Raw genomic sequence first — 144179 nt, 5'->3', positions numbered from 1 at the left:
TTTTTGCACATATTAAATTCCAAGCTAATGAGCAGCACACATTTAAAATGTCAAGTAAATTTTCAGATGAACTAATTTTCTAGGTTTAATTTAAAAGAGAACCTTTTCATCTGTGTATGTTAGTCAGAACTGAAGCATGTAATGTTTAAAGGCTGCCACTTGTCTCTAGCTTTTCATACTTTTACAGACAGTAAATGGTTCTTTGAGGACATAATTATGATGTCTCATGACCCAACTTTGGGTCTTGACCTCGACATGATACACGCTGCTATATTGCATTACAAATGGATTTCAAATTGAACCCATATCAGATGTCACATATCTGATTCAGTAAGTAGTGGCCAGGGGCCACCCAGCCATCGTTAATACTGTATTCACAATCCATTGATGAGATCATGAAAATTTGTGTGTATGTTTTTTTGTGTGTTTACCCTATTAATGTCTACCCCTGCTTGCACTGACACTCATAAATGTGTATAGTGACACGGACAGAAGAAAGATACTATCCCCCCGGGTCAGACTGCTCTTGAGTGTTGACCGCTGAGGATACGGGTCAGAATAAGAGGGTAAAGAGAGAAAGGGGCTCTTAACAGGCCACACAGATGAGCTACAGTCGTACTGACAAAACACACACGTGCACATGCTGCGTGAGGTCAGGGTTCACCTGGAGAAGCTCTGGTCACTTTCCATTCATCAGTTTTATGACTAATGGTGAAGAAGAAACACTAGACAAAATACAAGCTGCTTCTCAAAATGAAAATGAAAACAAAATTTTGAAGATTTCGTTTGTGAATCTAATCATATGTAATAAGGTTTTACCACTGTTGGGATTAATTTCCTGAAACTGAAATTTCTACTTTTAAAAAATCTTATTTATACAAAATGGACGATAGAATATTTCCCATTTATAGCCAGTTTTGTTTATTGAAACCGACAATAGGCAAAGAGAGAGTCACTCTGAACTTGATTGGATGAAGTTGTGCCATCCCAAGGTTTACTGCAATGGCTCGTTTAGCATAATGGGTGGTGAAAGTTATCCACCACACACAATGTTTTATATTTTTGACAAAAAAAAATCAGCTTTGACCCTTAATGGCTTGTACAAAACTGCAAACTGGCTTTGTTCTTGCTTATCCACCTTAACAGGACTGATTTGTGGACTTAACAACTGACTTCCATTAACAGATAAACCCACCTGAAGGGCTTCATCTCTATTGCTAATTAATGGGTGATTATTGGAGGTATAAAATAAATAGAACTGGTATGGAAACATTCAAAATGTGCAGGAGAACGACATAATGAGTGAAGTCACTCATTATGTGACCTCACTTTATAGTGCATTATGTGCACTATAAAGCCAGGTAGAAGAAATATTAAGGAAATGGGTCCATAAACGATTGAAGGTTCTATAAAAAGTTAAATCTGTTATGAATTATTATTTGTTTTCTTTTAGGATTGCCTAATTTCATATATTTTAATGCATGTACTCCAGAAGACAGTCTCAAGAGTGTGTGTTTCAATACGTGTATGCAACTGTCTCCCTTTACTTTTCCCTTGGGAGAACAGCAGCCATTTTGTCCTGTCACTCCTCTGTTCTTTCTCTCCCTCTTTGCCTGTCCAATAATGACAGTTTAATTTGCCATCCAATTACATCTGAGCGGTATTTAAATGAGCCAATCAGGACTTCTGACAAGATGACTACTTGCTCCAGTTAGCATTGTGATACAGAGGTCGATTGACTCCCTGATTCAGTGAAAGATACTGTTGGGACGCTTCATCAACACAAATCTCGTCTGTGGCATTCTGTTATGCTAGTTTTTCATTTTCTGTCTTTTCACTTGTATTTTTTTTTGTATGGCGCAAATCTCACAGAGGTGAGGGATAGCCTGGCAAAGCAGAACAGTTTCCATGCATTTAGCAGCGTATTGAACTCTATTTCAATTGTTAATCTTTAACATTATTAGACAAGGCAAATGGAGGCCTGTTTATTTGTATAGCATTATTGTTACATTAGGCATACCTAATTCCTATACAGGAAAACAGAAAAAATTATATTAAATCCAGCAGCACAGAATCAGAACTGAATGTTACATCACCTTGTTCAGTTCTGTTTCTTGGAACACCGAGATGATGCTACACAAATAAACTTTGTTTGATATTTCTGTGTAATAGACTTTATGCAGCTCAAATTTAACTACCAGTTCTTGTGTGTGTAAAAGGTTTTTTGTTTTTGTTTTGTTTTTTAATTGTAGTGACTTTTTTTGCTTTCCTATTTAGTTAACAACTCATTAAGTAGAACTGATTGAGACTACAATTAATAGGATGGCAAGTCTGATGGAGGGGCATGGACTAGGCAAATGACTGTAATGAAGAACTGTTGGTTAGGGTTGGGAGAGAAATACAAATGAAATGATTCAAAGCAAACATGATGTGGTAAAACCAAAGAACAAGAGGGTCTCAGGGGAAAATTCTAATCCCCTCTTGACCTGGGTGTAAATAATGTCTAAGCATCTTATCCTGCTCATTTATGTAATGGCTTTGTGAAGCACTAGCATTTCTCTTTCAAGGTAAAATGTTACAAGTATCTTAAAGCTAGTGTAAAAGTGTCTTAATGTGCAATTGTCTGGTCTCCAAATGCATTTTACTATTGAGGGCCTTTTGGGTTTGTATTTTTTTACTGGCAGTTTTTGGCTCCTTGATTAAAGAGCCTCTTTAATCTCCTTGGTGCCTTCCCAAGGCCCCTCCATAAGCATAACTACCTCTAAGCTTTGCAATAACTGTAACCATGCTTTTTAATACCGGGTGATGGTAAGTAAAAATAACCTGAGCCTAATATCTTCAGATTAAATACATCTTTTAAAGTCTGGCTTTGGCCTGCTGTGTTGTACTAAGCTGTACTCACATACACATAGACACACTCTTCATGCATTGAGGCTCCAGCATCCTTATGATTATAATCACACAGACAAAACCATACTTAAAAATATTAAATCTGGCACTAGATGGTTTTGCAAATTGCACTTAAATTTGTGACTTGACCTGAGTGCCTTTTTGGCGCCTAGAAAAAATTACTCTGTATGATGAGTATGCAACAACAATGCATCATGCAACTCTTCAGTGTGTTGTCAAACAGAGCAGAAGAACCTAGTACAGTAATGATTATTTCCGCTGGGAGATGTTGATTTAATTACCAGCAGGACCAGGAGCCGGATGCATAAAACTATGTACTATCATAAACACAGCAATGTACAGCGTAGGGCAGTTTTATTGGCACTTCTTGTGCAAATACACTATAGCCGCCTCCCTTTTGTTACCGTTTGGAGCATCTCCTTTACAGTCTGTTTCTTCCTATTACTGGCATGAATCTGGGCAGGAACATGAGTGCACATGAGCTGCCATTGTTGCTCTGAGGATGTTTTCTAGTAACACTCAGAGTCAGCAATGGAAAAACCCCAAGTTAAAGCAATATATTTAATTTTGTATAGAAAATTAGTTCTGCCCTTAACATAAGGACAGCAAATCAGAATATTTCATCATGTTGTTATACATACAAATAGATATATTTTCAGGATATAAATCAGGACAGTGGTTAGAGGGCCAAGTGGTGCATGTCAGTGTGCCACCATCAGCGTGTGAATGACTGTATTGTGAAGAGCTATGGGATCATCTGGACTTTTTAAACGCTGTAAAAGTACAGACCATTAATCATTACTTTATCTGAAACCTTTCATATTTAGGTAATGCAAACAAACGATGTATACAAATTTTCACGTATGAATTTTATTTAAAAGAAAATGACAAAAAATTAAGTTCATATCTCAAACTATGGATTTTCGCTGTTTCACACTGGCTGGTGAAAAACTTAGTTCTTCCCACAGAATGTCGGCCAGAGCTGAACCGTTTCTCCCTTCTTCCGGCTCTGGCCTGTTCTGCATCCGCAGAACCAGAATCAAACATGGAGAAGCAGCATTCAGCTTCTATGCACCACAAATCTGGAACAAAGTTCCAGAAAACTGCAAAACAGCCAAAACACTGAGCTCCTTTAAATCTAGACTAAAAACGCAGCAGTTTAGTTTCTTTTTAAACATAATCTTAAAGCATGAATCAATAATTTGATGTGTGACTACAACAAAATGTAATGTTGTTGACTATGTGTTCTATGACTTTGTATTTCTGTGTTTTTATGATGTAAAGCACTTTGAAATGCCTTGTTGCTGAAAGATGCTTTTCTACTAAAATAAGATTTTATTTGTTTTATTATATTCCCTTCTGAGAGGCAAACTAGATGCAGGGCTGTGAAGTCGCTGTGATTCTGCTAACAAAGTTGATGCATTTGTTCTTGTCGCTGCTTGATTAAAGTCATAATTGTGCTCCTCCATGCTGTGCAGTTCTCTGCTCGCAGACGGCATATCTGTTGGTATACTGTAATGGTAGAAATTATTTTGGGAGTTTATGGTGACGTAAATCAAGTGCCAGTCTAAGAGTGCAGACAGATATCAATCAAAACAATTTAAGTGTGATTCATGTGAGTACAAAATGAGGAAGAGTTGTGCAGGATTTGCAAAATTACTACCAGTTGATTTTATAAACTTGAATGAAATGTACTCTTTTTTTTTTTTTTCGCTCTGTCGGTCATTCCTGCTCCTGTTATTTATATATTCCGAAACCAAAGAAATTTAAAAACATTTTACATTTCTAATCTTATGCTTCGTTCTCATTTCAACGTTGATCAGCACACTAAATGCTTCATGAAAAGATATTTGCATAACCTGAGAAACGCATTACGTGCATCTACTCTCAGGAAACATTCAGTCTTTCTAATTACTCATTTTATGGAGAAAATGATACATAACACACATAAGGGTTTGCATTTGCGTTGTTTATGCATCTGGCCCCAGGAGTGCGCATTATTTGGTAATGTGGCACCATCAGGCAACAATCAATGATGTGACAGATGAGAGAGAATTACTTGTATTGTTGTTCACCCATAATGTGTGCAAAAAAATGATGAAAATATGATAAGAAAGGATTATAGACATGGGTAAAAAAATGAAAGAGACAGTGGGGAAATCAGCTGGTTTATGTTTTATCTGTTTGTTAATTATTTCTCAAGCTAATATCCTTCTGTATTTAGATTACTGGTTGATAGTGTTCATCTGAGATTTATGACAATAAAATACAGAAAGGGAAATCAAAAGAAATATAATAACTTGAGAGAAAAAACAGAATTACTGCAAGAAGGAGAGGAAGAAGGTTAATTAAAACAGGATGGAAGGAAAAAAGTGGAGTTTTGACAGCTATCTAGTCATCACTCAGTGAAAATGATTTGACTCGGTGATCAAACTGAAGGTTAAGCACTTAAGTGCATGACCACTGAGGAGAATGCAGCACAGATGCTCCACAATGGTGCCTGAGGAGCCCTCACAGATAAAAACACACAGCCAGTCTAACACAAAGGTGAAGCGAAGCTTTCTGGGCTTTTCTAAGAGTGAGAGCTGCCCTGCTGTGCAGCTGACACCACCCTCCATTAACTCCATCACACCCAATACACCCAGATAGAATCATGTCTATATCTTATTGTCATAGATGATAGAAAGTCCAGACAAAGGGCCCAAAGAACTAAAACTGAAACCATTAATGAAAAGAGTGGGAAATTCAGGAAGTATTGATAAGTAATATGAGATTGTAAAGGATTGGATTATGTTTAACAATGTGCCAAAGCAGAGAAATCATGGTGTTACCTGGAGGACACAAACTGTGCATTGCATTTTTAAGCATTTGCCTACATTGTTTTGTTTTGCTCATTTTCCTTTAGTTTAGAAATAGCTTTGTTCTACTAGCAATTATATTATCACTGCTTATACATCCCTGTCCTGCTTTAGTTACCATCGCCATTGAAAAGTTAAAAACCTTTGAAAACATAATTTACTAAAAGAAAAAAGAAAAAATGTTTTTAAATTTTTGATTGAGCATCTAATGCAACATCACAAAAGTGTTGCTGCAGACACAACCAGACGGTAGAAGAAAGTGCTTCAAAGAGAACCAAGAGTGTGTTGGTATTTAGGATTTTTAAATACACAGCAAAAGCATTTACTTATTCTTAGGGGAATGAGATTCTCAGAAGAGTCAAAGCAGCATTGCTGCCATTGTCTTAGGAAAATAATTCAGCATAGCTGCCATCTTGCGAGTGGCAAATTCTCCATGGAAACCAATACAACTGTAGTTGCAAAGTGGGATTCATAAAGAAAAAAATTGCTAAAATATACGTTGGACTAACTTTTATTTTTTTTAGGATACAATAAAATTTATTTGCTTAGTGTTTTTTTCTACTTTATAATTATATTTTATTCATTATTTTATTGTGTACTTGTACTTGTGCTTTTGATGTTTTTATTGTGTTTTATAGTTCATTTATGTGTCACTATTAATCTGATTATGGGTTTGGGAGGTGTGTGGTAAGGAGTGTGATGGGAAGTGGAGATCTGGTGGTTGCATGTATTTATACTGTATTTACAATTTATTTATCAATAAATTTCTGTAAAAGAAAAAAAAATCTTGATGCTGAAGGAGCGCTCTTTTGCTAACACATTTTTCCTTCGAAAGTGCAGGAAAAGTTAAAAAAATATATAATAAAAATGTGAAATACAAATCGAAATGGGACAAAGAAAAGGGAAAAAAAGGAGAAGATAACCAGATGAAGAGGAAGACTCAACAAAGTCATACAAAATGGGAAACAAAATAATAAATAACAAAAAATGATCAAACAGAAACATGTTGAATCTAAGTTTCAGTGCATCGTTTGCTCTTTTTATTCACCTTCTGGCAGCGGTGTGAACAAAAAGAGCATCAGCAGCTCAGTAAGTTAGTTAGCAGGGGAATCAGTAAATACTTAGGCCCCAATTATCCACTAAATCTGCCTCTCTCTCTAAATGAGATTATTGCCACACAGAAGCTGTGTCTCCCATTGGGTTCCATTAACTTTGATTACTCCTCATTATTTACTTACAGCTCTGCTGCTGTTATTGCATTCACTCATACACACATACAGAAAAGAAAGAAGATGGGGAATGTAAACAAGCAGCTGCACATACCAAATTTTATAGAAATGAACATAAAAAAAGAGGAAAATGCAATTTATGTAAGCATAAAGTCTGAACAATAAAGAGTTTGAATATTGAGAAAAAGTCATCTGCAAATGGGAATGTGTGTAAAGGCTGCCAACTGTAAAGAGCAAAGGCGTAGTTAGCTTAAAATTCCAATAAAGAAAATGTTTCTATTAAAATATAAAATACTAAATTGTGCTTTGTTGTGTGAATAAAAAAAAAACACCACAGTCAATTATTGGTTGCACTATTTTAACTGGAACCAACACTTTCATAAGAGAAGTTCATTTTACAGTGATAATCTTGACTTCTGAAAGCGTTATGGAAGATATAACATCCTGGCATTAAGAATTGTGATGGAAGGCATTGAGAAGGTATTGTTATATCATTACAAGTGAAGGAGATGCTGGTAATAAAATGAGAATAACTGTATGATGTGCATCTTCATTTCAAATCAATCTGATCAGATTACAAGTTAAATGCACTGTTTTTGATCCCTGTGGGATAACTGAATGGAGTGCTAAATGGAGTGGAAGAGAACAGAAGATATCCACTTTTCTTATTTGTGTTATAATCGTAATAACAGCACATTGCTCTCTAATTTGATGCTCTCCTGAATAAGATTTCAGCCTGAAAAAGTATGTCTTTATTGTTACTTTTTTTCCTGCATTAGTGGGATCAGAGGCTTGAAAAGGAAAATAAAAGAAAATAGGATGGAGGAAACATGCAGAAACTCGCTTGCCTTCAAGAAAAGGTAGTAATATTTTCCACAGAAGAGCCCTCTTTTGTAATCTTTTATTGTAGAAAGACAAGTTAGTTTTGTGACTGGAGAGCTTTTCAGCTTGTGTTTTGGGGCCTTGCCCAGTGCTCTCGGCTTCCACCGCTCTAATGTCACTCTCAAATCACCAGGGCACAAGAGTGTGTGGAAATGTGTTTCAGCACATCAGGGGGAAAAGTGGGTGAATGTTTGCGTGTTCAGATGAACACACTTCATCAAGAGATGGCACCTGGTTTGCCTCTAAACTTTCTGATGCCAAAAACACAGACAACGAACTCTAGAAAAGCCTAGAAAAGCCTAGAAGAAGGTAAGAAAAAAAAAAGAAAAAGCAACGGTAGAATAAAGTCAGCTTCAAGGCCTAATTTCACCAACGTTGTCCCTTGCCTAATTGCACAATCCCTCTGTCTCTCCTGACGTCTCTGCCGTGTAGCCCTGTGGCCATGCGAGGTAAAAAAGAAGTCGGGTTCTAATTTCATTTCGGTTTGTCTTAGGACAACTTTTAGATGTTTAATTCTATCCCAATTTCATGTAATCAGGCGAAAGACTTCCCCAGAGGGAGGGCAGCGCAGGCCAGGGCCAGGCATATGCTATTTGCAAATGTAATTGGTTCACCTTTATTCTGCTCCCTATGATGTTCAGGCTGTCTTTTCTCTCACTCATTTTATCTCTCATTATCTTCACATTCTTCTCTCTTGCCATCTTTTCCAGTACAAGACCAACCTTTCCCACCCGTCTCCATATTCTTTCTCCTCACCGCCTTACCCCCCTTCGCCTCCCCTCTAGGCGAAACCGCTGTGGTTGTTATTGTGATTTCATAATTTTTTTTTTTTCTCTCTCATTCCTGCCTTTGCAGCCTCTGGACATTGACTACAAAATCCATTATCATTTGTATATTTTAATTATGCAAATGAGGATAGCTCAGCTGGCCTGTTGGAGGCTGCAGGGGAGAAAGCAGGAACTCCATTGCGGGTGATTACAATTCATCCGCTCGTCTCGCTTTAATTGTAACAAGCTAATTACCTTGTTTCCATTTAGTTTGAACAATGCTAAAAAGAAAAGGGAACAGTGATAGCTCTGGCTAACCCACACAGTGAATCTAGCTGACAGGTATGAAAACGCAGGGAGGAGAAGGAGAGGAGGAGATGGGAAACGGTTTAGAAACTCAGTATTCATTGGAAGCATTTGCAGCTTTTGCAGGAAGAATTGTGATGGAACTTTTGTTGTTTTGAGTCTTTAGGACATCGACAGTATTTGATAAACATGACAATGCAGAAAAAAGCCAGATAAAGGTTCTTGAAAGAATTCAGCAAACCCAAACAATATTTTTTATGGTGAGTTGATAATCCCAAGATGCCACTTTTTGTTATGTAAGTGCAGTGTTTCACCTCTAAAACGTAAATTAATACTCAGAACATGAAGTAAATTGATACTCACTTTTTTCAGTGTATATTTATTGAAATAAAATAAACAAATATTTGCATCTGTTTATTTCTTGCTCTAATTGCTCACTTGACAACAAGGAACTTTATTAAATATTTACTGATTTAGGAAGTACAAAATTTCTCAGTGGCAACTGAAAATCAACAGCTTTCTCAAATGAGGCCAACTTATACTTGACAAAACCTATTTGTTAAATACTTTAACTCTTTATTTGAATTATTTTTATCCCACAGTTTTCCTTTCGCTTAATTTTCTATTTGTAAAATAAAAAGTTGGAAGAATCACTTTGTAAGCAGCCATCTTTTTTACCAGTGACCTTTTTCTGTTAACTCTTTAATTTTAAGGATCAACACACATTGACTCGTTTTACTTGACGTGTTCTCTTGTCTTTTCCATTTTGATGAGTGGCAAAGAGAAACTTTAAATAGCTTATTTGGAAAAATACAAATAACAAATCTTTTATTTAAACTCATAAGTCAAAGTATATATACATATATATGAACTATGTATATATATAAAGTTAACAATGCACTCTCCACAACCCTTAGAATAGATGCGGTCAAATTAATGGTTGAAATGTTCAAAATCAAATTTTCTTTGTGAGATTATACTGCAGTCAAATTATTTATTTTGAGAAATCTTCTCCAAAATTGTATCTGTTAAATAAATGTTTTATTAATGTTTTTATTTATTTATTTTGGTGTAATCTTCAGGATGTTTGAAAGCTGCACTCTAATAATAAAGGACAAAAGCGATCATCCTGTACTTCCTCCAGTTTATGATCCCTCTACGAGACTAAGTTTATGTTTCTGCCGGCACTTCTTTGTCTTGTATTCACTCTGTTCAGAGGTTTCTCACTGAAATGAGTCCAGGGCTTCTGGGGATCAAGACCGGGCCTCAGCTGAACAAGATCTCATTATCTCTCCCTCGCAGACCTACGCAGACACACACACACACACACACACACACACATAAAACCACATGCCGTACAGAGACATTCACACACGGATGTGTATTCACTTATGAACATCCCTCGTCATGCCACAGTGAGCAAAGTGTCACAATGAGGAACCCTGAATGTGTGTCATGAACAAGACACTGCAGTACATTATAGATTTAACAGAGATTTGGAAACAAAAAAAAAACAACATTTCATTCACTTTTACAACTGCATTTAGAAAATAAGGAAAACAAACAGGTGAATAAATGTTTCTTCTAAAACTAAATATGTATAGTACTTCACTGCTTAGACATAGTTAAAAATAAAATTACTTGCATCATTCTCAAATCTTTACTTTCTATTTTTTGAAAGGCCAGACTGGTACACTCTTGCTAACCACTGCTTTCTCCGTGCCCACCTACTTTACATCGCCATCAGGGAGATACTTGAAAGGTATTTGAAACTGTCGTCCTTAATCATTTCCCGGATCCCTTAGGATTCCCTGTGACGTGACAGAGGAAGGACGGAGAGGGAAGGATGAGCAGACAGAAAGTTATGTCAACCATCAGTCAAATGTTGAAGATATAAAATAAAGATTTTTATATAAAACAAAAAGCAAACAGAAAAATCACTCAATTCAAGTTTATGATAATGATCAATTTCTTGCTGTGTTGGCCGTCGGAGTTCTAGCAAAAGTACTTACACCCTCCTGACGAGCTTTTTCTGTCTTTGCTAAAGAAAAGCATTCCAGCATGTTGGTACAGTCACCATGTTACACAATGGGGATTGTCTTTTCTACATATGGAACAGTTCATGGTGACTACCAGCATCTAATTTATACTTTTGGAAAGTAATATTTTAACTTTAGACAACAAATCTCTACTGCAAATGATGGATTTTGCTTTGCTATTAGCTTCCATATTTAATACATCAGCCATTTTACTGACACAGCCTTTATTTTTCTGTTTAATCACTAATGACATCTCATTATACAACATGGTGGGTCATGCAGAACACCAGCCTTTGTTACCTTCCCATACTCTGGCTGTCATTGGAGTACCTTGTTTAGTGAATGCTTGAAAACTGTAATCAGTTTCTAATTACCCATTGCCTACATTGATTTTGCATATAACATTCCAATGATAACTGCTAATAAAGAAGTGTTAAATCAGGAGTGGGTTGCTCTGTGTGCAACCACAAGCAAATATTCTTCCTGTTTATAAATTGAGGGCAAGGTTTTGTAAGAGACCAACTAATTTGTCAATTAGACCCTTATTCAGTCCTGAAGTACACTGTTTAGCTAATAAATAATCAGGAAGTAAATTGCTGTCATTTAATTAATGTCACTTTGATGTGCTGTAGTGTGGAACTACCTGAAATATTAAAGATTGTTAAAGAAAGAAAAATCTGTCCACACTTCCATGATGTGCACAATGTGCATGTAATGTAAACCAACATGCAAATCAGAATCAGTCGTTTCTAGATCTTGTGTGGAGTCTGGCTTAGGATGAACTTTGATGCACGCATACTTAAAGGCTTAGAGAAATTTGACCTGGATCAACTCAGTGAACGAAGCTATGTTTAACTAATCCTACATTTATGTGGTGATGAACTCAAAGTCAAGAAATCTTTTATATCACTTCTCGAACATCACATGTTATAAAATCGTCTTTCAGTCCATTTTGTCATCTTTTTTTTCTTTCTTTTCTTCCTAAACCAATGAGGTTACATCCTGTACTTTAGGATGAAATAATTGGTATCTCAGTGCTTCTTAAATTATTACACAGAAAATGTGAGTTTATGGGAGTCATCTTTAAGTGCCAATAATGTTACATTTTTCTTTTTGGGATATTTTGAATATTCCTTCAGCATCCCCAGTGATTTTGGTTCCTTTCTTTCTTTCCGTTTAGGACTTCTATGTCTAATGTATATTCAAAGGCATGTTGTTGGATTTTTGTAGTCTCAGAATATCAGATTTTAATGTATAAACATGCCATGCTTGACATTTTCCAATATTTTTTTAACATATCAAGTAGGTTTAATAATTTTTTTTTCTTCTATTTTTTTTACTCGACCCTTAAAAGGGGACATCTACATATGTTATTAAAAATGTCTGAACTGCTTCCATATTTTCAGGATTATACCAACATCTTCTCTACAAGCTGCTTATGTATTAAAGTGCTTACAGCCACACACACCAATTTGTGTAACACTAAAACGCAAGATAAAAAAGTATTTAAAGTCACTCTTGTTGTTGGTTCCATTTGCAGCTTGAAATCTGCCATCAAAGGTCAGCTAAATGGATACGAAGGCCAGCAGACATGGCATTAAAGATCTACTTTCTCTAGATCTTGTGGTTTCTGTTCTTCAAATACAGCTTAGAGGTTTACCAGCAGGTCATGTTTGGATGAAAGTGTAGAGACAGAAAGACAGATTTAAATATGTAGCCTTCATTTAGAGATCAGTCACTCGACAGAGATCAGCTCATAATGGTGTTTCAGTCTCATATTTCCTGCTGCACTTCTGTTAACGTGTGGCATGTTTATGTGGCCAAAACCACTCAAACATCCACAGTGTAGCATATTTTCCAGTGTGTCTCAGCTTAGTTGAACTAAGAACAGCACAATTTTAGATAATTGATATTGACAATATTAAGTCAATATTGTGTTTTGTTTTTCTTTCACACATCAGCTGCCAACAATATTTCTCACAGCTGTATCACGAAACAAAAATCTCCAGATATACAATGAAAAACTTTTATCTGTGAACCAGTTAAAATTGTACCACAAACTTCTTGTATAGTATTTTCTAAATCTTCTGTCTTGGTTTTATACTAAACAAGAAATCTTTTGTTTTGTTGCATCATAGTTTTTCTACCCAATCTCAAACTGGCTGATTCAGTGCCTAAACCTGACCAGGTAGTTTTGGTGCTATATTCTAACCTAGTTTCCTTGCCTAATGTTTAGTTGAACATCTTTTCCCACTAAGAAACAATACAAACAATAAGAGAAAGTTATAATGTTGAACATTTATTGACTTTCTACAATGTTTGATACATAAGAAATGTGTTTCATTTATTGCCAGTAACAGTTTTACACAATGTTGGAAACAAACATAACTTATAAACATATTTGTATATACTTATATTTGGGCTCCATTATCCCATAGCTGTTAGCAGGATAGCTACAAGTTTCTTTGAATGGGTTTGGTGAGCTGCTCCTGCACACTGCCCCTCCCCTCCCTGTTGTCTGTGAATTTGCTTGTTGCTCTCATCTGTGGCTCTTCTCCTGCTGGCTGCTGATTGCTCTCGCCTGTGCTTCTGGCTTCATAGACACCTTTTCTGCAGTTACACTGTAAAATGGTCTGTTGCCACTCCTGTTGCAGTCAAGGCAATGTTCCTGATCTGTTTCTGTTCCCTTTTTGTCCGTCAGACTGTCTTTTGTCAGTCTGCTGGCTTCCAAGACTCTGCAATGTTGGCTCCTGGAATCCACATCAACTGGGTAATGTGTTATTCCCTGATTAAACATTAAAGCTACTCCAGCACTATCCATATTACTCATCATTATGTGGAGTTTGGTTGCTGGTGATTTTCAGAAAAGAAGTTGCTGATTGTCTTTCAAATAATATTTGTCAATAAGTACTCTTAACTTATGTTGGGTTGCAGTCTCAGTCTTGGTCCCAACGCATACAAAAATTGTTGCAAATAACACTACTGTTATGTATAAAAATGTAATAATAAATTATATTTCTGAAATTCCTCAGGTTTGCAAAGCTAGCTGACCCTCATCTTTCCAACAGATGTGATCAAACATTTGTTTTGGTTATATTGAACATTGACTTGGACACAAAGACTGGGAAAAAAATGGCCTACATATATTATATGAATATATAAATGTTTTAAAACAATTTACCACTTAAATATTTGACGTTTCAGGAGCAATTTATTTAAATCTCGTAGTTCTGTTTATTTTCTACACTCAACTATGTTAAAAACAAATTGTTTACACTGACAAAATACTCTGTTTTCTCCTATAATTTCATCAATGTTTCTATATGATCAGTCTTAGCTGTAACCACAATATAGGGGAATTGTTTTGCATATAAAGTCTTCTGTATAAATGACCACCAGATCATTTCCAGAATGGATGTTTTCCTGATTTCATTCGGTTTCAACATCTGCTAAAAATCCTAAAGATTATATCAATGTCAAAAAATAAATAATCCGTCAAAAGACATGAAAAACATTTTCCTGCATACGGTGTTTGTGTTTGTATTTGTACTTGCGACAGCGATCATTGGTTGTGGACGTGTCCACTTGTGCATATGCTTGTTTAGCACAAACAACAGAGCCTGGCACGTCTGTCGTCATTAGTGCCGTCAGATCCCTTTCACTCATCCTGCATCTTTGTTAATCCCTCCATTCACACTCCGGTGCTGAAGTCTAGAAGGGTATTTATAAAGCAGTGGATCAGTGAGAGATCAGGCAAAAATATGAAAAACAAGAATGGCCACAAAAGCTGTTTTGATGTTGACTTTCAATGTTTGGGGGGATCAGCAGAACATAAACAATACAGATGGGAAATCCTTCCGCATGTTTGGTATCTAAGCCTGTTTGGATGACAGATTGTTGAGTCAAATTTAAAAAATATATATATATTTAGATGTCAGAAAAATCTAAATAAACTTTGAGAATCGCTCAACAAAACATAATAAAAATTCAAACATATAAAATAAAACAAATAAAACAAATAAAACAAATTACAAAATTCCTCACATTTTTGACCAGGCTGCACAAATAGGCCATAAGAATAAATAAAACATTTCAAGTTTTAAATTTCAATTTCTGAATTATTTCCATGTTTGAGGAAATAAAATCCAGTATGTTTTATGTTTTTTTTCTCTCTCAATATTCTGCCCATCTTTATGACACACTCTGTTTTAATCCCCACTGCCTGTGTGTGTGTGTGGGGGGGTGTGCGTGTGTGTGTGTGTGCGTGCATGTGTGTCTCAGCATGCTCAGCTTTTCTTGTCTATGTACTACATATGGGATTCAGCTTTAGCCACTATGTGCACACGCACATGCACTCACACACACATTGTCATCACTCTGAAAAAAGTACTGCTAATATCTGTTGTTATTTAAACACCAGAGCTGATAGGCGGCTGAACAATAATTATTTTCTGGAACAATAATTATTACCGTTTAATTCCGTTGTTTACCATTTTGCCCAGTGGCCCCTCTTTAAAAGCCAGCCTCTATCCATAATGGTAGGCCCTTAAGCAAAACCACATTTATATCAAATAATTAAAAGTGAAATAATTGAAAAATAAATGTGAGCTTTTCGCGTGTGGTTGTGTGTGTGTTCGAAAATTAATTGCTAGAGAAAGATGCACAACAGCTGTTTCTGACAGCATGTTCTGAATTGGGCTAGATAATTATTTGTTAAAATATTTGAGCCAAAATAACACTTCTTTTTGCTTTTGTTAAAAAACCTGTTGAATCAGATGGAGATTGTGTAAAATGAGATGCTTTACATGGTATAATTAAAAATCCAGGCCACTAGAAACTTATGAAAAAAACAGTTTAAATCAAAAGATATTAGTAAACACCACGAAAAGAAATTGTCAGAAGTAATATATGCATTTGTGTTTTTGTTGTGTTTTTGTTTTCACTTTGTTTCACTTTTTTGCAATATGCCTCGTGACTTATTGTGATACGGTGCTATACAAGTAAACTGAGTATAACTGAATTGTAGAGAAACACTGCAAAAAGACATTTGAAATTTAAAAAGAAATAATTTAACAAATAAATATAAATAAATACTGAAGTGTAAAAATAAAGAGAATGACATAACAAACTTGTCTAAAGAGCTAAAATCACAGATAAAACTATTCCAGAAAAAAGTTGCATTGAAAAACTCTGATGTCTGTTTATATGACTCAATGCAGGACTTTTCCTCCCTGTACTCTTTATTTAAGGAGATTACATGCTTGATCATGCCTGGATTACTCAAAATTAATGCCTTTCTGAGGTGAGAGGGACATCCTTATTTTGATGTTGTGTGTCTTTTTGGACTTTTACCCATTTATTTATGTTATTACCAAACCTCTGTATATTTTATGTTGGCTTTGTCTAATAAACCAACACAAAGTGCTGTTTTACTATGAAGAGAAGCAAAAACAATTTCTGGTTGTACAATCTCAAAACTAAAATGGAACACATCTTCAAACGCACACTTGTTAATTAAGCTTGTGGGAAATAACAGTCAATTTCTGCTTGTACTCTTGTCATTATTCTTTCCTTTCTTTGGTTAATTTCTATGTCAAAAAAAAAAACAAAAAACATCTCTTTCCACCCACTCATTTTATTGACCAGCTCCCATCCTTGTATCTGCATCACTTTCTATACTGCCTGGTGATTAAGCGGTAGTTTAACCTCCAGTCCTCATTAATAATGGACAAATAGAAAAAGCCTGGGTTGTTCCGCTTCCTGTCAGTAGCACTAATAGAGCCCTTAACGTCCGCATTAACGTAGCTCTTTTTTACTCAGGCGGATGGACAGACAAGTCAGAGACATCATAAAACACACAAATGCATCAGTACAATGCATGTAATATACTACACAGCCATGAGTTAGACACCTTGATAATATGCCTATTTACTGTATGTCGGATGCTGCATGAGTGTGAAGCAGAGGAAGCAGGCAGAACAAGCTCAAGATTGCAAAGCACACAGATGAATATACAGGATGCATTTTAGATGTGGTTACATTACCACCACAAACTTCTGTGTTTTCATTTTGAGATTGTATGTGATTGCCCAACACGGAGTAGCACATAATTATAAAGTGGAAGGGAAAGGATACATGGTTTTCAAAATTGTTTACAGAAGGAAGTATGCAAAATGTGGGCTGCATTTTATTTACATTTCTTTTACTCTGATACCCATAAATAAAATTCAATTCAGACACCAACTGCCTTCACAACTTGGCTTAACCTAGTAAATACTCAAACTGAATAAAATTTAATCTCAAAATAAATACAGCACTAAACCAGCAGTACCATGAAGACCAAGGAACACAGCGGTAAAGTTGTGGAGAACATGGTTTGTGTCGCACACTTGTCACTCCGGTTGAACGGACCTGGAGGTGGGACCCAAACGAGTATTACAAACATACTCAGAATAACATCAGTAGAAACTTCTTTAATTGCACAGCAATAGTGTACACCAAACCACAAACCAACAATTTGAACAATAGATAACAGACTCTTTAAATACAAGTGGATAGAAATTGGCAGAGGCCATTCCAGGGCATGAAACTACTACTACATGCTGCGAGATGGAAAATACAGCAAGAATATTTACATTAAATAAGGAGCAGGAAAATAAAAGGGCGTTTTACAAAAAATACAAACTTTCTTTCATTTCCAATGATTACTCGAAAGAAAGCACTATGTTGCCACGATACTCCACTTAAATCAATTTCCTGTTAAGGTGCAGTGCCAGAAATAATAAGTTGTGGACAAACTCAGTTTTTTATGTTGGTGCTCAGGAACATCAATTTAGATTGTTCTTTTAAAGTTAAAATCCTCTCATCGAGTGCTCCACTAGACGTGAGGCTTCGTTTCAACATGCACTTGTTTTCTGGTTACTTGCAATCAGCAGGTTGGTGGTTCAATTCCAGCAAAAGCCCAAATATGTCTTGTTGCTTTCCCCTTAAGCAACACCCTTTACTGCTCCAACTGTAATTTCAAATAAATTAAGTTGTAAGCAAGTTGTAAAATAAAGGGGAAGTCATTTCCATCAATGGCCCTTTGGATTTATTTGTATCATTACAGAAATGAAGGTTACACAAAACAAGAAGACACGTTGTTGAGCACAACACGCATGCACACACACGCACACCACCACACAAAGGGAACTGAAAAGATTTGGTGCAGGCCTTTTGGAGTGACACTGTGGTAATTTATTCAGCATCCATTCTAACACATTGTGCATGCCTAAGTGCCAATCTTCCTTTTTGGTGAGTTTCTATGATTTTATGTCCCATAAAAACACATGCAGTTTGCCCCACAATAGCCTATTTAAGTTACATTAGTACTGAAAATTCTCCCAGTAAAGAAAATTAAGCTATGATACTACAAGATCATCTCTGTTAGTTATCTTCTCCCTGCCGAGATGCGCCTCTCTGATAGCCTGCAGAGAGCTGAATGACTCTTTTGGACGAGAGATCTAAAACTGAGGCTTACCTCCATTTCTGTCTGTATTTTCTCCCCTGTCTAAACCATAACAGTCATTGCTGTGTAGCAGTAGCAATGTAAAATGGTTTATGCCATAAGATAAGTATTATTTGACTCTGTTTTATGTTTGTAATTTACTGTGTATGTTATGATTAATTTGTATCATTTAAATGTTCATACTGTAAAACAGATTAACTCAACTCAACTTCCTGCATTTGACATTTGTTCCAATTTGAAGCTATGTTACCTAGCTGCTTCAGATAAGAACCCAACCTTTAATTAATACGAAGACACTGCAGTGCATGGAAATTGGAGCATCCCCTCTTCAGCCCTATGATTATCATGATAGGTAGATTCTACCATAATAAATAATATTATGATAAATTCATTTTATTTTCCGGACCACAAACTTTCTTAAAACCTCAGTGAATTGCAAATATTTTCATTGATCTTTCTGATTTTGTTACACTACAACCTTCAATAGATATCATTAGAATAGAGATAAACTAATGAATACTTATAAAGCAGAAAACATAGTTAAAAAGACTTTCAACTGTGTTTGCAGTGAAAAGTGACTCTGCCAAGCATTGGCTCTGGGAAACTGAAGACAAATGCCAGGCACACTTCTGAATTTTAATTCTAAAAAATAAATGAGAGCCGTGTATCAGTTTTACTCTACATTTATGTGGCATTTTCTAAATAATTATTTAAAAAGTCATAGTCAGCTGTCATGGACGCTTCTAAAAAGTTTTGCATGTTTGATATATAAAAGATTTAAGACCTTAAACAGCTGTTATACATGTGTAGTGCATTAGTATTCCATTAAATGTGAATGTCAGACTGAATTGTCTGGATTTTCTTTGGTTTTCTAAAGAAGAAAATATTACCCAGATATTACATTATCATGATTCAGTGATAATGTAATTTTGACCACAGAAACAAACAACTTTACACTCACTGGAATGGATTTCATTCAATTCATCTTAAAGGTTTAACAATTTGTCTTCACAATGTTTGTTTGATGTGTTTTGATGGCTCTAATAGGGCCAATACAACAGCTTGCTTCTTCACAAAACACACACACACGCATCCACTGTCACATGTGACCTTGCAGCCTCTCAGCTTTATTTGCTTTAACAGCACAGTGTAGCGCCCAGCAGTCTGTCTGCACTGCACAGCTAATTGGTTACAACTCAACTCAGTGTTAATGTCTCATTACGCATTCCACTTAAAATATCTTCCACAAGTTTGCTTGTGCAACGGGCTCATTAAAAGTCAAACAAGCCTTTAATTATAAGACCTGGTTGTTTGGTAAATAAAATTAGACTTCAATCTTATTGAGTCTTTTTCAAAAAAATAAAAAATAAAAAAATAACATTGTCTTGAAATACAATCACATAAATAAAATCTTTAAGTATCCAATCAAAAGTTTTATGATTGCAAGTTTTTTGCTGTGTGGAAAGTTTCTGAAATTACATAGCGCAACAAACTTCTCTCGACTTTTCTGATCTCAGACATGAAGAGATGTATTCTCTGCTTATAAGACAGATAGACATTCTTAATTTTAGACAATAATTTAGCACACTGTGCGGTAATTTACAAGACTGCTCCATTTTCATTTGCAGAGACTAAGGGCTTCTGTCTCAGAGGAAGATGTGTCTGAATAAAAGTGAGGTCAATGCTTTGTCAATTAATTAAAATAAAGAATGGGGTTTTTTTTCACAGTCCAAAATGGATAATTTCTTACAGACAAGAATAAGCCCTCTGAGTGAAGGTTTGTGATTGATTTAGAGTATTTATAAACCTTGAATGTCTTCCAAGGTTTTTAAATAATTCACAAATTTAAGAGAATCTTAATTGTTGCCACTTTAAGAGGTTTTTTTTTTTATTTTTTTTTTTAAAGGCTATAAATTATTATACACAGTGAACTAGACTGAGAACATTGTGTGGTACTACAAGTTTCTGTGTATTTAATGATTGAATTCAAGCACAGAAACACTGGCACATATAGATACTTCTGTGACAATAGCAGCATCAAAAGAAGTATTTGGACTTTTCTACACAGCTGATCCTTATTATATTAAAAAAATAATAACTCAAATACACCACCAGATCCATTTCACTGAGGCACAAGGCAGTGGTTATATCTTATTTCTGGACATACAGTGGACCCCTTCCTATTCATTCTTCAGTATTTGCAGATTGGCCTACTTGTAGATTTTTCTTTGCAACACAACTTCAAATGATTCACAGAAAAGTCTCCTTTTTGCAAATTTATTGTATACCACATCTAAAATATCAGAAGGAAAATGCAGCTTTGGAATCTGAAACACCTAGATATAATCCAGCTTGACATGCTATTAGCTTCTGTTTGCAACCAGGAGCGTTATTCCTTGGCACAGATTAGTTGTATTCATAAAAGCTGAGATCTGAAATGCATTGGCTGTTCGCTGCTGCAGTCGTGCTAAACAGTTAACAATTAAGGTATATTGTTGAACCATTAAAATAGGCAGTTCTAAACATTTTAGAGATGTTCTGAACTCCTCACAGATTTCAACTATTTTCTGGCACATGTGCATTTAGTAATTCCATGAATACCAGAGTATTTCAGTATTTCTACCAATTGGCTGTTGCTTCACAATATCCTCAAGGCTGCTGCTATAGCGATTGTTGGTTAAAAAAACAATTCTACCACATTTTTTCCTTCCACTCAACTTTCTGGTACAGGATACAGCACCAAGGCGTTAACAATGACCTTTTGTGTCTTACCCGACAATGACTACTGCACAACTTATAAATGGTTACAACTACTACTAATCTTGTCCTTTGGTTTTGTAAATCAATAATATTAAAAGGCTGAATTGATATGGACAAAATGTTAGCTACCTTCCAAAGACTATATTTAGTTTCATAAGACCTGATGGACATGCTTGCTCACTCAAAACAAGACAAGTTTTATTTATAAGATTTATATTTGTAAGTTATATTAAATCTGATTTAACTCTTATTAAATCAGATTTTGTCTTTTTCTGCTGCACCTTTTACCTTCCACTCAACTTTCTCTTGTTGATACAGCATTTTTCAAGCCAGCTTTTACAATGGCTCATTGTGGTTTTCCCTGCATCACTGGACAACTAGCAATAAGTGTTTTTTATAATTGTGTAGGTGGTAAATAACATAACATTTTATTGGTCCTTTTTTTCAAATTCTTTCTGACTGAGAAGTTGGTCTTGGATTTTTGAGTTGATATAATCAATGACTGTTAAATTCACAGCAATACATGCTAGAAATAAATCTTTTTTGGGTAGCAAATGTTTGCATGTATGAGTGATTATATAATATGCAAGATCATTTTTTTTCCCCAATATTGCGCATAATTCCCTTTCCAATGCATTGCTTTCTAATTTGTGAAGAACCACTTCAGTCACATCAGCTGTATTTTGCAAATTTCTAAATACTAAAGTGGATGATGTACCAAATCCTCCGTGAATTATGAGAACCTCTGCTGGACGGCCTGCTGAGCTAATTGGTACAAGCGCCTCGGGGCACAAACGCCTTTAACAAACTGAGGCCATGCATGTATCGCTCAGGGCGCTGAGATAAAATTAAGAAAAAAAAAAAAAAGTATATTTATCAGAAAACTTGACTTCGTAAACATTTATTTTAATATACGGACTCCCCATTGCCCTCAAAAGAATCTGAAATGAAAGAAGCTGATTTCAACTGAAAACACAGAGTGCATCCTGCTCGGCCTGTTTCTCTAGGACGGCCCATTGCTGGTACACAGTGGCTAATAATGCAGCTTAATAGGCCGTGACATGGCAAGACTAATACTGTAAATAGACCAATAATGTGTCTGCATTCTTTTATTGTGATAATGTAGTGATGCTTCCGTGAAGCACGGGAGAGTAATGACCCGCACCTGCATGTGTTGGCACCGGGGGGATGAGAGCACAGACGCGCCCGCGCACCCACTGAAATCCAAAAACCCAGGAGAGGAAACCCCTTAAAATATTTCCTATATTAAGAAAAATGTATCAATTGGAGTACTTTTTTTTTCTAATTTGCATAAGATGCGAGTTAAATCGTTGCTGCAGATGAACAGTGAAAGGACGTGAAGCGTTAAGCAAGGATTAAAACAGCGAAATGTGGGGCGATTGTGCCATGCTGTAGCCTACATATGCCTTTAAATCCACAAATTAATATAAGAGCCATTGTGTTGTTACAGAACCAACTGGAAGCAGTTCAGCTAATAAATTCCGTGTATTCCGTTGTGAAGAACTGAACCGAACAGTCTGGACTATGACTTGCATTTCTGTTATTGTTTTAAGAGTTAAAAGCAATTGTGACATGAGACATTTCGTATTAAAAATGAAATCAGGGCTGTGCTGTAATGCAGACTCGACCCAGAGCGTTTTGACAAAAGGAGGTGAAGCGTTTTAATATGGAAATCACTGGCCCGGGGCATACGTCATTTATTGACAGATTTGATGTTAAATGTCTCAAGCTCACTTAGTCTTGTAGCTCTTAATTTATTATGTTTTTTTTTTTTTTGAGGGGGGCTCTCTTTTTTTCTCTTTCTATCCCGTTCTGACCCTCAGAGGTCACACACGCAATTCTTTTTTTAAACGCATGATTAATTCCTCAGTAGGGCAAGCGGCTAATGCATTCGTGAAAAAAAAAAAAAAAAAAAAAAACAAAGTCAAATGTATTCCAACAGGGCTAATAGAGCTATTGTGTTCCAATAAAGCTTTTTCCTGCTTTGCGTGGTTTAGTCATGCAGCACGTTTGATAACATGTCAGACATACTTATCCCGGGACGCAGAAAGTTGTTTCATTATCCTCTTTCCAAAAATCTCTCCAATTGTATTTTTGCCTGATATGCAAGTTCACATATTTTCCCATTTATCAAATAAAAAAAAATCTATGATTATATTTGTGCTTTTTCACTTTTCCGAAGATGTACATAAAAAAGATCCTTTTGCTGATTTTATGTTTATTGTGCGCGCACCCCCCTCCCATCTCGGTGTCCTCCCGTGGCGTCTGTCCGCGAGACAAAAGCGCGCGCGGTGACAACATAAATTGGTTGCAAAGGAGCAGATGGGGTCTCGCGCTTCTCTCGGTGCGTCGCTCGTGCATCAGGGACATGCGCGCACAGATTTAAAGCGGAGACTGAAAGCGACTCTGCAATCTTAATCAAGATGCTCTGATGTTAAAATGTATCAGGTGACATTCACTGATAGTTTCAAAAATATTTTAACGTCCGTGAATAATTATAACAATACACAAAAAAAGACTAATTATATATATATATTTTTCAGTTAAAGTGTTAAAAAATGTTGAACATCTAAAAAATTGTATTTTTGCTACAAGAAAGAAAAACTTATGTATAAAAAAACACTTTCATGAAAAGGTATCAGACTTAAAATGTTTGAAAGTTTTGCCAGATGAGACTTTCCTAAGAGTTTTTCTGCATATATGTTGAATGATTTTTCTTTTTTTTAAGAATCTTATTGATTTATCAAAACAACTCGTGTTGTGTGAAGTTTATTCATCGTTCAAACACTTACCTAGATGCCACATTTATACTGAAGTGAGGAATATAGTCATGTTCAGTTTAGAGTTTGGTGTCTCTCTAAAACTTGTTGGTCCCCTGAAAACCCTCATTTAAAAAAAATAAATAAATGTTTTGAGGAGCTTGTTCAGGTGCCTTTTTTAGCACGGTGCACTCCTCCTGAGCTCCTTTTACCTTCAATTACAACAGATGATAGCCCATAGCCTACAGCGTGCTTCCTGCTGCCGCGCATCCCTTGGGACCAACCTGCACATGCAGGGAGAGTCAAGTTTCCAAAAGCCTTCTCAGGGTTGAATGTGGGTATCAGCTGCTCTGACAGACTTTATTCTGATTTCCCAGACTGTGTAGCCTATACCTGTCTGTCTGCTGCCTCAGCTTTTATTTCCCCCTCTCTTCTGCTCCTGCTTCTGTGGTTGGAATATTGTTTCAGTCCACACTCTGTCTGTGTTTAAAAGCCACATCTCCTTTTGCCACTCTCTGCTTCTGGCTGTCTGGTGCCAGCAGTCTGTTTTAACATCAGTTTACTGGTAATTAATTTGTAACTCAGGCAGAGGCGGATCAAGATTGCACAGGGCCTTGAGCAGAATTTGATTGGGGTGCCTTCCAACTACCATTAAGTGCCATAACTCAGTACTTTGAGAATGAAATATGTATGTTCAAAGTAGAAAATGACTTTAGTAGTTCTTGAAAATTCTATTCTAAGCAGAGGGTGGAAATGAACATAACACACACATTCCTCTATTGTGTTATTTCTTGCAGTGCAAATCTATATTTGACTGTCCACTTTTGCTGTTGAGTTAAAAAAAATATTGAAAATTATTATATTTGACAATTTAACATATTTCTAATACATAAATGAAACGCTATGCCATGTGGAACCAGGAGAACCACTGACTTGTCAGTTATCTAAAAGATTGAGTCCCTTCACAAGGAGGGTAAGTCACAAAACAAATGCTAAAGATGAATGCTCACAGAGAGCTCTATCCAATCCTATCAATGGGAAGTTGAGTGGAAGGAAAAGAGTTGGAGAAAAAGGTGCACATTCTTTTGTGCATTTTTAAATACATACATAGACTAGTAGTCATTGTCTTTACATAAAAACATATACCAACTTACAGTCGACACCAACATACAATTTGATCAGGAATTTTATGCTTAATGCAGAGTAAAATTGGAATATATTATACAATGTTGATCACAAAGAAACTCACGTGTGTTTAAGTCTGAGTTTTGTTGACCTAAAGAGGTTTCTTTCTTGGGATGAGATCTGCGTTTTCAACATTTTATAGGTTGTTAGAAAGACTTTATTTAAGCAGTTTAGTGGGACAGAGCAGCAAAGCGTGTGAAGCGGAGGGTAAGGAAAGTGACTAAAGCTGCCCCGGACGGTGGGCTGAGCTAAGGCTGCACGCCAATCAAGCTCAAGGCAGGTAGAGAGATAAAGGGAGAGCGAGATAGAGAGAGGAAGGCGCTCGCAGGGAGAGGGAGAGGAGGAGCGCGAGATTAGGACGGCGCGTGGCGGCGATGAAAAGAGGGATAAAGCCTGCGCGAGCGTCGCAGTTTACTCACATCTCACGAGCGGGTTCACGACACAGTTAAAGAAGAAAAAAAAAAAAAAAAAAAGACTCCGGTACTTCCAGCGCGAACTTTCCGGAATTACCTGAGTGAGAAAAAATGAGCATTTCCCTGCTGCGTGGGATAAATCGATCCAGTTCGTGACGGGGTAACTTAGTCTTGACGCGACTTGGAAACCCCGAAAAAGTCCGAGGTAAGAATTGTTTATTTGTTTACTTATGCTCTGAAGCTGAACGCTAAAATATCCCCGAAGATATAGTTTATGCATTACTTTACTAAACCACTTTGCAAAATTATTATTATTATTTGTTAATAATAAAAACAACAGTTTATAGAGATTAGTCTTAGCCTTCCATGCAGGATATGGTTCAAAAAGCAAACTATTTATTCGTCATAATCATTAGTTTGTAATCCGTCGTATTGTTAGACAATAATCACAATATAATAAATAATAATGAAACAGTCTTGTACAAAATGATGATAATAATAATAAGAAAGTTCTATGTTCTCGTGTCCAAAACGTCCTTGGTAATATTTGTTTTTCTGGTCTTTTCTGGTCATTCAGTTTAACGAATTAATGTTTTAAATTTTACGCACATAAACAAGGGGCTGTGCTATCACTTTGAATTTTGAGATATTAAACATCTTTCTTGTTAGTTACCAGCGCTTTGCAGCTTAGGAGTTTGGTTTTATTTATTTATTTTAAAAAAAGATGTTCTGTCTATAAAACCAATAGTTTTCGGGCCTCAAAGTCACTGCGAGCAAACATCTTTTTAAGGTGCTGTCTGTTTTAAATTCAAACAGCTAAATGAGGATAAAATGAGGATAAAATTTGTTTTGTCAACCAGCGCTTGAAAATTGAGATATGATTTCAATTCAGACTGAACTGCTTTTGGCACATTCAGCTACCCTATAACTCTGAACAGCACGTCGCCTAAATTACAGTCAATAAAATAAGGATAAAATAACAAAGACAAGCTTATCACCGCAGGGCGATTAATGGCGAATAAAGAGAGTCTTATTTGAGTCGTCCCTCATTAAAGACGTTCACTGATGATGGACTGAAGAACTTTATGTGTCTTTTTTAACGCAGACATTTTTCTGACTGTTTCGGCATGGTGAGCTTTTACTTTTTTTACTGTCCTTATCATGCATATTTTAAAAAGGTATTAAAGAATAAATAAAAACAGGGGAAAAAAAACGGAAGCATAAACAGGATGACCGGACATCATGATGCACTGAGCCTTAGGGAGAAATAAAACTGACTTCATATGTAATCAGTTGCTGTTTAATTTCTGCAAAAAATTGATTGCAAGCGTGTTCTTGAAGCGCTTTAGGAATATTAAAGTAATAAAAATTACTGAGTGGAAAACAGAAAAAATTGAACTAAAGTTTTCATATTTACTATATTTTACATAACAGTATATTTTACATAGAGAATTTATTTTAAAAAACATTTTAAATTTATTTAATTAGGTTGTTAGATTTAAGAATTTTCTACATTTTTAGGAATATGTGTTTTTATTGTCTTTCATTTCATTTTCTTCTCAAACGACAGCTCAAAAAACACACGAGTAGAACTTCATAAAGTGTAAAAAAATATGTGGATAAAGTCATTAAATTTAAATCCTGAAGATGAAGGTTTTGTGAATTAAATTTGTGCATTTTTTTAAAACAACTTTGTATTGACATTTGTTTTTTTTTACATGTTACAAGGTTTTCTAAAACACATTTAAAAATATAGTTTATTTGACATGAGAAATCAGAAGCATTTAAATGATGTTTTATATTGTGTCTACATTTTTCATCTCCTTACCTTTTTTTATGTTAATAAACTCATCAAAAACAGTGTGTGTGTGTGTCAAGAGTTACGCAGTGTGCACATAAGTTTAACAAGATGATTTTGATATATTTAAATATATATAATAATACGAGAATCACATTTCTTTATTTCCTTTTTCCAACAGGTTCAGCTGCAAAAAAAATTATTCCAAGCATGGACAAGGCTCATCTTTCAAGCCCCAATGAAATAATAATGACAAACTCAACAGGCTCTTATCAACAGGAGCCTCTCACTCCACCCCGGCCTGCCCATCTGCACTCCTCATCCTCTTCATTATCCTCCCCTTCCCCTTCATCCTCCTCTCCCCTCAAACCCAACCAGGTGGGTCAGGTCATCTTGTACGGTGTTCCTATTGTGTCACTCGTCATTGACAACAATGAGAGACTTTGTCTGGCACAGATTTCAAACACTCTTTTGAAGAACTACAGTTATAACGAGATCCATAACCGTCGAGTCGCCCTAGGGATCACCTGTGTCCAGTGCACTCCAGTTCAGCTGGAGATCCTCCGTAGGGCCGGCGCCATGCCCATCTCGTCACGCCGGTGCGGCATGATCACCAAGCGTGAAGCCGAGCGCCTGTGCAAGTCCTTCCTGGGAGAAAACTCACCCCCTAAACTGCCCGACAATTTTGCCTTCGATGTGACACACGAGTGCGCCTGGGGTTGCCGAGGTAACTTCATACCAGCGCGCTACAACAGCTCCAGGGCCAAATGCATCAAGTGCTCCTTTTGCAACATGTATTTTTCTCCAAACAAGTTCATTTTTCATTCTCACCGCACACCAGACGCCAAGTACACCCAGCCTGATGCTGCCAACTTCAACTCCTGGCGAAGGCACCTCAGACTGACAGACAAACTTCCACAGGATGAGTTGGTTTATGCATGGGAAGACGTCAAAGCCATGTTCAATGGAGGTAGCCGAAAGAGAGCACTGCCCTCATCTGTCCAGTGCGCTTCCATGGGTCCCATGAAGAGTCTCCCAGGTACAGTGGTGCCTCATATGATAGGACCTGACCTGGGTGCACAGAAAAGAGCCCGCTTTGAGGATGAGGATGATCTGGACGGAGGCAGCCTCTCTCCTCGTAAAACACCACGCAACTACCCTGTCATCCCTGTCCCAAGCAAAGGCTTCAGCATGCTGCAGAAGTTCCCCCCTACGTCACTTTTCCCATCCCCTTACCCCTTCCCTGCGTTTGGCCTCTGCCAGCAGAAAAAGGAGGACAGTGATGTTTCAACTGTTCAGAAAGGGCCAGGGCTTTCAGGTCTTTTATGGCCTGGCCGCAAAGACGCTTTCTATCCTCCTTTCTGTATGTTTTGGCCCCCGAGAGCAGCTGGAGGGATTCCAGTCCCTACCTACCTTCAGCCTCAGCCCAGCACCCTTTCCTCCCTGACTGAAAACCCATCTCTCAGGCAGGCCTTTTTGGATCTGTCAGACCCTAGTGATGCTGGAGCTGTAAGCAGCAATGGGAATGCTGTCAGTGCTGCTATGGCCCCCAGCAATGGGACCACCACACCAAGATCTGGGTTGTTTGACACTGAGTGCACAACAGCAACCCCAGACCTTCGCCCTGTGATGTCAGAGGGATGGTTGAAACTTCTAGAAAACCCAGCCCTCCAAACGAGGAAGCCCAGCTATGGCTCTGCCTTTCGCCCAGTTGTCAAGGATGCAGAGAGCATCGCCAAGCTCCACGGCAACAGCGGAGGAGTCAACGGAGCAACAGATGAGGACTTTGGAGTCGTGGTTCCCGGATCAGACCGACACCAGCGGCTGTCGCCCACCAGCAGCTGCAGCTATGGCAGTGAAAGCGGAGGTGATGGGGAAGCAGAGGGAGCAGAGAGCGAGGAAGAGGGTGAAGTGGATGTGGAGTCTTCAAAGCAGGAGGATGAAGAGGAGGAGGGGAACTTCACAAATAGGCCGCCACAGACTCAGACCAACCTGTATCTCCCTGTTCTGAGTGACAGTGCTGGAGAGGAACGAGGGAAGGAGAGGGGGAGTGGCGCAATGTATCCCGGCACCTCCCCAGGATCCTCCTCGAATCCCATCGTACAGGAGTCCCCCAGCCTACCTGCCTCTCCACATGCCAGCTTGCCTCTCTCCAGCTCCACCCCACCCCACCGAGAGGACACAGCTTACAAAAACGTAAATATCCCCACAGGCCACTTTAGCTAATTATTATTTAAATGGTGCCGCAGTCAGGCAGTGCTGTGATCTGCATAAGCAGATTGATAGCCCGGTTTCTCCCTGTAGAAATTGAAACAGTCACCCCACTCTGATCTCAGCTAATAGGCCTAGGCGTGGATTGTTTAATGGACGCAGTGTGTTTGTTCTGCCCCTGTCACCCCAACCTGTTAGGGCAGCTCTAATCTTTAACCTTCTGACTCCCACATTAACGAAGGCCCTGACAGGATGAAGGAGAGATGGAGGGGGGGTTGTCAAGACAGGCTAATATTAATTTTGAACCAGCTAACATATTTACTGAAAATATTACATGGCACAAACATTTCTTAAGAAAAAAAAAGCAAAATCAGCATCAGTTAAATTAGTGCCAACATTTATTTGAAAGAAAACTACCTACAAAACAGAAGAAACTTTTACAACTGCAAAAATTGCATTTATAATAATAATAATAATAATAATAATCAATGTATAGTTCATGTAGATGAAATTCTTATCTTTATTTTTTCCAGGCTCAGAAAAATCGAGATGAAGGACTTCCTGCATATGCAGCCAAAGACAATTCAAGCAATTCTGGTGAGTGCAAGCATATTGAGTATTTTTTAAAGGTTGCTTATTACAATTTTAGAAGAAACTTCTTAATTGTTGATTTGTTTTATATGGATGGTTATCTGCTTTTCTTCAGGAAAAGTGGTGAAATGTCAAGTTCAGCACTGACAAAAACTCAGACAAAAAGTTTCAGAACTTACTATGACGTTTCAATTAGTTGAATCACTGACTGTACTGATATATAAGTAATAGATTAATAAAGTGATGTATGAACGTTATTTCAAAATGAAAATATATAACTAAAATATTTTTGTACAACAACATACATCACCTTCTCATTGTAGAAATAACTTCTGCTGTGCTCAAGTCATAGGTTCCCACAGCCAATGCCTTCAAATGTTTGCCACCTTCCCTTTTGTTTCATTTCTTGTCTGACTCAGTGGTTTTACAGTGTCCATGTGTCCCTGCAAGGCTGCCATCCTTGCAGGGACGGTGAGGTTTCATTTGTTCAACTCATTTCACAGGACGACCTCTTTTCCTGAGGAAAATATCCTCTGTGTGTTTTCTCAACACTGAAAACCCAACTCTGTGGCCGCACTTAGTTATCTCCACGTGTCCGGATAACCAGCTCAACCAATGGGCCTTACTGAATCTCCCATTTTCTGTCTTTCCCTCTCATTTTCTCCCAGATGAAAACAAAGAGCAGAGAAGTTTCTTCGTCCCTGAGAGTGAAACCTCAGCGCCTGACTACTGGAGAGAGTGCACAGGTATGATCAAACATGCTAAAGTGGTAAAGCGCAGCTGGTGTCAGATTGAAAACAAATGAACAGCATTTTACAAGGGAAAATTGGCTGTAAATTTAATTTCTGTATTTTTAGTTTAATTCATATTTGGTTTCCTATATTGTACCCTAAATCATCACCCAACCCACGAGGAAACAATGACAAGGTATTTAATGAGGAAATAAAGGTATGCATAAAACTGGTAATGCTGATTAAATTTCTCACATGGTAAAACTGGGACATGATGATCAAACATTACACTTCTTTTTCCTATTTTGTTACAAATGGCACTCAGGATGCTTAATGTAGTGAGGGGAAAGCTCCTCTTTATTCAGATGTGGAGTTAAGGGATTTATATAAATACACACAGAAATGAGAAAACAGCAGAGAGCTGCTCCTGTCGCCGCTCTGCCGCGGCAGCTCTCTGTCGCCTGCAATGTTACTCTTAGGGGGGCTGTTACAGTTCAACAAGAAAACATCAGCTCAGAGATAAGCAGCGCGCCGGCAATCTCCATCCAAGGCCCGTATCTTTGCCAGCATAATTGCCTTTTTTCCCCTTTCTCAGCGCAAAACAGCCCTTCCCGTTTGAAAAAGATCACAGCTTATTGCCTTTTTATATCTGTCAGGAAGACATTAAAAGTGCTTTATGACATCTGTGCCAACATTTATATCTACTCCCCCCCTGCACATGCAGACATCGTAATGATCCCCGCGCATAATGTATAATGTATTTCAAAAAATTACACGAAACAAATTAAATGAGACCACCTTTCCCCTGATTGCCAAATGTCTCCCTGGGCGGTGGGAAGCTCTACGTGATTAGAAGACCTGATTCCTCCGAGTCCCACCACCACCCTCCCTCCTTCACTGTCTTTACACTCTCCCTCTGTTTCTAGGGAGAAAAAATAATCTAATTTTCCATTTATGTAATGCAAACCGCCTTGGCTTTGACTATTCACGGTTAATTGACTGTCAAACGAGGTTGTTATCCTCGGGCACTGTCTGCAAATTTGCTTGTCAAATGAGACAGAGAGAGGCGAGGAGAGGAGAGAAGAGAAGAGGAGTGGAGGAGAGGAGAGGCGAGCTCTAAATGGGAGAAAGAGGAGGAAGCATGGAGAGGCTGAAGGAGCCAGGATTTGAAATGACTGGAAGAGAATATACATGTTAAGGGGACTGGATTGCTTCATTTAAGCCAGAAAATGCCTCATTGTCACATATGCATACATGCATGACAATGTAGACAAATTCAAACAGTACGTGATGGAGTTGTTTAGTACAGAGTCACAAAAAGTTCTCAAGTAGAGTAGGTTCATTTTTAGTAATTAGAAAACTAAATGTTGCTGTTCAAAATAATACAATTATTTAATTCTGGTGAACATGCAGTTGAAAATCTTTCAGTATTCTTTTTCTTGAGAAGGGGTCAGCAGCACTATTCTATTCAAATACAAAATTTCCCTTTCTTCCCAGAAAATAAAATTCCTAAAGATTCATAGAACCCGCATAACCCTTCAACAAAAATACTGCAGCTATATAAAAAGTGATTCTTTTATAGTGCATTTTAGGAACTATACTTTTTGGACTTTTAGATTTTTAGAGAAATAAATGTTTACTATAAAAAAGGACTGCTCACATTTCTCTAAATATTTATAAGGCACATTGACAGCAACCCAAGGAAACATATTAGCATATTAAACAGCTTAGAAAAATTATTAAAACTTATTTGTTAGTGTAGGGTACCTAACATGCTATGCTAATAATGCTGTAACATATTTCTTATTAACTTCATGTAACAACATTTCCCAGCTCTGTCAAATTTGGCTAAATTTAGAATGCATCAATGTAGAGAGCCGGAAAAGCCATGTTGCAGACTCCTGGGTTAGAATTATTTGTTGGCTATCCTGACATGATGCTACAGCAGTTGTCAGCACTTTTGCTGCTATTTTTTTGCACCATTTCCACACTCTTTGCCCATCTCTAAAATTCAGTTGACTCCACGTAAATAAAATTTGAAACAAGAAGACAAAAAGATGGACGTATTAGTTTTTTGGTACCCATCATCAAAAATAATTGGAGTAACATGATCACCAGCTGAAAATAAATGTCATCTTTAATTGAAGTACATTTATTAAGCAACGGAAAAAAAAAAATCTGAATCAAATATCAGAGACACAGGCATTGGCGTCCCCAACAAGCCCTTACAAAAATACAAGCACAACTTTTTGAATGTTTTTCTTTTACTGAATTTTGGTTTCCCCAGAGTTAAAAAAAGAGGAGGCTTTTTCTTCTTAACCAACAAGAAATCATACTTAAGTCAAATATGCACACTGAGCAGGATGGAAAGAGAGGCTTAAAAAATACCCAAAATGTGCTACAGCAAAGAATAGAAACCAGCGGGTGGCCAAGTCTTCTTTCTAACTGTTAAGTATGGTAGAAAAACTGTCATGTCATGGGCGTTTTTCTCTTCCAATGGCGCTGAGAACCCTTTTACGGTTTATGATTTTATGTTGTCTCTTTGACACAGGACTCTGAAGAGTTTTGTAAATGTAAAAGATCCCGCTCTCTTTGTATGCGCCAACCTTGTGTAATATTATGTCATATCTTGGCAGCACGAGTAACAAGAAGTTTGCCATTTGTGATTTAGTTAAAAAAAAAAAAAAGCATTTTCTCAACATGTGATTTTTTAAAAATATATTTTGCCTAAAATAAGAATTTAGTTTAAGGGTGTTTATACATCTTTTGTCACTTTTGCACGTGTCCATATGTTTTTTGGTTTTGTTTTTTTTCTTGGTCATTTTTTATATTATTATTTTAAACTTACACTGGCACCCAGAGGCCAGAAGATGAATTACAACACTTTAGAAAACGGGTGAAGAAATTGCAAGGTCAAAATTACAAAAGACTTTACGTAAGATTGAACCATTTTGGAGTCTTCACAATTATTATTATATTGTCCTATATTGTGAAAAAAATAGACCTTTCTTCATGTCCTTCAAAAGCCGTTATGTTGCTGCATCTTCCAGTAAAATTCAATATCAGACACAACTGGTTTCTCTTCTTTGAACCTCATTGTCATTCTCTCTTCAGTGATTGATCTAGTCTAAAAATGGATTGTGCATATGGACTGTGGTCCATTTTCTCAATGTCACCTATACATGTCAATAAACCAGTAAACCACAACTTTTTAATTAGTGAAAACTTGGAGTTATGTAACCTGTTTGTTGAGTCAATCTTTTTTATTTTCAGGGGATCAGAGCAGAGGCGCAACCTCTCCTGTCACACTGAAGAAAGATGTCGAAAATATGGAGAAAGGTAGATGTTCTTTGATGTATAAATCTGCTGGACAACATTTTAGCAAACTGATTATGTAGGTATTCCTATCATTTCTCCCAGTTATCTTAAGAAAAAGTCATGCCTTCCCACTTTTTTTGTCTTTATGTAGAAGAACTTCAGAAAGTTCTCCTGGAGCAGATCGACTTCAGGAGGAGACTGGAGCAGGAGTTTCATGCCCTAAAAGGAACTTCCCCATTTCCCGTTTTCCGTAAGTCTTTTTTTTTTTAATTATTATGATATTAATCTAAATGTTTATCTAGTTTTCACTCCAAGACTATTTTTTTTATCAGTTGTCTATTTTAGCTCCCTTATATATATGTCTCTTCTATGTTCTTCTTATTTATGCTATCATTTTGTTGTACCTTTTAAAATTCCATATTTATATATCATCTGATATCAGATGATATTGCAACAAATTACAAATTTACTGCTACAAATGAAATTTGTTATAGCAACAAATTTCATCTGTTGCAATAAAGTAATTTTCTGCAAAATGATAAATGTTTTACACCAACTTTTTCAGATAATTTTCAAGATCAGATGAAACGAGAGCTCGCCTACAGAGAAGAAATGGTCCAACAGTTACAGATGGTGAGAATCCGTAACTACTCAGTACTTTGCATGCTGATGCATTAGATATTGAAGACTAATAAGGAATAGACTTTGAATAACTAGTAATCATTGCGTTCAAAACACATTGAATACTTTTAAAAATATTAAGACGCATTTCCAGGAACGTGTGAATACACTCTAGCACAGAAGGAAAATCTAAAATCAAGGTGAAACCGAATCAGAAATCAAATTATAATAAATCAGGACTCAAATCAACACTAGTTTTTTTGTTTATTTGTCCAGCAAAAGACAAAACCAATCACGCAGTTCGTCTTTCATGGGTGAGAAGTTCCTCCGCAGTCGTCTGATTGTTTCCGTTGGCATCAATCACAGGAGCAGCTGGCAGATCGGCTGACAGATGCTGTTTGTCTTTGTTTTCTGACACACCACTCAACTGTGTTCGCTCCTATGCCTGTGATGGCGAACCGTGCTTGCACACTATAGCCCTCAAATGTGCACACACACGAGCAAACTACATCTGTGTGACTATAAAAGCAGAAAACACAGACAACAGATTTTATGCTCATTTGCGAGTGCTTGTGTGCACTAAAGTGCACGTCTGCACAGTAGCTGACAAATGTCTCGAGAAGCAGCATATGGATCAAGTCTGAGAGTAATGACACATTAATTTCACACAGACATTTAAATTAACTTCAGAAATGTATGATTGAAATTCTAAACCCTTTCACGTTTTGTCATTACTCGCCAATTAATTTTTTTTTCAGTGAAACTATTTTAATGTTAGAATAAGATAAAGCATAAATTTACAGACATAGTGCCAGGTTTAAAGTAAGTGCCTTTTATTAATTGATTCTTTATTTGTCGTTTAGATTCCCTACACCAACATCATCAGAAAAGAAAAGATCAGCCCTCATCTTGGCAAGTAGCTGAAAAGGTAACTTTGAATTATTTGATGAATTAGATCAAATGGTGACGATAGACTAACCTCCAATTTTTGTTAAACTCAGTCAAACATTACCAATTATTTATTTGAAAAAGTGTTTAAGCCGATTTAACATTTTCACATATCAACAACAATCCCAGTGTATTTTACTGAAAATGTTTGTAATGGACAGGCAAAGAATATTGCAGAATTGTAAAGTTAAAGAAAAATGACAAGTGGTTTTGGAAAATTATTTATAAAACCTTGTGAAAATGTGGCTTCTGTCATAGTTTAGCACTTCTGAATATTTTGTAGCCTTCTGCTACAGTTATATTTCTTTTGTGTTAATATTCCTACCAAGTTTGCACAACAATAAACTAAAGTACTCATATGGATTTTCTATGTGAATTAGGTTTAAATTCTGATAAACTATGCACAAGCAACAGAATCAAATATTTCTGAAACCATATGCTTTTTCTTCTACTTCACAATCATTAGCTACTTTGTGTTAATCTATCACACAAAATCCCAACACATCTAAGTTTGAAAAGTTAAATGGTTATAAATATCAGTGCGACATACTAGCTTTTACATTTAGCTTCAAATTGGTGATAAATTACTAACACCCAACAAATTAGCCTTTGGTTTTTCCACATAAGCATTTGAAAGTATAGAACTAATGTATAAATATATATTGAATTTGATAATTAATTAAATTATAAATTGCTTCTTTCACAGGGTGAATCTTTATGCTCAACAGGACGAAGCTGCTTGGACTTGTGAAAGTCGTATATTTTCTTTCATAAAAGGCACGTACTGTACTGACATAAAAGGAGGTATACTGTAAATGAACAAAACACCAACATTAAGGAATTCCGATGCAATTATATATATTTCCACATTTTTTTGGATTTCCAGTGACAGCAGCTGTTTGACTCGTTCCTTCAGTTCTACTGAACTCATTTGGATGACTTTGTGCTGCTTTTATACCAGCATGTTGGTAAAAGTTTACCAACTGTTTCATCTTCTCTTGGTCAACTTTTCCCCCCTCACACTCCTGAATTAACTGAACAGAAAACTTCTGGATCAACGGGATCATTCTTAGCATTTTGCTATTGCAAGATTTCAAGCTTTATTCAACCAGGACTAAAGCGAGCGCCTGGATGAAGAATGTCAAAGAGGTGGAGAGAAAATGCTGAAAGACGGGAGTCATTTGTGGCTCTCATTGCTGTTGGTTGAATGCACAGAACTGCTGTGGCATTGGCATCACCAACAAGAGAGCCTGAAGAAAAGTTCCCCTTATTATCAGGATTTGGGCCCAAAGAGATTCTTCTTGGCATGTTGCTCTAGGACCAGTCCTTTTGTACACAGATCATCATCGTTACCAATTATCAGCTCTGACTGATGTCTGAGGAAGATGGAGAACCAACAAAAGAACAACAAAAAAAATCTCATTTTGAATTCCCAAAAAGGGTTTACATGCTGAAAATGTACAGTCACCATCATTTCTATAATGTACAAAAAAATATTAATCACTGCAGCTGGAACTCCCTGGTCAATATTCAATGTATTACATCTGTTGGTACATATTTTATTTATACATGCAAAATTACCCTAAAAATGTATTTCATTCACTGTCATATTTATTCTCTATGAGTTTATAGCAGCTGAAAGGCACCAATTAGAACCACCACAAGAACTTTAAGTGAAAGTATTATGTTACCATCAGCTAATAGATGCTGATCAGGCAATTGTAAGGCCCTTTCCAAGCACCTGCTTAATGTGTGGCCAGCAAGGAGAAGACTGCAGTTCATTCTTGTTGTGTATCTATTTGTAAATTACTTCACCTAACTGTATAAATTATCACACATGAGAGTATCGAATCTTACAGTCTTTTTATGTTTTATTTATAATTTGAAAATAAAATCCTGAGACCCCTGTTGTGAAAATATTATTATAGATTTTAAAGAAGTTGTAAGAGACTCAATAACAATGGTTATTAAGATGGTGTGTTTAAGTGTATGTAAAAAAAAGTACAAATGACATCTCCCCCACCTGGTTTATAGAATGAATGGATGCAATTGTCATCTACTGATATGTTCTTATTATAACCTGTTAATGCAGATGTATTTCAAAATGTTCCTGTAGTTTCTCTACTATGTGTAAATAAAAAAAAATGTCTATACAAAAAAAGAAACTGTTGAATTGTGAAATTTGCAATTAAAAAAAGTTAAGAACTTATTTTTGCAATTTATGAAGACATCTAATCTCCATGACCAACAAAATCAATTACGAACAACAGTGTCCATCTTATTAGCTGGAAGCTCAGTGAACAGTTTTCTGGGAAGACCCATCAGAACAGTTTTGTTGTCAAAAACCACCTCTTGACACGATTCTTAATCTTACTGGAGAACTTCAATATTATTTTTACTTTTTTAATTTGGTTCATAAATTTTCAGTAAAGCTGAAGTTGGATTAATAATTTCAATGTTGACCCACATTTTAGTTTTATAAGCAGTTTGCAAAGTGTTTGGGATTATTTTGTTGGAAAACCTGATCATGTTGAAGTCTCAACTATCTAAAGGTTTTTGGTTAAATTCAGGCTCAAATCAGTAATGTCTTGGCAGAAGGAATGAGATAAACCGGTTATTGATTGAACACAATCACTTTCTAACGGCACTATAGCAAGACATTGAACTACAACTCGCGCCATTTCCACGACGTTCGCTGCTGCTTTACGGCTGTCATTCTTCTGGTTGTGGAGGACGACGACAGCAAAGAGGGAGGAGATAAAAACATCTTTTGCCAGCATGGCGTTTACTCTGTACACACTCATCCAGACTGCTATTCTGTGCACCAATGCTATCGCCGTGTTACACGAAGAGAGGTTTCTCAGCAAAAGTAAGTAGCGGCTTGTCGTAAAGCTAATACACTTGTTAGTGTATGCTAGCAGTCTGGTGGTCATGTAAATAAATGAATGAGCTGGAATTCTAACATTTGGAATCTGGCTTTGCCTATTGATTTGCTTCCCGGTAATTCTGTTTCCTGACTTGTACTCTTTCTGCCTGTGTGTGTTTGCAGTCGGTTGGGGTGTCGATCAGGGAGTTGGAGGCTTTGGGGATGAGCCAGGAGTCAAAGCTCAGATACTGAACCTCATTCGTTCAGTTCGGACCGTTATGAGAGGTGAGACGTCAGCAGCGTGAAGCAAACATCTGAGGTCAATACAAAATAAGGGCATCTCAGCAGTTAGGAAAGCTTCGGAAATATGTAATCTATTCAAAAGAAATGGGTAATAATATGTTTTATTACTATCAGACTTTGGAAAAAAAAGTTAATTAATTGCAGTTACCAACACTTAAAGACGAAAAGAAAATAAGGTTTTACTTATAAAAAATATATAGTGCAGCAAATATATATGTTTTATTTTTAAAGCAAAAAGTTAGGACTACTATAATATCCAGCTCCACCTTTGGTTGAAGTATATGGAGTTCCAGATGTGCCAAAGTATTTTCCTGTTTTTGCATTCACTATGCTTTACATGTCCATTGAACATTGTGTCTATGTAATTGGCAGTTGGGCTTGTTTTGGTTGCAAAATTAGTTGTAGCTACTACAATGTTCATGTAAATGACTAATCTGAGAAAACAATTAATTTTGACATTTTTATTTCATTTTGTATTGGTGAAGTTTTGCTTTATTGTCCTTATATGTCCTACTGTCAAAATTATATCACAGAGAACACTGATTGAAATGCCTGTGTGTGAAGTAAAAAAAGTAAAAACTCTTATGAGCTGAAGTTTGTTACTCAGCTTCAATTAGATATAAGCTAATGACTTGCAGTGATGTAAGATTAATCACGTTCTCATTTTTTTCTCTCTCTCTTTTTTTTTTTACAGTGCCACTGATAATTGTGAACTCGGCGTGCATCGTCCTGTTGTTACTATTTGGTTGAGAACCAAGCACTTATGTGTAACAAGTTTGCACAGGTTACCAGGAATGGCTGCAAAAATACAACCTCACACACTGAACAATTTGCACATTCTTCAAGGATTTCTGCTGTCTTTCAACAGAAGAGTGGAAAAGAAATGGGCTGCAAAAAATCTCCATCAAAGAAAAGAGGATTCAAACCATCACCTAGTCCAAAACAATTGGAGAACGCTTCCTCACTTGCCGTATGTTTTGTCAAAGCTATAACTGGTGCTTAAAAAAATCTTCCCACACCAAGGGAATAAAAATTACTGTTGCTATCTATTCAAAGTAATGTTCTTTAGTTTTGATTAACAGTTCAAGTCTTTCATTCAGTTATTTCACTGTTGTGTAAAATGTCAGGAGTTTTAATCATCTAAGATTTTTTTTTAACTAAACAAAAACGAATGTGCTGTTTACACACCGATCTTAACAACATTTAAGTATTTTATCTGATTTCAATAGAAAGCTTTGAAGAAGACAGGTGGCTTGGACTTTCCTCAATTATACTCATGTCAGCACACTCATAAACCAGAAATATGAAATGTGAAGATGCTATTTGGAAGTGATGTTTGTTTCAGCTTCCTCAGAAAGTGCTCAGTAAGTTTAAGAGATTCTAATGTTTACCTTTTCAACTCCAATAATATATGTGGGACACTACATGTTTGTACATTTTCTATGGCCCACTGTCTTATTATTTCTCCCGACTTGTTATGAAATGTAATACTTCAATCTATGTTACAAAAAATATCTGTTTTTCATGTTAGTTTTGTACCTAAATTTAAAGGATTTATTGGGAGATGGCCTGCTGGAATTAGAAACATATGTTTAAGGGGGATTGCTACATTAAAGCCACTTTGATATGTGATTAGTACAGGTTTAGCAGGGGGAAAGCTGTAAGCGATCACAGAATGAGTGGCAGCTTTCAGAGATTTAGATGTTTGTTTTTTTTGCAGTCTCTGTTCTGTTTAATAAAATGGTTTAAACTTAAAACAAGTGGAAATTTTTGTCAAATAAATTAAAGGGAAACACTACTAATTGCTAACTGATCAGAGAAATGATTAATGCAGTGGAAAAAAGAACAGGTGGGGGTCAATAAATCAGAAGCAAAACAGTACACTAAATATAAACACATTTCTTTTTGTATATTTTTCCATAACAAATTAATGTTCGATAAGGTTCCTGGAATCCTGTTTACAGAAATTAATATAAAACACAAAAAACTATGAAGTAAATGTTGAAAACAACTGTTATTCACTCTGGATGTAAGACAAAAAGAGGATCAGTACTGTCTGGCATGCAGGGAATATTTTTATCACTCTGATAATACCCATCTATGTTAAATCTAAAAGACCTACTAATGCGATACATCTGTTGGTTGTTAGTTTGATGGAGCACATATGTTCTTTATTATTCCTCTGGGTGATTATGTGGTTAAGACTAACCCTCTTAACTGATTAAAAGCTCTGTATTTGAAAGAAAAAATAATAATAATAATACAATATCAAAATTGAAGCAGTTGTAATAAAATGTGAGTGACGTGCAAAATAGTTTTCAGTTTAGCAAGCTGCATAATGTAAAAAATCTGAAATAATTCTACCGGAGGAAGCGACATCTCATTTGTAGGGGGCAGCAGAGAGCACTAAATAGCAAAATAGCCGAAAAAGAAGAGACGTCAACAGGAAGAAGTACCGCTGCTGCAGTAAGGTTAAGATTGCTTTTGTGTGCCTTTTTGCCATCTAAGCTTGTGCTGTCAGTTTTTGGACTTCTTGATTTATTAAAAGTGAAGCATTGTGTGGTGAAATTTATATCAAGGATTTCAGTCACTACCATACAAATCTCCTACCTCTGCAAGTAAACCAGCACCATGTTTTTCGTGTAGGTAGAAGACACAAACAGGAGTTGAAGACAGAATAAGAGACTCTTTTATTATTAATTTCTTCACATCTTACTGTGGAGATCTGGCAAGAGTTGGGTACTTAAGTTCTGCGTTCGTCATATGCACTATATTATTTCAATAGTTGCTGTGACAAATTTAAACTAAACAGAAACATGAAACCAGTCATTCCTCAACATTCTAGAAACTCTGCAGAGCTATATCTCCTAAACTATGCAGTCTTTTTCTTTTTAATTTGTTTAAAATAACTCAAGCTTGGACTTGTTCCTTTTATTAGACCATTTTCAGTAAATTTCCCTCTTGGAATGGGATTTGAACACATGCAGTGTGTTCAGATTTGTATGGGCCAAACTTTTACCATATTTTGTCCCATTACTACAGTTAGGATTGTACGTGATGCAACAACTTATAAAGTAGTGGTGTAGTGGTACAATGCCTTTTTTATTTTTTTACAAATAGAAATAAGAAAAGTGTGATATTCACATATATTCAGACTTGTTTGCTCTTCTAGTAAAAAATAAAACCAGTATTGCCAATTCTCCTCAGATGTCACTTTATCAAAGTTTGCAAATTATGCATGTATTCTGTGATGGACTCAGATGTTTGTTGGACAATATTAGCGAAAGAAAGGAGCATCATAAAAGTGAAAGAACACAACAGACAGGTGTAGAAACTCAAGATTCAAGACTTTTTTTTAAATAGTACATTTCAACTAAAAGGCAGTTCAAAGAAAAATCCTTGACATTTTAAATTAATAATAATTAGTTATTAATTAAAGACATATCTAAACAGATACATTTACATTTGTAATTTAAATTAACCCAGTGTTTAAACGTCTTTGCATGAGCATAAACTTAGTATAGATCAAAACATTGCTGTGTATTGGTCTGCTATGTACAATTCCAGCAGAGCACATGGATGTTTGTGGTTGGATGATGAAAGCTTTTAAAAAGGTCAAGACACGTAAATACTTTTACAATAAACTAAATGTCTGCAAATATTCTGGAATCAGGAGAAAAAAAAACCTCAAGGGGTTATAAGATTTACCTTTACAACTGTGATTCTGTTTATTATTAAGCTTCTGATTTAATTAAATATCCAAAAATTAAACCTACTTCATGTTTTTTTTTTACAAACATAAAAAAGTACAAAAATACATAAGATTTATTGTACATAAGAGTACAATATTGCAAACAGAATAAGAAAGAAACATTATTTTTTTCAGTGAAACTGCACAAACACACCCACACATACACACAAACAATAAACCTATCGTCAGCTTGGCATTTCCATGACAGTTCAGTTGATCAGTTGAGATAAATACAGATTTTAGTGGCCGGGCCTTATCAAGCATCTCTGCGTGTGGTCTTTGGTTAGGTATTAAGAGCATTAATTGCAGCATCAAATTGATAACTACATGACAGAAATCCAAACATGTCTAAATAATAACGGATCACAGTTTAAATTCAAACACCAAAAAAACCCAAATCTGGAATCCAGGCACGAGCCCCACACATGAACCGGTTCAGTAATCCTCTCAGTTTGTGCCAATGTGGGTTTTGATCAACTCTATAATCTGATAAATTCTGCCATTACCGATGAGAATTATGATTATGACAAAAAAAATGTAATCTGCTCTTATGTGTTATCTAAAATGTTCAAACCTCTGTTTTGTGGCTATATTGGATTGTCTTTTACTGTTTTAAAAACAGTAAAAGACAGGGAATGATTTCCACATTCCCTGTAAATGTTTTGGATTTGCACAAAAGAAGACAATATAACAAAAATATGTAATTATTCTGCTGAAGCACTCATCTCAGACATTATATTTTTCCTTTTCAGACCTGCAGCATGGCAGGGCGACGGGCTCTGAAGGCTGTCCTCATAGACCTCAGTGGGACTCTGCACGTAGAGGACACTGCAGTGCCCGGGGCGCAGGACGCCCTCAACCGGTAGGAGACACGCCACAAACCAAAAGAAAAGTCTCTACTTACACTTTACAAAGGCAAACTTTTAAATGTGCTTTTGATTGTGGCTTTTTTTCTTGTTCTGGGGCTGCCAGGTTACGGCAGGCATCAGTAGCTGTGAAGTTTGTGACCAACACAACAAAGGAAAGTAAGAGGAACTTACTGGAGCGACTGCAACGACTTAACTTTGATCTCCAGGTGATATATCAGACGTTGTTTGTGGGTAATAAAGTGCAGTTTTAGAAAGTTAAGAAATATCAGTTCATCTCAATAAACTTGAATGTTATTGAAACACCTCCTAAAGGTAGCAAATCTATTTCATTAATAAATGTCACCGTTTTTATTTAGTAGAATACCTTGTAAAGGTCCAGTCTGCTTAAAGACAAGTGTTCAAAATCATTACATAAAGTGAATCTGGAGCACTTTTGTTCTCTGAACGTGCAGGAGAAAGAAATCTTCACGTCTCTGAGTGCTGCAAGGAGTTTGTTGGAACAAAAACAACACAAGCCGCTGCTGCTGGTGGAGGACAGCGCACTAGAAGACTTCACTGGTACCGTAGAAAAAATTCTGTTACAAATTCATCTCCACTTTATAAAGTTGTGGTCCTCATCCGTCCATATCAGTTTGAACAAACTGATAGGTGAGCTGATAGAGATTACTCCAGACTGCTGTCCTTCTGTCTGCAGGTATCGACACTTCGGAACCAAATGCCGTCGTCATTGGACTCGCTCCTGATCATTTCAACTACCAGACTCTCAATCAGGCTTTCAGGTGAGGAAATTGTAGATCTACTTCTTGATGATTTCAAAAACAGATTCTAATGTACCTCAGTGCAGGCTTTTTTTTTTTTGAAGATATGACATTTTAAAACCGAAGTCAATTAACACTCCGTGCAGATCAAGAAATTGTCAATATGTTGACACATCTTGACGTCTATTTTCAAAACTGTTTTATACATATTTGTCATGTATGTTTCTTTCCAGAATGATTTTGGATGGAGCTCCTCTTATTGCCATTCATAAGGCTCGTTACTACAAACGTAAGGACGGCTTGGCCCTTGGCCCCGGACCCTTTGTGACAGGCTTGGAGTATGCCGCAGATTGTAAAGCTACAGTGGTGGGAAAGCCCGAAAAGACGTTTTTCATACAGGTAAACATTTTTATAAGTACATATAGGGGGTTAATACAGCTAATAATGTTATATTTTCAGATTTGGTTAATTTTGGAAATTCTCTACATGATATATATCTGAAAGAGTATTTGTTTGAAGTCTGCCCTTCAATCTTTGCATGCTATTATCCATCAGCTAATTTAGCTTTTGACTCATGAATCTATCTATCTACAATTCTTAGTGAACTTAGAAATCTGAAATTCTGCTTATATTTCCCCTAAATAGGCCTTGTCTGATTTAGGATGTAGCCCCAGTGAAGCCGTCATGATAGGAGATGTAAGTATATTTCTATCTGTGTTACTGATAATCATGTACATCAAAAATAAGTTCAATGTAATTTTTGATGGTCATAAAGCTCTTAATGGGATTCATATGGAATTTTTTTTTCACCTACATTTCAGTAATACCATTCAAAATATTTTAAACATCTATTAAGTTTAGGTAAAAACTGATATCATTGAAACATATTGGAAGCCACTTGCACAACACAGTTGTGACCCTCGTGTCTCCTTTTCTGCAGGATGCGAGAGATGATGTAGGTGGGGCTCAGAATGTAGGAATGCTGGGTATTCTTGTTAGAACAGGTGAGTTCAGTCCTCCTGATTATTCATACCCCTTGGAATGATTCTTGTTACAACCACTAACTTTAAATTAACTTTAACATATTTACTCATATATTCAGTTTTTAAGAGGCGAACAAGCAACATGAAGTTGAAACAAAGCTCAAAGCAGCTTGAAACACGGCTTGCTGTGAACAGAGCAAACATAGAAGGGGGAGCTCTGGATACAATAGACAATTTTTAAACTTTTTTTTCTGTTTTTCTGATAATATTCCATCTTCTCACACTGCAGGTAAATACAGAGATGGAGATGAAAGTAAAATTGACCCACCTCCTTACCTGACATGCGACAGTTTCCCTGATGCCGTCGAACACATCCTACAGAATCTGCTATAAGCTCTAATGGACTGCTAAGAGAATGAAACATTTTGCACTATCAAGCTGTTTAAAATAAATATCGTAAATGTAAGCATATGCACTGTGAAAAACATCTCGAAAAACAATAATGTTGGCTGTGAAAAGCAATATGCATCTGTGACTCTCAGTGTCTGTGCAAAAGTAATTACAGAGTGTCAATGAAAAAATATCCAACTGATGGAAAAAAAGTACAAAAAAACAGTTTGGATTAATATTTTCAGCCTGGACATCAAACTGACTTGTGCTTTTTCTCCCAGATTGTGTATCTGTTCATCAGGTTTTGGGTCGACGGTTTAGTGTACACTAGAACCTCCATGAAGTCCTCTGTTGTTACAGTTCCCAGCTCAATGACGGGCATGTTCATGTCTCCTGTGGAGGAGAATCACAGAAGAGCCTGAAGTGTTGTAGGTGATCTCCAGTCACAAATGTGTTTTTTTTTCTTTTTAAATTTACCATTATGATGCGACTCCAGAGCATCAAAGATCTTGCGAACTGGTCTCATGGCAGCTTCCTTGCATGTTAATTTGATGTCACAGCCAGAGTATCCTTCTGTCTCCTGTGTCAGCACACAAACATTCACTTTACAGAAGTAACAGAAATGAATGCAAGACAAAATATAATTCCAAAATCTATTTTAAAATATGAAAAATCATATTTATGTTGCTGATATTGACTATGACAAACCTCTGCCAGCATTTTGTAGTCTAAGCTAGTCTGTAGCTTCACCACGCCAAGGAAGCTGAGAGGAGGCAGCCAATGAGAAATCATGGCTTGGCGAGCAGGTGACGAGGGAAGACCTACTAGAATCCTCTTCTCTAACCTCCTGAGCATCCCGTGGTCCAGCTCCCTGAAACAACAGCTTTTGTCACAAATGCGTAGGAATAAAAATCTCAAACATCTCAAATGTTGCAAACGTTCATATTTTATAATGTTACAATCTAAGACTTTATTTTGTATGGATTTTATGAGATAGTCCAACATAAAATAGTGCAGAGTTGCGAAAATGAAAGAAAAATATAACCAAACAGTGCTTTAAACTTCTCCCCAACGTTATGTCTGAGCTGGCTGAATGTATATTGTGGTTTTACCAAGGCAGGTTGGAAGCAGCGAGGACAAACACGAGGTCTTCTGATGTTGCAAGCCCGTCCATCTGAATCAACAGCTCCGTCTTCAGCCGCCGACTCCCCTCATGCTCGTTCCTGGACACAGACATCTGGTTTCCGTTGAACTGATCTCTATTGCTCGGTCATGGGAGTGTTTTCAGTCCTAAACCAATAGCAGCAGAGTTGATGACTTATAGTGGCAAAGCTCACGTTGAAGTGGTTCCTCTTTGGCCCATCACTGACTCCAGCTCATCCAGGAAGATGGTGGATGGGGCATGGTACCTTGCAAGCTCAAAAAGAACCTGCAGCACAGAAAATGTGTTTACCCTTGGTGTAAATAATATGGTTCAGCTTATGTTTGGTGTGTCATGTACATCTCAATACATAAAAAAGTGAATTCATTTGAATAATGTAAAAAGGAGTCATCTTTTTACATTATCAAATACATCTTTTATTTATTTATTTGTTCATTTTGATGATTTGTGAATCCAGAGAAAACAGTTAACCAGTAAACTCTCAAGAAAATCAAGAAGGTTAAACCTCAAAAGGCTGACTATTAACAAGGCTTTATCTCAGCATCTTGTTAGAAAGTTGGCATGTTTTTTTTTTTTTTTTATTACAGACATAAGCATTTCTTTTTAAATAGAACTACATCAAATTAATGTCTGGATGAAATTCAAATTCATTGAGATGCATACTGAGTGACAACCTACCCGGACGAGTTTCTCAGAGTCGCCTCTCCATTTGCTGACGATGGTAGAGGCTGAGATGTTGAAGAAGGTCGTCTTACACTCTGTAGCCACAGCCTTGGCCAGCATAGTTTTACCTGTGCCTTTGTGTACAAGGGACATGGCAATGAGGTTTTGAATCAAGTCCATAATGGTGGATGAAAAAATAATAAAATAAGGTTCCTAACAGCTCTGGAAAAGTATGGAAGATGAGAAAACCTTATTTTCCAGGTTTGAATAAGTAAGGACATAAAAAGAAAGAAAAAAAATGTACTTCCATATTTCAGACCCTATCTCATTCATATATACATCCATCAACACAACAATTCATCCATCTATTCTCTAATCCTTTTGTCCATCTTCTGATCTATTGACCAAACAATCCACCTGTTCATCCATCTATTGTCTAGAAGTTTGTCCATTGTCCTTTTCTTTACAGACTGGTCTTTGCAAGCTAGAGGTAGGCTTGGCACTTAAGAGATGTTGTATGTACCTTGCGTTTATAGTGAAATTTTGTATGCATATTGTAATATTAACTAACAAGCCACTGAGACCTTTGGAAAAGTGAGTTTGGAACAGAGTGGGATTTTGACATAAAAACTGTGTAGGAGTGTGTTACCTGGGGGACCATAAAGCAGCAAGCCCTTCCATGGAGATAAGATGCCAGTAAACAGCTGAGGGTACTGTGAAGAGGAGGAATTAAAGAAAGCAAGAATCGAAAGTGGGTAAGGTGATTAATGTAAGTATGAGCAAGCTATGAATAATACTGCACAAGTCTTCTATCAATCAATTGTTCAATATTTATTCTGTCTAACTACACCGTTTTGGCAAACCCATTAGAAGCTGAGCTATGTGCAAGTGAAGCTGTTGAGCCAGATGAAAAGCTGAGTCAGGGCTCCAAATGCCACGGGGTGCAAATTAGTCTGAATTTTAGGTGGTGAAGAGGCTCAAATCAAATCCCCCTGACCTTATAAGACTGAGAATGAATAATAATGGAGACAGAAGTTAGGGGCAACAGAGAGGTGGTTTTATTCAATAAAAGAGTCCAGCACTGTATATGTAAGAAGATGGACACATCAGTCCTCATCTTCATCTGGAAATGTCAAGAGGATGCAGACAGCCTGATTTGTTGTCACGAGAAAGGTCTGTATGATGATGATAAAAATGTGTGTGCGGCGGTTATCTATACGCAGCGGCAAAATTGTGTGAACGTGCGTGGCTATGGCAAATTTTTACATGACCTTCGGTGTTTGTGCATTCCCGCCTCCCTCTCTGTCTATCCATCTGTGTATATGTGTTGCCATAAGATTCCAGATATAGATTTAATGTCAGTCTAATAGAGCGACCTGACCCCGATGGCCTCCTTCTCTTTAAGCCCCTAAAGGAGATGTATTCAAAATCGAAATACCAGGCGCGGGTGTGTGCCGGCCTCACCTTAATAGGATAAACGACGGCCTCTTTGACTAATCGCTTGGCATCCTCCAGACCAATGATGTCCTCCCACCTCACATTTGGGCTGTGCAAATAGATGTCCTTTAGGGGTGAACACATACACAGAGAGATGCATTAGGAAGAAGACACCGAGGGTCAATTAGGTTTGGGTAAGTAGGTGTCCTTTAAGATGAAGCATCATTTAAGTAATATAGATAGAACAGTAGGCCTTCATTAATACAGCAGATCCGTCAATTTACAGCAAAGCTCTTTACTGCTCTCTGGTGGACAGAATCAGAACCATTCATTTACATAAGCTACTGCATTTAACAGTTTACAGGTCCATAAAATATATGGATCATTTAAATGAATGACAAAAAATGTGTAACTTTTTCACAGTATTCCAATTTGTAAGATGTATTTTTATATGTTATTGCAAAATGTGATTATTATGACAAAGAATTAGGTACACATGCTTAACTTTATTTTAGATTTTACTAAGCCACTTGGTGAATATACATGTTCAAATACTTACTGTACATATACTCCCACTAATATCTTGATAAATATTCACTAGCAAGTTGAAGATAAACCACAAACTCTTCACTTCTATGGACGCGGTTCTGGGATAATACCGTCTGGGTATTTGACCTTTTACAGGTGAAATGGTAGAGCTTGGTGATATTCATTGTTTTTTTTTTTTTACATGTATTTATATTTAAAATACATTAATATTTAGAGCAAAGTGGAACCAAAGTCAAATTTCTTGTTTGTTTGCAAAAACTTGGCCAGTGATGACAGCAGCTTGTTAATGGCTAAAGAATGTGTGTAAACCAGATGGAAAGTGGAGCACTTCTGTAGATATTAGTGGAATCTGTGTATGTATCTGAGACTGTATGTATAATTTTGACTCTGTATCTGTGTTTTTGCACCTCACTGATGATTGCAGCAAGTTCCCTCATCTCACCACTAATCCCAGAAAAGCCACTGAGGGGCTTCAGCAACCGCTCCTGCAACATAAAAAAAAAAAAACATATAGCTGCATTTCCTTATAAACACATTATACAGTATATAACCAAAATTAAACTGCAGTTTTATGGTGATGTGACTGACTTTTACTTTGGTTTTTCTGTGGTGTGTAATTACCATATGGTCTGAGTTGATAACTGACCCGTTGAAAACATCATGGATTGATCCTTTCCCATCACCCATCTGATGACAAAGGCAATATAAATTTTAATGAATACTGGTAGAACATTTATGAATTCTTTCATAAAATCCTATGTAAAACAGCATTTTATTGGCAGAATTTCACCTGGGAATTTTCAAACATTCATCAGAAAGGCTGAATGTGTTGTTAAAGTTGACTGGCCTCAAAACTAATTCTCTGATTCAGATAAGATATAAGATATTTATTTCATGTTTACTATGACACAACAAATTCTGCCTGAATCAGCCCTCTTAAATTTTAAAATGAAAAGTATGTCAACAACAAAGCTGATGTATTGTCAATCCCTGAAGAATCCTTTGAGTTATGACTTCCTCTTTACCTTTTTGCTTGAAGCAGCTTCGCCAGCAGGCCCACTTTTGATGGAGAATGTGTTGAACCCTAAATCCAATGACTCTGGTGTTACAGGGGTGCTATTTTCCTATGAAAGATTTTACATAAGTTATTTGTTATCTATTTATTTAATTATCTGAGTTGTTTGAGTAAAGTGTGCTATGCTTTTACATTAGCAGTTGTTTTCTTGGCTGAATTTCCAGTTTGGGGGGAGGAAGATGAGGTGATTTTGGGAAGAGGTTTCTGTCTCCTGTGACCAAAATAGACATTTTAACTTGTTAGGACATGAAGACAATTTAAACATTTGTGTCTTGAATTTATAATGATGAGTTTTCAAGAGATGTGGTGGCTCACTTTTTAACAGCACATTTTGTCTGACTGTTTTCACCTTTACACAAAAACAAACACATTAGGAAAAAAAGCGTTAATGCTGAAGCAATCTAACAGTTTATTAATCGCAATGTGTGTCAACGGTAACTTCAGCACACAGAGGCCTTCTTTCACCTGGTTCTATTTTCCTGATGAGTTTGGGATACTTCTGGAATTTGACATAGTGATAATTCTCGTACTCCATGAGCACTATCTCCAGATCGACGTTGTCACAAACCTCAAATTTTTTTACACCTCCATTTGTCTCCTGATCCAAAGTTAGTGCTGCAGATGCATATCTGGTGGGCAAATACCAATGCACATCTTAGATTTCAAATTGAAAATCACTAAAAAATTTTTTAATTTCATCAGAGTTTCTGTAAACTTCAAATCTGTAATTATGACAACAAAAAACATACTGACCCTTGCCCAAGTAAATGTTGATAAATGAGAACAAGAATGCTCTTCTTCCTCATCTCGGTCCTCAGCTTATCCTGCAAGAGAGCAACAATGAGCAGGATCAGGGATACAGGACTCCAGTCGCCATAATTGCAATATGTGTCATTAAAATTGTTTTTCATGGAGAAAAACAAAGATCATTCATAGATAACATTGCTTTAGTCCATTATGACTTAGCTACTCATTCAATATGCTTAATATTTTCAATGTAAAAGAAAGACAAGAACCAGAACCTAGGCATAGGATGGGAAAAAGGTGCAACCATGCAATACCTCAGAAGGTAAATATTTAGATATGTGATAAAAATAAATAATAAAAAAAAGAGTATGTTTGATAAATAAATGTATGAATCATTATCTACATTTTTAAATCTTTAAACTAATAATTACAAATTAATTGATGAAAATCAAATACTTTGAATTTTATTTAAATAAATATTCCTATATGTATTCAGCCATACATACATATAGGAATAATGTATGTATGTACATACATTATTATATATTGTACATTGTTTGTGCACGTTAAAAGTATGTGTGATATTTCATGATGTATTTTATGTGATTTGCTTCATTTCAGCATCAGCCTACCTCTTATAGTACGGCTATAATTTTATTTAAATTCACATCTTGGCAATTATTTAGGTTATTTTGTTTAGATTATGACATTTCCAGCCTTCTACACACACATATATAACATATGTTTAATGCTATATTTCAATATATAACATACTCAAAATAAATTCACCCAACACAGCTAAACTATTGACTTTATTCAAATTTGCAAATAAATAGGGAGCGCTACATTGCCAGCAGGGGGAGACAAATAACCAAAACTATGCTTCACGGTATCTTGGCAACCAGACAACGCCGTTTTATGTGGCTTTTATAATTAGCTTAACGGCTACCTGCCAAACTTTAAAATGTTTAGTTTTTCATGCATCTGTAAATGCATACCTATATCCAAATACTTAGCCAATAAAATAAACTGTAATTTCAGACTTTTGTGCGTGTTACCCCACCCTAAGTTTATAAGTGTTACTGCTATGTAGCTAGCTAAAAGATGTTTTAGCTAAAGGATGTTCTCCGTGTTGTCTTCCTGACGCTACAACAAACAAAAGCAGAATATCAACTCACAGCCTCCCGAGCTTCGTGGGCAATTTTCATGGATTGATAAGAAAGCTCCATCGTAAACACAGTGATAGTGATACTAGTTATCAGACTCTGTAGTGGTCACACGTTGAGTTGACGTCATAGAAACCAAAACCATTATTAAGCAATTTGCGACGTCATCTGTCGTCGCCAAAGTCCGCAAAGGTTTCCAAAAAAGACGCCGGGAAGTAATTTGCAATTCAAGCTCATCAGTAAAATGTATTATTTTGCTCTATAAAAACACAAGAACATTTTATTACTAACACAAATAATTTCAAATTACTTTATCCAAGTTGTAACTATTAAAGATAGAGAAAAAGAAATGAATCTTGTCAGTCTGTTACTAAGATGGTGTACACTTACTTTTTAAGAAAAATTATTTGCCATGTATATTTTTTTGAATGAAACAAGGACTAAGCAGAAAGGTGATTTGGAATGAGGTGCTTCTATACATTAGCCTCTATCTACATATGGTGAGCCAGGGCCTTTCTTACTGCAAATATTTTATAATTTCAAAGAAAATTCTTCAAACCAATGAGAGGTCACAGTTGAACTCAGTTTGCTAAACTGGAAATGAAAGAAGAAAAGATATATGTAACAGTCATACACTACGATTACTTTTTATATAGAGGTGATTTCATAAAAAAATATAGCACTGACTGTCCTCAGAATTTATAGATTTATTCCTCTGCCATGAGGGTTAATGTTTAATCAGCAAACTGCACATAATATAGTGGTACAGCAATATGTTAACATGTTAATGTATGTAAAATGATTCAGCACAGTACCGTCAATGGTTCTTTATTAAGTGTTTGGATGGGTTATAAATTCAGCCTGGTTTCTCAGAGTTGACAAATCCAGCTGCAGATACAGTCATAGTTCAACTTTAAAACAACACAAGTTTATTTTTTTAAAGATGTGATGCAAAATAACACCAGAGCTTTGCAATTTTATCTTATCGTCTTCAGAATGTTACAGTCCTAAAGGTTTTACATGTTTTTTTTTAAAAAACATTCAGTAGAAAAATGAAACAGTAATAGCACAGGATTACAGTGCAAAGTTTGCTGGGACAGATACGACCTGCACATACTTACAAATAGTTTAACTAAAAATTGCCAGATGAACTATTTGACAGACTTCAAGAACATGAGGGGACATAGAAAACTGAACATTGCTGTTGAAGACAAAAAAACAAAAAACAAAACATTTTTACCATTGTAATTAAAAAAATGTAGTGTGAAAATTGCATTTTTATTTTGCAAACAGTTTGAACAAAAATAGTTACAATAGTTTGCTAGATTTTAAATATTTTCAAGAAGGCCAGATACAAATGAAAGAATCAAGTCTGATAAAAAATTGCTTTCAGAAAGAGAAAAATTATTTTTTCGTCCCTGGTGCTGGTTTCTGTGGATGATTGTTGCCATGATCCTCCATAGAACATCAACGTGCATAGAAACAAGACATTTATACATGTTTATGTGGGCTGGTCACTGGTGACATGGTATATTTATGTTTCTAAAGACAGATGTTTTGAAATCAGCTAAAATTGATGTTACCATTCCTGCAGTTTAATGGTCCTTTGATGTAAAACTTCCAGAATGATCAGGATTCTGATCATGGGGAACAAGGTTTTCCCCATGTTCTTTTGGCACATGGGGAAAACCAGTCCTGCCCATCTCCCACCTGTTACTGCACACAGATGATCAGTCGCCTGAAAAAATGTCCGCTTTTCCCTGCTCTTTCAAAAAATGACAAGTTGAAGAATTTGAAAATATTTATGATCACGAAAAGCAGACAGTCATAGTGTTGAAACTAAAGCTCGATATCCTAGCAAATATCAGCTGGATAAGCTTGACAATTCCAGGAAGATCAGTGCGACAACATTTTGCCCAACTGGTTTTTGAATTATGAAAGTATTGTGTCCTTTTGCTCAAGTTTATGTGGGAAAATATTGTACTGTAGATGACAAGATTGCTACTGGTATCTTAGCAGCAATATGATTATTTTTTGTTTTCCTGTTTAATTGTGTCAGTATATTTTGAATTTGTGGATTTCAGGATGTTTTGGACAATGAATTACAAATAATCTAAAATTTGGCATCAAAAACTGTAAGGCCTCAAAATCAATAAACCAGACATCCAGATACCTGCCACACCTGAGCAGTCTGACCTGTCAGGGAATTATTTAGCATGGGGTGACAACCATTTTACAGATTTCCAAGATCTGATGTAGTGTAACTGTGTTTGTGAAGTTAATTTATAAGTTCAACAGGATTTTAAAGAGTATGTAAACTGGATTGTCATTAATTACATCTCACAGTTTTGCTCCCGAGAACGTTCTGCATAAAAACTCCTCCTCATCAGATTTAAACTGCAGAAAGCGTTTTGATGTCCCAAGTCAATCTGGAAGTATGTGATCATCTTCCGTTGCTTAGAAGATTCCAGCCTCTGTAAGTAGTGTGCCGGCCTCCAGCATCAGAGCCTTTAGGTAAACAAGGATGGTGTAGTACATGGTAACAAAGTCCTGGGTGCTGAAAAGGGTGTCTGCCAGAGCAAAGCCAAGCGTGGAAGGGATGAAACCTCGGCCGTACTCCACCATCCACGTCCCAGCGCTCCACTGGACCGACGTGGCTTCGCCCACTTCATGAACAATAGTGTCACCTGAAGGGATACAGCATGGATGTAGAAAAAGATTAAATAACTGATCATTTAGCCACATAAAATGGGAATCAGAAGAGCAAGTACCAACAAATAAATGTTTTGGAATTAGCTGAAGAACATAGTTGCTCAGTAGACACTGCTGTTTTGGATTCCTTGTACTTGGTATAAAACTTTTATGTCATTGACTTAGTTATGAGTCTGTTTCAACATGCGGGCACACCCGCACATGCATACACACAAACATATAATCGCTAATTTATCGCTAATTTACTTTTTGTTACAGATTAAACTGATGCGGTTCACTGTGGGTGCACACACGGTGTTGTTGCTTCAGTTAACATATTCATCCTAACCTGTTATTTTCAGCTTCAAACATTTTCCCGGTTCTATTTTCAAGCAGGGCTGTTTTTGCTTGGTTGGTCTTTCTGTGGACGGAACCTGTGGCTTTAAAATCAGGGCTTCTCCACAAGGACTCAGTCTGTGATTAGACTCCTGACAAGTCACACTGAAGGTGATGGACTCTTGCACTGAAGGTACTGCTGTTTATCTGATTTTAACCTGTCTTGGACGTCCTTTGTATATATTCTGCACTTCTCCTCTTTGATCACCTGAAGATAAGCGCAATAAATTTCAATAAAGTGATCTCCAGCTTTGGCCAGTTATTTTTGTTTGCCTAAGTCAAAACAGAACCCTGTTACAGCCATCTTGACATGACAAAGTTGTCATCATGTTGATATTGCCAACTTTGACTCCACACAGAACCCCAAATTAAAAGTTTTAATTTGACCTTTTCATGAGGTTTTGACTCTCATATGATGTAGATGGTATAAAATAAACCTCACAGTGATTTCCACCAAACAATGCTTGGCATGTCTTTTTCCACAATATTGACCCAAAAGCTTAAGCATTTGTTTTGCCAGTCCATTACACACTTCTACACTGATTTTTTAAATTTCAGAACATATGCGTCATTGCAGTTCGAAAAAAAAGCTTTAAAACTATTTATAATGAGCTCATTTTATTAGATTGCAAAAACATTTCATCATGGGTGTGTACATATTTGAGATCTCCTGTACAGTTATTATCGCTACAAATCCATTACAGATATGTGGATTTAAATCTCCCACTTCGTTACCTGGATAATACACTTCACTCTTGGTGGTCCCCTCCTTCCACTGCCTGAAAGTACCTGAGATGATGGTGTCGGAGATCTCCGCCCAGTATCGACCTGACTCAAACGGGAAACGTCAAAAAAATGAAGCTGCAACGTTTGAAAACTAGAAAAGTCTCAACAATTCAGAAAAAAAAAGAAGAAAAATAGGGAGATTAATGTAACCTCATGGTTTCTTACCCGAGTGTCCTCCAGTGTCCACTGCAGTACCAAACAGCAACAAGTACTCTGTGAAGGAGGCATGGAGGAGACACATGGAGCCCATCCAGCCTCCAGCATTCACAAACACCCACTGCAAGTCCTCATCTGGTAGGATGTGACCCGGATACCTGGTTTACACACACATGGCCTTACAAAAATGCTATAGTAAAATAAACTACAGAATCTCACAAAACTATTCATATCCCTTGACTTTTTTTCAGATCTGGTTTAACAAATGTAAGTGAAGTGTGTATATTTGTTTCACCCTCAGATGTGGAAAAAAAACACATTCACCTCAACTCACAATCTTAATTAATTATGCTGGTAGCAGCATCACGTTACATGGATGAAGAAATTTATCAATTTTATGGTAAAAGTATTTTGTTCAAGTGTTTACATCCCTGCTGTTATTTGGACAGTATCCAATCACTGTAAACGGTCTTCTGTAGTTTTTATATGCACAAATATACATGTAAATATTTTTTTTAATTACTTAGTTGCATAACTCTTTGAATATGAATAAGGTATTTCTAACACAGTGTTTGCCCCTTACTGTGCAGTCTCCAATTCTTACTTTTTGGTCTTTTTTTTAATTCTGCCTATTATTTTCAAATGATTTATGTTAGTCCTCAACTTGGAGCCTGCAGCATTAAAATATGTTTGCATGCTCAGGTTTCGAAAGCAATCACCAAGTAAAATATTTTCCTGTTCTTCCAAGTTTGATTATTATTTCTTGGCTATTTTCTCTCAGAGTAAAAGCCTTTTACCAAACCTCAAAACATAGAGATAGGATGGTGATCACCCTACTGAAAACAGTTGTAGCAGTGAAATAATGTGGAATCAAGAATATAATGTGCACAATTTGTGATTTATTATACGGTATGTTGGAAACATAAATAGGTGATAAAAAGAGGAGCCATTTTAAAAACTCATTTTGGTTTTAAATAGACAATAAAAAACATGCTTAACCTTTACAGTACAAATAAATAACTCATCTGTACAATACTGAAAGAGTCATATAATTTGTAGACGAAAACTGATATTAATTTGTTTCTGTTAAGGATTTGGAACACTTTCATTTAGTGCAATCTGGAAGTATAATTTGCCTGATATTAGACTTAAAGCGGAGGGATATTTGAAGGTAAATGTCCCAATTTAACAATCTAGATTCACTCTGTGACATAAGGAAGTATTATCAAACATTGCAATGTTACCTCTTTCTAAGTTCCACCACCACTTTGGAGAAAGCTTGCTCATGGTCCTGCCCTGAAGAGTCCCAGCAAAAATAGATGCAATTTAGAGCCTTTGGACGTCCAGTTCCACTCACCGAAATAAAACGCAACAGAACTCAACTTTCATTTGCACTCAAAAGGCAACTTACCTGCATATTGTTTGACCAACATAGCGACCTCTTCATTACTAAAAACGTACTTCTTTGAGGCCATCCAGTACCGCAGTAGCAGCACAACCACAACAATGACCGTACAGAACACTAACAGTTTACAAAACCTTCTAGTAAAAGACATGGTCACAAACAAAACTCCCAGGCAAACAGAGTGCAGCAGGTTAGACTACATGCGTGCAGACAGGTTGCTAACTGGTTGCTTTTTCCTTGTCACGTGAGCGCGAGAGATTGCGACTCGGCCAATCACAAATCTTATTATGTCGCATGCGCAATATGATGGGACTTCTTATTGTTCTCGAGGATTCGGTTCATCTGGCTGAGAACTTTCAATTCTCGATCAGCTCCTTGCTTGAAACGATTTCTGATATTGAGAAACTTTACCCATAAGAGTATATCATATCATATCATATATCATATCATTGTTCCAACACATCTGGACATCTGGACTTTCCATTGCCTTTTATTGTGATTATATTGATTTTGGCTTTTTTTATTTTATTTTATGATATAATAAGACAAGATCTAAAGGCTATTTAGCGCAGTACCAGTGAGGAGTTGGGAACTGAATGAGATAGAAATTGGCCTGCACTTGCATATTTATTGAAATATACAGATTATATTTCACTAAAATAGGTCAAATCCCTGCATTTCATCTAACCTCATACTTACTAGAATGCCCTCCAGAGCACCACTTGAAGAAGACACATATTTATTTTTGCTGTAATTTACAAGGTTGCTGTTATAATGCTGTAATGATAGAAGGGGTTGCCAAAGATGAAGAAGATTCAGGGACACAAGTATTGATTGGCTTGATCAACTACATATTGGCTAAACTTTGATTGATAGTAAATATCATAATGACCATCTCAAATTTAAGTTATTAGGTACACATTTGTCACATTTTCAATCATAATTGATGTTTAACACAGACGCATCCAGTCTGTTGCGGACCAATCATTCACTTAAACGAGTCGGTACACTGAGTCGGCTCAACCACGACCGACCCATAGATAGTGGGCGGGTCTGCTGCAAGGTTGCCAGAAAACAATCAAAACCGTAAAAAAGGTTTTAAATCGATGTTTATATTTTAAGAATAGGGACATAACAACTGCATGTTATATTTTCTACATTGTTTGCTCTGTTCGGTCCTTGTAGTCTCTTTTAGTCGCTTATTTCTACTGAAACCCTCAGGTGTTTCAGGTGTTTCATGATCCGTCGCGAACGGAACGCCTTTTCTCCGTTTCTGTTCCTCCATAGGCTAAAAGGATAGTGGTTGACATTGTGGGACCATGCTAAAGTTCACAACTAGTTTATGATTCATTTGTTCAACACCGAGCAGAGAGTTATCAAAGAGAAGGAAGATCATGAGCGGGAATCAAGATCTCATTTTCGATCCCAAAGGTACGTTCGGACATTGGCACCGATTCATTGTGAAGTCGATTCATTCAGGATATCATGCTGAGGACTTTGTTTACAACAGACTATATGACTGCTGTTCCAGTTTATCCCAACGTGAATGTTTGTTTTTCCTGTTCAGCGGGTAAAACACTGAAGCAAACGTATCACAGTGCTTCAGCCTGCAGCATGGTTTCACAATATACACACAGTCAGCTTGGCTTTCATGTGACTCGAGTTCCTGTTTTTATATCTGCAAGTTGCGATATCAGCAGCTTTGCTCCTGAATGGCTGTTTTGATGGGTTTCATCAAAACGTCGCTTACATTTAGTCTGTTTTCAGGAAGGTAAGAGTCTTCTCTATTGGTTAGAAATCTTTCTAGTTAATCTGAAACATTAAAGCACCTTAAAAGTTCACTACAAGCTGTGTTGTTGAAACAGGAAACTCATGCAAGAACGTACTCTGTCAGGTCAGAGGGGAACCAAAGTAGACACAGTGAAGCATGGTGGTGGAGGCATTGTGATGATGGCATGTATTTTCCAGCATGAAAATTAAAGCTCGTCTGAGCTAAAAGGAACACAATTGAAAGCCGTGTTCCTATTAACACTCAGGTTATGGAGTTAAAAACAGAATATGTATGGTATGTTTGAGGCCGAAAATAGCTTCCAACAAGATGACAAGCGAGAACTTAAGCGGGATGAAGTTGATCAAGATGAAGTTGTGATACTGAGAATGGTATTACACAGATGACAAATTCTGCCCTTGACATTCCTTTATGTTTTTTTTTTTTATCTGTTCTATTTTTACCAGAGCATCAGCATCTGCGTTACAACCCGCTGAGGGACAGCTGGGTCCTGGTTTCGGCCCACCGCATGAAGAGACCCTGGGCTGGGCAGGTAGAAAAACCACCTGAGGAGCACATACCTAGATATGATCCCCGCAACCCACTCTGCCCCGGCAACACGAGAGCCAATGGAGAGGTGGGAAGACTACCTTAAATAAGAACTGGTTTCAAAACAAATTGAAATGTTGACTGCCAGGGTCCTAAGAGGAATATTTAGGTCTCTAAAATGATATTCAATTATAATTTCAGAAATAACAAAGCTTATCATGCTCCCTTCTTCAGATACAAGGACCTACATGACTTTATGTACCACAAGGCTGTTGTTAGCCCTGATCTGACTCATTTCTTACATTTGAGTGTTCATCGTGTTCCAGGTAAATCCCAGCTATGACAGCACTTTTGTGTTTGAAAATGACTTCCCTGCTCTTCAGCCTGATGCTCCAGATCCTGGTGAGTGTTTGTGTTAAAGCAATATGTTACCAAATATTACAAATTGCAAGCAAGAATTCTGCTCTTATTTATTGTTGAAATATCTTCATGTCCTAAAAAGATGTTTTTCTGGTCTTTAGGATCAGATCAGCATCCGCTATTCCAGTCGAAAGCCGCCAGAGGTGTTTGGTAAGAGAAAAGTACACAAGTAGTTGTATTACTATACCTTCTTAATACTAAGCCAAGTTATTTAAATTTTAAAGCAACATTTCAGTTTTGTTCGAAAGAAATTGGTTTATTACCAGACTATTAAAATAGTAAAAAATAGTATAATCTTGTAAAATGTGAAAAACTTGTTTGCAAATCTCTGTTATACTCTGGAATAGTTTCCTTCATTCTCTGTACACACTCTATATAGATGCAGATGTGAATCTTAAAACCACCAGCAGATGGAAATCTTTCTCCATTTCAATAGGTATTGGCTAAATTAACTTTTGTCATATTTTCTTTTTCTATGAATAATAATAAACTCACCATCATATAAAGTTCACAGGGACAGTATCACTTTAGAGAACTAAAAACTTTTTTTGTAGAAATAATGTTTTCTTTTTCCTGAACTTTTGTATTCTTCTACAGATCATTTTTGAAGAAGTGACAAACCCAGCTCTCATTTTCTTTCTTTTTTATCTTGTCACGATACGATTGTCTGTTTGTTGATAAAGCTCAAGAGCAATTCCCTGTTTTTGTGGGTCTACGTGGATGATAGCGGCTGACAACAGAGTTGCATAACATCTGAATAATAGATTAAATCAAACGTCTTCAGTGAGTGTGCTGGTTAAAAACTGAACTATGGGTCTAATTCCCTAGTGTTGGCAGATGTAGAGGCTGTCAGGTACTCGTACTGTGAAAAGCACTGAAGCAGCGGTGATTGACGTGTTGTGCTTTCTCTGTGTTGACTTTTTAAATATCAGAAGTTTTTATTCTGTGTTTTGGAGTCTGAGTGAGTCGAGGTTTGGTCTGTGTCGGATGTTTTTCCTCATACAGAATCTGCGTGGATCTTCCTGTTGTGTTTGTCATGCAGATTGTGTCTTTATTGGGGGTGAAAAAAAAAACAAAGGATACTTTGAAAATAAGCTATAGCTTGTTGCCCTGGAGCAACTTTCACAGAGCCAATTAGTGAGGAAAACAGTATGGAAAACAGAATTTAAAGGATCTGGGTCATGGGAGACAAAGAAAAATGGGTTAAGGGGAGCGATAAGACAGACACTAATGATTTATTGTATCTTTTTTTTTTCGGTTATATGCTCCCAATTAACACTGCTGTGACAAAAAATGTGACCCACTTTGTTTTGCCTTCTCATTTTAATTATCAGGTTCTTTAAATTTTTCGTTGAAAGGTCAACTTAAGCTACAGGAATTAATTAGAGCTTATGCTTACACAGAGCTCGACCAATTTAATCAGTATGTAAAACAAAACTTAGTATAAAAGCAATGTTTCCTGTATTTATTTAGACTTCTCAATTACCAGTTTACTTCTCAGTTTGTTCTCATAAGTGTCAGTTTAATTAAAACTCATCTGCTTCTGAAACCGGAGTACCTGGAGAGATGCACAGAGAGAACATTCGATCTCCATGCAGAAAGGCTGAGTCTTGAACCCAGAACCTTCTCACTGCTACAGAACTGTGCTACCAACCACACTGCTACTTTTCTATTTAAAAAAATCATATTTTTGATGTTCATAAAGCTCATTGTCTTACATGTCTTCACACAAAGAATGTGCTAAATTTAGTTTTATTTTTTGGACATAAAGCTGTGCACAAAGAGGACGTAGAAGATGTTTTTTGTCCTCAATACATCAGAATGAACAACACAAGCATTTTTTGTCTTCCAGCATCCCAGCAATAAACTACAGTAACATTTTGCAGACTTTACAGTGGTCAGATATGCCTCTTTAACATGCTGCAAACTTGACAGATTTCTTGGACTGCCATTGTAGTAGCGTAGTACTCTAAATAAGAAGCTGTTGCATAGCAGTAAATATTTCTTGGTGGTTAGCTGTTTTCCAGTGAAATCTGTTCATAATTCACACATTTTTAAATACATTTTTGAAATAATTTTCTGAAGATTTCATGCCCCTATTTTCATTAAGTGCTTCTGATGCCATTTAGATACAAAAGTTGCAGATCAAGTCAAATAGTTTAATTACCTCCAGCTGATAGTAAGGATCTTTGAAGTTAAAAAACCAGGCATGAAATCAATCTGTCTGCTGTGGGGAGCTTCATTTGAATAATTTGTCAATTCGTAACTGCCAGGTTGACATTTTGTGATTTTCTGATTTAAAGTGACTTTCTACCTATTCTCAACTTTAAGGGAAAGAGATTACTGGACAGTAATGTATATCAACCTGTAAGAAATTGCTTCTTGTTTGGTGTGATCAGACATCATAAGAGATCAAAAAAATAAATGGAAACTCCATACAGCGTTTTCAGAAAATATAGAACTGAATTATATATAGATACATTTTGAACATTGGAGCTTCTGCAACGATTTATAATTTCATTAAAATTAAATGGCAGCAGAGTAGTATGTAATAGGGCATATGAATGGCCAAAGGAGATGAGACAACAAAATAAAAAAAACAAAAAAACATTTGTGATAAAGAAATTTTATAGTTTTTATCCCATTTAATGTAGCAATGGTACATTTTAACTGGGCTGTGTTGTTTAAGTTTTAAATAAAACACATTTTTGATTAAGACAAAATGGTTTGAGGGAGTTTACTTTAGGTCTTCTATACATTAATCATGTCAATAAATGCTTACTCTACAGATTTTGACATAAAAAAAAGTCTGATAAAAATCTGTTTTGAACTGTCCTCTGGTCAAAATACTATTATCTTTCTTTTTTTTAATTGCAACTAAACATTTTTACATTGTGGTATTAGGATTAAATTATGAAATTATTTTTGCCATATTGTCCACCTAGACATCTGCAATACAGTCACAATAACTAGCAACACTTTAGTTTGTTTTGCTTTTAGTGTTCAACTGGATTTAAAAATACAAATGCTCTGAGAGCTCTGAGCTCTTGTAAGTCGTCTCATGAACAATTCATAAATACAGACCATTCATTTTTGCTCTGAGCATAAACACCAAAGTCGTATTCAATTATTGATCGCACCCTAGCTGCTTTTCGTCCCAGAAGACTGCGACTGTCAATAGAAATGTAATATCTTTTTTTACGCTGACATTCACGTTTGTTTGCCTGGGTTCTGTTCGTAAGTCTGATAACAAACTGTTGCAATAACAGTGAACTTTTCTTTTTTTTTTCCCCCCAAGCCCACAGAGACAATTTGGTGGTATGTTCAATTCATACTCAAATAATCTTTTTCTATACTACAACTACTACAAATACATTTTATTTAGAAGTGCCTTTCAGAGTACTCAAGAACACCACAGATCACACATCACAAGAAGAAACATTAACACAATTACATATGGTTTCAGATGGCTGAACTCACAGCATGGTTTGATTTAAACCCAACATTGTAGGTTTTACTTCATATCAAGTTTTTTTCTCTCTTAAAATGTCTGCCAAAATCTCATCTCATTTCTTCAGTTTTAGAATCATAATTAAAAAAAAAAAAGTGTTGTGTTTTTGCATGAGAGTTTTGATAGAAAAATTGAGCACAGCCAGGTGGTTGCAGGTAAGTATTGAAAGACCATTATATGATTATTAATTTATTAAAAATTTATTTTTGGTTATATATCCTCAGCCAAGAAAGATAGAGAGAGAGAGAGAGAGAGAGAGAGAGAGAGAGAGAGAGAGAGAGAGAGAAGTCATGGGAAATCATAAAAATAATAAATAAATAAAACTTATAAAACATTTTCTCTCTGTAATCAGTTTGACTATAAGGCCAAGCAGACGCTATGATCTACAAAACCCTTCACACTCTTTGGAAATTTTTAAAATATTTAGTGTACAGGCAAATTTGACTAAAGTATACTTAGTATTTGCCACATAGGGTTTGTCCTGCTGATTCCTTATCCAATCTGCTTCTTTTAATAGGTTTCACTTTTGCACAAAAATGTTTTCTCACTGTCTCCCGATTTCTGCCATAAATAGTGAAGGTTTATTTTCTCAAACCATCAGTTTTAGGCAATGTTAAAACTGACAAATAAAATGTAGATCTGAAAATATATAGATGTGCAAGAAACTTTTTTCCTCTTCTTGAATATACATGTCTCTTTGTGAGGATTGAAGAATGAGCTGTCATATGCTTCTTAAAGGATTAATTTAAGTTTGTGATCCAACCATAGTCATGTTTTCAGTTTACCATTATAGCCAACGACCTGAGCTTCAGCAGTGCAATCCAAAAAACATGTCAAAGTAGGCATGCAGTAGTATTTGACAGTCGGTCTCTGGAAAGTCCACTTCACTACAGAGATGCAAAAAGCACTCCTTCAGATTACCAATTTAACCAGGCCAAGTAGATCAGTGATAGCACTGGCATGTTTATTACTTATTAATACCTGCCGGAACCGCAGCGGAAAACTCAGAATAAATAATAGACACACCAAGAGGAACAGAGAGCGCGAGAGGGAACAGATTCTGATGAGGTGTGTGAGATGGAACAGAATTGTTAGACATGCACCTTCAATAGTGATGGATTAAACAAAGGAAAGACTGACACACCTGCCAAAGACAAAAAAAAGGCCTTAAAAGACACACATTTTATTTCAGCTGTTAATATTTCATCGAAAAGTGAAGCAGTTTACGAGTTTAACTTTGCACAAGGCTGGAGATTATTCTGAGGTCTAGAATAATCTTCAGTGTTTTATACTCTGGAGATTATTCCAGAGTATCTTGTGTTTTATACTCTTCAATGTTGCAGCAACAAGTTTTCTACGGGACTCTGAAAGCCATGGCTGAAGCTTGAGTTGGTGTCTGATTTACCATTGTGGGGTAGATTTAAAGAGCTCATGATGCTTTGTGTAACAATCAGAGTATCAGAGGCACCTGGAAAAGAAACAATCATACAAGCGACCTATAGCCATCATCTGATGGAAATTAGGTTTTTTGATGTAGGTTCATTTCTAAAAAGCTCAATCTTGATCTTAGTGACCAAAGCACAAAATAATATTTTCTGGCATGCTCACCAAAAACGAGCAGTTGGCTTTTAGATGGCAGGATAGATTTGGTCTCTCACCCAACCTTATTTATCACAAAAGGTTTGCTCTCCTGACACAAGCTTCTTAGTTGTCTCTGTAAAAAAAAATGTCAAGTTTTATATTCAGATGCAATGGGCATTTAGAGTCCTGCTTACTCATTTTTATCCTTATATGTTGTTACATCATGACTATTTCTTCCCTAATCTCTGTGTCATGTTTAGTAAGGTCATGTGCTTCCACCCCTGGTCTGATGTCACCCTCCCTTTGATGAAAAAAGAAGAGATTATCAAGGTGATTGACAAGTGGGCTGAAATTTTAGAGGAACTCGGTGCTACGTATCCATGGGTTCAGGTACATATACCACACACTCCTTTCACTGCTATTTATTGTCACTCACCTCATCTAACTTTCTCTGACATTGCAGAGCTGTAAAAAGTTCACATCACAAATTTCACAACATTTTCCATTCAGCTATTTTGTATTTTAAAGGCGTTTCCATTGAACTCGGTGAAACTTTAATGGTGCTTCTGGGCAAACTCACGTATTCAGAAAGAGAGATGTACAAAAACATGGATTATAAGGTGTATAACTACCTGAAAATCACTTCCTCTGGGAACAGAAACAATCTTTTGTGTGAAAACAGTTTTTTTTTGTTTTTCTTAAACTTCAGGTGCTGCTGTGTTCCAAGAGAATAAATTACTTTCATAAATAATTCGCTTTACCATATGTGTTGAATTTAAACCAGCTCCCAAACTGTTTTCACTCACATTTGCATGTCAGCCAACAACGTAAAGAAAAAAATCTTCTCAGAAATACCCACTATGCTCTTGGTTGTGGTAATTTAACTTGACAAAAAAGCACATCGTGTCATCTACACCTGAAATATACATGGACTCCCACCTTCTGTCTGCAGATTTTTGAAAATAAAGGAGCAATGATGGGTTGTTCGAATCCACATCCTCACTGTCAGGTAGGATGAGCACCTAAACACCACATTCTCACATTGAGTGAATTTTACACACATATTTATCATTCTGCCTATTGTGTGTGATGGTATTGTAAACTGTCGCCTACTTAGCCTGTCACATTTCAGCAATTTTAGGTTTGTTAAAAACACTTGAATCCATGTTCAAATTTACACTAGTAGCAGTGTTCGTTGGCAGCCATGTCGAAACGTTATAAAGTTAAAAACCCATCTGTCTCACTTAAATGGCTGAGAGAAATGTACTAAGTATACCTATACACTGAAAGACATGACAATATAATTTGTGAATTATAGTTTTTAGGTCACATTTCAATTATTACTATGGATGCAAGACATTTTTTTTGGTTTTGCTTATTTTTCTTTATGTGGCATAATTGTTCGAAACAATACTTGTACATACATCAGGTTGGATTTTGCCAAAAAGTATGAAATTTAGCTGCTACAATAAAAGCTAAACGTATTTTAAACTTTTTATACATCTTTCACAGACTTTCCACTAAACCTAGAGCAATTTACACTTTAATAACTATTGGAAGAAAATAAGGCTACTGATTTTATAAGTTTAGACATTCATGAAGGGCAGCTGCTTTCAAAATGCAGAATGAGTTTAAAATGACAAAACCACGTTTATCACATACACACACATGAAGTAGATGAAGATCTACAAGGGCCCTAATTTGCAGCTCCTTCACACACCACTGAAGAATTACAAATGTGTAAGAAAAACACGTCCAGGTTTTGAAGTCAGAAATGTCACAGCATTGGAGCTGCTAATTGAGTCCTCATCCAGAAATCAGATGCAGCTGTGCAGCTTTGCCACATTATGCGTAAGGGAGTATGCATAGTCACACCTATATTACAGCTCGGACGCTTTGTTCGTCTTCATGTTTTTCTCTCTGGTACGGTGATTTAGGAAACTCAATTTGGGGAAAGAGATATTTCTTGTCAAACTATTTCATAAAAGTGTGACGCAGAAAAGATATGCATACAAAAAGGATTTTGTTTAAAATGTTACGTTGTTCATAAAAAAGTCTGATGAATTAAAGCTGCCTACAAGTCTACTATAGATCATTTGTGAGGATAGTGACACCTGTTGAACTTTTTTTTAAATCATATCACATCCTGAAACTTCAGTGTATTTTTTTGGAGATTTCATGTAGTAGATAAACACAAAGTTAAGAGTGATTATGAAGTAGAAAGAAAATGATAAACGGTTTTCTGATGACGAACTTGGCATGGACTGCATTAATCAGAGAAATAACCCAAAAACCCCTGGGAGTACTGAATCAGCTGCAAAGATTCGCAGCCGAGGTAGAACAATCTGTCAACAGTTATTCACGCTACACGTCTGGTCTTTGGGGAAGACCTGCCTGAAGAAAGCCATTAGAGGTCCTGTTTCCAGTTTGTCACAAGCCACAACCTTGAAGAAGGTGCCCTGCTCATTTGTGACCAAATTTCACAACAACCCTAATTAGTGGACCTTTAGACAGGATGGCTGTCAAGCCATCTGTCACAGCCATGTCTATTTGACCTGTTTGTTGTTATCCTTTGCTCTTTATAAAAATGTCCACGCTTTATTTCTTTATGCTCTTGAAACACCTCTAAATGTTACAACAAATGAAGAACTCCTGTAAAGATATTATCTGTGTGGTAAGACACAATTATCCCTTCCTTCTTGGTATCCCAGCTGAGATATGTTATGTCCCATGTATCTTCCCTTTAAAAGCACCCAAGAAAAAGAGTGTGTGCATGTGCGCGGGTGTTTGTGTGTGTGTTTTGCAGTAGTCTAGTCACTTCTTCACCACTTGAAATTCATAGAACTAGGAAACACTAACATAAGAGCTACAGTGGGTTTCTGTTCAAAACCGGACTGCTCCACCATATTTAAATGTGTTTTAAATTACTAAACATCTAGAAGAACACAAAGTTCAAACAAGCAGCAGCGTCTTAGGTTCAAACTAAAAATTAAAGCTGCTTATATATTTTCTGTTTCTGTTGTACCACACCTACAAAATAATTTACCAGTCTGCATGAGAGCTGCTTATTGTCTAGAAGCTTTTAAGGTGCATTAAAATATAAATTTTTTAATGTACCTTAAAAATAAAAAAAAGACAAAAACAAAAAGAACCTTTGAGATTTTTATTTTTAGTAATGCAATCTTTATATTTTAAAACCTTTATTTAAAATGTTAAGTTTCTTATTGAACCTGGCATGCAGCATTTTGGTGCAAGATGGAATAGTTTAGATTAGTGGCATCCAAAATCAGTCCTCCAGAGCTGGTATCCTGCATGCATGGACACCCATTTAGATTAAAAGGTATTCGTGTGGTACAATGGTCCAGTCAAAGTACAGGCTTAAACCCATTTAAGAATCTGTGAGAAGACTTGAAATTTTCAGTTGACATATGCTGTGCTCAACCTCAGTTTTTCGCAAAGAAGAAATCAGATGTGGAAAGCTTATAGAGATGCACCACAAATGACTTGCAGCTGTAATTTCAGAGAACCATGTTTCCTTAAAGTATTGATTCAGGGGGTGGAATACAAATGCATTCTACATTTTTTAGGTTTTAGTGAACATTTCTGATAACCTTCTATCTTCTTGTTTCCTTTAACTTTGCATGAATGCACTGCTTTATGTTAACCTTTTACTTTAAATGTTTGAAAAATGTAAATTTACAGAATACAAAGTATTAAACAAGTAGAAAACTGCATACTTATACTCGTAAATGTACGTTAGGGTTTCTATAGAAATTAAGTAAATCTACACGATGACGAAAACAAGGTCATCAGTGATCAATAATAAAAAAGTTGTCTTCTCATTCCTCATCCTAAAATATCTATTTTCTTCCCAACTTCTGAGTCTGAATGATTCCTATAAATGTAGTTAGATGTGAATGGCAAAAACAAACCTAGAGCCTAAATGAGTCTGTTCTGTTTTTTTTGGCAAGATTGTAGAAATTACCACCAGATGGCAGTATGTCACTGGAGCAAAATATGGTTATAAAGATTATAAAGTATAGCTGCAAGGTGAAAATCTTATCTAATTTTAAATTATAAAATGATAAAGTATACATATCTTTTCATATCAATATTTCATTTTGCCTGGTTTAGTTGTAAGGGATCAATAGCTTCAATTTTTGTGCACCTAGAATACAATTTGGGTCCAGTCTATGAGAGAATACGTTTATGTAGTTTGGTTTCCTCTTTTAAAATAATTTTACTTCTGAGTTATATCTGCCAGCGCATTAAAATCCATGTGTTTGGAGCATTGACATAAAACTTTGACTGATGAAAAACAAACAAAAAAATCTTAATCCTGTTCTGTAGGCAGCATGGGTTCTGATAACTTTGGTCTCACAGGATCAGAGAGGAAGAAGGAAAACATATGCTTCTTGAATAGTAATATCCCTTGTTAACTCCAGTAGCCATCAGTGTGTATGCGGTTCTCTGTGTAGTGTTGCATTTGCTTACATGAGCAGCAATATTGAAGTTAACAGACTTATGGAGTTGAAATATCTATCAAAAGAAACATCTTTCTCAGAAGTTGAGATTATATTCTGGTTTCTCTTTGGTGTGTTATGTGGACTGCATAATGAAACGACTGTTGTTGGGTAGATAGATTATTGCATGCAAAGACAGGGGTGAACCAAATAGTCTAAGGACCAGTTTTAAGAGCCCAATAGTTACACATGGCTGGAGTCTTACAGCTGGTCAGTGTTTGTGCATTCTATTTACACATCATCTATAGCCGTTTTGTTTTAAATAATGTATTAAGATTAGCAAAAATGGTCAAGCATAAGGATGAGCAGCTTTTACCAAAGTGACTTGGGATGGGCAGCAACTGTCAAAAGTGTCCTGAATTTCTAGGCCTTGGTGTGGTTGAAGTCAACTCTGGTGAGTTTGAAATGCATATGTGAATGGCAGCAAGACGGACACAGCTCCTAACACAGGAAGCCAAGCACAGGGCCTTCTGGGTAGCTGCAGTCAAAACAAATGGGCAAGTCTAGCACTAGTGGGAGAAATGGCTCATAGTCTTTTTCCAAAAACAAAAGGAAAATCCTTTAACCATCAAAACCTCACGCCACTCCATATTTTTTTTACATTTTGTGAGGAAGGAAGTTGCGCTCAGTTGTTTCCTTCAGTTGCCTTTGGCACAGCACCACCATTGGCAAAATCCTTTGCGGTTTTGCAAAGGGTTTAATTCATTTGACACAGTGTAATGTGAACGTGAACTGCACCGGCTGAAAATGTAAATAATGTTGCAATTTTAGTACCCATTCAAACCATTTCTACTGAACTATCATTTCTGATAATGCTCCAAATGTATCCCCCATGTAATACCCCCACAATGTAGACTACTACTTCATCTTTGCTCAGAGAGAGTCAATATAGCTCTCTGCACTGTTTGCCATTTTGTATAAGTATGAGTAGATAAGTGTGGATTTTAATTTTAAGAACCCCGTATACCTCTTGTTCAAAATATAATTTTTTTTTCATGTTCTAAATTATCTTGCAGCCCAGAGTCTGTAGTTGAATCGTGGGGTTGTTTTATTCTGCTTGTCTGCTTTAATGCCCATTAAAATGCCATAAAGCTCAAACCTGAATTGTGCAAATGTCTTCTGTTATGTTCATTGTTGCCCATAAAAAGCTTTCTGAAATGTGATAGAAATATGTTATTAGGGCCAAAGAATGTAGGGATATAATACAGCCACACCAAAATGCAAAGCAGTGTTTCTGTCTGTAACGCGAATAGAGCTGAATATTTCTTTTCAGATATGTGGCATCTCATGCTTTGAAGCATCGTGCATAATTTTCTCCAGGGATGCTAAATTGGAGAAATTGCCAGCATCTCATTTAAGGTGAATGCAGTCTGATAAGGAGCATCAGTTGGTGGCTGATGAGAGCAATGCTGGAACAATGTGTTTGTTTCAGTTAGCAATCAGTGCGGCTGATTTAAATGTGTCTTTTGTTTTAGTGTTATCATAACAGATAGGGGCATAACTTTGTGTGCATACGTGTGTGTGTGTGTGTTTCCTTGTATTCAAATGAATATTTAATAATAATCTGATGCTTATGGGATCAGCTCATTTAGTGATGTGGTTGGTTTTCTCTTTATATGTGCAAGTGAACAAAAAACATGTGTAACAAATTGCATGCATATCATCTTTCCACATTTAAGTTGTCTCAGATCATTGAAAGAGATCATCCGGACCGAATGCGCAAAGGAGAATACAGAGCTTAATAACAAAGCCTACAGTGTGACAAGAGGTGGGCAGGCAGTCGATACTAATCTGGGAGGAGAGATTCAGAAGCATCTTCAAGAAGACATTCTGGTTGAGGAAATGGGAAGGGAATGGAACAGGGAGGAGCATAATCATGAGATGTGAAATAGGTGGCAGACAGGGGGCATTAGAAGGTCGATGAAATGAAGGTGCCATTGGAAGGTATATGTGTTGGAATTCTAATGAGACCCCCCAAAAAATTTTCCCCTGTGTGACTTCTAATGCAGGGTTTGTAGTAATCTTCAGAACTCTCAGCATTCAGTTAGCTTGTTGCTCAGTGACACACAGTTGCTGTTTTTGCTCATTTTGAACATAAAAAAACTTTTGAAATGCTCTCTGGCATCTTTAAGGTTTTTGCGTTCAGTACAGTCTTCATGTTTTTTATGGCAAAGATCCAGCAAGATGTCTTTTTTGGTAGTTTTTGGTCAGTTTTGAAACAATTATACCTCCAAGTTGCTTTCATGTCATCTGAAAAGTGCTTGATTGGATTTAGATATTTAACAGTGGGCACCATTGAAACGGATACTCACCACAAACTTTTAAAAGTAACAGATTTTTTATTAAAAAAAAAAAAAAAAATCAGGGATCTCTGCCGGAAAATTTTAAATGGGATCCAACACAAATCAACTCAAAACCATCCATATCCCTATATCTTATAAAAAATTGTGAGGTAAGCTGAAGAAAAGAGGTTATAAGAAATGATTTTAAAAAAAATTGGCCATTCTGGAACAATAGTGGAAAATTTAACAAACTATTCTTTTTAATCAAAAATTTGTGGGTGTTGATTTGTTAAAGTTTGTTTTATTCTCGAAGGAGACAACACAACATATAATGTCCAAATTCAAATGCAGATATTATACACATATTAGTGTTTAAAGGAAACTGGTCATCTAGAAGCTCATATTTCCTTCATGTTTTATGTTGTACTCATAAATTTGTTTGAGTCCATGTAGAGTTTCTTTGTTTTCTTTCCCTTTCTGCTAAAGGTGTGGGCTAGCAACTTCCTGCCCAATGAACCTGCTGTGTCTGACCGCTGCCAAAGAGCATACTATCAGAAAAATGGAGAGCCGCTGCTGGTGCAGTACGCCAAACAAGAAGCAGAGAAAAAGGTACATGTAAGATAATAAATGGACTTCTTGTGTTCTTTTATGTTTAGATTTAGTTGTAGTGTCACAAATTACTAAGCCTTTTGGCCTAAATCGTTTTTTTTTTTTTTTTTTTTTTTTTACATATAATAGTTATTAAAGTACCTAAAATCCACACAGTCCAAATGGTAATACAAGAAGAGCATGCAGGTCACACATTCATTCCGCCTTAAGTCAAACATTATTCTGAAAAAGTATCATTTTTTTTCCTTCATAGCAATTTCTGAACGACCTTTAAAGGTTTACAAAGATGGAAGCGTTGCTGTGGCAATGGTATGTTTCATTTCATTGAAATCAAAATCTTTGCCTCAAAAACATGGGTTTTTTCTGTATCTTTGAGCATTCAATGTAAAGGGGATTAAGATAAAGAAAAAAAAGGCTGGATTTGTTCTTAATATTTTTTGGAATCTAACCCTGTAAATGATCGTGATGTGCAAAGTAAAATCATCTAATGTTTATCTTACCTGTTTTGTTAAATTAGGGGGTAAATGACGCTGATAATTTTCCCATGCAAATTATTCTAAAAGTGCTTTACTGTACAAAATTATGATTAAAAGATCCCATTTAAATAACGGTACCACATTTTGCTTTTCTCACAAATCTCCCTTCATCCATCTACTTCCACCCTTTCCTTGCCCCTTTTTTTTCCTATGCCATCATTCTCTTGATTTTCCTTCCTCTGCCTGTCTCCCAGTCAGTGAAGCGTGTGATTGGACGGCATTGATGCTCATTAGCATAATACTGCAGCGTCCGTCTTCATCCCACCTGAACATTAGGGAAACCGTGTGAGTACATTTAGGGTGCTCACACAGATTTTAGCGTGTTGCCAAATGTCATTAGTGAACACTAGCAAAAAACCTGCTGCATTGGAATTAGACTTGACAATTTGAGGAATATTTTCTCTAACTGTTGGGGAAAGGCTTTTCATTTCGGTTTAGCATAACTAATGTTGATTTTTTTGCAATGTTGTTCTTGTTGTAGTGTTTTAAAATGTGTTGGGTTTGTAGTAGGATTTGCTTTAGCCCTCACAGTTTATCATTGAGCTAAAATTGGACATGTCAAATCAAACAAACTAAGCAAAAATGTACTTTTTTTGTAAACATAAGTAAGTTTCTGGTATAAAAGCTATACTAAGGTTTTATAAAGGTCTGATTTCAAAACCACTAAAATGTTGACCAAAACTTCTTTGACTTTTTAAGTGCTTTTATAGAGATGTGAAAAAAAGGACTGGACTACAAAGTATCACAACATTGCACTGACCCAAGCTGTTAGTGCACATTACCAACCAGCTCTCTGAATAAAAGGCTCCTATGCTTTCCCCAGACATACAAAAAAGACAAGTTTAACTTTAGACACAATACACACTAATATTGATGGCGTTAGAATTAAAGGTGAGCTTTTAGTTCTTATTAAGTAATGCCATTTTGATGTAAAGTTGGCAAGCTTCACCTGGAATCTTGCTTCAAAGGCAGATTGCCTTTTTTTTTTTTTTTTTTAAATCCAGACTTCAAACATCAACTAATTAACCTGCAAATATCAGCTCCCTACTCTGTACTCAATTGTAGACTCACTTCTTGCTTTACAACCACTTGCTCTTCTGATCTTTGTGGCATAAATTCAGCCCTGTGTTTGAAACCTTCCATAGAGATATCAATCCATCCTGACATCATGGAATCACACAGTTGCTGCAAACTGTTTCACATTTATGATGTGGATTTCCTGTTCACTGCTTTCCAAAGTGCTCTATTAGGTTGGGATCTGGTGAGGATGGGGTACAGTTAAGTCATTATCATTGTTTGAGATCATTTAAATACTCAGTTCTATCTGTCTGGCTTCAACACCTGTGGAGGTCTGAAGTTTAGAGCTCGAGAGTTGTATGTTTATGAAATTCTATTAAAATGATCTGAAGTTTGTAGCTGCAACATTAAAAGAAATTAAAAGCCACCAAGGGATATGAATGCCTTTGAAAAATGCCATCACCTCCTCAATATTCCAAAAGGTAAAATATAATCATTGTTAGTAGAGTCTAAAATGAACTTAAAGATTTGAGACTCAAAGAAAAGTAAAAGCATGAAAGTTAGGGCAAAATAAAGAAGAGCATGGAGCTGTAAACACATAAGTCAGAAAGAGAGTTACAAGATGTGGGTGTCAGAAGAAAAAAGCCAACAATTTGTTCAGGGGATAAGCTGACCTGTTCTATTGGGACTGTGGGGACACTCTTGTTTACTTATGTGTGTGTGCTTGTGTGATATGGAAGGTAATATTAAGACTTTGAGAAAAACAGAGTAGACACTTGAATCTCCTTGGGAGCTAGTCATGGGCACCAACCTTTATAAAATCAGAGCGAAAACCGTAAGCACAGTGTTTGTGTGTGAGCGAGTAGCCAAGAATGATTTGTCAGTCGCTGGCTAGAGCGTTTGTGTTTGTGTGTATTTGTCTCTCTTTCTTTGCTCTTGTCTCCCTGACCCAAGGTTAGAGACCCTAAATTGGCACATTGGAGTGTTTGGAAGACACTGAATTGGACTTTAGTTCCCGGGTGACACTCAACTTTGAAACAAAAACTTTTTTTTAATCTAATTGAATAAAACTCCTAGAGCTTTTTTGTGTGAGGGATCTCTTTTAGGACATCCTCTGCTTCCTCTCCTTGTCCTCTGTTCTTCTGTCTTGAGCAAGATTTTATAATCTTGCTAAAAGTATAGAAGGGAAACAGTGAACACAGGCAAGTGCAACTAAGGTCAAGAAGATGAGCAGGAGAAAAAAAGAAAGAAATATTGGCCAGAAAAGAAGATCAAATGAGCTGATGAAAGTAAAAAGTAAATCTAATATTACGACCACAAACCTCAATGAATTCCATAAGAATTTTATGTGATAGACCAACACAGTGTAGCATTGGTGAGGCAGTTTGCTTCAAGCCAAATAAGGTACAAAGCAAACATGTGCATGATGGAGCTCTGGTCAATTGAAACCTTTTAGTGTCTGTAAAGAAAAACTAAGTCCCATCTTTGTTGCTAAGACTAAAGAAAAGAGAAGAAATCAACCCAAAGAAATATCTTAAACTGTTAAACTCTTATAATAATGTCTAGTCAAGATTATTTGCATAACACATTACAGAAAACAGGCATTTAAGATGCTTTACATGTTAAAAATGTAGCACGATAACCAATTATGAAACAAGTAAATATGATTTTGTCAAGTGTTATCATTAATTACAATTGTGCAAGATTTTTTTATGTTTTGATATGATCCATTTTTTACATAAAGCTGAATATTTTGTGTATTTCATTAAGTGTTCCATCTTTGGAATATTTTAATGAAACAGTTTTGGGCAGATAAATAAAAGATAAAAGCAGTTTAGAGCATAGATAATTTATTTTGTGCCCGTTCTCCCCCAGTCTTATCCTACCCTAACTTACTCTTTATAAAATACAATGAAGTTTAAAATCTTGACAGCAAAGTAGTAATAGTTTAATGTTATTAATTTTTATTATTATTATTGTTAATAATAATAATAATAATAATAGTAATATTATTGTTATTATTCACTAAGTAGAGTACATTAATGGTTCACGTCCATTAAAAGCCAAGCAATTTGTGGTTCTGTTAAATTACTGGTTCCTCTACAGTTATTATAACACTCCTGTTTTCTCTCTGAATCCATTAATTATTTACTAATGCCTCGCTGTGAAAAGGTGATTTCAAATTATTTTGACATTTGGTTTAAACGTTCCACCATCATCTTGGTCCATACGAAATGCACCGTGACGAGGTTAAGTGACTGCAGGCTCTTACGTCTGGGATCATGAAATACAATGACTGCTGTTGAAGCACCTGAAGGTCATCATAGGCTGTCTGCTGACCCCCTGCAGTGGCAAGCAGGTTTGCAGATGATGCCGACAGTTTGTGACTGTACGTCATCCTGCACTGTTTGGAAGAAGGCCCACCAGAGACCATACTACAGTCAGCAACTCAAGGAGTAAAGCCTTTTAAAGGAGCTTTTGATCATCATCTTCACAGCCATTTTTTTCAGTCTGTCCGAAGTAGTTAGCTGCTCCACTATGAAAGGAAATAAGCTTATTTGCACAACCGCAATCTGCCTGCTGGCTGCACAAGCAGATACCCCTGTGTGTACATGTTGTTTTTATAGTCAATGTTATGAATTAATACTTAATGTTTGCATTCTATGAGTGAGTGTGTAAAAAGGCTGTCAAATTCCTTGTTTTTATGCACAGTCTTGGTCAATAAATCTGATTCTAATTTATAATTTAAAAAATAAACTAAGAAAATCATCAATTTACAATGTTGGAACAGTTTTTAACAAGAAATAAAGTACAAACAAAATCAATCACCAGATAATAACATGAGTAATAAATTCATTATTAATATCACAACTACCTTGGAGATTTTTTGTCCTGCTCTCATTCTTTATAGATCATAATGCGACATGTCTTGCTTGTTGTCTGTAAAATGAGCTAAAGTATATATACTTGTCAAATCTTTTTTGTTCCATTTCAGTTTCTCACTACACTGATGGTAAATAGCGAATGAAATCAAACATCCTACAACCCCCTGTGTTGTATTTGAATAAGGCAGCTCCTAACAGTGACTGACACATGGAAATATTTGGACTGCTGCAGTGCTTTTCAGCCAGTGGTAGCTCATTATTTTTTTGTTTTCTCTTGCACTTGCTTGACAGCTTAGTCTTAATAGACTTGGAGTTGGCGTTTTCTTCAACAGCAGGATGCTCTTTTGCACAAATAACCATAATCAGTTGTGTGCTATCTCCTCACAACCAAAGACCAGAGCAATTTTGGATGGAACAGCTCGAAAAAGCCTCAAATTTGTCTTAGTTGAAATCCAACGCCACATGTATATTTTGGACTGTGAAGAGAAGCAGAAGAAAGAAAATCCATGGTTAGCCAAAGTGAATTGAGGGATGACTGGTGAATAACTGATGGAAGGACAGATGGATAATCAGACGACTAATGACTGGAGAGTTGGAAGAACGTAAGGGTTGGACTAAAACTGTGTGAAAATAATAAATTCAAAACTAATTGACTCCTGTGAAACATGCATGTATTTGAAATAAAAAAAAAAAAACTAAACAAAAACAATAACCATTAATGCTGTACATCCTGCTTTCTGTTAACACACAAGAGTGGATTAACAAGGATTTCAGTTTTGGTGTCCTACCTATGAAGGAACAATTATTTTACCAACTTAGACTTACAACTATTAATTTTCAAATACTTGTTTATATTCATTAAAAATCGTATGGTAATACAACTTGAAGGTTTTAATTTTGTATAGATTTCAATGTTTCTAAAAAAAGTGCATTAATTAAAGTAATGCACCCACTCCCCCCAAAAAATAAGATAAAAACATTGGGACTGCAAACCATTTCTAACACCATCATTTGACAAGTCTAGAGAAAAAAAAAAAAAAAAAACTGTCAGGGTTGTTAAGATCTGATAAGCGACATTACAATAATAGTTGTACCACGGAGCAGTATTTCTTTCTCTCTCTCTCTGTCTCTCTTGCATCATCACCACACACACGCACACACACACACACACACACACACACACAGACAGAAGGCTAATCTATGTCTGATGGATTGTGAGAGCAAGGTCAGGTTGTGTTTGTGCTTACTCATCATCTGGTTACATTTTGCCTTGGACATATTCTGCATTCAACATTTTATGGTAATTACACTGTTTTCCCTACTGACCAGTTTAATTATCATTTCAAATTCACTTTGAGCTGACTTATGTTTTTTTTAATTACACCAAGTGGTAGTTTGTACTTACTGTTCCCCTTTTATTTAATAGATGTAATAAAATACGATAAAGACTTAAGTATCTGAGCTCCTCCATTTGATTAATACGGATGCTGTCAGTAAATGGAAAAACAGCAGTATGGAAGAAAACAATACAAATATGATTATAATTAACAAGACTGAACTACAGTTGAATGAGATAAATAAAGAAAAAAGTGATGTTGGGTGGTAAAACTTTAGACTTGTGCATTCATGTTTTATTTATTATGGGTTGTAACACTTTAAGCATTAAAACAGACCTAATACATGCCCTATAATATCACAATCGGTTGAGAACTGTTTCTGAATATGCTGCCGTGCATCCCAAGTAGGCCAAACCTATCCAGACCTCACAGTCCAACTAACGCGAGTGAGTGGGCAATGAGAACATAATCAGAGAAGCAAATGTTTTAATCAATTAATGTGTAAGAATGGGCCAGTAAACAGTCAGATCTAAATCAAAGAATATTTGGCAAGACTTTAAAAGTTAATGTTCACAGACAAACTTAATCCACAGTGATGCAATTTAGTTTATTGTGTCACCAATAAACCAAATGGTTCATTGGCGTTTTAAAGACTATAAGTATGGAAGGATGGAGTTCTGTGTATGTTTATAAAGTACAACAAATTTTCACCTTATAAATTTGATAGGAAAATGCTCTTCTAAAAGCCAGAAAGCAATGTTGAAATGTCATTACTATACTGTTTATAAGAATGAATTACGGTGTTTTTTTTTTCATTTGGCATTTAAGTATCTGTATTAGAGAAACTTTGCTCTATGCTCTTAAAAGATAGATAACTTGCGTAAAAACTTGTTGTTCTCTTAGGAGCGTGTGGTGGTGGAGAATTCTGATTGGCTAGTGGTGGTCCCATATTGGGCGACGTGGCCCTACCAGACGTTGCTGTTACCACGAAGACACGTCCTCAGGATCAATGAACTGACAGCAGAGGAGAGAGACAGTAAGTGTGTGAGTGTGTGTGTGGATGTGTGAAAGTACTGACACAGTGAGTGACTGAGAGAGCAGGGAGGTGATTAAGATCCGTCAAAGGTGACTGAGTGACTCAGTGAAGAACCGCCAGGTTCTACTGATGGTCATTCATGTCACATTCAAGCTTCTCAGAAACCAAAATGTAATTTGTAATTTTTTTTTTACATGACGATTTAACCTCATAAAGAGTTGTTTTTATGGAAAAGCTTTACTTCTAACAAATCAAACTGAAAGGATCATTTTGACGTTGTTGTAATTTGAAGCAGACTGTAGTGATTTTGACTATTTGATCCTCATATCTGGGTGATAATATCACAAAGTGTCCATGTGTTGATTTTAAGCCTGGGTAACCTTTATGTACTTGGGTAAAGTTTCACTTTCTCACTAAACTGCAACATGCATTGAAAATAGCATAATAGAAAATATGGTTTTCTTTTCAAATAGCTTCTCACATCTTTGTCCATCTTATGACTTTTCTTTTAATGACCTACTGATACTGAAAATCACTGCTTTTAGTTTTCTTTAGTTGGTAACAGCATCCACATAAAAGAGCACTAATGTCAGCATGGCTTGGTAGTGCTTAGGTATGGTGTGTTTACTGATTAGGAAAATATCAGATGTTTCAGTTCCTACATACTACTCAGCAGATTCAAGTCAAGGGATGAAATCTGTGCATCTCTAATCTAATTTCTAACATTGTTCAATATATTTGTCATCAGTCTCTTGTAAATTGTCCAAACAAAATAGAGGTGCTGAAATATTCAGCACCTCTATATTCTACATACAAATATATAGAATTGATTAGCTTTATTGACATAATTAAAACAGTCTCACAATATAAGAGAAATCTGTCTTAAAAATTATCTCCCTTTGAACAAATTCACAGATCTAAAGAAAAAATAATTTGTATATTTTTTTTAGATTAGTATTTATTTAGTATTAACTAATCAAAGATAATTACACGTCAGTAAATAGACAGGGTTCTACGCAATCGATGTTTTAATTTAACTTCAATTAAAACTATTTTTTGGTGATTCAGTTAAGTAAAAATATACAGGAAAACAGAAACAAGCAACTGACACTGATTTTCCACACATTAATTAAAGATAAAAGGGGAACTATTATGAATTTGGAATAAAACGTTTTAAATGTTGCCTCTAATTATTAAAAATGTAATCTAATCAAATGATTGCCACTCTTAAAGGAGTTTCACGGCCTGCAATTAGATTTTCACTATCTGGTATTAATTTAAGGACAAAAATTTAGGAGAAACGGAAAGGATGTCAAATTCACTCATTTCATGTATATTTTTGTCGTACTGCCCCCTTCCCTGATTCCTTTCTTTCTTCCTTATGTCCATGCTACTTGACTTTCTTAATGTTTTTTCCTTTCTTCTGGCCTTTTTGTTGCAGTTTTTTTCTACTTTGTGTCTGTCTTGCTTTCCTCCCTGCCTTTCATTCATCCCCCATAAATAAAAGTGTGGGACTTTTACAAAAACAATGTGTAAAAATATATCTACTATCTGGAACCATTTTTCTGCTCAAGTGTTTCAGCATGTGATTCATCAATCAATATCTTACTAATAATTGAGGACCATTTCCAAGCTTGCTGAATTTATTAACATGAGTTGGTAATATTTTGTCAAAATTACAGAACTTAGTTATATTTTTGTCCTTTTTTAGAATTTATTTCCAGTTGGCCATATATGATAAAAAAGTTCATTCCATGTTACTTTGTGCATTTGAATGTTCTCATTTAAATCTAATTCCTTATTGCTTTTTTACTCTTTCTGTACCATATTGGTGTTTTTCAGATCTGGCAGCCATCATGAAGCAGCTATTGACCAAGTATGATAACCTCTTTGAAGTTTCGTTCCCGTACTCGATGGGCTGGCATGGTAAGACAATTAGACAAATGCTTTTTGCTGGTTTTAAACATAATCTTTTGTGTTACAAATTAATTGGGTTTTGTTGTTTTTTGAATGGATTAGTGGATCTGAATACAGATGTGTAGCAACAAAACAGCTGGCTTTAAGTACTTTCTCTTACTCTTAATTGAAACTTAAAAGGTGAATTCACCCAAGGATCCTTAGAGAGGATGTTCATCTGTGACTGTAATCAATACTGTGATGAGGAGGAGGTTTTGCAGTTACAACTCTAACGTACTTCCAATGCCACATCAAATTAACCAGCAGTAAGAGGATCAAAGCAAAAGCTGCTTTAGAATTGTGGCAATCACACCCTGCAGGTTTTCATCTTTTAAAATCCTCTTTAGCTCCACTTCTTCATGCTCTTCATACAAAAGCTCCAGAACTGACTTCTTTACAACCTCCTTAGTCCTGTTTTACCAGCACTTTACTTTTTATTATTTTCCACCACTTCTGTTTTTGTTATTTTATGTTCATTAGCTCTACTATTCTCTCTTTCTTCTCTCTTTATTTATCTATAGATTTGCACAAACAAAGTCAGATCAATATAATTTTACTTGGTATTTCTCTCTACATCTCCATGTTTCATCAGTCTTCACTCAAATCTGATTTTGCGAAAGCAGCCATCATGCAACACAAGCATCACATATGAATATGCATTTACCCATCAGATGTCATGGAAAGATATGAGTTGGGGTGCAGCGTACATCTTTCAGAGGTTAGATAACCATTGTTGCATTTCAATCACTACCGCCCTAATAAATTATATGAGAATCCTCTCATCTTTGATGTCACCCTCATACTCGCCGTATTACCACTTCAATGCACACCCAGACACACTGGAATATTTAATGCATTAAGAAAGCTCTCTCTTATGTAAAGCAGGAGGTCTCACACGTAAAGGGCACTCACTTGTGGTGTAATTCCAGACTTTTAAAGCAGATCAAGCAACAGTGCAGAGACAGAAACTGCTACATATTCTTTTGCATATTTGAATAATAAAGTGTCCAAATATTGGAGAGCTGCTTTGACCTTTTTCTGTTTTATGTTAGGAACCACATTACCATCGAAATTACCTATCTACTTGAATAAGTGCTGAAGTTTCATTAGCCAAGATTCATTGTTTGTTTGTTGTTTGATTTCATAGAGTAAAATTAGAGATGCACCAATCAGCCTTTCACTGATCAGTTTTATTTGCAGTTTTCTTTAAAGTCTGACCATCTGATAAAGATTTTCTTTACGAGATCCTTAATGAATAGAACACAACAGAGCAGACTAGAACGACACACAGGTTCAACTGAATTCTATTGTGCAACTGTTGAATGTAATATTGTAATTTTCAGAAAAACCTAAATTTGTTTGTACTTACTAGGAATGTTAGGAACCATATTACCATCGAAATTACCTATCTACTTGAATAAGTGCTGAAGTTTCATTAGCCAAGATTCATTGTTTGTTTGTTGTTTGATTTCATAGAGTAAAATTAGATGCACCAATCAGCCTTTCACTGATCAGTTTTATTTGCAGTTTTCTTTAAAGTCTGACCATCTGATAAAGATTTTCTTTACGAGATCCTTAATGAATAGAACACAACAGAGCAGACTAGAACGACACACAGGTTCAACTGAATTCTATTGTGCAACTGTTGAATGTAATATTGTAATTTTCAGAAAAACCTAAATTTGTTTGTACTTACTAGGAATGTTAGGAACCATATTACCATCGACATACATAAAGATTACCTAAAATTAGCTCTCAACATGTATGACTTGCTGATGCGCAGATTTTTTCTGATATGTTATTTTACCCCTCTATTTCTGAATTATATCTTAAGAAATCCTGCGTGGCCATTATGTGACTAAAAACTAATCCATAAGATTGGAAAGAATCCTGTTTTCAATTTAGTGAACAGTTGATTTAGTGAACAACCTCAAAGACTAGCACTTACACACATTTAAATCCCCTTATAGATTATTAAAGCTGTGATCATTCTATATCAGTTTGAAAAAATAAAGCTGTACCTTCTTTTAAATCTTGCCACCTGGGTGGATATTATACAGCTTCTAAAACCTTCTTTCTTATTTTTCTCTTCTTTTTTTTTTTTTTTTAAGAAAGTTGCTTTCTGCAAACTCGCCAAAATGAAAGGTAGTTGGTAAAGAGAAAGATGATACAGTACTATGTTGTATGTGGTTTGGCTGAGAGGGCAGAGGGCATGAGAGGACACAAGCCTAGCTCTACTTTATTCCCTTTTTTCAGTCGCATATCAAACATTTACAGAAAATCTTGGTTTAAACTTGCCTCAGGTGGTCTTTGGATATGTTTTGGCTTTAATCTCATATTCTGTTTCGCTGTTCAAGACTCAAAGGTACAATTTATGTCAGAGGGATTACAGTGATTTGTTGAAAGTTATGTGTTAGAGAACTGGAGAAGCATGCTTATCCTACCTCCACGCATAACAGCTGCAGTCATTATGGTCTTACTAGGTTGCTAGCTTGGTTTTCTTTTCCATGTGAAACTCATACCAAAACTATTTTTGAATCAGCTGCTCCACACAGTCTTTTTTATGATTAGCAGTTTTTTTGTTGTTGTTTTTTTTTGTTCTTTTTCTGATTAGCAGTAGCCTTGCCAGCTATATGGTTCAGAAGGTACATCTGACCCACTGCTTTGTTTCACTGTTTTTCTTCTTTTGGAAGGGCCATCAACAAGGCTATTGATTCTCAATATGGTCTGATTTTTAATCTCTCCATTCTTATTGTAGATCTTGTTGCCTTCTATTGTATTCTCTTTATTTGTATTTTATTTTATTTTTTTACCTCTCCAATAGAAAATACTCCTTTTCCATTGTTTTAGTGTGTAGCTATAGCTTTTGTTTAGGACAAAGTTACTAGCTGAGATATTAATCCCATTAACTTTGTGTATTCTTTGTTTTATTTCTCAATGCAAATACCCCAGACTCTAATTCAGTTTTTCACTTATCTCTGTGCCAAACGCACCTCAGAGAAAAATAGCTTGTAAGTTTCAGATTGGTTTTATCAAACAATAGCAAATTCTTCTACATACATTTGAGAGATTTTTGCTTGTTTGGAATATTTTCTTTAGAACAAATTACTTCTTTCTTTCAACCTTACCTCTTAGTCCAAGGAAATAGGAAATACTAGACATTGTTGTCAAATATAGAACACAAGTATTACTCTGAAATTCCTGAATCTTTTTCAGGACTGGCACCATGTCTTTGCCAGCTTCCTATACAAGTTTCAATCTTGTTATTCATTAGATTTAGATTAGTAATCACTGTGAAAAGCATAGGATAAAATTTATTAATTTTAATAAGAATACTTCTCTATGAGCTGAGTTAATCTCAAGTCTACCAGCTTCTCTACAATTGATATCAGGTGTTAATTCAAGAAGGCTAAATGCCACGACTGAATGAAAAGATGCTTCAACAAAGTATTAGTGCACTTATGCAGCAAAGTTATTGTACCTTCTTATTTACATGATTTCGCCTACTAATTTGTTTTCCACTTTATAAGCATATGATATATTTCACTTTATGTGTGGAAAAGGTTTTGTGAGAATTTATCCGAGTCTAATTGCAAAAATCTGGCCTTTTAACAGAGGTCTGTACACTTTATAAAGTAATAGGGAATTATATATCACACATTTATGTGTCAACACTTTTTCTTTGGAGGTGAGACAACACCTACACATATGTGGTATGTCAGTTTGGTTCATTAGCACCCTCTTTTTTCTTGCAGTCAGAGGAATTTATGTGTGTGAAAAAGGACGAACACAAGGCAGAAATTGGGACAAATTATCAACTAAGAAAGTAAATGAAAAAACTTTTGACTGATTATAACTTTATGAAATTATAGTAAAGTGGGCAGTGTATTCTTATCTTAATGTTGCACTGTAACCAAGGACACATATGGGGTATAATAAAATAATCCTTTTTAAGACAGTACTTGAATATTATAAACAGAAACAGCAACTTGTTCACACACTTAACCTGCCATACTGTTTCTCCTCTAGAAGTATATAATTGATGAGGGCATTGTTGCAATTCCTTCTGTGTGCATTCTGACTAATTGCTTTCTGGTTTCTGGGAACAGTTTCCTGAAATCTTTGGGGATTTTTAAGACCAGACATTCTGAAAACCTCCATAAAAATAATATCCTTTTGATTTTGAATCATCATCGTTCCTAAAAGGTCAACATCCAATTCATCTTAAACTTTTGGACAGAAAAGCCTTACATAATCTTTTGAACTTTTTAAACGATGCCGAGTTAAATGTCTCATCAATGACATTTGGCCTTTGAGGCAGTAAACTTTATTATTCAAAAGAGCAGGTTCTCCCTCAGAATGTTAATTTAAGAAACTGGACTTTTGTTCTGCTGTTGTTTCTGGACAGGGAAACCTATTTCCTGACACTGTTGCCATGAAGGGAGTTTGTTCCTGTCACACAGGTTACTGCTGTCATTGATGGCCGACTGTCTGGGGAATCACGCTCATACGTTAATATGTGTGCATCTACAAATAAACCTGGAGACCATTTAAAACTGGGTAATTGTCTTCTAATAGGAGTCCCCATCTGCGTTCATTCTTTATCTGTCTGCTTCAGGCTCGTCTTTGTTCCTTATTTCTTTATCAATTAGTTTCCTTTATATTGCTCCTCTGCCTCCTTTATCTGTGTTTGATTAGTCCCCATTGTCAGTAAATGGACTCAAAAGAAAACACTTTATTTAATCTGTCCAGGAATTTTCTTTTACTTCCATTGTGTTTTAAGAGTTATTCTGCTGGTTTCTATTCAACTGATTATTTTCATTACGTTAATGTAGGGTAAAAAAAAAAAAAAGATACTTAAACACTATTGTTGCACATTAGTGAACATGTAGCTTGTTTCATAATCATCTGAAATGGGCATTTAGTGTAATTATAGTGATGAAGAGCTAACAATTGTTGAAGAGCCACCCTGTGTTTAATCAGATGACTTCTTATCACAAAAGGATGTCATAGTGAAAGGTCTGAAAAGATTGAGGTCATTGACTTTTTCCTGTCAGATGAGACATCCTAATGAAGGCAGAAGCATGAGACATACAAATCTTCTACATATCTCTTACAAATCTTCAGTTTTTCTTCAAATTTTTTGAAAATCACAAACTGTTCCAGAGTTTTATTTTCAAAGTTATTATATAAAACTATGTTTGGTTTGACCTCCAAATTATTTTATTTTTATTTTTTTTTTTATTTTAAAAGGAATGTGTAAGCTGCTTTCTTACAAAATGCTTTCTTAATGGACAAACCTGAGCAACAGCTGAAGACTACAGTTGGCAATTATAACATGACATTTTTATTATGCAGTCCAAACCTCACTCTAGGTGTTATGGGATTTTAGAAGCCGTCTACATGCAGAAAACAAACCTTCATGTATGCATGAAAAGATTTGATGAGAAATTTCAGATGCTTTTGGAAATTGAAGTGTTTTATGGCAACATCAGTCCATCTTAATAAGCTAAAGAGTCAGCAGTTGGTATGAACAAAGCCTTTTAACAAACATAAGGGCTGGTCTCCAGTCTTATGTCACCTTTTTTTCACCTCTGTTATGTTATTCTTCAGGAGCCCCAACTGGCCCTCATTTAAAAGAAGACAACTCCCACTGGCAGCTTCATGCTCATTACTACCCCCCTCTGCTACGTTCAGCCACAGTGAAAAAGTTCATGGTGGGGTATGAGATGCTCGCCCAGGAGCAAAGGGATCTAACTCCAGAACAGGTAATACACTTTGCCTTGCACAGCAATCTGCTCCTACTTTGTGTTCTGCAATACAGAACGCATAAGGATGACTTAAGTGCTTTGCAAAAGTATCCATACTTCTTGAACATTTCCACATTTTGCTGCATTACTGGAGAGTTCCCTGTTTATAATTTAATCTTAGAATAAAGACACTTATGTCAGTGAAAGAACTGTCACATAACAGTGAACAAACTGAATTTAGTAGGCAAAGAAACACAGTGGATCGATCAAGAATTACGTTGTAGAGACATTTAAAGCGAGATTAGATTTTGAAACAAATTCCCAAACTTTGAACATGTCATGGACCTCTGTTCAATCCACTATACAGACATGGAAAAAGTACTGTTTTGCTGTTAAAATTTTCAGGTTTAGCAGTTCTACTACTTGGCATAAAAAAATAAGCTGTTTTTTTCTGCAATTATTATAATCTTAAAAATCAACCTTTGCTTTTCTTTTTGTCTCAGGCTGCTGAGAAACTAAGAAATCTTCCAGAGGAGCACTATAAAACGAGAGAACAGTGAAAAAGAAGCACAAAGGAAATGAAGCAATCCCATCAATTCTTTAGAAGCCTTCCAACTGAAATATCCCTTTAAGAAAACAGAGAACAATTGTTCAAGTGCAAGTACAGTCGCAAAGTTGCACCAACAAGGACGTGATGCTTCACCCACACCACTGCACCTGGCGAACGTTCGCTCTCTGGAAGACAAAACAGATGATTTCTCTCAGCATTAGAAACTGCCAAATCTGCTGCAAATCCACTGGAATCTGTTTCTTGTGCTAGAAACTAGTTGGTAACTAAAGCTTTTTGACATGGTTTATTAACCTTCTGGAAGCTCCTTTTAAATGGAGAAGCCATGATTTTATGTTGTTTATGCCAAGAAGGTGGAAACTGAAATTGTGACTTATTGGACCAGAAAATATTTTCCAATGTTGGTGAGCCTGTGCAAACTGTACCTTTAGTTTTCCATCATTAGCTGACCAATGTGGCACCCGGTTTTGGCAATAGCTCATGTACAGGTAAGTCCAAATTGGTATGTGGTTGAAATGGTGCAAACGATGCAACAATCAAAGTGGTTTAAATCTTGTTGCTCTATATTGATGCTTACTTAAATTTTAGGAAGACATTTTAAAACCCTTGTTACCTAAATGAATGATTTGCCAATTGTATCAAAAAATAAACAAGTGTACAAAAGACAGTGGGAGGAGAGTGAACATCCTTGAATTTGTATCTTCTGCAGTTTGAAAAGACAGTGGTCTCAGCTGCCTACCATTGCATAGCCATCCTGGCTTGACATAAATGGAGGACACTCTCTAACTGATTGTGGAAACCTTATTCCACTTACACTGAAACATTTTTGTTCTGCAGCCGTCAGGAAAAGGGATCTTATCAGCTTTTTTCCATTTTCGATTTAATGATACACCAACTACTTCCCTTCAGGCCAGCTGAAAAGAAGTGCAATACTTTATCCTATTGGGATTTTGTCTAGGATGGTGTTGAAATTCAGCTGTGCACCTAATGAAAAAAGTTGCCATAACAACACTTGCACTCTTATATAGACAATGACACAAATCATTAAAACACACACTCACTGCCTTCATTATTCATGCTCCTTTCCTTGGAGCAAAGTCTCCTGGTTTTTGTTAAAATATTGATTCCTGGTTTTGTTAAAATGTACAGTTGAGCAGTAGAAGGTGTGGGTGAGGTTTACAGGCTGAGGGGTTCTTAGAGGGCGTGGATGTTACCATATGTGTGTATGTGTAAACCCTTTTTATGTACTATGACAGACTTCATTCTTTCAGGTCAATATTTATCCAGTCCTTCAGGCTCACTGTGGATCCCCTTCTCATCTTATTTCATCATTCTTCAGGGACTGTTCTGTGCACGTATGTCTCTGTGTTGCAGATATATGCTTCTGTTCCCTGACGGCAGGGAATACGCAAGCTTCTCTCTGTGTGTAACTACTTTTTGACTCTGTTCTGGCAGAAGAATGAGCAGAGTTTGGTAATTCTGTGCCAGATTCTTTTGGCTTGTCTTTTTCAGTCAGCTCTGGTGATGAATTGTATTCCCAGTCCTGCTTAGGAAGCCAAATTGGCCTTATGAAGCCTAATTAGTATCATCTGTATGTCTCCATTGCAGCATCATGTCATGGAATACTAGAGAATTCAGAAAAGAAAATATTTTGAATCTTTTTAAATGATTTCAGATCGTGGGGATTTCAAATTTTTACACATTTTTTAAAATGTACTACTAATACACTTGAACCTAAAACTGTTGATTCAGTTGTTGGTTCACCTCTGCTTGCGCTGCTGTCAGTAATCAGCTATGAAATTTAAGAGGGATTAATGTTATTAACTTCCTTTTTAATGATGGTTTCATACTGCAAAGTTTCACAGCTGTTTCATTTATGACTGGGATACCGTAAAGTTGATTCAATTTGGCTAGCAGAGAAAATATACTCTACAAATCCAGAGGACAAAATAGAGTTTGGCATTTTGGAGTTGGTGAAGGACAGCGTTAATCAGAGAAGCACCCAAGAGGCTCGTGGCACTTCTGGAAGAGTGGCAGACATCCAGAGCTCAGGTTGGGGAATCTGTCAGCAGGACAAATATTTGTTTTGGACTCGAGTAATGAGCTTCATGGAAGAGTGACTGGTGGGAGCCTCCAGGTGTGGGAATATAAAAGTCAGTCAGAGGTTATTGGAAGATGATGCTAAGTACACGCAATCCCAAAGAAGGCAGCAAAACATTGCCTTCAGGATGTCTTATGTCCTATGACGTATGCTTAGGGTTGGAATTGCTTAAATCAAATTACCTACACGTTATTAGACTGGGCATAAATCCAAATTAGATTTGGTGGCAACATCTGAAATATATCCACAGCTCTACATCAAATCAGACTGAGCTTGAACTATTTGTTAATATGCAATGCTGTACCCCATCAATCTTGTAGCTGTAATATCTGATGCTACTTTGCATTGGTCCATAACATACAATCGCAATGGAATGCAGTGAAGTTTGTGAATGGAAAGTTTTAGGAAGAATAAACCTTTGTGCAAGGTTCTACTAGTTTCATTTGGCAGTAAAATGTTATATATTTTTTTTATTTAGGTAGTCAATTATTTTATTTTCTTTTTAGCCATTCCTGATCTCACTTTGCTTAGAGCTCCACACTGACAGAAACCAGCAGCAGTAGACTTCAAAATAAAACTGAAAACTTTCACAGTTACTTCCTGGAGCCATGTAGAGCTGTGTAATGACAATAGAGAAGGATGGATGGGTTTCATTGGATGTGGAGACTGTGGCTACAAAAGTGGTGAAAAACTCCTCAAAAACTTTGAAAATAAGATGCACACTACAGTCAGTGCTGGCACGTCGACTGAGCAAATGACATTAAAAATGGTTTATCTGCTTTGTGTAATAGAGTCTGCTCAGAATGTAAATGAACAATAGAGGGCAGTAGGAGACTTACAAACCACAGCAATGAGGAACTTAACAGATGAAATTCAATATTAATGTAAAATAATCTAAAACCATTTGTGTGATTTTCTTTATCTTGCAAAAAGTGTTTATACCCCTGGTCCCGCTCCAGAAAAAAATACATAAGTAGAATTGTCAGTTGTCACGTTGCATCCACAATTTATATTAGGAGTTTATATTAGTAACAGACTATATGAGTAGCACATTGTGAATTGTGAGGAAAATACACGGTTTTAAAGAAATGTTTACATGTAAAAAATCAAAATTGAATGGTCTGTGCTTTTTTTCAGCCCCTATAGGTCAATGCTTTGTTCAACCACCTTTTATTGCAGTTAAAGCTGCAAATCCTTTGGATATGTATCTATTAACTTTGCCTATCAAGAGACTGAACTATCTGCCCTTTTCTCCCAAATCAAATGGTGTCAGATGTGATTAAGAATGTCTGAACATCAAATTTCAACTTCTGTCCCAAATACGCAATTGTACTCATGTCTGCACTTCAAACACATGAACATGTAACCATTGCATTTGCAGCATCTTGCATGGATGTCCTATAATGATTTCTATTCATCATCTCACTGACTGACTAACTTCCAGCTTTTCTGTAGATATCAATATGATGCTGAAACCACCATGTTGTATCTATTATGATTGTAAAAATGAAAAGTATTGTATTCGTAATGTATAAACTCTCTTGCCGTTACGCATTAGCATATCTGTATGTACAGCAGAGAACATTCATTGAAAGTATGTGGATAACATGAAATGCTTGCGGCACAGTTGGCAATATTTTGTAATAGGATTCAAGTCATGAAACAAGTGTCTCTTTCTTTATCAACAAAATTGTCACTGTCACTAATCTATTAAGATGATTCTATAGTTTTGGTTTTGTGTAATATAATTGTTTATTTTGCTTTCTTAGCTGAAAATCTTTAATCATGCGTCACATGTTGCATTTCGAATAAATTATGGATTATGGATTAAGGGGCAGCACAGTGAAGCAGCGGTCGGCGCTTCGCCTCACAGCTGGAAGGTTTAATCCTGCTGGTTAGCTGTAGCTCTTGTGTGTCTTCCAGTTCATCCCCTCTCTCCTTAACTTCTCTTCCCTACAGTCTAAAAAGACGAGTAGGTTAATTGGTGTACCTGATTTGAATGCTGCCAGCCCAATAACTAGCTGTTATGATGATTTGGTCAGTGTGTGCTCTACTCAGTGTATACGCTAAATTGGCTCATTATATGAGCAGCTGAAGACAGCAATAAGTTGGGTAGTAGCAGTGCGCTAAACAGATTGAGCTGTCCTGCCTGCACTGTCCACTATGAAGCAGAATGACATAGTAAAATGTTGCTGTGATTTAGCTGACTTAACAAAATACAGACAGAAACCAAGTTTCTCAGTAGTTTTGCATTTTAAAAGATAGACATTCAACAGTGATGTCCACCACCGTCTATATCAGTCTTATACACAGAACTGGGATGGATGTATGATAAATAGCTTGATTTTCTGCTTCACTTTATTTTCTTGCACTCTTCCAGACCTGGGAAATGTTTCCATCGCATTCTCGATTGTTCCAGAGTGGGTACCAAACCCTCAACTACTCATCTCTATTTTTATTAACCAATTATAACATTTAATAAACCAGCAGATGCATAGCTGTGCTACATATTCTATAATGTTTCTGTTAAAGATGAGAACTGGAGGTGTTGCATTGTATCACATTTTTCCTAACACATGCAAAATAAGCTACCAAGCTCTTTACTTTGTCTATGGTAACTTATTTGTACAGGTAGGTACAATTACCACCTATGAGTTTGTCCTTGTGTTCCAGATTTGTGTTCTATCTGTTCTTCCCAATTCTCTCCTGCATCATTTCCTCCCTCACCCTTAGGGGTAATTAATCTGCATGAAAGCTGACTAAGCAGATGTTCGAGGTTATCCCTCTTTTTTCTTTTCTTTTTTTGCATTGACAAGAGAAACGGATACAATCGATGAAATACATCAGAGTTTTGAAGCTTTCATGAGAACTGCCAAGCAGATGGATTTCAGGAAATAAACATTAACTGCCATAGCCGAGCTGAAACTCCCTTAACTCTATGTCAAAGAACTGCAATGAACTGTTAGATTTCATTATCTATCAGTAATGTGGAGTTTCTGCAGTTGCTGTAAATCGCAAAAAAAAAAAAAAGATCACACACTTGCTGAAAAGGGAAGACTGCTGTTTCAATACCCTAATACAGCTTACTCTGACAGTTGAAAGCTGATCTTTTAGTCCAAGTATCTAAAATTCAAAATAAAGATAGCAAAATTCCAGTTCTTAAGATAATGAAACACACACCCCCACAGACAGACTGTGGAAGATAACCTCAGCTCTGCTCTGGTCAAATCAAGATAAGAGGAACTGAACACTAAATAATCACTAGTTGTATCAGCCTCACTGAGCAGAAAGAAATAAAAGAAAAGATACATTTTATTATGTTTGTCATTGCACTGTTTAACAGTCTTTATCTGTGGAGCTGGTGTGTGGATGTTATCACCAAGACTGCTCTGTTTTGTTTACTGTTCTGTTTATTATCTTGTCTTATTTATTTTTTCACCAAAACAAGTAGATTAAATTCTGTTTTAGGTGTGATTCTCAAGTTCTTTTTTTTTTTCTTTTTTCATGAAAATCCAACATATATAACAGCAGCAGCTCTTTAATCACAAAGAGAGTAAATAATACATTTGTACACTAATATTTATTCTTTACATAAAGAGCCATGATGTTTTCTTTATTTCACACTAAATAAATTTTGGGAATAATTGTATTTTTCTTGAATTACAAAAAATAGATTGAAATGCATAATCACTGGATGCTATAACGACATGTGAAAAAGGCATATATTGCTTTAGAATGTACTGTATAAACTAGTGTACAAAAGCACACTAGAGTGATAAAGAAGCATAGTAACAACACTTGCTATTTATGAAGACAACTGTTTCTGTCCTCTTTTACAACAGCAAAAATAGTGATGCTATGTCAGCCTCTTATAATTTATGCAAATGCTCTACATGCTGTGAGAAGTTCATGAAAAAAGGTGAAGACAGCTTCATAGCAGAATTTCTTCTTTTTAGTTGTGTAGTGGGTAGAATGTTTTTAAAAAATTATGATGACCAACAATAATAGAAAAAGAAATATTTAGGGGTTTATCTTTACACTTATTAGCAAATATCCAGGCAGCATTAGTGGATGACATTAAAGGACCAGAAGCACATTATGTTAGGTAATATATCAGCAAAGATGACCCAATCTAAGCTGCAGTTTGAAAAAAAAAACAAACAAAAAAAAGAGAACATATTATCAAAGGTATTTTTGTATTTTTTAATAACTGCTAGAACCTTAATTAGCTTAATCAAACATGAAACGTCCAAGTTTCACAAGGGGTTTCACAAATCTGTCTAGACTTGCATAAAAGAAATGATGCTCTTCCTAGATGCCAAGCGGAAACATCACACTGAGGCTTTTTTTTAAGAACAGAAAAAAAAAAGTAGCGCTGACTGCACCAAGACAAACAGGCACCAACAACAAAAGAGTGCCATGGGCTTTATTTTATCATATAAGGGCGCCAGGGTGAAAATTGCAAAGTGACAACCATAAACATAAAAACAAAACTAGAGAGGAGTGAGATCAGAGGAAATATACCCAGAGGACAAGAATAATTCAACAAAAAAACAATGGGATTCATCTTATGATCTGGTTATAACGTTAATATTGATAAATATTCATTTTAACAAGAATAGAAATATCATGGGACTGATGATTGTTTTTCTAAGTCTTGAGTGTTACTTATAAATGGGAACCTTTTGCTTGCCATTTTAAAGCCAAATAACCTTTCGTCTAGTTCGTTTTCTTTCTGAACCATCCTCACTTAAGAAAATGTCAACTGCAGACTACATCACTGACTGCTGAGGGTCTGCTTTACTCTGTACTTGCCTTACAATTAAGATTACTTTGAGTGTGCAGGTTGTACTCAGTCACACAGTGATTTCCCTTGGCAGGAGACAAGGTTAGCAGCCGCACACACCAATGCTGGAGTTTCCAGCGATTCATCCAGTCTGGTGCTCATGTTGCGATGGATGCTGCAGCTGGCGAAGCAGGGTTATGCCACATCTCGCTGTCACATTTCTCTGTCTTGTTTGTTTTTCTTATCTCCCTGCCCATGTCTGTGTACAGTCTCTGCATGAGCGCATCATTATTCCTGGCTTGTTTCCTATTTTTTTTCTTCTATTTTTTTTTTTTTCATTTCCTGGTGTCAGATTGTCCTTATTGCAGCAAAAACAAGAATTCCTGTTTTGTTTTTGTTATTTACTACTCTCCTTCACAAGGACATAGTTAGTTGGCGCTTTGTCAGAGTGTCGATTAACAATGGTAAACCAATATCTGTTGAATCAATTGAATGGCTGACAGAGGGAGGCAAACCACACACAAGTATTGACAGAAAAAGACAGGGAGTAATTGTTTCTTAAACACCACATCTCGAGATAGCTGGGTTGGCAACACCTGTGATTAATGGGGATGAATAACAAAGGGCTCCAGAAATATGTCAAGCATGACTTATGAATTGAACTTAGATATCCAAAGTGTGTGCACAAACTGCAAATCTACAGAAAAACTAATGTTATAAAGAAATGTTAAAAATAAAAGAATAGTAAGCAAAAGTAAAGCTGTTGAATATGTTTATTGTTTTTTTTTTTTGTTGTTGTTGTTTTTTTAATCATAGCACCCAAGAAACCATGGTGTCATGCAGTAGGGATCTCATTATGTCACCTGGTTTCAGAAATTGTTTGGTTTGTTTGAAAGGATTTGGACTTCTGTATAAAAGACTTGCAAAATAAAATAAAGAAACTAGAATATGGGTAAAAACTTGTCATGGAAAGAAAGCTGTTATTATAGATTTGTATTTTACACATAAGCATTTTTAGTACTTGGGCTATAGTATTGATCAAGTGGCTAAGACATAGAGGGAGAGAAGCAGCATCTTACATAATGTTTGACGTTCACCATCAATGGATTTTTCTGTGGAATATAACTGAGTTATTTACATAAAATCTGCAGATTCACATATTTTTATTAACAACAACTCTTCAAAAAGAAATTGAGCTTGTAATGTAAAATGTGTGCAATGCTACCTGAGAAGCTATTGGCTGACAATTGGAAACCAACCAATCTAGGAGTCAAATTTATTTTCCTTGATGTTGATTGGCTCTACTCACAAGAGGGAATATAAGGAAAATTTTGGGTGTTAGCTCCTGCAGTAGTGCCAAGACAACTCCCACATATTAAGTGATTGTGGTGGTGTTTGAACTACCAAAATAGGCCGTTATCAGCGTGCTTAGAGGGTGACTCAACTTGATTCCCAGCCCCTGCAAATACTGGAAAGCCCCTATTTATGAGTTCTGTTGTCATTGAATCAAAGCCTTTGTTAATTAAATGAAAGAAATGTCAGAATATTATGGTTAACAACAATTTTTTGTGGTGTGCCCTCTTTTACTAAGTAAATGTTTATTGTTGAACTCTACAGTCTTATTGCTGCTCACTGTGTGGCAGTTTGATGAATAAAAAGTAGGTCTTTATTTCCATCTCTCCTGGCAAAATAAACACAGCAGAAAAGTTTTCAATGTTAGCCATGACATGTTTTTGAGAGTCACAGACTGATTTAAATTTGCCCAGCCAAGGAGTTGCCTACAGTGTCAAGCAACACACAGCTTTGCAGACCAGTGGAGTAAAAACCACCCAGCATTTGATTGCCATTCAGCCAAACAGCCATCAGCCAGTTAGGGCCATCTGGCCAGCCGGCAGCCAGTGACCAGTCACTGTAGCAGCCAAGCAAGTGTCAGCCAGTTGCCAGTCTGTCAGCCAGGAGGCGATCATGAATCAATCCTTTTATGGTTGCAACAAGAAAGACCTCACCAAGTATGAGACGAAGAAGCTGAAGCTGCAAAATTCTCCTTTTTAAACCATTCCCAAATCATTTATGCAATCAATTGTATTGGTTGGTAAAGGGTGTACATGGCCTGCTGCAACAATAATTAGGTGGGTGGTATGTGTCAAAGCAATTTTTTACAAGGAGGGAAGGACTCGTGGTTTCCCAGAAGAACATTGTCATAAACATCCTGCTTCTGCGAGCTTGCCTTTTTCCTAAAGTACTTCCTAGCGCCATGTGTTTTACTCGCCTGGCTTTTTTCTTCATGTAAAAGAAAATCTGATGCATTAGAAGGTCACCTTTATCCACTGATTCCAGTTCTAACACTTTTTGTAGGTGGTTTGAGCAGTGAACACAGCTCAGAAGAAGTACCGAGACTAATTTCCAAATATGCAGCCCATAAGCAACAGTGCACTGTGGATTCTGACACCTTTTTATATCAGCAGCAGCATAAACGTCTTAAGCAATTTAGCTACAGAAGCACATCTGTTAAATCAGACCACCTGGACCAGCCTTTGCTCCAAATGTGTATCACTGTTCATGCTTTCAAGCACTTTTAATACATCCTGACCACTGCAGACTTTGAATACCCTAGTACAGCTTACTCTGACAGTTGTTTAGTTGTAACATATTGGCCCCTTGACATAAGAACTCAAATCCTTGAGCACATTTTCCTTCTTTTAATACATCAACTTTGTGGAAGAAATATTTATTGCTGCCTAAAATGGTCTAATCACTAGCTGTCATAATGAAGAAATAATCAGTGTTAATACATTAAACAATATCCTCTTCATTTGCTAACAGAAAATAGTGAAATACAGTGACACTCATGATGCATTTTGACATATTGTATAAAATGGACACCACATTTCTTTTGGTCTTCATTTCCAAGAGCAGTATGGCTTTGAAAAATCATTCTTTAAAACATATCTCCACCTTCACCACATTTCTTCAGGTCCATTGTTTTCCCTTTTCTTATGGAATTATAGATTCTGTAAAAAAGGTAAAAAAAAGTGGACCATAAAAATCACAAATGAAGATCTTTGCAAAGGAAACCTATAATGACATTTAATTAGAATGTCTGTTCAAATTTATTTTACCATACACAAGTAGTGTTTGTTTTATGATACAAACATATATAGTAATATTAAAATAAGCCACAAACCCAAACCACAAACAAACTGTTGACTTTTGATGGTATCCATTGCATCATACAGAACTGAAACATCCAGCCCGCATTTTATGATAGCCTGAGGCAGCTGAAACATCACTCTTGGCAGTAGATGTCTTTTTTCGTGTTTGCTCCAAGTGCATGAACCCTTGGTTCCCGAGTGCTTATGTTCTTTATTGGAGATTTATAACAAGACAGGTCCACTGGAACATATCACAGATCAAATACATTCCAGTCATATCGGTAATACTGACAGAGAGCAAAGTCAGGGTAATGCTACCTGTCAAATCTCACCAAAAATCTTGCTTTGTGTCTGCTTTCCTTCACATTCAGATGTAGCCAGGCATTTTCTAAGATTTGACAAAGTGTGACGTTTAATTTGAAAATTTTTGTACTTATATAATTACACTAAACCTGTCACGAATAATGGTAGGAAGCATAGTTTTCTCGTTTGCAGTCAAATAGCTGGTAAAAAACATCTCAGTGAGGCACAAACCTTTTTTAACTAAAAATTATTTTAGACATTTGTTCAAAGTTTTCAGGGTCTTAAAAAATCCAGTATTATCTTCTTGCCTTGATTTTGTTTTTAGGGAAAGTAAAATTCCCTTTCCTAATTTGTGTAGAGTCAAGGTTCTCAAACTGCGGCACTCGGGGAGCTTTTAGCGGTACTGTGGGTGGGGGCGGAAATTGGAATCAGCCTTTTACAACCTAAATAAAAGCCAAAAGAAGGATATTTTAAATGATTGAAGGATCTAACTCTTCTTGAATATTTGTCCTTTATTTCTCACTTAATTGCTCCTTATCTGCATAATTAGATAAATGCTTTTAATCCACTTATTGTGCATTCACCTACTAACAACATTTCACCAAATAGAAAAAGCAGCATCACCAAAGTCCAAATGCATTTATTTACTGACATAGATGCTGTGAGCAGCCTCACTGAATCACTTATTTTCTGACTGAAGTGCTTGGGACAGAAACAAACACTTGGTTTGATAAAATCAGATATCATCAATTTGAAAAAAAAAAAAAATGTTTGCAAAGAATGGAGTTCAATTGTTTACACAAATCTGAAAACCTATTTGGCCCTATTAAAATTCAGAATAATATGCCTTTCACCCAGTTCAGAGGATTTAAGACTGAATTCCAGAAATTAATTTGTATTCTTTAGAAAATTATTGTGATCTTCAGTAACCACTGCTAATGCAGCCCAGGCAGTGATGTCAGATCAAATGTTTATACTGCAAAACTAGACAGTTGGGGGGCAGCAGCAGATAAAGCAGAAACAGAAAACAGTGGATATAATTAAGACAGGCTCCCAACAATTGGACAAGAACAGATTAGAAACACAATAAATAAACAAGACCCAAATTCAGCTGTGACATTCAGATGATAGAATCACCATTACAATCAACGCCATAAAGCTCATAATTTAGACTGGACTTTTGAATATGAAAATTAGCTCAATACATGTAGGGGATTCCACACTCACCAGATCTCAATAAGGCCAACATTGCACCTGTAAGATATTGAGGAGTGAGATCTTTACCTCTGCGATATGCAGCTGACAAATCCGCTTTAATGCTGTGATACCATCATGTCAGGATTATACCAACACTGTGACGGTCAAGTAACATTTCCTTTGTGTACTCCACATCTTGCCCAATGTCTACTCCAGATTGCTCCTTTCTATACATATAAGGATGCATAAACTATGGATGAATTTCAACATCTTGTTAAATTGAAGCACAACCCATTAACAATAGCGTCTCCTACAAGATGGTTAAAACTACCCAACTTCTTTCCAAAAAGTAAAAAACCCAGCTGCTGAGGTAAAAAAATTCACCTTTTCTTCTTCTATATGGAACAACTTCTTTTGTTTTTGGTGTAAAATGTTGGCAGAAGCAGTTTGTGTAAGAAATAACAAAATAAGCGTAAATGGTGGCGGTGGTCTCAAACTGCTTTGCTCAAAGTTTGGTGTCCTGCAACGTTTAGATGTCTCTCTGCTTCAGCACACCTCGCTTCAATATTAGCTCATTAGCAGAGCGCTATAGAGCTTGACTGCATGATAGTGAGAGATTTTCACCATTTAATTCAAGTGTGTAGGACAAGGGACATGGCTAAACCTTCTGGACTCTGGCCTGATGGACTGCAGATTGAAACCACTGTGGTTAGAGGAAGCAATCTGCTGTTACTACTTCAACAAAGTCCTTCAGATGCAAATTAAACACAAGTTTCTCAAAGATGTCAGCTTTTGGTTTGCTTCAATCCACATAGCTCTGGGCTGTTTGGATAATTCTAAGATTTTTGAGGCAAATATTTTCCTTTAAGCTGGATCAAAACAAGCAATGAGGTAACAACAACAAAAAAAGATTTTGCACTCCAACTCCTGTGCATGTAAATATTAAACAATTGATATATTTTATATTACAATAGGTTTGTTTAAAAGAACTGAGGTGTTAGAGTTAGCTCTGTAACTCAAGATTTATCTTGTGAGCAGTTCATATACATTCATACTGTTACCAAAAATAAAACTCCAAGCTCAAAAAAGTATACAGTCAAGGATGACTCAGTCAAAAAAACTTACATGTGTTTTTGACAGTGTGTGGGTCATTTTGCAGCCAGGCTAAACAGACCCTCCAAAAAAGAAAAATAGGAACAGTTTCTTAAATTAGAAAAAAATGCAGCTATTGAGCAAAGCTCCTCAGAAAAGGGAGCTCATGGCCATCCATAGCTGCTCTTAATAAACAGACATGGGACTATATGAGGTTCAGATAAACAACAACAAAAAAAAGAGGGGCGTTGTATGAAAAAACAAAATGTCGAGAGGCAAAAAAGAGAGGCAAACAGAGAGCAGAGGGGGAAAGAGAAATAAAACTTCTGCTTGCATTCATTGGAACAACACTATTTACCCTGAGTGACCAATTTCTGTTGGGTGATGTTGCAGTAGGGAAAGTGTATATTTAAGTAATGCAATTTAAAAATTTATGAGGGCATCAACTTGAAAACTGCAGCATGTGCATACATATGCGTGTGCGTGGATGTGTGCGTGTGCATGTGTGTTAAATTTTAATAAGGTGCCTCAGAGTGGTTTTTGAAAGTTTAAAAGTTATGTTCTTAGTTTGCCTTTGTGCACTATTACAGTCTGTCTTTTTTTGATAAAAGACAATAAATGACATCTGACAAGAAATGTGTTTACTTCTAAATGTAATAAAAACCTGAGATAGAGCTCCTTTGACATGTGATTCAATTATTTATCTGGCTTCATTTCAAAGTTGTCTTATTAGACCTGATCAGTACAAGTTGAAAAAAAAAACAATTATACTATTCTACTTTTCTTCCAATACTCAATAATTCATTCACAGTCCCTCTATGACGCACGCTACTGAGTTTCCATCTTCATCTCAGTCCTCGCACATTGAGCAACTGACATGTTTCTGCATTGTTTATCTCCATTATTTATGAAAAATAATTAATTATGAAGAAAACAGTTGTTTCATGTTGGTTGAATGTTGTTGAACAGGCAAACTGGGCTGGAGTAAAAAGCAAGATGACCTAACTGCTGCCATTGCACCATTATTTATGGAGTTTGGGGTTTTATTGAGTCAGGTTACATGGAAGACATTTTCCTTGCAGACCATATCATGTTAAAAGTGAGTAAATAAAATGGATGAAAGCACATTTCACAACAGATGATGTAATAACCTAGGTTAAAAAAGTAAAAATAGAGCACTTCTCTTTCAATTTCTACGTTGAAGCAGAAAGAATCCAGTTATTTATTTATTTTTTTTACATTTCAGTTATGTAATCATTAATGGCATTAAAAAAAGCTTTTTTATTTTTCTGATACTACATTTACCTATTTTTAAGAGCTTTGAATGATTTTTTTTAAAATAATATCTTGCAACATTATTTTTGTCATTTTTAGGTGTATTCTGTGTATTTTCTAAAATAATGAAAGGAGGCTTAAATCAAAGTGGATTTCAGTCTAAACACCTGTATGAGTAATTTTGGCAATTTGGAAATGCCCAGATTTGGGGAAGCACAGATACAATGAACACATGATTATAAAGAGCAGCATGTAGGATAGGGAACAAAAAAGCTGAACGTAGACCAACTTGACAACTGTAGATAACATTACAACTAACCTGCTGTTTAACAGCTGTGTCTAGCTGTTTACCTTATGTTGAAAGCTGTTTTTTATCTTTTTTTTTTAAATCACCATTTTATTCACATTGAATGAATATGTTAGAGGACTTAATAACTTGTCAGCTACATTCACAGCAGAATCCCTCCACAGCACTTTCTCTTGTCAGGCTGCACTTTATCAAGGCCGTAGGCTTTTTGTGTTCCATCTATTTTGAATAATGGGTGGTAGTTTAGAAACTCCTGAAGCTTATCCAAAATGTAAGAACATTTGAAGACAAATTCTAAATCACATTTACAATTTCAAACCCAATATTCACAGTCAGAGTACTAACAGATGACTGCAATATAGAGCTATCCCATATTTACCATAGAAGAATCGTTAAACAAAGGAAATATTTTATGAGGCATGTCTTAATCTTTTTCCACATTTTGTCCCTTTACAATCACAAACCTAAATGTACTTTATCATTTTTCAATATGGCAGACAACCACATAATAATGCGTTACTTCTGTGTGTCTCTGGCCATTTACCTGATGGAAGGTGAACAACCACTCCCAGTATAACCGTTATATTTGTAAGGAGAATAATTCACACTCTGGTGGATTCTGTAGGTGACTTCTGAAGGCTATTGAATTTTGTTTAGCAGTGTCAGAGTAAATGTTGCATAATAATTAGAAAATATTGAAAACAATCTACTCTTTCCCTTCCACTACACTGCTTTGAGTTGTTCTACCAAAGACTCTTAGAGGAATACGTGGACATTTTAGGGTTGTAACATCACAGAATATAAAAACATCATAGAGGTATTAAATATTGTTTAAGCCACTTGTAGCTTGTTGGTTTTGTCTTGTCATGCATGCACATCGCTGTTGTTTGTGACATGTAAAAGAAACATCAAATATTGTCTGTAGTTCAACCCTAAAGGCCCTCTATCGTGTTGCCTGTCCATCACCTGTCGATGACAAACCTCATCTTCACTTCACCGTTTTAACCGCCAACTCCATTCTTTCATCTTGGCAGTGGGTCTCTCTGGTATCTCAGACTGTCCAGAAGTTATCTTCTACTAGCTTGCTGCCAAGAGTTTGATAGATTGGCCAGTAGCAAAGATGCTAGATTTTACTGTCAACTCCAAATTGCCATAGGGTAAATTTTTCAGCAGTCACAAGATAAAATATTACACATAAAACATTCCTGTTTCACATATCTGTGGTTGAAAGGTCATTCTGTGATTCATTTACACGAGAACTGAAAAGTGGCAAAGTGGTAGTTCTTTGAGTATACTGTGTACTCAGAAGAGCACAAAAATAATTGAAACTAGATCAACTACAACGATCAAATAATAACTGCACTCTTTCCACTACAGCATTGTAACTTTAATGTTAATTGCTCTTCCAGCATCATTGGGAAAATCAAATCAGTTTTATCATTTATCATTAAGGTGAGGTTCATTTCAAGCATGAATTAATCCCATGGGTTTTTAAGATGGGCTTTAAATAATATAAGATTTCATAATTTATGCAGTCCAAGTCATTTTAACCAAAATATAACAGTTTGTCAAATAAATAGAAATAAGATATTTAATATTTAAGCGAGCCAAAGGATGTTGATGATCCATCAACATCCTTGAAGGACCAGTCTCCTCTTCACTCTGGCTGCATATTGGTCTCACAAATGTTAAACTCAAATAGATCCCACGTGCCACTTTCTGTTGGAGGTATGACAACAACAAATTAAATAAAATAAGTATAGTGAAATTTATTTTGCTTATTATTAAATTGGATTATGTTTACATGGTGAGAATGCTTGCTAGTACAATAAACAAGAGAAAGAATCTTAGTGTATAGTGAGCCTCATACCACAAAGTTTTTTGGGGGTCGGGTGACGGTTGCAACAAGTGTGGGAAGAAGTACTTCTCTGTGTCCTTTCACCACTTTGCTTCTCAACATCTCCCACCAATCTTCTCTTCTCTATGGTGATATAGTGTGAATATCTCACAGTTTTGAATTGTGGTGGATTTTTTGTTTATTCAGTCCAACAGCTTTCCTATGTATGTCCACAGGGCAGCTGTGGATCTCAGTGGTCTTAGCCTTGCAGCCTCCTTACTATTCTAACTATTCTGCATCTCCAGATAACAAATTCAAATTCATGCACACATGTACCAGTGTCATGGAAACAGATATTTTTGTGATGTAAAACAATCAAGCATCTGTATATCCTCAGGAAGTCGATTAAATGTGTTTATTGCTGCCCCACCCGACACAGGCTTTCTCATAGAATAAAGTTAATTATACAACAGGGGGGGTATCTTGAATTATAGAAATCTAAAGAAAACTCAAATGACAGAACAACTTGCTTCTTCATATGCATATCTGAGGTGAAAGACATTGTGATCAGTATTAGATAATTTTTTTTTTTTTCCTCAAATACACGGACCTATCTGAAAAGCATTGTACTTACATTGGAAATGTATGCACCAGACAACAAAACTCCACTAAAATAATAAAAAGAAAATAATTTGTAATTGTATATTTTTAAAGGAAAATAATTTTAAAACAATTTCTTGTACATATAGAACCAATTATTTTCTTAGACAAAAAAGAAAAAATAACTTTTTGGAAGATTTGAGTTAGAGGAATCGTTGTCTACAGATTAATCGTTGTAAGAAGCGTAGTTGATTTTGTAACTATGATTTAAAATGATCAGAATAACATTTATCAAAACATGCCAAACTCATGGAAAATGCTAATTTTAGCCGACAAATTAAACAAAATCACTACACCTATTTATCCTTTCACATAAAAACGTTGAAAAAAGCTGTATAATGCTGAGAGATGGCCTTCAAGGAAGAACTTCAATGAATGTCTATGTTTCTCATCGTTTTGTGGAAAGACTTATAAAAGAGAGATCTGAATCGGTCAGTGCTAATTAACACACCTCTGTAATATAAATACTTTTAGGATCTTTTTATGCATTAAGATTTAGAGGCAATTGTAGTTATTGCATAAACAATTTCTTTCTTTGCTTAGCCTTTTCTTTAGCAAACTGCTTTCTTATCTAGTTGGTCTTCTGCGAAACATTACGTGCATCAACAACCCCAAACAGTGCTGCCAAGTGAATGAAACAAATGAAACCAGGCCAAGATTTTGTTTTCCATTTTTATTCATCTTATCTGCCAGCTTTTTCACTGGAATTGTTACAGCACTGAAATAAAGTGAGACAGGATGTCAGAGCACAACCTCAATAAAGGATTAAGAACTCAGGAAAGACATTATAAAAAGGAAAGGCGTAATTTAATTCCACAGATCTTAAATCCAGCGGCACTTCCTTGAGGCAGCCATAAAGTAGACAGCCGTTCTTGCGACAGCTAAAGTAGAATTTATTCTACAAACATCTTGAAATCCACTTTATGCTTTGATGAAGTGTGGGTGGGTAAATTAAGATTTGTATTTTACTGGGCACCAAGGTTCACATAAGCATATGTACCAACCGGAAGGTAGTTACACTCTTCCCTTGGTATTTCAAACATTTGTCCTGAAGAGCTCATATCCGATACCCTCACTGATTTTCATGTTATCTGCTGAGCAGGGATCTTTAAAGAACAAGTTGTGGACTGCATACAGCCAGTTTCATCTCTACTTATCTGTCAAGCGGAACCTCTTCTTCACATTAATTATCTAAATGTCTACAAGTACATGTTGCATTATGTATTAGTAATATTACAACATCAATTATTGCTACATCTGATAAACATGTACATAAAGTACCGATTAATAATTTGTTGCAGAGCAGAATTGGATGCAGAAACTTAAGCTTCACTCCTTTAATAGTGAACTTTGAGGGTAACTCAGGTCTTCACCCAACCTCGTTTGTCACAGTTCTAATTGTTTTAAACTTGTATATGTCGCTGTAGATATGGGCAGGTTTAGGTCAAAAGATATTTTTAAGCCGTTTTCATTTCCTGATCGTCAGATCAACAATCAACTTCCACTGCAACTGAGGAAATGCACTCAAAAGTGAAATTGTTTTTAGAATTGTTACAGTTTAGTGAACCTGTGCTAATCCTGGCCTCCATTTCCTCTTCTTAGCGGACCTGGTACCTGCTGATGTCACCTGTTTGCCTTACAGTTCAATGTGTCACAATGTCTGGGTTTCAGTCCTTGACCCATTATTCTTGTGAGCTGATCTATATGTGGAAGAGCGAGGGAAGGAGTTGGATGCTCTTTAGAGATACTTAAACCTAATCTAAAAATAATATTCACCAAAAAAGTGTAAGCAGTTAACCTTCCAATGTGGAAAAAAAATCCTATGCAATGATGCAAAATGATAGATAAAATACTCAGCTCAAAACATCTGGCATATAAAAAAAACAAACACTGTTTAAGTGGTTTGTATCATAGGTAGCAGGTGATAAAGAAACCCTCCCTACAGACTGAATTAACATTTCTCCTTGATGCTCGTCAGACAGCTGTACATAGTTAAATAACAAAGGAATTACGCAAGGGTTACACTAAATCATTATTTGTGGATATTTTTCACAGGCTAAATCCTTTGTTTCCCAACCACCTGTGACTGCCTATTTCGCTTCAAACCACCAAACATGTCACAGTCACTGAAAATCATTTACCAAGCAGCTGCCCCAAGGAATTCAGACACTGAGACTTCACAAACAAACACATGCTGAGCATTGTCCCGCTGACAGAGATAGAAATGAAGCACCGAGGGGGAGAATTCTCAAATCGACCTGCAGTGAAACTTTTAATAAACACATTAAATCCTTATGGATCCTCCCACTGAGCTGCCACTACATGGTGCTCATGAGGAATTAGCACTAAACAAAATTAATTGGCTGCCTGGAGGGGTAAGAAAGAGGTGCTGGGTGAGAGCTGATCAGAGAAATGACAGAGAACAAGTGGGAATAAAACGGCAAAACAAATTGAGTAGAGGATCTACGAAACTGAAAATAACAGAAAGCGGACATTACCGCTGAGAGGTGATAAAAGATAAAGGAAAAGGAAAAAAAAAAAAAAACTACAGACTAAATCAAGTTGGGGAGTGGGAACAAAAGAAACCTGATGAAAGTTGTAAGAAGAATGCAGAGATGGCTGATTCTGGGTGACTCCCTGGAATATGATGGAAAATTCATAGCAAAATGTTAAGCAGATCATTAAAGATGGATTAGACAATGATAACAAGTGAGTCATTCATTAGCTCACTGCTTGATATCTAAATAAGTTGCACTTACAATTACTTTAAAAGCTGCCAGCGCTAAGAGAGGTCTAAAAAAATTTTCAAACACATATTTGGCTCATAGTCAGATTATTTTACGATTAAATTTTCATTGGAAAAGAATGTACAAAACTTGACACATAACTTCTTCAGTGCTGAAGACAGAATATGCTTTATCCTTCCAAAATTAGAACCTATCCTTTTTGCCAAAAAACAGAACATGTAGTAGAACAAGGGACTGATAAAAACAACAACAACAAAAACAGCCCCTTGTTCTACACTTTACTCATTACATCGAGTCTGGTTTCAATTCTTCCAGAGAAATTCATGTCGATGGGAGAAAGTCAAATGGAGCACTGAAGGGAAATTAGAATCAAGCAGAATTGGGTTGGAAGGCAATAGCCAGGACACAACAAGCAAAGAGTCAATCTACAAAAATCCCAATGCATCAACAGAAAAAGAAACAAACACAATATTCATATTTTCAAAATAATTCACCACTGACAGACCACATGCTCTCAAAATATTTATACATATGCTGTTAAAATGTATCATTTATGGCTATGCATAAACTGAATAGAAAAATGTAGATTTAATTTTGCTTAATGGGTGGAGGGAAGAGATATCAGAAAACCAATTCATCAATATCAGAATGAGGTATCATTGTAAGCTCACACAGGTGTTCCTACCGGGTAGATTTACCATGAAGCTATGACTGAAAAAGAATTGACTCCCTGAATCTCAGTTCAGAATATGACCACAGCATCACCCAACCGAAAGACAATACACAAATAACTTAAAAGATGACGACCTGATGCTTTCTGTTGCATATTTCTGTTGGTTGAAATGAAGAAACTCAAGCCTGGAAAAATGTCTGAGGAAAACTTTTCTGAATTCCATACATCACACCCAGCTTGGCTCGTTACCTTCAGGCAAGGTTTTGCATGTCAAACATGACATTAATGCATTTACTCAGTTGACTTTGATGTTCATTTGGCTTCTTATGGAATTTTTCCGCTGTCTTTATATCTCACACTACCACTCAGAGACTTACACTAAGCAAAGTGACAGGCATCCTTCTTTTCTGGTTGAAGCTGCTAAGTGTCACTGTGATTATCTAAGGCTTCTCTTCAACTCCAATTTGAATGCTGACTAATAGTTTGGAGACACTTTTTGTATTCCTGCTTTGTTGATTTCTGAATGAAAGAAAATCACTCAGCAGGAAAAATCGTTAATTCGACTGTTTTAAAGACTACACAGATGTGTGCATCAGTGTGGATTCTGGTTTGATTCTAACAACTTGAGAGCAGCTTGGCTAGATCAGTTGAATGTTGATTATTTCAATTTTTGTGGGGAAAGGAGGAAGGTACACAATATGCTCATGTATACTGGATTCCATAACTTTTAAATTATATCTATTCCACTTTTGCTTCCCATTAGACTCCTTTAATTCTACAGAAATGTTCCAGGTTGAAGTTAATCAATAATATTTACTCTTGTAAGTGTTAAGTAGGGTGATCAGATGGCTTCGTCACAGGTGACTGAGCTGCTCTGTTGACTGAAACTCATTTACGTAACACACATGCTGCCCCAAAACAGGAAGACCAGATGGCAACACTTGATACACACATTAACAGTTATTCTAAACTCTTCCAAAAGCTCATATCTTGCTGAGTCGCCTATAAAAAACATGGTGAATTCTCATTTTGAGGTAATTATGAAGACACATACATACAGAAGCACCCAGTGTAAAATAAAACTTGTGGTGACAGCTGTGAGTCTGTGTCCTCTGAGCTTTTTCGGTGTGTGTCTTTAGTTTACAGCAGTCAGCATGTGTTTAGCAATCAGTTTCATCAACAGATGGCTAATTGCTTTATCAATTAGCTATGAAAATTTCAGTCTCATTATCAATTGTTTCATATAATATACAAGTTATTTAACACGATAATGAAATATTTTTGTTTTTTAAAAAATAACATTTCTAGTGGTTTCAATAAGATTCAGATATTTAACTCAATATATTTGGCTCTGGCTTACCAAAGTTTTTAAAATTACAAAAAGTCTGTCTGGGTAGCGCTTATGTGGGCCCCACTAAATACTGGAGGGTCACACAGTTTTTTACTTGGGTCAGTGCTAATGGGGAATCAGTTCTTGACCTTGAAATTTTTAAACCCACTCCCTAGTTTTTGGTGAACACAATAATAAATAAATAAGAAAAAGATGTGCTTGGTAAAGTAGCCAAGCACATTAATAGTACATTTAGATAACATTAATTTCCTTTTAAAGTCACATAAAGTTGATTTTGAATAATTTCTCCTTTTTAAATAAAAAAAAAAATGGCTTCATCTGTAGAATGCATTCCTCTTTCACTTCCTCTGGACGTCAGATGTGTGTCAAAAATGTCTTTCTTCAATAAAGACCACTAGTGCCACAAAAACAACGGTAAGCAGCTATGAAAGGGTGTGACCTCAGTGCTCCCTGTGACCATTTTTCTTCTTGGTAGTTCTTGTAAACTCACTCAAAGCAAAGTATGGAGCAAGAATGGATATTGATATGATAACCTTGTCCCTAGAAGAAAAATGATCAAGTGTCGTTCCTGCCATCTTTCATTGATTTACTGCCCAACTCGCTCTATTGGGAAGTCTTATTTTGCTTCATGTGAAATAAATGGGTAAAATAGCACTTTCTTTAAAACATGTGTTGTGATTCCACATGATTCTTTCCTTGCGACATTACATTGAATTTATAAATTTTTCTGTCAAACTCAAGTGAAGTTTTCTGCTCTTTCTATTGGATTCCAGATAAATGAAATTTAATCTTTTCAGTTGTGGCTTTTGGATAGACAATTTAGTGTGTGCCATTGTTTACTGTGAAATAGCTTCAACAACGATCTTGTCTTAAATGTCAGCAAGACTGAGACCATGATTATACCTCTGCCTGAATTGCATTGAGGAATCCATCACCCCTTTAGTCTGTGCTCTGCAGCTAACTCTAGTTTTCTAATTGCAGAATATCTGATGGTTTAGTGTGTTTTAGTTCCTCTTATGAATGTACTTATAATTGCTTTAACTTTGCTAATATTTCCCAATCTTCAGACATAGTCTCTTATTAAAATTTTGTTATTTTGGCATTTCTGACATCATGCTCAAATTTTTACAATCCCTTCTGTACCAGATTTAATAAATCATCTTTTTACATGTAGATAAACTATTTAAAATACTGTCATCCCTCTGATAAAGTCTTGTAAGCATCCTATTTTCTGCTCTGTACTATAGTTCCCATGTATAGTATCACTTTTTGGTTTCTTTTAATGAACCACAGAGCTCTGAACAACTAATTTCCGTAATATTTATACCGTATTCTAAATAAAAACATTTATGTTTTGTCTTCAATCATAGTCTGCATTACATATTTTATGAAAAAAGACAAAAGTCTAGGACAGACATCACCTTTCAATCTGTGGCATGAAGGCTTGGAACATTTTGCTATTACAAAATAGCTAAAAACATTTCAGTTTAACCAACTTTGTCTTGGATTCCCTCGTGTTTGGAGTCTAAGAATGTTGTGAATAACTTATGTCTTTGCTCTTTTCATGCATAGCACATGTGGTCACAATTTGATATTGGACAAAATATTTTGCAGAGTCTCTGGTTAAGAATGTTCCCCCCCCTCCTTTCTTTACTTCCTGCCTCTTGAGCTTTGGCTTCACCTCGGCTGTCCTCTATGCAGCAAAAATATCTCCATTTGTTCAGCAAAGAGAAATAAACTATCAATTTGCCCTCATTTGAGAAGGAGTAGGGGGAACAGATTGGTTTTCAGTGTTGTCTTGGCAAAATATTAGGGATTTATATGATTATTTGCTTCAAAGGTCCACTCTTTAATTACCATAGGGAGCCAATTACTGGCTTTTCCTCTGCTGTGATTTATCACTATCTCTCCAAAATGATGTCAACCATGTTAATGAGGTTGATGTACCACACTATCAAAAACCATAAATTTCAATCTTTTTATTTCAGCTTCCCTGGCACAGCAGTGTGGTAATACATAAAAGGGGCACATCAGGCCTCTGAATTAATTTTGAGTCACAATCATGTTACTCAAAACAAAACTGAACAAAATAATTTGAAAACAAATTGGTTTTTACAGGTATTAAGATGAGTTATTTTTTTATATTCCTTGTTACTTTACAAGTTATGTTAGTCAATATAAATGGGCAAAGCATTCAGTAAAAAATAAATATATAATTGGACTCTGACATCATTTAGCATCTACAGCCTGGCAAGTTTGGAAAGCATATTTTTGAAATATGCCTTTATGGCTGTAAATGTCTGTATATATTAATAAAAACAGGATTATTACAAAGTTATTTACTGAGTCATTTAATGAAGCCACTGCAGGAAAGGATAAGAAGAGATGAAGAGGTCAATAGCTGATTATACCCCAAAATATAATCACTTCATTTCCAAGATCCCATCCTTTATTCTTCATTCTTCACATTTTTACTTAGAGCTTCACAAAATACTATAATACAGAGCTTATTGTTTTCATTTGTTATTATTTTATCTACACCAGTAATTACATTAAGCTTTTTTCTCCGAGGACATCTGTTTTACAAAAACCATTTACGATAACGGTAAGGATTCTGATAACTTTGGCAAAACAAAGAATACTTCAACAATACAAAACCTGGATAAAAATCAAACAAAAGGCAAAAGACTGAAATGTGTTTCCATCATCTTGTCTGTGAATCTTTGGCTCTGATGTCTCTGCCCGAAGACATGGCTCCAAACAAAAGAGATAATCTACTGCAGACATATTTTTTTTTTCCAAATACAGATAGAGCTGAGCTTCATTCACAATTGCTCTGTCTTCATGTACACAGAAATGTTAAATTTCTACTATGCAGTCCATTTAAAGACCCAGATATAGTACATTTACTTTTCTACAACTACATTCTTTCCATGTTTTCTCCAGGGTTCCATTTGTTCCTAAAACTTTACCTCTTGGGATCAATAAAGTAGTCCATCCATCTAACTGTCTGTCCACAAGGTGGTCAACAGAATTCTCATTTGCTGTGTTCAATTCTCTAGATAACAGGAGTTGGAAGTAAAGTCAGAACAAAACACAGACTGAACCTTTCAAATATGCTCACACTCCTTTTGTCACATTACAACCACAGACTTCAACAGATGTTATGTGATGAACCAACAAAATGCTGTAAGTCATGGTGAAGTAAAACCAAAAATATACATGTTTTAAACTTTTCTACAAAAAATAAACCTGCACAAAAACATTACGTTATTAACTAACTTGGTGACCCCAGAAGACAATTAAATGCTAATATTCAGAGTTTTTTGTACAACATGTTACAAACCAAGAATTGTTTTCTTCTGCTTCTTGGCTGCTGTTTACTTCGTGTGAATCTGTCACATAAAGTCCTGAAGAGGTTTGTGATTATAACATGACACAACACAAAAGAGCTCAGGAGGTGGGAAGAATTGCAGTTCTCTACCTTAACAATCAGGACAAGAGCTGGATTGTTTTCAGACTGGATAGTTTCCATCTGTGATTAGTGGTATGATCATGATTAGGGCGTTCCTGTAAAACACAAGTAGTTAAATAACCCTGCATAAATAAAGATTAAAAGCTGAATTCAGCCCACCAACCTCTGGGATATTATTCAAGAATATGTTCTATGAAGCACTCTTTCTCCCATATACACCTTCCGAACGGCTGTACTATCAAGCACACTACAAAAGGCTAATTAAGAATATGCATGGCCTGGACTTAACAAGCTCATTTGTCTCCAGCCATCCGCATGGTGCTAACGAGGCTCTCTGCTCATTAAAGCTGTTCAGCTGTGGGCCAGTCATCCTACTGTCAGGTAGCTAACAAGGTAAATGAAGAAGGCAGCCATTGTTGACTTTGCATTGGAAGCTGGAGGTGGGAGATTAGGCTGCTTGACTGTGCACCAAGACAAGAGGGCAAGGTTTGTTTGACCCTAGAAGCGTTGCTCAGCATTTGCACTCAAAAGACAGCAATCATGCTGATGAGATGCATGCGTGTTGGCGTGTGTGTGTGTGTGTGTGTGTAGGTGGGAGGTTAATTAGCCTCCTTGACTTATTGCTGTGATGGTGGGAATGAGCCAAGCAGAGACGAGGTCAAACACAAAAAAGAGACACTGATCTTGCAAGGTAGAATTACAGATGAGCAAATATACTTTATCTACAAGCATTTAAAACTCACCTTTGCAAGCTGTAAACACAGGAACATCAAAGCAGGTTTTAAAATGAGAATCTCAATGCATTTTTCTCTTCCAGCAGAAACAAATTTCACAAGTATCACAGAAAAAAACTATTTACATTGTAAAATTATGTCACTTTTTCACACTAAACTGCTGAATACTTTAAGAATTGTGTGTTTATAATTGAATCCAGTTGATGTTAGCAGCATTGACTCAATAATGATGCTACCTCATATCATGTCATGTTATGCAGATTCTTTGTCTGTGCTAATGAAGGTTGACCAGTCTTGTTCTGAGGAATGCTTGCAGCAATAGACTTATAAACAGCCTATACAAAATAGGGTGCATAATAAGCAATGCACATATTTTACATATTTGTCGAAAGTAATTATTGACATCATTAAGCATAAAAACAGGATCAATAGTATAGAACACAATAAAAGTAATACAAAAACAGAATTCAAATGAGAGCACAGCTGTGGTCAGAGGATGTAAGCTAGTTTAAACTGATGAGTTTGGATCTGAAATGTGGCAGTGTGTGTGTGCGTGTGTTTCAGGAGATCAGGTGGGAGTGAATTCCAGGGCGGTGGAGCAGAGAGGCTCACTGCTCTGCTCCTTTTGGTAACAAGGTGGTCCGGTGGGACAGTGAGATGAACAGAATAAGAGGATCATAGTGTGCAGGCGAGTGTAGCGATGTGAAGGGTCTAGAAAGGTTCAGTTTTGAAGGTGAGGAGGAGTATTTTATGGCTGGTGTGATGTGATATGTAATGGGAAGCCAATTGAGCCATTGTGGAATTGGCATGATATGATGGATCAAAGGGCAGCTGATTTTACACCACTTGTAATTTATGACAGGTTTTATGTGGAAAGCCAAACATAAGTGAGTTACAGTAATCCAAATGGGAACTGACCAGCGTGAACAAGAACAGCAGTAGAGTGAGGAATGAGAGAAGATCACATCTAGACTCTTGACCTAACCTTAAGCACAGTTTTATTGCCCAACCTGAAAGGAAGTGAAAGGCAAGGAACACAAATATCGCAAAAAGCACTTTATGCCTTTGGATACATTACTAGGGGCTATGTTAAGGCATTAAGGTTTTCAGAAAAAAAAATCTTGACTCGGCTCACTAAAGATGAAAAGAATTGGAAGAAAATCATCCTTCCATATCTACCTGTGGCATCTGAGAAAGTAAGAAGGATTATTCTTCAAGCATATTATTACACTGCATTTGAAACCTGACAACAATCTGGTAGAGAAAGATTCTTCCCAGGGAGAAAAACAACCGGAAACAAGCTGTGTTTTGAATGCGGCCCATTGCAGCTAGGAATGTTAAGACCTCAACACTGGAGAAACTTAACAGCAGCTACACAAACAGAGCTGCTGCCCCAACAAAGAGCAGCAAACTTTTTCAGGTCAAAAATCAATAGTTCATTCACATCTCAAGGACAAGGAGCACAGCTTTGAAGATGGCATTGTGCACATTTTGAATGAGGAAAAAATTGTTTTGACCTCAAAATAAAATTCAAGGTATGAACAGTGATGCTTTCTCCTCTTTTTTTGAAAGCATAATTTGCATAGAAACGGAAAAAGCGTGGTATCTTTCATTTTCTTGTACTTAAACAGGAATAGATTTGTGACAATGAAACACACACTGTCAAAGTGAAAACATTTTTCCTCATCACTGACTGCTGTCTGCTACCAGTCAGTAGAGGAGATGCCCTATTTTGCAGCATGCACTGGGGAAACTAATGGCTTCGGAAAAATTTTACTTACAAGTTATTGGTGCATCTGGCATGATTTTCAAATCAAGAGTTACATATAAAACAGAACTACCACCACCAAATTTAAGGCTCTAGCCTCATTTATCAGTTCCAGGCCAACATTTATCCAGCCACCATGTGGCAAAAGTTTCAGCTTGTCTTAATGAGGCTGGGATCCAAGTCGAGATAAGGTAAGGCAACATGAGATTAACTTTATTGATCCCGGAGGGCAAGGAATGCTACCAGGGAAATTGAGTCATTACAGGAGCCAACAGACGAGGTGCAGGACAGAGGGCAGAATGGGAAGAAAAACAAGGAGCTGCACTGTGCCAGGAGAAGTCCAAGCAATCATCATTCCTAGTTTGAAGCCTCCAGCAAATGAGGGGGGGTTAGTAAAACCTTCAGAGTAAAGCTGCCCAAGGTTACAAAGTGCAAGGATTTCTCATGTTGAGAGGCAGTATTTTTACTTCACATTTTTCCTCACCCAATTTCTCCAAAAATTCCTGAACCAGTGCACATGATAGCAATTTCCTCACATTTCCAAACAAAATTAACATGAATAAATTTAGGCTAATGTCATCCTTAAATAAACACATGTAAATAAAAGAAAATTAGGGGTAATCATTTTTATAGTTAACCAGGTCTATACAATTTTATTTCCACAGTTTAATAATTTGGAATTGCTTATTGGTGATATGTTTTTTAAAAGTGTTGTGTATGTGGCATTGTGGACATTGAGTCTCAGTTTGAACTGTGATGAAGTATGACATTATTATTGCTTGGTCTCCTTAAGTGGCGGGTGGAGCTGAATCTACAGCACAGGTTGGACATCCATTTCAAATTCACTGTCATACTAAGGACACATGAGCCTTATGCACATGAGTTTATTCATGAGATAGCTTTCGAGACAATCTAACACTGGAAATAAAGTGATATAGAGTCCCTGCACATAGCATTTTGAAATGAGTTAAGCAACGGATGATGAATTTCATTACTGCTCAGTAACATTTCAAGATACCGCTTTTGAATAAAATGAGAATGTGTTTACAGAGAGGATTTATTTAAATGGGAGGCAAAGGTGAAAACAAAAAAAGTAAAGTAGTAAACATAAAAAGGATACTTAAACAGATAAAAGTGTGAAAGAGAAACTGATAAGGTGTGGGGGGAAATGGATGAGGTGTTGGTAGTCTTGATAGCCCCAGGCGACGATAAATGAGATGCAGTCAGAAACCTCGTACAAAGACACAGAAGTAGTGGGATGTAACCGGCGTGTGTTTTGAAAAAGAATTTGTTTGTACACATGTGTTGGAGCTTTTCAGGGCATAACGCACCTTCTTGACTAAGGGCAGCTCCTGGGATGCAAACTCATATGGCTGCAGCACATAGAAAGCTTTTGCACAGATATGGGATGAACTCTGTGAACTAATGTCTTCAGTATTTCTTTCACACTGTTTAAAAAACTGAAATATGGGATGTTTGGTGCATTCAGACACACACAAAGGGGAGTAGCCTCACAATCTCTCATTTAATGGACCTATTTTTCCAGAAAAAGGCACATCCTGCTGAGTACAATGGGAAAGAAATTGGAATATTTTCTACAGCATGATAATGTGGACTGTAATTAACCGTTAACTCACCTTTACACTTCACAAAGATGAAAATGGCTCATCCAAATCAAGCTATAATCACATCGGCTATTCACAGCGGAGGAAAGCAATTTCCACATTATTAGTTTCCACTAAACATAGAGTAGTTGTGGAAACTACGAATCAAAGAATCACTTTGGAACGAAAGACTATAATTTTCCTCTAAATATTTTGCTCTTCAGGCTTTATAAGCTATTTAACCTAAAGTCATATTCTCTCCCAAGTATTGTTTTCATAAATAGTATATTTGTTTGCTCCAATTAAATTGGAGAATGGTGTTCATGATGGTATTATTGTGACATTTCCCATGCTTTTTTGACCTGCTTTTTTTCTTCAAACTCTTCAAATGAATAATTATTTTATGATGCTGACCCATTCTATTTTGGATTTTCCAATCACATGTAGACCATTATAATATGTATTTTCTTAGTCCCAAATTCCATTAGCACACATTATATGCCATTTGGAAGTGAGAAATACAAAGTTCAAAAATAATCATTTCCACTGTGTCCCAATCAAACAAATAGAATATGCAATGTCAAATGGGAAAATTGAGCAAAGTAATCAAATAACCAAAAACACAGTATGTAAATATTTTTGCCACTCGTTAGAAACAATTAGAGCACTAACCGCAGCATATTGGTAGTAATAACAAATCTATAAATACTTTTGTTGTAGTACAGTACTATTGATGCCAAATGTGCAGAATCATTGCTACACATTTGACATTGGGTAATTCTGTGTGGCCCACCTCTATCAGAAGATACAACATGTAATATTCTTGGTCCACTGTTTTAATATGAAATGGCATTTAGCAAGCCACTGCATGGAAACGTGTTGCAAATAAAAGCTTTGAATTAATCTGACAAAGTTTTCTCCAGGGAAAATATTTTTATTGACAGTCAAACATCGACTTTTTGAATGTTTTGCTTTAAATGTTTCCAGTTCAAAATGTTTTCATCAAACTCTGGATAATGTTCTTATAATGACCCCTTTGATGTAAGATGTCAAAAAAAATATCTGCAATGTTTTTTCTCCAAAGTTTCAGCTCTTGTACTTCACATGCATAGACTTGGGTTCAAATCTAACAATCTATGCTTCATTTGAACCTGACAGATCATTACCTTATATTAGGCCTCGATTTCCTTTAAGGCTCATTAGCTGAACAGTTAATTAGCTGGTTTGTCAACACTGCAGTCTCCTCTCAGTTTCCATCGCACAGAACTGACTCTACAATCTCGACCAAAACAATGTGATTCCTCCATATAGCTGAGTAAATAAATGTTTGTGATGACAGTGCATATCATTACAGTCTGACCAACAATGTTTGAATAATTTATGAAGGTGCAGTTTCATTAAATGCATTTGAAATGCAAGGATTTGTGTTAAAGGATGACTTCATTACTTTGAACTAATTTTAGATTCAGAATAAGATTTATTAGCCAAGTTTGTGCACACAAACAGGAAATTTGACTGATTTTGCATGCTCACAGTTTTATATTAACTGAAAATATATGTACCATGGAGGATATAAAATATTAAAAACAAAACAAATAAATACAATACATTTTACTTTAAAGGTAGAGTCTTATTTTACTTTATCTTTGTAAAATCAAAGGAGAAAGCAAAAGACATCAGAAATAATTTCAGACCGTCACAAGCCTAGTGGCTCATGGAAATGATTCAATGTTCTGGAGTGGCCATCACAAGCTCCTCATCGCCGGTCCACAGACAATTTGTGAAATGATACGAACAGGCGTGTGCGTGCAAATTAGTTCACAAATCTGACTTATTTAAATCAGTCCAATTAGGATGAAAGGCACAGATGTCCAATCAATTTTGGAGAGGTTTGACTTCACAATTATGCATTGCTTTGTGTGGGTCTATTAAATGAAATCTCCCAGAACAATGTAGTGTTTTGATTGTAACAAGACAATCTATAGGGGAAAGTTTGAGAACCTAGGAAAGGTACTATTTGATGTGTATGGCATCAAACATAGGCGATTTCCAAATAAAAGGTTATATAAAGTTTCCAAGTTGTGTTAGCTTTTAGTGATTTTTACTCTTATCTTTTGTTGAAATAACAATTGAAATATTCCTTTCAGTCAGGCTGTGAGTTACTGCTTCGTCTGTAAACACTAGCTGCTAATTGTTGCCAATTGCCGCTTTGACTGCAGCAGATCACACCTCCAGACTCTCTGAGGCGAACCTTTAGTTCATGTTCTGAGCTTGCAGAGATCCTGTGGGAGCTCTTGTTGAGATCAGGAATTAAACCAAACCTCCCGCATACACCACACTGCTGGAAGTAAATTGAATACAGGGCGCTTACAATAATGAATTGCACAGGTCTCAGCTTGGAATCTCAAAGGCATGGTAAAGAACAAGATAATGCAGTATTGTAGATTTGAAAAATGATGGCTCTGAGAGTGATGGATCGCAAAGATCCGAAGTTACATTTCAAATACTTAATCTCACCATAATGAAAGATATACAAACTAAAAGGTCAAGTTAAACACCTGACTTTAATGAATAGCTTAGTTGGAGTTATTTTTAGCACTAAAGTACTTTGCAGTAAAATGCCTTTAATATTTGCCCTCCTGTACATGTTGTTTATGTATGCTAAGACATTTTCCCCATTCTTTTAATCTGTTCATTAGATATGTTACGCTTTTCTGATGTTCTTACACAAGTCACAAAGTTTAATCTCCACTTGGTTTGAAAAAAAGTGTATTTGTTTAAAGATGCACTCTTTATTTGCATCTCTTTAGTATCTCTCTGAATGACAACTTAGCGAGCTGTGAAAACTCATTATTTCAAGTAAGTGAGAGGCTCACACTATTTAAAATGTGACTAAGCTGACAGAGCAGCTGGGGGGTAACAGCAATATATTGTAGTTGATAATATTTGTGTGTGTTATTTGTGTGTGTTGCCTACCGGATTGTCGGAAACCCAACTGGTACCAAACGACAGAGATGGTGGCATCAAGCTGTGAGGTTGCCTTTCTTCAGTAGGGACTGGAAGACATCTTCGCTCTGGTATTATGAGACATGAATAAATAAAAATCCATTAAAACTTGTGACTCCAGCTTTTCCTTTTTTTTTTTTTTTAGAATGCAATATACTAAAAGTTTTCCATAGTGGTAGGCAAATATCCCGTTAAATTTCCAAAATGCCAGATGATTCATCAAGGAAGATAAGATGCACTGCAATTTGGTGAGGAGCCAGGAACGTGAGCTGACCAAGACAAGAATAAGTCGTACACATTCATGGAAATGGAGAAGAACCAATCTGCATGTTATTTTTGACATTTATGAAATGACCATAAACTACTTGTTACTAGATTGACATTTATATAATAATGTTCGAAACCAGAAAATACAGGTCTTGGTACACATGGTAGTATAACAAGAACAATTATCCTGACATGACATGAATGATGCAACTCTGCTATTCCACCATATCCTAATAGGTGCTCTGTTGTACTAATATATGGTGACATAGAGCCCATTGAATACGGTGAAATTATTGTATAAAAAAATCTGGTGTTAGATTATTTAAGCTTTGTATTGGAGCAATATCCTAGTTGCTGAAGCCAATCAGAGGATGAGTACACTCATGTTATAAAACGAATAAATGTAGTCAGGAACAATATGCAATTCTGAGTCCAAGGAGCCTTAAGTGTGCGAGGACAAGATCTACCACACCATCTCATCACCACCACCAGCCTGAACGTGGATAAAATCCCAGATGGATTCATGCTCTCATGAAATTCCGACTTGATTATGTGAATGCTGCAGCTGAAATTGAGACTCTTCAGACCATGTGAAATTTTTTCCAGTTTGCTATCTTTCAATTTTTGTTAGTCTGTGTGAATTATAACCTCAGTGTCCTGTTGTTATCTGGCAGGTGTTTTGCCACAAGAGTCAATCTGCTTCAAGATTCAACCTGCTTTCAAAGATAGAATGTTATATAACTTGACTGTAATGAGCTGCTATTTGAACTGCTGCTTCCTTTCTATCTTATCAAACCAGTATTACCAGTACACGCCGACCTCCAACATAAACAAGATATTTTTGTCCCAACTTTGGCTTACAGATTTTTTTTTTCTTTTATAGCCTGTTCTCTGTAAATCAGAGATGGTTGCGTGTGAAAATCCCAGCAGATCAACAGTTTTTGAAATACACAGATGTGTCTGTCCGGTATCAGTAACTGTCACGTTCAAATGGCCTTAAATTTCCTTCCTTCCTCATTGAGATGCTCAGTTTGAACTTTACCAAGTTGTCTTCAAAATTTTGAAATAACTAAATGTACTGTGCTGCTGCAAGGTGATTGGCTGATTAGCTATTTGTGTTAACAAGTACTAAGTATATGTGCCCTCTACTCTGTAAACCTCCTTATTGCAGCTCTAAAGTATAATTTATTTCTAATCAATTTTTGGAGGTGAGTGCATTTGATTTTCTTTCATCTGCCTCTGGGGCCGGAGTAGAACGACTTGAATTCTAAGTACTTTCAAATCGAGCCAACATACCTACTTGCCAGGCTTTCGTAGATAAACCATATTTCTACTATCATTCTATTTTTTGGCATGTTGGGAAGTAAATTTTCCTTTGCATTGATGAATATTTTTTTCCACAAAGTGCACTTTCCTTTGTCAGGACATGGAAGTGTAACAAGAAAATGAGTATAAATAGTGATAATAAAAGTACAAACTGTCAACTCTCTTTAACAAACATATGGATTTGCACTGTCTGGATATGCACTGATTGGTTATTTTTAAAAATATTTTCACATTATGTGGAATCCACTTGAGTTGACTAAATACAATCCAGATTTATTTATCCATTCCATATCAAACCTATATGGACTCCATAATTAAATGTTAGCTAAATATCAGAACAAATTGATGTGTTTGGTGACCAAATCTGCAAAATTGTAACTTTTATAAACATTGATAAGGTGTATTAAATCAATCTACGTAGTGCCAGTCCAAATAAAAAAAACTTAGATGTGATTTAAATATATGCAAAAAAATAATCCAATTGAATTTCAGATTAAAATTCTAAAAAATCTGTTGACAAGACAAACGTCAGTCAACAACTGCACAGTTTTGCCCTTCCAGTAAGAGCGGCAAGAGAAAGACCCATTGATGGGTTCAATTCCCTTTGAATTAAAGCTTGCATGTTTCTATTTTCGTTTCAGCTCCATTCAGCAGTTGGAACGTGCACAAAGCAAATTGACACAATTTTGGTTTTGTTTGTCTACTTGTGTGCTCACATAACCCAGTTACAATACTGTTTGCCAAGAGCGTGAATAAGAATTACTGTTATCCATTGGCATCTAACCTCATGAGTTTAAAAGGTGCCGCCTTAGTACATATGGTTTATACACGTTTACTAACTCAATTTGGCTGAAAGTAACCTGTCAATAAAACACTCACTTGAAAACCAGTGTAGAGAGTTTTAGCCCGTTTCTCATCTCATGAACTGTATTGGTTTTACTTAAAAGTAGAAAGAAATGGGAGAAGGAGCCGACAGGACGCCAACAGCAGGCCAAGCGTGAAAGCAGATTGAATTCCAGAAATCCACAAGTATTTTGAAAGCCCCACAAATTACAGCGTAATTCTGTGAAAGTAGATTCTAGCTTTGATTTAATCTTGAAAATTCTTTATTCCTTTTTATTCTCTCTTGTGCTGCCCATCCAGTATGGATGTTTGTCATTGTTTTTCTTCTCCACTGATCTAGTCCTGAAATAACTTGCACTCCCCTGTGGGCCTTGGTAGGGAGTCCCGTCAAATCTGAAACTGTGTGTCTGTCCTTTTCTCATTCTTCCCATTTTTGCCCCCTTTTCCATTCTCTTTTCCATTTGTTCAACTCACTCTCCCCATTTTTGTGCCCCTAAGGACATTATTTGCTGTAAATATGTGTCCGTCAGCTTTTCACCACCCAGTTTTCACCAGCTCTCTTATCTTATCACTGCCCCCGTCAGCTGCTGACAGGAGCTTCTGTTTGTAAGGCTCTCAACTCTGTTCCAAAGCAAAGCAATGTTTTCTGTCATAAAGAGATGTCAACCCATAGCTTTAAACATTTTACATTTTGTGTTTCTGTACAAAGAAAGTAGATACTGGACCGGTACTACTTTTTTAATGGAGTGTGAAAATTTGAAGCCTGTATGCTAGAGTTTCCAAATGTGTTTATTAAAATGTAAATAAGTAATTGTTCTGTTCACAACAATGATGTTCTGGATGCTTGAATTTCTTCTATCTGTGTTCCTTGACAGCAGTAAAAACTTGTACTGAGCATAGTTTCTGAAGAACAGCTTAATGTGTTGCTCCTAGATGAGGTTAACAGGGTCACGAAAGCTGTGAGGTTCAGACAATGACCAGCATTTTTATACTTACTTCTTACTTACTGATTATTAATTTTTTTGTGTAAGCTTTTTCTCACTGACTGACAGAATAAGCTCCTCTCCACCGCAGATCTGATCCAAAACTTTTTTTCTCGATATCATTCAGCACTGAAAGACCCAATTTTCACATACAAAAATAATTCCAAGTGACCTTCTAGAACTAGATCACCTCCCTTATGGTGAAGATCCAAAACATGTACAGTGTATTGATCTTAGTAGAATAGAACATTCCCAATAAGTTGCAAGCAGCAAAACATTTATCTGCTTCTGGACATAAAACTGTTTCTCGAATTCTAACAAAAATGGTAAGAATCTTCATCATCAATCACTTATAAACTGGATAAAGAGAATAAAGAGTTACAGGACACCTTTCCACTCACGTCCAGTTTTTAATGAAATGCTCCCTAAGCACAATTTGTCATCTAATACTTCTTTCCACCTGTATTCATCTCTTTTCCTTATTAAAAGTTTCCATCGCTCAGCTTTACCAAAGACCTCATTAGCTGCTTATGTCAATGCACTGTTCTGATGATGAATAGCTGCTTTGTCACCAGGTCAATGCTGCAAAGTATTGCACTGCTTACGTCGCCAAGCAAAACTGATGGCCCCCAGGGTGAAAAATAACTCCGGCACACACTTCCCTTCAATAAAAAAGCTGGATGATGGAGTTGAAAACCTCTTTTTAAAAATGCCATTTTAGTTTCTGCTTGTGTAAAACTTACATTCTTTGTAAATAAAAACTGAAAATGCAGATCTTAATTTGGAAAAATTAAGATCTCAAGGCTTCACACCCACCCACTTTTAACCATTTTTATCATGAAAACACTCAAACAGCATAAGATATGCCATGTTATCACAAGGTCAGTATCAACAAGAAACTTAACATTTTATCTTTGAAGGCACATAGCATTTATTAAATCCCACAAACCATGCTAGTGCATTTCTTAACCAGAGTATCAACAAAAAAAAAAAAAACTTTTTTGCAGTGAGATGACTTAATGTTCATAGGAGGCTTCTATATATAAAAGCTGGCACAAGACAAGGTTGATACTGTTAGCTTCTAACTAATAAGACTGGAATTAGAAGGAAAATTAAGTATCTTTTTATGACATTCTTTAAATAAGTTGCTGGTTTATGTTCTTTATATTGAAGAGAAATAGTTTTAACAAATTATTATGAACCAGTTTGCTGGTTTGAAGAAAATGCATAGTATTTAGAAACAATTGATGTCCTAAAAAGTTTTTGGTTAATTTGTTGTTTATGAATTCTGCCAGTGTGCATAAGGTCTTGATTATCTAACCAATGGCCGAACAATAACAGGAAAGCTACGTGCAGCATTTTGTAATAATTTTTTATGAGGTCAAAGCTACTTTGGCAGTCTTAAACAGCCTCTCCACCCTGTTACTTTTTTTGGAGCAAATGTCCCATTATTGCAGAGCTGCTAATCAGGGTAGTTTTATGAAAAGTCAGGATCATGCAGGAGATATTTAGAGTTACAGAAAATGGAAAACATCCACTCAGTACTGGGTTACCAAAATAACATTATGTTTTTGACCTAGCAGTTTTTTGAGTGTATACATGCACTCAAAAAACTGAAAGCAGTTTGTTTCAATACAAACTGCTTGAAACAAAAACCCTTCCCAGCTGGGCCACACAATAGCAAGACAATACCGAATCAGTTTGAACCTTTTTCACATAGGCCATGTTTTCACCTGGCTACTTGATCCCTCATCTTTATTTTGTTTTCCGTCTGGCAGCACAAGCCTGACTTTTTGCAGAATCACAGTACGTCTCTGTAGTGCCAACTGTGCTGGCAGTTTTCTATAAAGACATCTGACATGCACTGTTGAATTATCAATCGAATCTCAGCAGTAAATCAGTTTTCTCAAGAGCAAAGCTGTAAACGATAGCTTTTGTTGTCACAATCATTGCTACTATTAATCAGAAAAATATACGAGTATGTTAACACATCCACTGTGAAGCTTCTTTCCATTTCTGAGAGTGTATATTTGTGGAAAAATTCCTAGGAAACCAAACCAGTGCAATTCTCCAGAATAATATGACACACTGAATGCATGGATCTTTAAACAAAATATGTTTTTCATAGCAAAAAAAAAAATAGATAATTGTTGTTTACTGTGGCTTTTTTGCCAATTTCCTCTGTTTCCCGTGAGCATTTTGTCTGTCAAGACATTATTTTACATTAGTGACATAAATGATTAGGTGTCATGCATAACACAGCAAAGAAAAATAATAATGTACTGGGATGGCTTACTTGCTCTTAATGCAAAAATACTTTATGAATTTGCTATGAATGATTGGCTTGTTTTTCCAATGGAAAGGACTTGAATTGAAGACCCCTGCTCAAAAATGTAACATTACTCAAAATAAATCACAAAACCAATGCTGCAAGAGTAACAATATACTGTATTTTTCTATTGCAGTGATTTTAGGATTACCAAACATGATGAACACAGGCAAATTTTGCCAGTTATAGTCTTAATGTTTATTGCGTGAAAAGGAAATATTACAATAATGTCTTACCCACAAAACAACACAAATACACCCTCAAGATTTAATTAGCATCAAGGTTAAAAATTAAAACTGTCATGATCCTAATTTAGTCAGTATTTTCTTGCCAAAAACATGTTTTGTGTCCTGTGCAGATGATGCCAGGTTCACCAACTGGTAAGTAAATGCAGATGAAGATTATTTTTCTTTAAGAAAATAACTACTAGGCTACCTTAATTATCCTCAGTAATGGAGAAAGAGCAGCTTGTGGAAATGCTGCCTCTGCATTTTCCTGTTCTGTGTCTGGATTCCACTTTTCCATTTGGAAACTGTTTATTTGGCCAGCTGAAATAATCCATTAATTTGATTTTCATTTTTCTATCTGCCTCATTCTCTGTGCTGTTTAGGAGCATATTCATGTGGCCGTCTCCTTGCCCAGCTACTTAAACTGTCCATCAAAGAATGTTTATGCTTCACTCTGCAGTTTGACTTTTTTATATGCACTGACTTCATAGCACATATAAGAAACAGTTGATGTGCTTATAGACCATCCATCCATCATAAGTCTATTACATATTCAAGGTTCCAGCTTGATCTGTAAAGCCTCTCTTTCATTTTCCTCCTCTGCTCTTTTCTGCCCACCCCATCTGTCTCTTGATCCTTTACCGTCTCCAGCAATACATTCACACATCTCTGTACCTTGTCTGTCATCTTTATAATATTCAGGTCCTTTTTAACCTTGGTGCTATACAGTGATGTTGATAAATAAAAATACAATTTATCACCCCACGTCTTATCTGCTTGTAAAATGTCTTATTAATGTGAAGGCTTTAGATTTGATCTCACAAGTACCTGCAAGCTATGGAAGACCTGCCTCTCAAAAGGCAGCTTATGAGACTGGGGAATGTTGAGTAATTTTCATCTAGTGTGGTTGTGTTCTAAAAAGTGTGATGCAATGCCAATTTACAGAGAACTTTAAAGAAAACATCAAACTAAAAAGCAGAAAGAAAGGGGGAAAAAACTTCAGCTTGAGGAGCTACTGAACTCACAAGATTCCCTTTTTAGCATACCTGTCTACTTACACAATTTGTAGATGTCTTAGTGTACTGCCGCATGCTCATTGATGCACAGCCACAAAGGTCCTTCCCTATCACCAGCGGCCATAGATTCTGCAGTTATTGCAATTCATTCAGCACTTTATCAACAAAGAGCCAAATGTCTCTTTTCCAGATTCTGCCATTTATTTTCCGTCTGTTTCATGGGGGTGGAGACGCTGAACAGGAGTTTATTCAATAAATAAGTGCCTTCGATGGCTACCATATAAATATATATATATATATATATATATTTTATTTCTGACTCAATACATCTTGAGTGTCAAGTCACTTGAAGATTTATGAGAAAGCTTTTTAAAGCTGCAACAGAATTTGGATTTAGATTTAATACATTAGACACATTTCACCTACTTTACGAAGATGTTTTGAAACAAACAAGTGGGGAACATAGCAGGTTAAAAGTGAGGCATTTCACTTTTCCATAATTTCATGCTGGTTGCCCCTATCAAGCCAACTTTGGTCTCCAGGACCAAAGACTTTTAACCTTTCATGGCACTCTGGATTCATGCATGCAGAGTCCTATTTGTTTTTTTTTTTTTCTTCTTATCATGACTCTGAAAAAGACAGACCAAATTTTAAGGCATGCATAATAATATCTGATTTCATCTTCTCATCACCAGGGTTTTTATCCTCATTCCTCTTTAGTGTTCTCTCTGTCATATTCACTCCATAATTAAAACTCACAAAGCATCCATTCATAATAACTCACAGGTTTTAATAAATTCCTATGGCTACAGTGATGCATATTTATTTGCACGTGTTTGTGGCCTTGTATTTAAGCACCATGTTCCTAACAAATACTACATTGTGGGGACCGACTGCTTTTTTTTAGGTTAGAGATCAAGTTGAGGATCAATATGTGACCTGAGTTTAGGTTGAAAAAATGAATGGAAAGTCCTTGTAAATGAAATATATAATGCGTGTGTAAGTGAGCAAGCAGACAGGGTGGATATACAGTTATGCTGATCAGAAGAATGAATGAGTAACATTAGTTCATTGAGCATTCTCATTAGCAGTATCCATTTGGCAAACAACAAGGAGGTCTGTGACAAAGTTCAGTCAAATCTAATGGATAATTAAGGTTTAATTCTGAGGCAGCACAAATTGTATGAAAGAGCATCCCTCTGATCCTCTTTACCTACAAGGCAATTAAGCTCTTTCCAGGGAAATAATTTATTTCCATTAAATTGTGTTCTTTTGCCTGCACAAAGCATGTGTCAGTGCATTTTAAAAATCGATCAATTATTATTATAGCTCTATTTCTTTTGACCTCAGACAGCAAATCATCATTTCGAGGGGCTTGCAGTTATCCTATCAGTTCAATGAGAGTACATTAAGATATGCTGAGTATTAAGGTTCATAAGCAAAATTGAAATTAGTAATGAGTAGACTAAAATTGAAGCAATTTCAATGTATGACTTAATAACCTACAAAGGAATTAGAAGAATTAATAAAAACTGTAGTTTTTATTACAACTGATTTTTAACTTTGAAACATTTATTACAGGTATGATGGATGATTTCCTCACCTATATGATATCTTGCTCAAGAACATCATCTATAGCAGGAGTCCTCAAATCCAAGCCTCCAGGGACGGTGTGTCCTGCAACTTTTAGATGCATCTCTGGTTCTACACACCTCAATTATATGATGAATTACCTCCTCAATGTGCAGCCATAGTTTCAGAGTCCTGTTAATGACCTGAATATTTGACTAAGTGTGTTGAGGCAGAGAAACTTCTACAGTCTGCTGGATACTAGCCATTAAAGCCTGGATGTGAGGATCACTGCTCTAAAGTAAAGAACTGCTCCTTGTTTTTGCAAGATTTTAGCAATTCTTAAAGATTAGATATAATGAAAGAAAGTGCTTTCAATGAGTAGTAACCCCTACCAAGCCAATTTGCTTCACTCTTCAATATTGTAGGAGTCCAGTGACTTTGCATTTAGGAAAAATCTAAATAAAATGACAAAGTATCTTTGTTACCAGCAACTGTCTAGATAGAAAATCCAAAAAGATGGGTGGAAATTGAACATATATTGTTTAGTTGTTTTGTTAAAATTTTGACATAAAAAAGTAATACAATTCTGACAAATTTGTCAATTTTGTTATGTTCAATTTGTCACTTATTTTGTTCTACAAAGTTTGGAGTCTAAATAAAACAATATCTTGTAAAATATTCAAGATATTTTCTATTTATCGATTGGCATGGAGTTAATTACAAATTCATTGAAGAAGCCCATAGTAACTGAAGGAGCTGCAGAGCTCCCCTGCTCAACTGAGAGAATCTGGTGGCAACTTTTAAATGTGAGCATTTACATCTTACCATCAGCAACATGAGCACCAGAATGAACACGTGGAAAAATAGCTCTCCTTAGACAAGACCTAAACCAAACTTTTTGTCATACATACAAAATGTGTTTAGAAAAACTAGCACTGTAAATTCCAATAACAAAAACCCATCTCCTCTGTAAAACATATTAAAGGTGTTATATGGAAAGCTGGTAGAGAGACACTCTATAGTAAAAGCAGCTTTGATTGCAGTGAAAAGTGGTCTTGCAAAGTATTGATTGTCAAATAGGTTTCTATTTATCAAAGCAATTTTTAGGACCATGTACTTTCTTTCTTACACTTCACAATTATCCATATCTCTACTGGTCTATCACAACATAAATAGAAGTTACCGTTTGTAAAACTTGCAATATTAATGTGACTGTCATTATGTCTGGTTCCCTTGCATTTAGCATTGGCCTGTGATTAGAAGAACATTGACAGTTTTCTGTTAAACTGAATAAAGGTAGAGCACCCAGGTGTGTCATCAGTGTGTTGAATGCTTGCCAACACAGAATCCCTACTTAACCTGTAATGGCTGCACTGTATTTGCATCTGTAACAGTCACTTCCATCGCTTTTGCCCCCTGCCTGCCCCGTCTGTGCTGTCTGACTCAGAGAATCCCTACCATCTGGAAGAGATGGATCTTTTCATCATCTTCCCACCAGGTGGAGAAAATCCAACTGCACCCTGTCCCATCTGCACGTCAATGCCTTACTGAGGGAGGAATCGAATATCCACACCGCCTGGACCTTTTCCAACATAGAGACATGACAAACAACCTGGGGGGGATGATCTGTATTCAGCTCGGGACCCTCTGATCTGTATTCAGCTTGGGACCCTCTTTGAAACTAGCTGTCTGATGAAAATCTTTTATAAAACCCATTCAACTGTAGTTCATCATTTAACTTATTTCCAATACCATTTTCCAGACTATGGATTACAGGTAAGAGAAAGAAGTTAAATAAACAGTTTAGTAAGCTCAGCAGTATTTCACGTCCTTCGTTGTAAATAAAGTCCAGTACTAAAGTTCAAGGAAAGGTGCATTTATCCGTGACAAAGCCAAAGCTAACCTGGTTAAAACTTTTGTTGCAGAGAAAAGTCCAAGGAATGAATACCAATGAGTAGTAACACCTACCAAGCCAATTTGCTTTGCTCTTCAATATTGTAGGAGTCCAGTAACATGCCTCCAAATGTGTGATAGCTCTGGCTGTTTGAGGGATTGCAGCAGTGAATTCAAGTGGAATCTTTGCATAGTAGTTGACTGAATGAAAACAGTACAGTTGTGAATTTTCTATACCCTGATCATTACTTCAAATGCACTATTGTTTGCTCATTGTTAAGTAAATGTATTGTTCTCCTTAGGTAATGATATTTTTGCAAACAATTATCAACTGCCACTTTGTACATATAGCCATGTGATGTTGTAGGAATTAGTTCTCTTTAACCATTCAATAGTTTCTAGAATTAGGGTTTCATTTACTTAGCTTGCGTTATTGAAAATATATCACTGGAAGGTTGCAACCTTGCAGCTACAGGGAAGTCCTTTGAGCCTTGAGGAAAGAGAAATGAACCAAAACAAAATGCTGTTGACATTCACAAGCAGAAGATAAAAGCTTCTAGGGGAATATGTGTGAAATAATTTTTTTTGAAGAGCCTTCTGCTGGAGCCAAATGTTTCATATTATGATGCATCACTTCAAAACATCTGTCAGCACTGGCTGAAACCCAGTTTTTATATTTTTGTGCACAGAAGAAATGCATGCACTTTTGTGTTTCCATAGGAATGGAAACATAGACATAGATATCTTCATATCATAGACATGCATCCTTGTTTTGGACCAATTATAAAATAAAATAAAATTCCATGAATGAAAGAACACAACGTGCTTGTCATCTGCCATTTTGTTTTAAGTATTGCGTCATCTACAACTTAACATTGGGTTTTAACTTTATGCATTTAAAAAAGAAACTGCAACACCTTCTGAAAAACAATCACCTGCTTTGAAATTTACTGCTGTAAAGACAGGGATGTTGTATAGACCAAGTTCATATGACTATGAAAAGAGTCAACCAGCTTTAAATCTCCAACTGAGCTCTTAATGACAGCTTAACACCACAAATAAACTGATGATCTTAGGGGCTTGGACAAACAGAGTTAGGTAGCTTTCAAACTCAATATTAAAGTTGTTTTATTATGGGTAATTGATTTGACTGACTGGAAGCAATGGGCAGAAAAGAGAAAGCAATATCAATCAATCAATCAAATTTTATTTGTATGGCACATTTCAGCAGCAAGGCATTTCAAAGTGCTTTACATCATAAACACAAAAAATAAATAGTATGGCTAACTCACCTGAATGTTATTTTTTATGGCAGCAGCTTCTTATCTTGTTGTCCATAGAGCTCCACTCAATGACCCACAGAGCAGTACGCCCAGCCTCATCCTTTTTAATACAAGCAATATATATTTGCACTTGTGACCAGCATACGCAACAATGAGTAAAAAAAAAGTTCAGTATCATTAAAAGGTGAGTATTACTCAAAATAAACTCTTAGTGATTTGGCTGAAATGGTTTTCATCAAAACATTGTGTCTTTTCTATGGCATTTCTCTCTATTCTTAGTCCAAGTTTCCACAGGCCACATTCAAACCCCACAGGTGAGGCTCATAAACCTGATGAAGACACTTCCTGCACTTGCATTTGCTGTTTCTGAGCAAAAACCAATCCAAAAAAGGCAGTTTGACCATTACGCTGAATAAACATTGTCAAACTATGCAAAAAAGAAATGAAAAAATAATATGAACTGCATTTAGATGAAAAAAGAAAAAAAATAAGATAACATAACATTTATCTCATGCCTTTATTGCCAGCTAAAAGCATTTAAACCCCTTAAATTCTTTTCATACTTTTTATGTGTTAAAATCATTTTATGGGTGTGTCTAAATGTGTTGACCATTTAGATTCAGTGACTCTAAACAGTAGGTAAAAAAATATTGTTCACTGCAATAATGGCTCTTGGTCTTTTGAGGAAAGCTTCTCTCTAGTGCCCAAAGCTGAATCATCTTAGATATAAACCATTCCATTTTATATTTGACTACAATAAAATGCAATAAAAGCTACATTCATCTGAAACTCCAAGGCGTGTAGGAGTGTATGTTTGTATCATGTAGGTTTGCACTTGGGGTTTACTTCTTCCATCTTTTAATGACTTCAACGGTTCTCTGCCCATTGTTCAGAGCATGCGTATTAATGTTTTCTAGCTATTATCTCAGGTATTCAAAGACTAGTTACATTTATATTTTTATTACATTACACCTGGGTATATTCTGTTTACAGATAAGGATGCTGAACTGAACTGTGTTTAGGGATATGAGAGTAATGAGAGCTTAATGCCTATCATACTTTTCAGTTTTCATCAGTAAAAAAAAAAAAAGTGTTTGAAAAGTAATTTCTTTCAATTCACTCCTATGCAATTCTTTATTTTGGAAGTTTGTTATTTGTAAATGTAAGAATACAAAATATGCATGAATACTTTTAGTAAAATAAAAAAAAGACATCTACCTGGAGGGATTTATTGGTATTATTTCTATTTGCGGTTACGTTGTGGTTATATTGTGGTGCCATATGTTACACACTTAAAATAAATAAATAATAATAAAAAAAACATTACCCTTTTCCCCAGCCCACTCTCTTTATAACATATGATAACTATAAATGAACTACCTGCTTAGCATGACAGCTTTGTCTCCATCAGCAGGAAGATGACAGCATCATTTCTACAAAATGAGCCCATGGACAATTTACAGCCACATTAAAATTTGCCCTTGAAGAGAATGGTGGGTAATCTCACCAGATCACCACGTCACATCTAAATGAGCTCATTCCCCTACAACAACATCTGCCAGAATCGCTAAAACATCATATTGCTGAGCATGAGTGGGATGAACACAAACAATTCATGTAAATGCACACAAGCAAGACAAAATGCATTAAACAGCTTTGCAACAGCTTTAAAGCAATATTGCTGATTTACACAATGCTAAACTGAAGCAAAGGGAAGCATATTACATCATGAACTTGGAACTTATTGCTAGGGTATGTTGGGAATAAATAGGTCTTAGGAAAGGACTAAGGAACACATTATTTCTTTTAGGCAATTCAATTTTACAGGAGTAATGTTAAACAATTTGATTTTAACTTATATTAGTTCATGTCTTGATTGTAGTTTGTTTTTTATAAAGTTAACCAAGACAACAAGCAGATATTTAAAGCATTGTGGTATTTTTCATATTTTATAATATCAAATAGTATGGGGATTGGCTTTGGATCCCAAACTTTGGTGTACTTACTGTAATTGTGCTGTAAAGCTTTGATAAATAAGAGACAAACACAGACAAGACCTTAAACATTTTCAAACACATAAAAGTCATTATTATTATGGCAATTTTAATGTAAATTAAACCTAAAATATTTTCACTGCAACACACATATATATCTAAAATAAGCTCATTGTGCTAATTAGCCAATTTGTCAGAATTATATTTATATCACAAACTTTACGATGGAGGCTTTTTACAGGTGAAAGCATTTCAAGTCATTACCTTCTTCCACCAAACAGTTGTACTAAATATTGAACAATGAAAAGCCCGTTTATAAATCATAAATCACCACAGTTATTTTCAAAAGGTACATTTAATTTGACAAATGAGCTTCATCAGAACACATTATCTAATTTGTTGATATTAATATGACTGGGTATAACTGAGCTGGCTCAGTTAAAACAAGCACATATGTGTTTTGGTATAACTATTTCAAACTCGACATCTGATTGGCTCTGTAGATCAGAAACTGCATTTTAACCAGCAGAAACCAGGAAGTCTCTCACTTCGATCATTTATTATTAAAGATCTCGCATTCTTGACAACTAATGATGCACACAAGATAAAAAAAAATCAGATACTTATTCTCCATCTCCACCTCTGTGGCTTTTTCCAAAGAAATTGGACATTGTGTTTGGCAAATTTGTTTTTGCCAAAATCTACAGTCATCACAGTCAATTTAAGATAAATGTTCCCATATGAATGACACAGTGAAAATATGACTTTGAGAAATAAACCCCCATTTTTGTTTTTCTCATATGATAGGCTATGCAAATTCACGGCTCTTAATTTTTGACGGTATTATCTCCTGGTCAGAAAGACAACCTTTCATTTTGACAAACTGGACTTTTTCTGGCAGTCATCAATCCAAACAATTCTGCGGGAATTGACCTGTGTCATCTGGAGTTTCTAACATAGCAAAACAAGCTGAATTTTATTAAATGCACTGGAGAATTCAAAGAACATAATCTTTACAGTGTTGCAACCTGTGGGGAATTCTGAGAGCCGCTTGTTTGCTTACACAAGTAGGCCAACGGGAATCTTTCTAGAACCTTTATGGTAGGGAATGTCAGGCCAACAGGTCCATTGATGGTACTGACTGAAAGGTGGGCTTTCTTAAGTAATGAGAGAAGGTGGGATGTCTTTCACAGCACTGTAACTTTCTTTCTGGCCAGGCTATGCCTACAGAGGTGCTGCAGAATCCCATGTTGACAGCACAGGCCTCTGCTTGGCATCCTGTAAGTAAAATCCTGATTCACTCGTTCATATGTAGCCATAGCAGAAAAGCATAGTGGAAGAGACTAAGTGTTACTTCTAAGCTTTTTTGAAGTACATGAACTGTTCTTTTAGTTTGGTGGATGTTTGAGGGTAAAAATTAACCTGCTTTCTTCCTTTTGTTCTACTCTAATTTTATGTATGACAGCCAGTCAAATATCGGGGTTTGCACGATTGGTTAAACAAAAGAAAACTGTACATGTTACTACTCTATCACATAAGTCTTGTGAAACTGGCTATTCTATCCTGCTTATCTGTTGCCAGTTCATGAACTATCACAAGACCTAATTCTTTAACGCAAAAAATATGTTGTTTTATTCAGTAGTCATGTCTCAACCTCTTCGATGTTTTTCTTTTTTTCCAAACTTGTTTTACCCGGCTGTTATTTAAGAGGAGCTTATCAAAGAACACATTTAGTGTGACATATGCTCCTTGTTTTCACTACAGAGAGTTCAAAATGATAATAATTCAGGGCATTCAGGATCGGTTGTTTGGCTCACAAAGCCCAATTATCATAAAGCATTTAATGCTGAATGTATTCCAGGGAGAGATTTAACAAGCTGATGAGAAGACCCGGCCATAACCTGACCTCAATATTACAATCCATCAGAAAAAGATTAGCTTACTCTTGTGTGTGCTTGTGTGTGCTTGTGTGTGTTTTAATCAGATGCAGTCTTGAAGAGGAGCAACGAGAATTCGCTTGAAGTCACCCAGAAAAAAAGAAGCAAAAAAGAACAACTCAAAAGACCAAGGCCAAATTCTGCTTGAACTCCATCTTTATCAGGCTTCTTTATTCCTTTTCACACAGATATGCTGCCACACCAGAACGAAAAACGAGGACCTCGTTCTAAGCGGCTGTTCACCTTTGTTAATTCATGCTGGCCATTCACGACCTCATGCTGAATCCAAGTGAAAGTTCAAATATTTTACCACTGTTGCATAATCGGAAGAGTGACAACAGTGTGAAGAATCACACCAATATCCTCTCTCCATCTCTCTCTTTCACAAACATGTCAATTTGACTGTGTGCATTCCTCCACTACCTGCCAGGGCCAGAACAAATAAGATCCCCGAATCATCCTCCTCACCTTAAAAACAGGTTCTATTCTTGAATATGTACTTCAAGAAGTACATAAAATATGAGTTAATGCTGCATTTTTTCTTCTGGCGCTTTCAGAAGGGTGACAATCTATGTTCATTGAAAATGAACATAGCATATCTTGGTTTCCTGTGAGTTATGAGTGTCACATACCACCCATGTGTTATGCAGAAGTAACTATTGGACCTAAAAAATGTGAAAGTTGGGTTCCTGAATAGCTTTTGATCTCTGCTGTGCCATTTGAATACCAACATTCAGAGTAGAGATTTGATCATTTTAAACTTAGGCAGGTTGACAGATGCACCCACATATGAAGACCAGTTTAAACCAATTAACCGCCATATTAGGTTTGAAAGTTTTGAATAACAGTTCAAATATATTTTATTTATGTAAAAACTGTAGTTGTTCTATAAAGATCATTATTTCAGTCATCAATTTATGCATTAATTCACATTTCATTGCATATTTTGTCAGTTATTTTCTCCTTTTTTTTTACCAATCCCCTTTTTGTGTCTGAAAACAAACTGACAGATAGATGTGTTCTTTATTCACCTTAATTCTAAAATCTACCAGTTTAGCAGAAGTTATGAGTACAATGTTTACATCACCAATAAACTGAAGTCTAAAGTTCCTTTATGCTGAAACTATTGTAATCCAGATTGCTGGCAATTATTTGAGAAAAACTAAAAATCCCCAAAATAATAAGAGCCCAAATGTGTGTGATTGGATGACTGGATGAAACTGTCAACATTTCAAGTTTTAGCTGATGGCTTCAAAATATGTTTATAAAAAAAAATTACAAGAAAATGACATATTAGAAAATGCTTATTCAGATGCACTAGGGATTGTGATTTAATAGTCATCATCTTCTGAAAACTGTCAAGCTTTCACATTAAACTGCAGTTCCTCCTATTATGACATCTTATTTTTGTTAACCCATCCTCCATAAAATATGATCTAATTTTAGAAATTAAAGTACAAGGTTTCTGTAAAACAATATATTTTTTTTTATAATTCCAAGCTAATCTGTTTTTCATGCAAATTGCAGCTTTCAAGTTTATCCATTCTCGAGTCCTGGTGGTAATTATCCGATTGTTTTTTTATTGGATTGGAAATTCTGGGTAAAAGGTTGATTAGCCAGATGGGGGTGCTGAAGCTTTTCTCGAAATTTCCAGAACACTCAGTGGAAAAAAGAAAGCTCCAAGGGTTAGGTAACCCGTCAGTTTTTAATTGTTTTGTATATTATAGCCAGGGGTATAAAAGTCATATGTAATAGCATATATTGTTGTATCTGTGTCTGCACAATTTAAGTGTTCATAACTTCTTATCTTGAGAAAACCACAGAGCATCTTGATCACCAAAAGCAGACGTTTTGATCTAAAATGCAAAAAGTTTTATCTCAAATATCAAACTTATGTCTAGAAAGTTAAAACACTAAAATATCAACTTTTAAAGATGTGATATGTAGATACTTATTTTTAAATACAATTTTGATTTTGTTTTCAAATGTATTTTTATTATACTAAATATTATGTTGCATCCATTGTCTTTAAAACTTATTGAGTGTTGCTAATCTGAGATCTATATCACAAATCAAATTCAACAACATTTTCACTAATCCATAGATTTTAGTGTATTTTGAACCTGGATTTCAAATTAATTCATTACTCAGCTGTTATGGGTTTAGTCTGATTTAAAGTCACAACAGGGTTAAAAATGACACTTTAACTTAAGCTACATTATGGAAAGGACAGTGAATGGATGGATAGATCATATTTTCATTACATTTTTTTTCCAAGTATGTTTAAACTAAGTCCAGGCTAGGATTATTAAAGGTTAAATCCCCTGAGCCATTGTTTTAGCTTCTTGTTCTCAAACTCTGAATAATATTCCTTTTTGATTATTATCTCTCTTACGATTTCTCTCTCTGTTACAAATACAAACATGGCTCTTAGAAATACTTATTGGCAAAACAACCTTTATAACCAACAAGTCTTTCAGAGTATGTCTGTACCAATTTCGTACATCGGATGAATCTCTTGACTTTGTCGTTTGTTATTTTTCTGCTGGAAGCTGAACTTGACTTGTCAATCTTTGGATGTACAAAGCTCCTGAATTTGGAGGACCATTAAGATCCAAAAATAATTTAATCTTTGCACAACCAAATCCAACTTGTTAAAGACAGACCATCCCTCACAGTTACAAGAGAAAAACTGATGTGTAATGCAGTTGCCCAATTACCTTCAGTGCATGTAATGTATGTGTGAGTTGTTTTTGTTAATCCCAAAATTTATTTTTCTGTTGGTAATTCTTCTGTACCACAGAATCTTTTATTTATTATTAACATGCAAATATTATTGGGCAAAAAAACACTCGGCATTATATCAACAGGAGTGAACTTCTCAAATAAGATGTAATCACAGCTCTTTAAAATACTGAAATGGATTGTCACAAACAAAGCGTAAAAGAAACTCTGGCTTACTCTCAGGATATCATCCTCATAAAATTAATCAATTTGCATCTAGAAAATGTTTAAACACTTTCAATATGACAATTTACCACAAAATGTACATCCAGCTTTGTCTACTTAAAACTGATGGCGCGCTGTCAAAACAGATCCTACCAGAGGCATTACAGCTATTAAGGGCTGAGTGATTTGTGTGCTGGAAACTAAAATCAATGATTCAAACAAAACTCTCCAATTTACCTCGTTACCCTTCACATTTCACAGACTGAGGCTCGGGCACTGGCCTGATTGGTTGAGTCGCAATTAATTCTCAACAGTTAACAAGTCCATGCCATCTTCAGGTGCCTGTTGAAAATATCAAAATTAAAATTTTAAATGAGACATTTCACACGTCCTTGCCTTGGTGAATGAAGAGCATTGTTCTAGTGCATGTTGCAGGGTAAGCTATTCTGCACAGTGCAAATTAAATCAGTTCTTTAATAACTCAAGATCCTCTCAATATGCAAATGAGTTGTAAGGATGTCAAACTAAATTTACTTTTGGGTTCATAAAGCATATTATGTCATTCCAGCCAGAGTTCAGATTCCACTAAATTGCCAGCCTCAAATAAGCAATCACAGATATTAAAGTTATATAAAGACATGGAAACCTTTCAAAAGATACCAAAACCATATTCTCATATATTTTATGTAAATTCTCAGTCGTGCTTGTATTGCTTCACGAAAAGTTTTTCTTACAGATTGTAATTTAATTTCCAATCAAAAAAGTGTGACATTGACGTTTATACAGCCCAGCTGCAGAGAAGTAATTTGCCAGTGCCTAAATTGTAAAGAAAATGAATAATCACATAATAACATTCCACCCTGGTCACTGGGTAGAATATTGCTTGTTTACTTTAAACAAAATATTTCACTAAGCTAAATACCTTTTAAATGACCATTTACCATGTGATGTCTGTCATGAGTTGGAATTAGTCATGCATAATAACAAGTCTCAGTAATCAAGTATTTTTTTGTTAATTGAAGTTAATTGGCTTGAAAAAATGATCTAAAATTCACCTGGTTAATGTGTGATTTTGGGTTGAAGAAGGTCAGAGTTAGCTCTGACAAGTCAGAGTAAATTCTGTCAGTTTTTTCCAATTCATTCACTTAAAAATATAACCTTAAGTCAGATATAACACCTTTCAGTCATCAAAGTGCAGCACCAGAACAGAGAGACTTAACACCGTAAACGTGGACGCCCATTCCTTAGAACTCAAATGGGAATTATTTCAGGTCAAATTGCTGGTCAGTCAATAGAGTAACACCTAAGCTGTTTAAGTTGCTTTAGGTACCTTTGGTGGTGTGGACAATCCTGATGGAAAATAAAATCAGCTTTTCTGTAAAGCTTGTCAACAGAAGAAGCAGGAAATGCCCCGAAATTTTTTGGTAGATGTCTGAGGAGTTCAGAAAACAGACACGACACCCCAATTCATCAATGACTAGGGAACTTCACACTGGACCTGGAGCAATTACTCAAATTGTTTTGTTTTCCTCCAGATTTTGTTGTCCTCTTGACTTCAAATGAAATGCAAACTTTACAAACAAGAATGGGTTGATGGTTGATGAAATCCAGGTAATTATAGCCAAATCTAATTTACATCACTCTAAATTAGATTTAGATCCTGAGCAACTTAAATTTGAATTAGTATTATTTCAATTCAAGCTTAGCGTTGATAGGCATTTTAAATCTGTCAACTGAGTATACATACATGTGGTTGGTTTTCACTTTTATGTAGTTACACAAAGAGTGTACTTTTGTTTGTTTGTTTATTTTTTTTCCAAATATGCTGCTTTTTATTTGAGTTGGTTTAATTTGAAACATTAAAAGTTTCGGTTACTCTTATCCTTGTTAAATTTCACCAGTCCTCTCAAATGCCCACATCCCACTGCCAGACTGAATCCAAGATTTTAACAGAAAAAGAATGAGGGATTTTAACTGTGATTAGAGATGGTCTCCCTGCTGAGCTGGAGAACATTTACCTGGAAGGCAAATTTTCTAATAGGCTGCCTGTCGCTGATCCAGACATGACTTAGATTCGAAGTACACCTGTCAAGTTTTAGGGGCCTGTGCAGGGGAATATAGACCAAGTCCAAGCAGGAATGAAAACATTATTGATGGAAGCTAAAACACAGAAGAGATCGCTGCAAGAAGAAAACCTGCATGTCGATGTCCTGTGTGGGTGACTGCTCATCACTTTAAACAAATTAAAACTTGAGCTGTGTTGTCACAAGCATTGCAATTATTTAAGTGCCCCACCATGCTCCTTTTTCACTTGTTTGCTTACATCTCAGCTTTCAACAACATTTAATTTTTATTGATTTGGACTTTAAAAATGACAATGTATTATGGATGAGCTTGGTTTGACCTTACTCAAAACAGGTTTTGTTATGTAATCCAAATGTCCTTTTGTATGCTCTTTTAAGGTAAAATATCAAATTTAAATTATATGAAAATTATTTAAATGTTATTTATTTAAAAATTTTCCATTCCACATAGAGTGCACCGGATTTATTTATTTATATTTATTTATTTATTTATGCATAATGTCCTTTGGTGTTATGTTTTTGTCAAACTTCCATGTTGCAAATAAATACACTTTGAAATATTAATTCATCAAGGGAAGAGAAAAAGAACTTGGCTGTATTTGGAAAAAAAGAAAAACAAATTTCTCTTTCTTGGTAGCAACAAGCATTTGTGGTGTAAAATGGCATCCTTTGCAGAAGGTCAAATGTGTGGTAAAACTGTATTGAAAGGAATATAAAAGTGGATGTTTCAGTTTTTTCTGTCCCTTAGAAAGCATTAGGATGTAGCAGTTTTATTGGCACCATAAAATTTGACTTTCAGAGCAATATTGTGTAGACAAATGTGGCAAAACTTTCCTCAGCAAGTCTGTGCAAGACAGAAGTGATTTACACGTTGCTAACCAGTTCAAGCAGAACATACAGCTGGAGTAGAAAGACAATTTGATGTTTTTAAGGTAACATTTTGCAGTTGATGTTTGGAATCTATAGAATAGAAAAGGCCAAGGTCATCACAATGTCACCACCATAATTTTAGAGTGGACATGAAACACACCTTTTAGAAAGTTCCACTTTTTTCCCGTTTATCCAAAGGCCATTTCCTGAAAGTTTTGTAGGTGATGAAGTTTTTTTTTTTTTTTTTTTTTTTGGCACATGTGACATGTCTTTATGTTGGCTTTGTTTGGTACTAGTTTCCCCTATGAATATAATTCTAACCCAGTGTCTTTAATATTTCGAATAATGAATCCTGATCTTATGGTTTGTGAGGTCTGCAGACTTTAAATGTTTTTCTGGGTTCTTTTCTGACTTCCTGGATAAGTTGTCAGGTGACCTCTGTAGGAAAGGTTCACACTGTCATTCTTTCTCCATGCAACTATAATGCTCCCATAGTTTGCTGCACTCTCAAAGCCTTAAAAATACTTTGCAACCCCATTTTAAAATTGGTGAAAACTGAAAATTAAACAACAAGCCTCTATCAACAGACAAAAATACCTTTATTAGCGTTACATCAATGAGATTTCTGTTAAAGTTATGGGTTAGCTTGTCGCCTGTGGACAGTTATATGTTTTACAATATATCTTTGGGGAAGTGGTGATAGTCTTTGAGACTAGAAGAGCTCCTTGCCACTCGATCAGGATTCTTCTTAACAATATTATTAATCACAAAGCTTTGATTACCCTCAGGGCTAATACCTGAATCTTTTACTCCTTTTAATTTTCCTAGCTTCTTTTTTTGTGTGCACTACCATTCATCCCATCAAGATGAAGTCAACACATGATTTAATCCTCCAGCTCAACACAACACTCTGTTTATTTTAATTACATCAAAGCCCTGTTATAAAAGTTTTATTGACATTTCCTGTTTTCAGTTTTTATTTGTTTTCCAATTTCAATCTACCAAACATCTAGCTTTTGTCAGATGGTTGGAATGATGTTTTTTAAAAAAAGAACCACTAAATAAAACCACAGAGTAAATTTTACATGTGAAAGAAAAGCTTTTCTTCTTTTTTTTTTTTTGGAAGAGCAATTTTCCAATGGCAAATCAGAGCAGCTTCACAGCCAGGCTCAGTGAGGAAAAGATTCCATTAATCATTTCATCAAATGTTTGCCCCAAGCTCAAGCTTCATGTCTGGCTGCCTCATAAATAATGTGAATGTAAACAGAAAGAGTTGAAGATATGTCTATTAATCAGGGAAAGACAAGCAAACAGGCAGTAACTAAAAGCATCACCTGCAGCCTTGTCAAAGCACAACAATGAGTTTTGAGGAAAAGAACATTTTAATCAAATCAGCAAAATAATTTATAATGACACTCGATATCTACATGGTCCTCTATTTTATTTGTTTATTTAGTTTTATTCTATTGTTTTGGATTTCAAATGTGAATTCTTTTTTTTTTTCTTGTTTTAGTACAATCATGAGAAAAAAATCCAATTTTGATTCTGATGACACTTTTTTACTTAGTGCATTTCTTTCACTAGTAATAATCAATGTGGGAAAAACACTAATGGTAATTTGTTCATACTGCACAGGCGAATACATAGACACATATTGGTTTGAATTAATTTTTTATACATTTAAATCAAATTTTTTAAATTTTATTAATTTTGGGGTTTTACAAAAATCTGTAAACATACATCCTTATTCAACTTGTACAAACTTTTCTATTATGTTATGTTATGTTATGTTATGTTATGTTATGTTATGTTATGTTATGTTATGTTATGTTATGTTATGTTATAGCTAACCATTGGTAACATGCAAACCGAGATACTTGTCTTTTGAAGGTTGGATAGATGAAAGGAAGTAATTAATTCTTGTTGGGAAAAGTGTGATTTGAAAATTTAAAATGGAGATACGAGTTCTATTCAAAAAATAATCAGCTACTTATTGGGCTCTGAGCAACACCAAAGGTGAGTCCCTCGTCTTCAAATTTGAGGGAGTGTTTCTCAAATGATACAAATATATGATTTTGAATGATATAAAAACATCATCCAAAATCCTCTTTGGATGATGCCTTTTGTTTTTGATGGCCAGAAACTGATCAGAAAAAGAATAGGATGAGGTTTTAGCAACTTAGCTAATGACTCCAAAACCTTA

General features: G+C 36.0%; 6 protein-coding genes across 8 annotated transcripts; 4 read left to right on the top strand and 2 right to left on the bottom strand.

The window, feature by feature from the left end:
• The first annotated feature begins 25676 nt into the window (after nucleotides 1-25676).
• skor2 (SKI family transcriptional corepressor 2) lies at nucleotides 25677-38008 on the top strand. The gene is made up of 9 exons (XM_055040741.1): nucleotides 25677-25841; nucleotides 27616-29630; nucleotides 30179-30242; nucleotides 30905-30982; nucleotides 34241-34306; nucleotides 34437-34535; nucleotides 34851-34918; nucleotides 35770-35834; nucleotides 36561-38008. The coding sequence occupies exons 2-8, from the start codon at nucleotides 27645-27647 to the stop codon at nucleotides 35824-35826; spliced, it is 2418 nt and encodes an 805-aa protein (XP_054896716.1). The 5' UTR covers nucleotides 25677-25841; nucleotides 27616-27644; the 3' UTR covers nucleotides 35827-35834; nucleotides 36561-38008.
• Nucleotides 38009-38571: 563 nt separating this feature from the next.
• ier3ip1 (immediate early response 3 interacting protein 1) lies at nucleotides 38572-40783 on the top strand. The gene is made up of 3 exons (XM_055040740.1): nucleotides 38572-38723; nucleotides 38904-39005; nucleotides 39718-40783. Exons 1-3 carry the CDS (start codon nucleotides 38633-38635, stop codon nucleotides 39771-39773), a joined length of 249 nt encoding a protein of 82 aa, XP_054896715.1. The 5' UTR covers nucleotides 38572-38632; the 3' UTR covers nucleotides 39774-40783.
• A 646-nt stretch (nucleotides 40784-41429) lies between these two features.
• On the top strand, nucleotides 41430-46032 carry hdhd2 (haloacid dehalogenase-like hydrolase domain containing 2). Of its 2 annotated transcripts, none has more exons than XM_055040738.1 (9): nucleotides 41430-41494; nucleotides 43527-43636; nucleotides 43747-43849; nucleotides 44096-44201; nucleotides 44338-44422; nucleotides 44635-44800; nucleotides 45047-45097; nucleotides 45342-45405; nucleotides 45674-46032. In XM_055040738.1, exons 2-9 carry the CDS (start codon nucleotides 43536-43538, stop codon nucleotides 45775-45777), a joined length of 780 nt encoding a protein of 259 aa, XP_054896713.1. In that variant the 5' UTR covers nucleotides 41430-41494; nucleotides 43527-43535; the 3' UTR covers nucleotides 45778-46032. The 2 variants fall into 2 exon arrangements, with proteins under 2 accessions (XP_054896713.1, XP_054896712.1); XM_055040737.1 differs by having other exon boundaries at nucleotides 41452-41489.
• katnal2 (katanin p60 subunit A-like 2) lies at nucleotides 45473-52728 on the bottom strand. The gene is made up of 16 exons (XM_055040736.1): nucleotides 52586-52728; nucleotides 51414-51484; nucleotides 51126-51289; nucleotides 50976-51009; nucleotides 50793-50871; nucleotides 50611-50709; nucleotides 50207-50272; nucleotides 49993-50070; nucleotides 49064-49162; nucleotides 48249-48312; nucleotides 47615-47733; nucleotides 47112-47203; nucleotides 46887-46997; nucleotides 46483-46645; nucleotides 46252-46354; nucleotides 45473-46167 (listed from the first exon to the last, which is right to left on the bottom strand). Exons 1-16 carry the CDS (start codon nucleotides 52634-52636, stop codon nucleotides 46028-46030), a joined length of 1533 nt encoding a protein of 510 aa, XP_054896711.1. The 5' UTR covers nucleotides 52637-52728; the 3' UTR covers nucleotides 45473-46027.
• A 657-nt stretch (nucleotides 52729-53385) lies between these two features.
• Nucleotides 53386-58229, bottom strand: sigmar1 (sigma non-opioid intracellular receptor 1). The gene is made up of 5 exons (XM_055040735.1): nucleotides 58014-58229; nucleotides 57847-57898; nucleotides 56612-56760; nucleotides 56396-56488; nucleotides 53386-55260 (listed from the first exon to the last, which is right to left on the bottom strand). Exons 1-5 carry the CDS (start codon nucleotides 58156-58158, stop codon nucleotides 55031-55033), a joined length of 669 nt encoding a protein of 222 aa, XP_054896710.1. The 5' UTR covers nucleotides 58159-58229; the 3' UTR covers nucleotides 53386-55030.
• Nucleotides 58230-59077: 848 nt separating this feature from the next.
• On the top strand, nucleotides 59078-88901 carry galt (galactose-1-phosphate uridylyltransferase). Of its 2 annotated transcripts, none has more exons than XM_055040733.1 (11): nucleotides 59078-59438; nucleotides 60243-60412; nucleotides 60651-60726; nucleotides 60846-60894; nucleotides 66097-66226; nucleotides 66789-66845; nucleotides 73128-73250; nucleotides 79929-80061; nucleotides 81904-81987; nucleotides 87631-87785; nucleotides 88271-88901. In XM_055040733.1, exons 1-11 carry the CDS (start codon nucleotides 59402-59404, stop codon nucleotides 88325-88327), a joined length of 1071 nt encoding a protein of 356 aa, XP_054896708.1. In that variant the 5' UTR covers nucleotides 59078-59401; the 3' UTR covers nucleotides 88328-88901. The 2 variants fall into 2 exon arrangements, with proteins under 2 accessions (XP_054896708.1, XP_054896709.1); XM_055040734.1 differs by lacking the exon at nucleotides 59078-59438 and adding an exon at nucleotides 59671-59778.
• Nucleotides 88902-144179: the final 55278 nt, after the last annotated feature.

The sequence above is a fragment of the Poeciliopsis prolifica genome, unplaced genomic scaffold, assembly GCF_027474105.1.
Source record: "Poeciliopsis prolifica strain line A6 unplaced genomic scaffold, Auburn_PproV2 SCAFFOLD015, whole genome shotgun sequence".
Taxonomy (NCBI): Eukaryota; Metazoa; Chordata; class Actinopteri; order Cyprinodontiformes; family Poeciliidae; genus Poeciliopsis; species Poeciliopsis prolifica.
Note: the sequence above shows the minus strand (reverse complement) of the source record. Positions and strands in the feature narration are given on the sequence as shown.

What these genes read in the sequence shown, in the direction of transcription:
- skor2 (XM_055040741.1), top strand. Translation starts at nt 27,645, where the DNA reads ATGGACAAGGCTCATCTTTCAAGCCCCAATGAAATAATAATGACAAAC. An exon ending in AGACAATTCAAGCAATTCTG is followed by an intron (nt 30,243 to 30,904) that starts GTGAGTGCAAGC and finishes ATTTTCTCCCAG; the next exon opens with ATGAAAACAAAGAGCAGAGA. An exon ending in TGTCGAAAATATGGAGAAAG is followed by an intron (nt 34,307 to 34,436) that starts GTAGATGTTCTT and finishes GTCTTTATGTAG; the next exon opens with AAGAACTTCAGAAAGTTCTC.
- ier3ip1 (XM_055040740.1), top strand. Translation starts at nt 38,633, where the DNA reads ATGGCGTTTACTCTGTACACACTCATCCAGACTGCTATTCTGTGCACC. An exon ending in AGAGAGGTTTCTCAGCAAAA is followed by an intron (nt 38,724 to 38,903) that starts GTAAGTAGCGGC and finishes GTGTGTTTGCAG; the next exon opens with TCGGTTGGGGTGTCGATCAG. An exon ending in AGTTCGGACCGTTATGAGAG is followed by an intron (nt 39,006 to 39,717) that starts GTGAGACGTCAG and finishes TTTTTTTTACAG; the next exon opens with TGCCACTGATAATTGTGAAC.
- hdhd2 (XM_055040738.1), top strand. Translation starts at nt 43,536, where the DNA reads ATGGCAGGGCGACGGGCTCTGAAGGCTGTCCTCATAGACCTCAGTGGG. An exon ending in CGCACTAGAAGACTTCACTG is followed by an intron (nt 44,202 to 44,337) that starts GTACCGTAGAAA and finishes TTCTGTCTGCAG; the next exon opens with GTATCGACACTTCGGAACCA. An exon ending in AAAAGACGTTTTTCATACAG is followed by an intron (nt 44,801 to 45,046) that starts GTAAACATTTTT and finishes TCCCCTAAATAG; the next exon opens with GCCTTGTCTGATTTAGGATG.
- katnal2 (XM_055040736.1), bottom strand. Translation starts at nt 52,636, where the DNA reads ATGGAGCTTTCTTATCAATCCATGAAAATTGCCCACGAAGCTCGGGAG. An exon ending in AAGCTGCTTCAAGCAAAAAG is followed by an intron (nt 50,273 to 50,610) that starts GTAAAGAGGAAG and finishes CTTTGTCATCAG; the next exon opens with ATGGGTGATGGGAAAGGATC. An exon ending in GCTGCTTTATGGTCCCCCAG is followed by an intron (nt 47,734 to 48,248) that starts GTAACACACTCC and finishes TTGTACACAAAG; the next exon opens with GCACAGGTAAAACTATGCTG.
- sigmar1 (XM_055040735.1), bottom strand. Translation starts at nt 58,158, where the DNA reads ATGTCTTTTACTAGAAGGTTTTGTAAACTGTTAGTGTTCTGTACGGTC. An exon ending in GTTGGTCAAACAATATGCAG is followed by an intron (nt 57,899 to 58,013) that starts GTAAGTTGCCTT and finishes GGGACTCTTCAG; the next exon opens with GGCAGGACCATGAGCAAGCT. An exon ending in GGACACTGGAGGACACTCGG is followed by an intron (nt 56,489 to 56,611) that starts GTAAGAAACCAT and finishes CGTTTGAGTCAG; the next exon opens with GTCGATACTGGGCGGAGATC.
- galt (XM_055040733.1), top strand. Translation starts at nt 59,402, where the DNA reads ATGAGCGGGAATCAAGATCTCATTTTCGATCCCAAAG. An exon ending in TCTCATTTTCGATCCCAAAG is followed by an intron (nt 59,439 to 60,242) that starts GTACGTTCGGAC and finishes TATTTTTACCAG; the next exon opens with AGCATCAGCATCTGCGTTAC. An exon ending in ATCCACATCCTCACTGTCAG is followed by an intron (nt 66,846 to 73,127) that starts GTAGGATGAGCA and finishes TTTCTGCTAAAG; the next exon opens with GTGTGGGCTAGCAACTTCCT.